This window comes from Rissa tridactyla, chromosome 19 (genome assembly GCF_028500815.1).
Source record: "Rissa tridactyla isolate bRisTri1 chromosome 19, bRisTri1.patW.cur.20221130, whole genome shotgun sequence".
Lineage (NCBI taxonomy): Eukaryota > Metazoa > Chordata > Aves > Charadriiformes > Laridae > Rissa > Rissa tridactyla.
Window position 1 is genome coordinate 5,246,707 of NC_071484.1, and position 140,350 is coordinate 5,387,056.

General features: G+C 44.5%; 6 protein-coding genes across 23 annotated transcripts in view; 3 read left to right on the plus strand and 3 right to left on the minus strand.

Moving 5' to 3' along the window:
* MEOX1 (mesenchyme homeobox 1) overlaps window positions 1-5,092 on the plus strand; it is a 10,298-nt gene extending 5,206 nt beyond the window's left edge. Inside the window, exons 2-3 of the mRNA XM_054224364.1 lie at window positions 1,795-1,967; window positions 2,786-5,092. Of these exons, the coding sequence (XP_054080339.1) occupies window positions 1,795-1,967; window positions 2,786-2,908 (296 nt within the window). The 3' untranslated portion in view covers window positions 2,909-5,092. The remainder of the gene's footprint in view (window positions 1-1,794; window positions 1,968-2,785) is intronic.
* A 21,951-nt stretch (window positions 5,093-27,043) lies between these two features.
* Window positions 27,044-47,495, plus strand: ETV4 (ETS variant transcription factor 4). Of its 6 annotated transcripts, none has more exons than XM_054224338.1 (12): window positions 27,044-27,230; window positions 27,316-27,409; window positions 27,575-27,622; window positions 31,070-31,123; window positions 34,752-34,878; window positions 35,480-35,638; window positions 36,036-36,283; window positions 39,186-39,260; window positions 39,358-39,426; window positions 39,788-39,960; window positions 40,925-41,026; window positions 41,681-47,493. In XM_054224338.1, the coding sequence occupies exons 1-12, from the start codon at window positions 27,186-27,188 to the stop codon at window positions 41,900-41,902; spliced, it is 1,416 nt and encodes a 471-aa protein (XP_054080313.1). In that variant the 5' UTR covers window positions 27,044-27,185; the 3' UTR covers window positions 41,903-47,493. The 6 variants fall into 6 exon arrangements, with proteins under 6 accessions (XP_054080313.1, XP_054080314.1, XP_054080315.1 ...); XM_054224339.1 differs by having other exon boundaries at window positions 39,791-39,960; XM_054224340.1 differs by having other exon boundaries at window positions 27,319-27,409.
* A 2,244-nt stretch (window positions 47,496-49,739) lies between these two features.
* On the minus strand, window positions 49,740-65,733 carry DHX8 (DEAH-box helicase 8). 2 transcript variants are annotated; one of them, XM_054224255.1, is made up of 23 exons: window positions 65,591-65,733; window positions 65,135-65,220; window positions 64,506-64,578; window positions 63,982-64,067; window positions 63,236-63,345; window positions 62,818-63,129; window positions 62,371-62,515; window positions 61,607-61,810; window positions 60,992-61,079; window positions 60,562-60,659; window positions 59,874-60,021; window positions 59,320-59,501; window positions 57,773-57,967; window positions 57,395-57,580; window positions 56,664-56,874; window positions 56,145-56,326; window positions 55,277-55,417; window positions 54,824-54,979; window positions 53,857-53,994; window positions 53,314-53,442; window positions 52,450-52,646; window positions 52,099-52,278; window positions 49,740-51,555 (listed from the first exon to the last, which is right to left on the minus strand). In XM_054224255.1, exons 1-23 carry the CDS (start codon window positions 65,700-65,702, stop codon window positions 51,336-51,338), a joined length of 3,579 nt encoding a protein of 1,192 aa, XP_054080230.1. In that variant the 5' UTR covers window positions 65,703-65,733; the 3' UTR covers window positions 49,740-51,335. The 2 variants fall into 2 exon arrangements, with proteins under 2 accessions (XP_054080230.1, XP_054080231.1); XM_054224256.1 differs by lacking the exons at window positions 61,607-61,810; window positions 62,371-62,515; window positions 62,818-63,129; ... (3 more) ...; window positions 65,135-65,220; window positions 65,591-65,733 and having other exon boundaries at window positions 60,562-60,679; window positions 60,992-61,051.
* Window positions 65,734-65,825: 92 nt separating this feature from the next.
* TMEM106A (transmembrane protein 106A) lies at window positions 65,826-75,247 on the minus strand. Of its 5 annotated transcripts, none has more exons than XR_008469858.1 (9): window positions 73,877-75,247; window positions 73,139-73,363; window positions 72,637-72,700; window positions 72,080-72,239; window positions 71,163-71,303; window positions 70,551-70,594; window positions 69,859-69,912; window positions 68,966-69,414; window positions 65,917-68,286 (listed from the first exon to the last, which is right to left on the minus strand). XR_008469858.1 is itself a non-coding variant. In XM_054224361.1 (9 exons), exons 2-8 carry the CDS (start codon window positions 73,341-73,343, stop codon window positions 69,002-69,004), a joined length of 675 nt encoding a protein of 224 aa, XP_054080336.1. In that variant the 5' UTR covers window positions 73,344-73,363; window positions 73,877-75,246; the 3' UTR covers window positions 65,920-68,286; window positions 68,966-69,001. The 5 variants fall into 5 exon arrangements, 4 of the variants coding, with proteins under 4 accessions (XP_054080335.1, XP_054080337.1, XP_054080336.1 ...); XM_054224361.1 differs by having other exon boundaries at window positions 65,920-68,286; window positions 68,966-69,008; window positions 73,877-75,246; XM_054224360.1 differs by having other exon boundaries at window positions 65,826-69,414.
* Window positions 75,248-75,486: 239 nt separating this feature from the next.
* NBR1 (NBR1 autophagy cargo receptor) lies at window positions 75,487-95,298 on the minus strand. 5 transcript variants are annotated; one of them, XM_054224267.1, is made up of 21 exons: window positions 95,022-95,298; window positions 92,612-92,674; window positions 91,281-91,299; window positions 90,886-90,908; window positions 89,822-90,040; window positions 89,195-89,269; window positions 87,858-88,075; window positions 86,622-86,786; window positions 85,934-86,140; window positions 84,458-84,617; window positions 83,688-83,954; window positions 83,078-83,230; window positions 82,525-82,600; window positions 81,943-82,053; window positions 81,261-81,422; window positions 81,003-81,137; window positions 80,051-80,414; window positions 79,649-79,743; window positions 78,997-79,075; window positions 78,142-78,247; window positions 75,487-77,755 (listed from the first exon to the last, which is right to left on the minus strand). In XM_054224267.1, exons 1-21 carry the CDS (start codon window positions 95,223-95,225, stop codon window positions 77,579-77,581), a joined length of 3,078 nt encoding a protein of 1,025 aa, XP_054080242.1. In that variant the 5' UTR covers window positions 95,226-95,298; the 3' UTR covers window positions 75,487-77,578. The 5 variants fall into 5 exon arrangements, with proteins under 5 accessions (XP_054080242.1, XP_054080240.1, XP_054080244.1 ...); XM_054224265.1 differs by having other exon boundaries at window positions 81,261-81,449; window positions 95,022-95,297; XM_054224269.1 differs by having other exon boundaries at window positions 75,487-77,752; window positions 95,022-95,296.
* A 202-nt stretch (window positions 95,299-95,500) lies between these two features.
* On the plus strand, window positions 95,501-120,487 carry BRCA1 (BRCA1 DNA repair associated). 4 transcript variants are annotated; one of them, XM_054224246.1, is made up of 23 exons: window positions 95,501-95,767; window positions 96,709-96,808; window positions 97,161-97,214; window positions 97,522-97,602; window positions 98,108-98,196; window positions 99,117-99,262; window positions 99,947-100,055; window positions 101,006-101,051; window positions 101,378-101,520; window positions 102,025-105,405; window positions 106,055-106,140; window positions 107,778-107,952; window positions 110,264-110,396; window positions 110,614-110,780; window positions 111,257-111,582; window positions 112,239-112,326; window positions 113,834-113,911; window positions 114,408-114,448; window positions 115,804-115,887; window positions 116,298-116,352; window positions 117,548-117,621; window positions 118,132-118,192; window positions 119,265-120,487. In XM_054224246.1, exons 2-23 carry the CDS (start codon window positions 96,729-96,731, stop codon window positions 119,366-119,368), a joined length of 5,601 nt encoding a protein of 1,866 aa, XP_054080221.1. In that variant the 5' UTR covers window positions 95,501-95,767; window positions 96,709-96,728; the 3' UTR covers window positions 119,369-120,487. The 4 variants fall into 4 exon arrangements, with proteins under 4 accessions (XP_054080221.1, XP_054080222.1, XP_054080223.1 ...); XM_054224247.1 differs by lacking the exon at window positions 95,501-95,767 and adding an exon at window positions 95,924-96,166; XM_054224248.1 differs by lacking the exon at window positions 95,501-95,767 and having other exon boundaries at window positions 96,720-96,808; window positions 111,266-111,582.
* Window positions 120,488-140,350: the final 19,863 nt, after the last annotated feature.

Here is a 140,350-nt window from a genome sequence, read left to right on the forward strand (position 1 = left end):
TGGAAAGCTGCTTCGCCCCTCCGCGCGTTTGCTAGGGGAGCAGAGACCCCGAGGGAAGCCCTTGAGAGCAAGACTCGCAGAAGCTGGTGGCAAAGTTCCCAGCAGGGGACCCACACTTCAAATCCCACTTCCCCACCGCGCTCTCAAAAGTCACGTTTGTTAGCCTTTGGGAAACACGTAATGGCGTGAGCGTGGGGTGAGAGATGAGAATGAAGGGGGTTCTACAACCGCGGCCAAAAGCACGGGGAGAAACTTTTGTTTTGCATACTTTCCCCAACTTTATTTGGGGATTTTTGAAGTATAAGTAGCAAGAACAACGTTGATGCAAACAAGACTAATTTCCTTGGAAAGGAGAGCAGTACCACCGCAGGCTGTGATACCCTGGTCCCTGTGCACAGTATCACTAACAGGAGCTATGTTTGGTTTCTCTATTTCTGATGGACAGAGCTAATATCAGATCAATCATGAAGCCTACAGCCACACCTGATAGATTTTTTTCCAGCTTTATTACTTTGGCAACCAAAGGGGCATCTAGAAGATGCTGCTGCGTGTCGTGCTCGTTGCTACCATTTTGTGTATCATTTCTATGTAGAAATATTATGCTGGGACACATGGAACTTCATTGCACACCGCTTACACACAAAAATAAAGTAATTAATCCTCAACATAACAAAAAAAACCTACTAGCATCTTCGGTTCAGGGAATCTAGCCAACCAGAGGTGCAAAAGGGACAAAAGAACCAAGAACTTGTAAAACTGACTCCCTGAAAGATCAGCAGTTTGGGCTTTGCTCACCGAAACAAGTGCAGTTTTCTGTGCATTGCTTGGGGATTCTTCACAAGCACCAATTTTAAAATCATAGGTGAAAAAAAAAAAAAAAAAAGAAAAAAATTTAAAAAAGAAAATTAAAAAAAGAAAAGGGAAACAGCAAAGGAAAAAAGATTGCCGCAGTCTCAGGCAAAGTCAATTTCTGTTTGCTTTTTAGCACTTTTTAGGGTGCAGCATCCCTTTGGCTACGGCTTGAGATTTAGCTTTGAAATATGACACTCGACCACATTGCAGCCAAGTGCACAAATAACATAGAAGTTTTTCGGGGCAACCCAGTGACGGGTGCCCATCATGCACCCAGATACCAGATCTTCCTCTAGTTTTCATTTAGTGAAGATTAGAAGAAGCTCAAAGTCTGGAGTATTGTGGGCCAATTCAAAGCACGCTGCACTGGTTCGCTGGTGTTGCTTGTTTTACCGTGTGTTCCCCGGCCCCAACACGCACAAGATTTCCAGGCCATACGTTAGCGTAGGGTGCTTACTAAGTGGCTTTACCTTACTTTACCTTACACCCTGCACCAGAGGTTGTCGCCGCGCACTCGTAACACGCCGCACACCATATACCCAAAGCTCTGGCTTTGCTGCCTCTTGCTTGGTAGGTCAGGGGAGAGGAATAATACGGATATAAGGAATGAAAGTAAAGATGTGGGGAAGGAAATTATTTTGATGCAGTGATGGCGAGGAATGAGAGCTTCCTTCCCATAGCTGCTCTTTTCTGACCTTGCAGCCCCAGGCCTGTTTGACAACCCACCCCTTCCCGACTTTGAGCTGTCCCAGCGTTGTCCCCTTGAGCCCAAGACCGGCCACACTGATTAGTCCTGCTGAGCTCGAGGGGGCACAACACAAACTTCTGAATACTTCACTGAGTTTCACTTCAATTAGTAGTTTGTATCAGACCTCTGCACTACGCATGTTCCCGCAGCTGAACATAACCACCAATTACACACCATGTGTGCTTGCCTCTTAGAAAACCAGAACTCAAGCAGCAAGGCAGAAACGAGCAGCAAATCCCGGAAGGAAAGGACAGCTTTCACAAAGGAGCAGCTACGGGAGCTGGAAGCTGAATTTGCCCACCATAACTACTTGACAAGGCTCAGGAGATATGAGATAGCTGTGAACCTGGATCTCACCGAGAGACAAGTACTTCCCGAATCCCTGCCTCCCCAGCTTCTTCTTCTTCCTCCCCTACAACTTCTCCCTAAAGCTAAAAACCAGATATGTTACTTGAGGGTGCACTTTTGCAATGGCACAGAGGTATTTTAATGCAAAGCCTCCACATTGTTTTAGAACACATTTGTTACAAACTTCTGTAAGTAGCTAATAAGTACAATTATAGTTATCTAAAGATACATTTGGGACTAACTGATGTCTACTGAGCTGTTGTTTACCACCACTCATTGGTACGTACTGATATGTCAAGGCTTACAGGCAGAATCTGGATGTCACCTTAGACTGTGATTACCAGGAAGTTATTAGAATGACAGATGTTTGATGCATGCTTTCTTCCTGGGTCAGGCAGTGTTTTGAGGTGATAAGGAAAAATGCAGAGTTCTGTGGAGAGAGATATTTCCATTCCCTCGTGATCTCAGTCGGGGTTTCCTTAGGAAAGCTAAGTGGACAATCGAGGAATTGCTCAATTAAGTGAAGCAAATTACAATTCCTGAAGCAGGTGGACTAGATGTTAAAAGACTTTAGATGCACTGTGCCCATTGGACTGACACGCTTAGTTGTCATAAAGACAGATTTTAGGCAAAGTACTTGTACTACTTTTGTGGGTTTCAGAGAAACATCTGCCTGGAACAGTTTAGAAAGGATTGATCCTTTCTAGGAAGGTTCCTTTCACCTTTTCTTCTAGAACTCCACAAAACATCTGTCTATCGATACACACACTTACGTGTAGCTCTGCTTATACAGCTCAGATTGGGGCAATAAGTAATTATTTCCTTTCTGTCACCCAGGTCAAAGTATGGTTTCAAAACAGAAGGATGAAGTGGAAACGTGTTAAAGGTGGGCAACCGGTGTCACCGCATGAACACGACCCAGAAGACGGGGACTCGGCTGCCTCCCCCAGCTCTGACTAGTTCTTGCAGCAACGGGAGAGGAGTACGGGGAAAGTAACTGATCAGAAAGCGGATGCAACACTGCTCCGGGTCAGCTCCACTGTGAGATGAGCCTGCTCGCAAAACCTGTAGCCCTGAGTCTTTAAAAGGTGTATGATGCTTTAGGTTACAGAGGCGATTAAAGGACACAGGGGAAAAAAGCCAAAGGAGGGCACAATTTTGATTTTTGTCTGAATGAATTTAACTTTCTCTGGAATTGTCTTACTACCACAGCTGTGTCTTCAGAATAAAAGCTAACGAACACTGAAGGTAAAACAGGAGTAATATTGTCTAGGCTCTGAAACACTCAGAAAACACAGGCTGTCGGTCAACACGTGATAACGCAACTGCGTTCTCATCCTGTTTCCCTGGTCACATCTATTCATTGTACATTTGGACTTGACAAGGCACATTTTCCTTATGCCTTACTTTAAGAGAAAGAAATGCTTTGATAGTCACTGTTTTTCTTGCAATATGAATTGAACACCTGGAGGGCTAGGCAGTAAGATTATAAAGTAAAAATTTGAGACCAAAACTACGTACGCGCAATTCTGCTTACTGGTTTCAGAAGAGATGGCTTTCACACTGACGGTCCAAGATGACAGGTGCCTTCTTGATGGTAACAATTTGCAGAGGGAAAATTCATCCGAGCTGACTGTAAATCCTGAAATTTAATTGTTATATCTCAGTTTCAAACACCTTTTCAAAGCAGTAATCACCAAGTGTCACAGCAGGTAGAGCAGAGATTAAGCCCTCAACACAATAGCTATCACTATTCTGTTTTCAACATTTAAATCTATATAACTAAAGGAAAACTACTCTTTAGTGCTGCGTTTCTTTCGGATTCATGGAATCTCTCTGGAAACCCATGGTTTTCTTTGTGAATTCAGGATTGTCAGGAGAAGCAGAAAACAACATTAACTGGAGTGATTTAACTGAGTTTATTGTCTCTTTGTTTTTCATTAGAGGCAAAACTTTTGTCCAAGTAAACATGTACATGTATATTTAAATTATATAAAAAAATCTGTTAGCCTAGATATCGTGTGGATTTACACTCATTACTTACTGCCTTCTAAGTCAATATCTGGATTTATGAAATTTACAGTTAAGTGACCAACTTAGCCCTTTTTGCAACCTTCCTATTAATAGGTTATTTCTTGTGACTTTTTTTTTCTTGGGGGTTGTTGGCAACTGATCAAATACTTCATACAAACTCATAGCAGCTGTGCTTTTCAAAACATAAACATATCTTGTCTTTGGTCACCTCTGCCTCTGACAGAGTTTGAGGACGAACTAGGGCTACCGAGATGCTGAGGGGACTGGAACACCTCTCTGATGGAGAAAGGCTGAGGGATTTGGGTCTCTTCAGCCTGGAAAAAAGGCGACTGAGGGGGATCTTATCAACGCTTATAAATACTCCAAGGGGGGGTGTCAGGAGGATGGGGCCAGGCTCTTCTCAGTGGTGCCCGGGGACAGGACAAGGGGTAACGGGCACAAACTTGCCCCTGGGAAGTTCCATCTCAACAGGAGGAGGAACTTCTTTGCTGTGAGGGTGGCAGAGCCCTGGCACAGGCTGCCCAGAGAGGTGGGGGAGTCTCCGTCTCTGGAGACATTCCAACCCCGCCTGGCCGCGTTCCTGTGCCACCTGCTCTGGGTGACCCTGCTCTGGCCGGGGGTTGGAGGGGATGATCTCCAGAGGGCCCTTCCAGCCCCGGCCAGGCTGGGATTCTGTGACACCAAGAAACTTTACCAGCAATCTTGAAAGCCACTAGAGCCGACACAACCAACTGCCTGTACTTCTGTCATAAATAATATGTAAAAGAAGCTTTCCAATCCAGACTCACAAACTGCCGTGGCACCACCAGAAGTCTTAAGAACACTTCCACTTGAAATTACCCCCCCTTTCAACCAAAACTTGTAGCATATCAAATTATGGCATTTTAGAAAAGCGTAGTGTCCGTTTCCGTTTCTCTTGTCTTTTTATTTAATGTACTGAGATCATGTGTTAAACAGAATTTTACACCAGTATATCACATTATGACTATTGAGAATACTGAAACTTTGGTTTAAATATTTGAAAGGTAAGCGTTATTTGGAGCTACAGCATACTATCTTCCTTTCATCTTACTCTGACGCATTGTTATCGGGGTGTAATGTGGACTGCAGATATGCTGGATATAAAGCTGCATATCTGGATGATATGTTTATAAAGTTATATGGGGTTATTCCACTTGTAAAAGACCTCAAAATAGATAAATATCAACTTTTTTATTTGAAAAAGGGTTGATGTAGTCTTTTCAAAGAGCTGATTACTGTATCTACTACGAAAAAAAGAAAAAACATCCATTCCATTCCTTCTTTAACATTTCAAACTGTATTTGACAGATGAAAAAATTGACAGTTTGGAGTATATCCCTTTGTGCAAAACCAAATAAAAATAGTTCTTTCTTAAAAGAAAATATTTAAAAATAAAGAAACTTGAGAACTGAAAAGCTATACAAGGTATGTGTATACCTTCATATACCACTTCAAACCAAACCCAGTAGGTGGAATGGAGAAAGGAGAATGTCTCATTAAAAAAAAAAAAAAAGTCATTAACTCTATTATGTATTTGAGAGAGGAGAGGAGAGGTTAATAAGGTTAACAACCTCACTATTCGGGTTGCATAAAAGTAGTTAGCTAAAAAAAATTGCCTATGCACAGATGAGAAGAAGCTACGGTTTACTGTAACTTTAACAGCAAAAAATGTCTACGGCTCTGCTCAAGCCTCAGTGCCTTCTGATTAAGTTTCTGACTGAAGTCACTAGTTTAGCTCTTGGCAAACACTGAAGCAGGCTGTTTTTGTGAAGAACGCTGGTGCTAACTCAGGCATCCTACCCTCATCTCCAGGAACGCAAAACGCCATGGGGCAGGAGTTCTTTGTTACTCATTTCCTTGTGAGCTCTTCAACCAATTATGCGCTGGCCGTCTTGGCAGTTAGAAAGTTTGCCAGCTGCAGAAGTGTCTTATTTTGTGATGAAAACTTTTGGGGTCTTGGTTACCAACATAAACCAAAATCAGATCCTCACCCAGAAAGAAGGCTAATAAATCTTCCCTGGCAAGGAAGCTGCCAGCGGGAGTATATTGCAGCCCGCGTTCACTTAACAGCTAGTCAATGGGATCTCAGTCCGTACCTGTAACTACAGGTCCCAAGCAGTTCTTGCTCTGGCTTTTGAGAAACAAGGTACAAGTCACCTGTGAGATCATCTTATGCTTAGGCAGTTTCCTCACAAAACCATCTGCTTATTCTAAGACTTCAGTGTTTTGCGAAGGAACATTTCCCTCCCGACATCAAAGCGTTTGACCCCTGAACCTCTGGTGCCGAGAATCTTTCAGGCAAAGCCTGTCATCTGGGAGCAAAATCTCTGACCTGCAATTATTTTTCGCAGAAATACACATCAGGCTTTATTCTCTCCTCAGAAGGGAAGCGAGCTACCTGGGGATGTTGGGCGATGCTTCCCGTGCCCGATTCTCAATAAATAATCTGAGCACACAATCGCCCACAAAACACGGGAAAGGCCTGGCAGACCTTCCACAGGAAGCACGTGCAAGCGGAGAAGCAGGACTTTCTTCCCCTATAAGGCCAGTGCAAATAGCCCACAGGGACTGGGGATATCTGTATAAACACAAAAAATATGTGCAGCCCTTTCTGCCCGTGCTGCCTCTTCTAAATACAGGAAGAGAAGCATTTTCCTTAGAGTCATACATTTTATGGACGTTTTACCTACCTAGCCAGATGCCGACGTAGCACAGGCCCTAATTTGTTTTACATAGTTTCTGCGTCCCGTGACTCCTCTGTTGTCAGCCCTCAGTTTCTCTGCATCTTTCTACCGCATTAAGCTAGTGATTTTTCCAGTCAATGGAGCTACTTGGACAACTTAAAAACAACCCCAAGATGACTAAGAAAGCACATGCTCATGTGTGCGTACACTTGGCAAAGTCTTAGACAGGTCCGCAACCCCACTACAAAAGCTTCAGATGGTCCATAACTTTAAATAATCACTGATTTTTGATGCCAATTACACCATCACCACCTCCACATACACCCCTCCATCCAAGTCGGCTGAGTAGAGAACTGAAGGGGGCAGGGGGGCTGGACTGGACCGTCTCCAGAGGTCCCTTCCAACCCCGACCGTTCTGTGATACTGTGACAGAAAATGCTCTGGATCGGGCCTGACAAGACAACCTTATTTTACTGAGTAACGAGACGGAGAGGAGACCCACACAGGATACGGCTGTGTTCTGTCAAACTTTATTTCAGTGTACATCTTGGCCAAGACATAATCTAAATCTTTAGTTGTAGAGAGTTCCTGTCTCAGCTGCTCCGTATTTGGTTTCTGCACATCCTTTCTCATCAAGCTGGGTTGTTAGTGTGGGATAAAACGGCGCCAGCTTCAATAAAACACCCAGCTTAGGGTAATGCCACGGGACCATCAACAGACACCGTAAACCATGCTAGAAGAGCTACGTCTGAATTCTCAGCTTAAATGATAAACACAGGCAAACAACAAAATGATAAACATAGGCAAAACAACTACGTATGTGCACTGAAAAGATACAGACAACCTGTGCCTTCGAGAGGAAGACGCCAGTGTTCTTCGATTAGCTGTGCGCTATTAGGAGATCACGTAGATGCCCCAGATAGCATGTCTAGATATCCCATATAGTTTAGAATATCCTATATTTTATTGTCAAATCTCACAGCCCCTATAAAAGCAATTGCGACACTGCCTTTTCCGTATCCAGGAGTAATAGATATCTTTCCTAGACCCAGCCGAGAGAAGACGATATCTTAGACTAATAAATAAAAGATGCGGCAATTCTGACAACAGGTACTTTACAGCTACTGAGCGCTGTATGTGTAGATGATCTGTGCAAATGTGGATGGAAAGGGAAAATTTCCTGGCAGGTGTGTTGAGCCTGCGTATAGACATACATTTGTCCGGTCGCGCCATCCGAGAGCGTTGTCCTGAAACTCCCCTGGTTGGTGTTTCCTTCTTACCCATTAGGAAAGCAGTCCTGCAGTTTCTTTCAGAATTAGCAGCTCTCCCTTTCCACCTCCTAAGGCCAGGCATCATCATGTCTTCCCGGCTCTGGGGGAGTGACACCAAACATTAATCTCTGCTGAGATGCTGCTCTGCTGTAGAAACAACCGCCTCTTGTCAGCGTAATGTGGAAAAAACCTAGCCTGCCATTTTTCTCTCTTCGCTGGATACACCTTATCACATAGCCAGAAAAGCCTAATGTTTTGTTAAGGAGTGCAAAGGTTAACGCACACCAGATGGCAGAGAAACGCACTTCTGTGGAAGCTGGAGGAGCGTTCAGCCGAAAGTACAGCGGGCGGGAAATCTGGGGAGGAACGCTCAGAGGTTCTCTCAGCATTTTACACAGTAAAAAACCTGGTCCAGATACGAACCATTGAAAGTCCTGCTGCCTCTTAAAGGTCTCTAGAGCTGGCCTGTCTCATGGAGCATCACCTAGATCTATGGGCAGCTTGAAAATCTGCATGTGTATGACCCACTGTGGAGACACGGAAAGCCCTCGCTCAGGGCATTGTGCTAGCTGCTGAGCTCACCCCCCGCCGCCGTTTCAGCTTTACCAAAAGAGTAGTGGAAATTATGTGCCCGTGTTTAGCAATAACTAGATTTTTAGGGAGGGTGAGACGTTATTACTGACACGGAAGCAGGGGACTTGGGGGTGGCAAGAGGTCCACTTAATCACCTTTACCTCACGTTTATATTATCATCCCAGACTTCCTCCCCTCCTAGCCAAGAACTCCTATGCTCCCACCTCTAAATAGTCTTTCACATCCCAGCCACTGGGAAATGACTAATTTACAGAATGGTTCAGGTTGGAAGGAACCTTAAAGATCATCCAGTGCCACCCCCTGCCCTGGGCAGGGACACCTCCCACCAGCCCAGGCTGCTCCAAGCCTCATCCAACCTGGCCTTGAACCCCTCCAGGGATGGGGCAGCCACAGCTTCTCTGGGCAATGTGTTCCAGTGCCTCCCCACCCTCACAGTAAAGAATTTCTTCCTGATATCCATCTAAATCTCCCCTCCTTCAGTTTGAAACCGTTACCCCGTGTCCTGTCATTACACTCCCTGATCCAGAGTCTCTCCCCACCATTCCTGGAGCCCCTTTAGGGACTGGGAGGGGCTCCAAGGTCTCCCAGGAGCCTTCTCTTCTCCAGGCTGAACCCCCCCAGCTCTCTCAACTCTCTCATTTCTTCCCATTCACAGATGAAACAGGTCTGGGGGCACAGAGGTGTCATGCTGCTCCCTGCTTGGCGCACACCCTTGCTGGCACACAGGGTGCTGCGGGAAACACAGCTGCACCCAGAGCACGGGGGTGGCACACAGGGTGCCTGATAGCTGCCGAAAGCGCATGTTTCCCCTCCAGCTCTCCTCCAACCTCCCAACCTGTCATGAGCTAATGAGGAGAGTCCTTGAAGTCCCCACACGTCCAGTCCTCCTGATCGGGAATGCGCGACACGACTAAGGAACCAAACATTTCAGTTCACGCTGTCTGGAAAACAAGAGTGCTCTTTTAGAAAACACTTCACAGCCAGAGATTTTGACTGTGTCATATTCTACATAAGCAAATCTTACAAATCCCACTTCCAGTAGAATTTCCTACGCACGGAGCCAAGCACACACAACGGATCAGGGCAGCTCGCAGAACAGACGCACCATTTTTCAATTACCCCACTTTATTCCCCCGCCTCTAGCAGTGCTCGTATTAAGTTTCATCAGCCACTATCTCATATTTTGGGTAATTCTCTTCCCTTGAGGAAAGCGTACAGCCCCTTCAAGAAATATTATATGTCTGCGTTAGTGGCTGGGCTCCGAATACTGGATCCGCGCAGCACTTCTAGGCAGATAGACAGGAAATCCATTTTCTTCCAGTGATTACACTAGAAGGGCTTCTGTCTGACTGGAACTTGCCTATAAAATAATCTCAGCATCAGGCTATCACCTTTCAGGCTATATTTGTGAATTACGATGGGGCAGTTTCCGCTGCAGTACTGGGTACGGGCAGGTGTCTGCAGAGCCCTACAGCTCCTTATCCTCACCCTCCTTCCCCCACAATGCCCACATTGTTTTAATTTCTACACAAAGGAAGGACTTTCATCCAGGATCGGACTTTTCCACCACTAGTCCCTCCTTCTACACCGTAACTTTTTATTTTATTGTTTTAAGTAACTTTTACACAAGGGTAAGCAGCTGGTTGTCTGGAAGCTCCTTTGGGAGCAGATTGGAAAGAGATAACGTGAGTGAGTAACAGAGGATGGTGACTTCATACCATGGAGGTTTGAGTCACATTTCTCTCTTTCCTTTTCAGAGAAGAAACATTTTTTTTAAACCTCCCTCAATTACGCCGTGGGTTCTTGGCTTTGGAGCAGGAAACAGACGTGTGAATTGACTCTTATGCTTTCTTACAGGCTTTAATTTTTAGTTGAGTGAAAGATTCCGATGCCCCGCACTCATCCCCCGTGATCATCTGCAACCCAGAATCCCCCCCGCAGAGTATTTCCTACGCTGGGGAGTTTATCGCCAGGCGAGCATTAGCGCAGCAATGCTACTGTGAAGTCAACGATGGGAGAGAGACGCCAGAGAAAGGATTGTTTCCTCCTTTCAACGCTCACCACAAACATCCTTACAGTTTTATACTTTCGTCTACTTTTCATTTTATATTTCTGTATTTTGACTCGTTTCTGTGTGTCTACGTTTTGACCCTTTCCATTCGGTATTTCTCTCACGAGAGACGATCAAGAGAAGTGATGTAACCGATGAGGACCTGTGCATAGTTTCCAATTCAGAGGAAGAAAAATCTCTCAGATCTAATTTCCTTGCTCCGTCCGCTTTCCTTAACTGCGGGGAGGGAAGAGGACAGACCTCTGTTCCCAGTGTCAGGGTCACTAACAAATGTGACCAGGAAGTTATTTTCCAGGGAAAAGTAGTATCACTCTCCACGATAATTATTCGTGATTATTTCTGCCTGAAGTCAATTGAGAAAGGAGATTCTGGGAAAAAGTGTAGCTCAAGAAGCTGAGCTTCATTCAAGTATTTTGAGATTTCTTGCTCGGGTCAAGTTCTGCTCGCACCCAAGGTCAGCCCTACTCTTCTTTCCTTCAGTGGGGCTATTTCAGGCTAACTTCAGGTTATGCTTCTACATCATTAGCTGATTTTTCTCAGATTATCTAATTTAATACATACCTATCCAATAGCCTAGTCTATAGATTCTACACAGAAAGCGACACAAAGCGTAAAATAAGGCTTCTTATTTAAAAGGACTAACAGCACGAACTTGTGTCAGGCTACTCGCTGCTTTCAGGAGGCCTGAATTCAGCCAGACTGAGTTACAGCAAAGTTATAATAAATTTCTTCAAAGTATCGCCTTAAAAAAAAAAAAACCAAAACTATTAAAAAGAGAATAAAATAACAAGATGAGAAATTGTCTGTCTCAGGGAAACATTTTAGGCACCTCTCTCCCTTGTTTGTTTGCAGAAGAGAACACAGACGCAAGGGGGGTATGTTTTACATTACACAACATAAGGGTTTGTGGCATTTCTGTCTGCACCGAAGACGTGTTTATACTGGTAGGTTCCATTCTGAATCTGTTTAATATCCTGGGAACGCTCGGAGTCCTTTGCGCGCTCCAGGCAGGAAGTCTGTCATGCAACATACTGAGAAGGCATTTCCAACCATTCAAACGTTAGATAAATAAGCATGAAAAAAAAAAAAAAAGTCATTCTGCGGCAATAATTAAAATTCTTCTTGTGATTTTGCAAGATTTCTTAGAGAACAAGCCTCCCAATTCTAGAAGAGTTGTTCGTGAAGTCCAAGAAATGCATAAGGGAAACAAGCTCAGTGGAAAACATCCCAAATCATTTACTGTGTGTTCTGTAGTGCCAGGAGACATTAGCTGAGATCAGAGCCCCACAGTGCCCAGCTCAGAGCAGGCCCCATCTCAAAGACATTTTGCCATTTAAAATAGATAAGTATCAAGAAGAAAGTAAAATTAGTCCTATGGACTCTCCTTCTCTAGGTTGTAAAGCGGGGATTTGCCCAATGCTGGAAGAGCACTGGTAAGGGATCCGAGATGCCTGGAGCCCTTACCTGGTAGATCAATGATAATACTGTTCTTATCCTGAGGTTATTATAAGAATCACAGAATGGTTCGGGTTGGGAGGGACCTTAAAGATCATCCAGTTCCACCCCCCTGCCCTGGGCAGGGACACCTCCCACTAGATCAAGTTGCTCAAAGCCCCGTCCAGGGGCTTGAACACCTCCAGGGACATAGATAAGGAATAACTACCCATCTCTGAGAGATCAAGTCTGGCCCACAGCATCTTATTACTGCTTATACGTAACAATTTCTTTTGTATTTCTTTTCTTTTTGCATTGTGAGAATTTCTCAGCCAGTAAGGAGAGCAGCTAGAGAGCGAGCCGTGCCTGAACCTTTCCTGAGCTGAAGATGAAACCACATTCTGCACCTGGGAGGGAGCGACACCAGACACAAGTAGAAATGGGGAGAGGAACCAGCAATAAGGAAGCGTTTCTTTACCAAGAGGGTGGTCAAACCCTGGAACAAGCTTCCTAGAGAGGCAGGCAGTGCCCCGTGCCTGTCGGTTTTTAGGAGGCATTTGGACAAAACCCTTTAACTTTTTGTCAGCCCCGAAGTGGTCAGGCAGTTGGACTAGATGGTTGTTGCGGGTGCCTGCCAACTGAACTCTTCTATTCTATTCTAGTTGCAATTTCTTCCCCATCTTTTACATACGTGATGAATATAAGTCACCATTTGGTAAACACCACAAGGCTAATAATGTTGGATTTGGAATTTGTGTATAACTTCAAATATGAAACTTGGCTTGAATTTTCACTTTCCTTCACAGTCACTAGGGCCAACTTGACCAGCGTTATTTTTAGGGGAAAAATGAGCTCTCTCTTTACAGTCTTCTCTCTGCTGTAATTTCAGTGCGTCTCTGCCAGAATCAAGATGAGATGATGCCAAGAAAAAGGATGAGCTCATTGCATCGAACGGTATGAGGTTTCACAAATGAAAACCTGCATTACTCTATTGAGAAGTAGGCAATGGTATACAGCAGGGTTAAAGGCAGGTATTTTTTATTGGAAATAAGGGGGAAAGGCTTTATTCTTCAAGGAAGAAACTGGCTGCTAATGCTGAGAGGGCATTTCTTGAAATACTAAACAGCCTACCCCACTGCTTGCCAGGCTGACACACCGCTCACTAATGGCCACGTTTTCCTGTCCTACGGCTGCTTACAGGAGAGCCACGTTCAAACGCACTGGGCCTCGGCAGCCCTGACTTCTTGTCATGACATTTTGTTCCTGTTGTATAGAATTGGAAATCAGGCCATTGCTGAAGTCAGTGAAGATAGAATCATAAGGGCACGTGAGAAGATGATGCATATGTTTTTAAAACGCACCTGTGTACTTTGTACATGGATTAAGCCCTAGAATTTAAGGTCTGGTCAGGTGTTTAAAAGCTGCAGTGCCTGAGATGCCTCCACCTCCGTTGCACGCCACCGGAGCATCGCAAGCTGCTTTTCTCCGGCTCTAGAGGATCCACCGGGCTTTTAGGTGCAGAACCGCAGAACGTAGCCTGCGAGTGGAGTACCTGAGACTTCACAAGAAGCTCTTCAGGCACAGCAGGGAGAAAGTGGACTGGGTGCCTGCCTTGGTTGTTTGCCAGGTACTGGAATTTGTGCTTAAGTGCACGCTGCTGCTCCGTTCAGCCCCTGCTCCCATCTCGGAGGAATTCCTGCCCGTGGTCACTTATGTCTCCTGTTATACACGTTAAACCTTCCCTTTAAGGCCGGTTGTTCCCACCCCAGCGGAGGCGAAGGCAAACGCGACCGCTGTTTGCAAAGTTACGCGTTCCAACTCCCGATGCGGCAGGTGAGGAAACGGTCGGGTACAGCACTGCTGCCGTGTGCCAAGAATTATGTCAGAAAACACAATCACCTGTTCACACCCAGCCTGAAAGCTTTCTAGTTTTAGGACTTGCCTATCAACAAATTACTAATCCAAAATGCAAGCGCTGTACTTCTACCCTGGGTCCAGTTTGCAAAGGCCCATTCTCCAAAAGCTTCCCTTTTTCCATGCTGTGTAATGTCTACGCTATAACCAATAATATATTAATAAAGGATTTTGGTGGCCTGCTCCGGTCTAGGATACGAGCTGTCTGGGAGGTAGAGGCATTAGAAATGTTGAACCTCAGAGAGTCCCAGGCAGTACGGACGTTTCCTTAGCTAGATCTTGGGGGCTTGTACAGCTGTGATTCAATTCTGCATCTCTTTGCGTCTTATCACACGGGCTTTTTAAAGGAGAAGGGACCTAAGAAATTTCTCCTGATGGTGGTCCTTAGGGATGTGATCTGATTGCCTTTCCATAGGGACGGAATTTCTGATTATCCACCATTATTGTGTTGTTACTGCACTTTTATGACTTAATAATAAGTGAACAAGATAAACGTTATTGGTAAAATAACAGTGAAACCAGTGAATTATAAGAAAAAAAAAACCATGGATTTGAACAGGAAAATCCAAATTACAACTCTGAGCCTCTGGAGGGATGGATTCAGCATCCTTTCCACTCCTGGTTGATATCCGGGTCACACTGAGCTCAAAAAGTTCTTATTCCACAGCACAACGAATCCTTCTCGGTGGTGCTGCGCTAGCTCAGGGGAATCTCTTCAAGCCGAGAGATCTATCAACCGCCACCTCTCCAGCAGCGCGTTTTCCAAGCCCATTAAGTGCCAGAGGCACCGTCTCTTACACAAGCCCCGTGCAGCGTTTGCAGCGTGTTGCATAAAAATGAGGGCGGCTTCAAGAGGGAAAGACAATTCAGATGCCCACGGCGTAAGTCTGAGCTCATGACGTGTGTGACCGGTCGGCTGGATTTTTGCCCAAGGGCTTGGACAGGTGCGACTAAATCCTTTTGTGCAAAATAGGTAGCCGTAGGTGTCAGATTGCCTCATTATGTGACCAAAATTTAAACAAAACTTAAAGGTACGTAGTTTTCCTGTATCCTGATGAAAATCCTTTATGCTGCTGGGTATCCTGTGGCTCCTATTTAGAAAGCAATAGGAAGAAATGACCCGTTCGGTCTCCTTCGCTCTTCCCGCAACACAACTGGATCCCAGAGTCCCCTGTGACTTTCCCGGTGGTGTCTGCTCCAATGTCTCACTGGCACAGAATGACCTAATTTGTTATGGCTGCTAAGAACCCAGAGAAACGAAATGCAGGGTCTGTAGTTAATTGGGGTCGGGTTGAGATGATTTAGGATCTGAGGAATGTACTCACACTCTCGACACTATCATACAAACAACGCTATCAACTGGGCTCAGCACCCTTTGGAATCGAATGAAAATTGCCGTTTTCCAGAAAATGAGAAACGGCACGAGCCGGAGCGGAGGGAGAAGGCGGAGCAGTGGGCAGAGGAGGCTGTATTTGATCTACAAAGCCAGGCACCTTCTCTTCCCACACTGTCAATCGGTTAACCTCCAAGTCCTGATTTATCTTGATTCAGAGGAGAGATGTTGCCAGGAATGGGTCTACGCCAAGAAAATTTCATCTGTCTGGAATCTGACAGGGAGGCGGGGGGGCAGGGAGAGGTTTGGAAATTTCAGAGGAAGGTGGGATTAGTCCTAGTTACAGTGTCCCTGCGTTCACTCAGACAGCCCACTGAAAAATAGCATCAAGCGTTTTTCCATCACTCGAGAACCTTGAGCTTGATCCCGAGCCAGCGGGCTGTGCCGCGCACCCTGTGACCCTGAGCAGCGGGAGCCGGCAGCAGAAGGCATGGGGTGCCCTGCTGTATACGGCTGAAATAAACAGCTACCTCTTCTCCAGGGGCTTTAGAAAAAGGATTACAGAAGAGTGACTCCATTCTCAAGCCCGAGTCACTTTATCACAGTTCAGAAGTTAAATGCAACATGAGAATAAATTAACTCAATACCGATTTGCCTTGAAAAAAAATTCACCGGCGTTTTCTTTCCTAGTTATGACTCTGTTTCTCAATTCTTGCTAACTTTGGACGGGAAAGGAAGAAGCTGTCTCCTGATGGCATGTTATTACACCTAAGCACTGTACACATCCTGAAGACTTAGTTTCGTTCCTTTTTTTCATTGTTTTGGTTTAGTTTTTTAATCCCCGTTTTTTTGTTGGCATTCAGACAAAAGCCAACGAAACAACCCGTGGAGCTCAAAAGCACTAAGAAAGATCGAAAAATCTCACAGACGACGCTTCCCTACTCCTTCCAGCACTCACATACCTCCCAGAGCGCAGGGATAAGATGTTGTACTGCAGGTCTTGTACTGTTATCTTGGGCTTTTTTGTTTAAAAGAAAAAAAAAGTAAACCAAACCCCAACCTATAGCATATGGATCTAAGCATTCATATTGCTTTAGCCACCACATCGGCTGAGATGCAGACCAGCGTCTTTCATAGGTTGAATAGCTTTGTGTTAAATGGCGTTAGCCTCAGCTCAGAGGATTTGATATTCTGCGAGGGGGACAAAGTCACAATTATTCTAGAGCTCAAAGAGAAGCACCTTGAACCAGACAAGAATATCGCCAAGAGAAGAGAAGACACGAGTCACAGGAAAACACAGGCCCCTCAGAAGGCTCGTCTACCTGAAAGCAACACGCCTGATCTCATTGTTTTGGAACTCGTGTTATTCAAGAAAAAAAAAATAAAAATAAAATGGAGTAAACTCATTCCAGCATGCCCACCTTCTTCTACGCTACCACTTCCCTGGCCATGAAACAGAAAGATTTCATCAGCACAGAAGTCATTTCATGGGAAAATTTTGCCCAAAGATACTATTTATATTTTTTTTTTAAGAAGAAACATCAACTTTATTCTGCCAACGTCTATCAAAATAGGCAGAGGAAGCGAAGGAGAGAAGGAAAAATTGTTGCAAGCCCAGGCATCGGGGTTATAAGAACTCTCTGTAGGATCCTGGGCTTCTTATTTAACCCAACCTTACTTACACATTCCAATTGCCAGCAGGTGAAGGTGAGTGCATTAACCCTTTACCTGCTTGGGCCGTAAGAGGGTCTTGGCACACTGTTCCACAGGCACATGAGCCCAAAACATATAAAGCTTCTTAGGAAAAAGGAATTATCACTATGGAGCGGTGCAAAAAGCTGTACAAGGGCAGAGATGATCTGGCAAAACCCAGCCTACACTGGATCATCTACGCTACATCTCAGAGACTCCATCTAAAGGCACGGGCCGAAAGAGCGGAAGAGCAGGAGACCGAGTCATCCCCCACCCCCAGTGGAAGCCCAGAGCGCTCCACTTCCAGCACAGGGACAGCTAGGAATGTAACTCTCTCGTTATAAATCTTTCTGACCCACTCTTATCTGCAAGACCGTCAGTGGATGCAGAGTGGGGCAATAACTACGTTTGGCAGCGCTCTCTGCTACCTGCCGCTTAACTCCCAACCGAGCAGCCCGCAACAACACGGGGTGTTTATTCAGCTGTGCCTCTCTTGGGGACGCGAGGAGAGAAGATCTGTTGGGGCCTCATTAATCACTTCGTTCTTTGCTGGAGTAAACAGGAGGAGCCACGGGGGGCTGTCTTTGCTCGGGAGGTTCTGCAGCGCACAGGGGTTGCTGAGAGGGACACCTTCACGAAAAGAGCACAAAGTTCCTTCACTGGCAGGAAAGGAGATGAGCTGGGGGGACTACAGATGATACAGAGCGCAAAACAGGACTGAGCAATGGTCCGAGCAACTCCTTGCTATCCCTCCCAACAAACCAAGCAGCATCTTGACTGGTGTACCCTGTGCTGCGCCCAAGGCGGGAAGCGCTTCTGACCATCCAGACATTGAAAAAAACTCACACAGATGAGCTACTCCCTGCTCCTGCCTGATTTGTGCCAGCAGAGCAAGGGCACACTCCCGTGCTGCAAACGCTTCTGGGATTGAGGGGTTTGGGATCTGGCCAGGCTGGCAGAGGTGCAGGAGGCCAGCAGCTCCAGCAAGATGCAGCCTTTGATCTAGTGGGACAAGGCTGTTCCTCACCTCTCTGATGGAGAAAGGCTGAGGGATTTGGGTCTCTTCAGCCTGGAAAAAAGGCGACTGAGGGGGATCTTATCAATGCTGATAAATACTGGAAGGGGGGGTGTCAGGAGGATGGGGCCAGGCTCTTCTCAGTGGTGCCCGGGGACAGGACAAGGGGTAACGGGCACAAACTTGCCCCTGGGAAGTTCCATCTCAACAGGAGGAGGAACTTCTTTACTGTGATGGTGGCAGAGCCCTGGCACAGGCTGCCCAGAGAGGTGGGGGAGTCTCCGTCTCTGGAGACATTCCAACCCCGCCTGGCCGCGTTCCTGTGCCACCTGCTCTGGGTGACCCTGCTCTGGCCAGGGGTTGGAGGGGATGATCTCCAGAGGGCCCTTCCAGCCCCGGCAGACTGGGATTCTGGGATCTGCTGCTCAGGAACCTCATCATCCCCACACCCCAAAGCGCACAGAGATGGCTCCTTCCCCAGCTCCAGGGAGGGCACACATCTTGAACAGCGGTGTCTCCTCGTGTCTTTTACCATTTACCTTTACTTACGGCGGGGTTAGGAAGGGGACTTTCCTAGCTTCCCCATATAAATATGTCCACAGTCAGAAAGAGACGACACTATTCACTCCTTCAAGACCAAGGGTGGACTATTTCATGAGGTACGTTTATGCTGACTTAAAATGGCTTTTAAATTGTAAATTTTAAATTCATTTCATATAAAATACATATTCTTATTTGTGTATCTTTAGGTTTTCGGTATGCCGCATACCAGTTTGTCTGGCAAAGCAGCATGAACCCCACCCCACCAGGGGCTTCATTCAGAAAGGGCGTTGTGCTGTAAACGATGACTCATTTCTTCCCCTCACTAAGCACCAAGTTCTCTCTGCCAAGCCTACTTGGCCAAACACCAGGACTAAACAGTTTATAAAGAAAACAAGGTAAAAAAAAAAAACAACCCTGATCCTCTTTTCAGACTTTCAGAATCTGGACTTTTAACATAACGGTTACTACAGGAAGAAAAAAAAAAAATCTCAGCTCCTGCAGCTCTATGACCTTCCAGTCCCAGGGCGGCTTCTTTAGAAAATAAGTTTTCTCAAATTGTAATTCTGTGGGTTTTTCTTACTGCTTTTAAAAAGGGTTGCGCAGAGGTTACACATGTTTTTCACCCCGTCTCCCGGTGTTTACAAGCTTTCTTCCCCCGCCCCCAACTCTTTTCTTCTTACATGTAATAAAAAAAAAGTCAGAGGCAGCAAGTGAAGAGAAAAGCAAAAGGGGCTAAGTGTCCCAGGGGGCAAATTTGCTGTATTCCTTCCAATACTTTTAAAACTGAAAATGAGGAAACAGATTTGACCGCTACTTCTGCTTCCACATGGATGTTCTTAGCTTCTTTACAGGGACTCATGAGCAAGGATAAAGTCTGTATTGATTGATCAAGAGCCAGCTCTGGGTAACCGATTTTCCTAGATACCTGACTTAATTTGCATTACTGAATTTCCCTTCATTTTTACGTAATGAATGTGGATGATCCAGCGCTTTGTAAAAACATTTTACAAGTTAACTGAGCCAAATCGGGCTTAGCTGGAATTTAATGCATAGCATAACCTGACTGATTAGATTTTCAGGAGGTCCGTATTAATTAATAACTTCTCTCAAGATGCTTTTCCCAGTTTTGTTGTGATTTTATTCTGTTCCCATGTCTGTTGGATCCCTGTTTAGTTTCTGACATAACAGAACGATTTCCTGATAAGAGGCAGTAGCAAGGCAGAGACTCTGCTTTTTGTCTTCTAGTCTTAACAATCAATCAATACTGTCTGAAGCTAGACAACAGACGGCTGCTTTTGGGACCAAAAGGAGAAGCCTATGATAAATGGAATAATTTTTTTTTTCCCCCACCTTCTTTTGTTGGGTGGGTTATTTTGAATTTGGGTGCCAGAAAACCCTTTCCTTGGTAACGCGCTCTTGGGTTTCCCAGATTCACCTTCCGTACTGTCTTCGGCTCAAGATGCCACGCTGATTACTAGGCTTCTGGCTGACTCCCTTAATGCAAAGAGAAGCCGAGTGATAATTCTAGGCGTACAGCGAATTGATTGTTGGGCAGGGGGAGAAATCAGTTCAAAGTCTTGCCTGTCACTAGCCCAGCGATCACCGTCGTCACCACCCACGCTGCGGGGGCCTCTGCAATTCCCTGTTGTGGAACTTCTCAGCTGAGCCCGAAAGCCTGCCCGATGGCCCGGGTGTTCCTGCTGCATCTCATTCCACCCCATCGGCATCTCCTCGCCAACGAGGGAATGGCCAAGGTGTGCGCGGGGCTGTCTGCAGTGCCCTCTACGGGACTACAGCAGGACAGATGGCCCTCTTCTGGCACGGCAGCACTCGGAGGGTTAACAGTCTGCTCTGGCTTTTGTGGCTTCTTTCCAAAAGGTTTCAGTTAACACCAAAGGTCTCCTTATAGCTCACTCGCTTTAATAGATTTTTCCCATTGACTTCTCACTTTATAGACTATCATTTCCTTTTCTGCAGGGGAGCTATTTTCTGGGTCACTGATCCAACCAACTTAAAAGGGATTTCATTGATTAGGTTTTATTGGTGGTTACTTCAACCATAATGGGATAAGTTGCTAGTACCTGCTAACAGCTACGTGTCCTGCCTTGGTACGCTGCCTCTCTACAGCGAGAAGCGAAGTCTGGGTTGCTCTCTCCCGCCTTGATTGAGTCCTTGGTGATTACCAGCGCCTTCTTTACCTCCTTTTTTGCTTTAGTCCTTTTTCTTTGCAGTACAAGTCAGCTGCACGGCCAAGCGTTGCAGACATAAATCCCTGCTTCTTGCATGTGGCCCCTTATTCCAGTAGTGTCTCTGTGTTTATCCCTGGGCATCCCTGCAGCCACACAAACATCCCCCAGCTGAAGAGCTGCACAACAGCCAGCATCACAGGAGCAGATGCAGCCAGGACATCACCACTTTCATGACAAAACCGAGCCGAGTGCTTTAGGGCAGAATTTATTCTTTTTTTTTTTTTTTTAAACAGTGAAAACTGAGGAGTAGAGCAAAGAAAGGGAAAGAGAGCAGAGCTTGCAGATCTGACTACACTGAGGGGGCCTCTTCTCATACTCTTGGCTTTTAATGCTTCATGGTGTTGCTTTGCCCTATACAAAAAAAGGTTGGGAGCCTTAAGGTCATGCGTGTTAGAAGCACAAAGTGGTAATCAAGGCAGGCATTTCTTCAGATGCCTTACAAAAAAGGTACAGCTGCCTTTTGACCCCTGAACAACGCAGGCTCCATGCTCTAAACTCCTCTAAGCTTTGCTCAGCATCATATTCTTCGTTGTGCTCAAGCTGTGTGACTCCCTTCCAGCCTTCCAGATTTTTCCCCGAATCCATAACACTTTGCAGAGTGATGGCCCACACATATCTTTCACCTGCGTATGCCTTTCAATGCCTTTGTTTTAAGTAGCAATGTGGACATTTAGGGAGAAGTTGCTATGATTTCTGTAATTAGAGCAATAAAGGTGCCAAACTGTCTTATAAGAAAGCGATTATTATGCTTATAATTATCATAACTTTCATTGCAACAGATTTAATGCAATCCTTTCCCCTTTCTGGTCAACTTCAGTACTCTGCATGTGCTAATTAATGATGTGCCTCCCGTGCCCGTGAAGTATCCAGATACCTCACCCCTCTGCAGATGAGAAACCGAGGCACAGAAGCTGAGCGCGCTCACCCAGATGCAGACAGCGGTGGGGCTGCAAACAGGACCCCTCCCAGCCCCAGGGACAGGCTGGTGGGCGTGCACGCATGCTCCTGATCCGCCCTGGGGAATGCCGTCTGTGACCCGAAACTAGTTCAGGTTTTTTGGGTTTGTTTCTGAGCTTCATGGAGCTGCAGGGCAGGACCCAAGCGGTCACAGCAAAGGTACGAGCCATACTCAAAGCGAAGCAGAAGACTGCCTGCGCATAGCGTGAAATCTGTGAGTACCAGCAAGCACAGAGTTGTCTTCAAAGATTTTAAGAAAATAATTCTTCAGAGCAACGACACGAGTGATTTGCAACTTGCTACTCCCAGCTTCATTTCCTTTCCTCTAGTACAGCTGCTTTCCTGGCCAGAGGCTGCACGCTTCTCCGTGCTAAACAAAGTGCAATGGCCTCATGGGAAAGGATATCATCTTCTTCCAGCTCCTTTCAGAAAACCTCTGACTAACAGCCCAGGAGCCTTTGCAGATTCGTGAGTGCTCTCAGAAAGAAAGAGGCTGCCGGCGGCAGGGCTTGTCCAAAGCCGCAGGGCTCCGTTGCCGGTGCTGCCAGAGCAACCTCTGAGCTGCTCCCATTTTCTTCTGCATCTCCCATCCCTGTCGTGAGGAGAGCTACGTGTAACTACACACAGCCTTAACTACGTGTGACCTTGCAGCGTTAGGTTTTGGAAGCTGAAGAACATGATAGGGAATTTCTCTGTACTTCCCTTCTCTTCACAGGATCCAGGGAAAAGGGATTGAGGGTGGGAGGCGGCTGCTCGCTTCCATTTCCCTAGAAGACACGTCCCTCTGCCTGCGCCCCGTCTCCATACAACTTGGTCAGACGTTTCTCTATTTGCTCTCACAACCGCCCTGATACATTATAGCAATGTGACAATCAATTAACTGCTCACTCTATCACAATAAAGAAGCCACCCAACCTTATATAATTCTTTTTAATTGTTTTCTTACATTACAACATTTTGCTAAACTTTTTCTGCCATAACTTACATCATCTAATTTCTCAAAGTGCTAATAATTTAATTGCTTCCTTCCTGCAGACAAAGTGCCTGAACTGTCTTCTCTCATTCAGAGCATTATAAAAAGCAGCTGGCAGGAATACCTAAAAGGGAGGTTTTATTCACAAGACCTTACAGAAAACTGCTTTCTCCAGAGTCTCTGCGCTGCCTCTCAGACAGCCACAAAGGTTACAGAAACCCACCCAGACAACTCCTTGCGCACTGGGACCGCTTTCATTATGGAAAGTCACCTAGAGACGAAAAGCACGGCGAGTCTCGTAAGCAAACTTCTAGGGGCTCTGGGGCTGCAGGGACAGCCCAATGCCACACCTCGCGCAGTGGGGATTACACCCTTGGAATAAATCTATTGCTAATGCTTTGTAAGCAAGAACCAGTTCTCCTCTGGTTTGTGTATCGCTTCTGAACCCTTCACACGCTCTACGCTTTAAGAAAAAAAGTAGTAGAAGGTAATCAATCACCCCGAATGCTAATTGCTAAGCCTACAAAGAGAAACCCCACAATCATTTTCCCACATTTGATTAGTCAGCTTTTGAAAACAAACGTGACATATTTGTACGACAAGCACATGAGGAACGGAGGAGAAAGCATCAAGCAAGCAAGCTATGTAATCTGTTCTTTATAATTTCTACTAACCTTTTGCCTATCCCGAATATTTCCTCACGTGAAGTCAGCAGCTTTCGCAGGAATCCAAGCCACCTCTCCTCTCTCGCGCCCTGTTTATAAACTCTACATCCTCCAAATCATTTCCCAACAGTATTTTTACTGTTTCCATTTTACAAGAACAGAAGGAAGGATGCACACAGATCACGAAGGAGAGCACAGGCAGCAGGAGGAGGCAGGTGGCCAGGCAAAGTGATTTAAAGCGTGGTTCAGCCCCCCCCAAGGCCATTGTTGTCATCAAGGGGTAATCAGAGACAGCCTTGCTCATGATCAGCAGCATCAGTTTCACCTTGTGACACTTAACTCCCCATCGAGAGCGGCCGTGCCATCAGAAGGACTGCCCCATTCCGTTCCTGCATCTCTTGGACTGTTCCTGAAAGGTTTCTTTGCTTTTGAGGCCATGCACTATGTGCTTTTTGTTTCCAGCCCAAGAGATCACCATAGAAGTGAAATGGGTCAAATAACTGGACTAAGTTGCCCAGACCAGTGGATGAAAAATATTTTTCTGGTTTTGTGAATTTTATGCTTCTTCTCTTTTTATCACTAATTCCTGCCTGGATACTGGGACCTATTGAATCCTACTCAGTGGAGTCAGAATATTTCCTAGAGACAAAAGGAACAGCGCATTGCTTTATATTAATGTCAAACCCAGCTAATTGAAACTAAAAAACCAAATCCCCAAATATCTTGAAATTGACTCAAAGTCATGAGGTACTTTAAATGATAAATTTAGCAATTTAGTTCCATGTGTCCATTTGCTTTTTAACTTTAGCACTGGGATTCGTGCTTTCTAGCTTTTTACTGATAGTAAATTGCTTTGACAAAAAAAAAAGTGGCCAGTATGTCTAGCCCTAATTAATACCGTGCTTCTAATTAGGCTGTGTGGCGTTTTTTACAGGCTCAAGAGCAATAAAACACCTGCAAAGTTTGTCCCAGATCCTGCCTCTGTGCAGCCCTCAAAAAAAGCCTTTTACGTAGTTTGTCTTCTGTGGAGTACTTTTATGGGTGTTAGGAAAATTTCAGGTATCCTACACAGGTATGTGTAGGTGTAAACACACACACATATGTCAACAAGTACAGACATTCACATTACAGAAAGGTTCCAATACAAACGGGAATGAGTTGATTTTAATTTAATTCAAATCAATAGAAAAAGTAATGGATAGTCCTGGCAACATGTCTCAGTCACAGCAAAAAAAAAAACCCACCAGCATTACTGCCTGGTTCGTGCAAACGGTGACTTGGCTGTGTCAAACGCACACCCTCGGTCGCGGGAGCTCACACCCACGCTGCGCCCTTCTGCTTTTTCATCCACACGCACGCACTCATCAGCTGTAGTGACCGCTCTGACTAGGAATCACAGAAGCATTTCGGTTGGCAAACACCTTTAAGATCACCGAGTCCAACCGTAAGTCTAACACTGCCAAGTCCACCGCTAACCCATGTCCCTCAGCACCACGACCACGCGCCTTTTAAATCCCTCCAGGCATGGTGACTCCATCCCTTCCCTGGGCAGCCTGTTCCAAGGCTTGATAACCCTTTCGGTGAAGAAATTTTTCCTAATATCCATCCTAAACCTCCCCTGGTGCAACTTGAGGCCGTTTCCTCTTGTCCCATCACCTGTTCCTTGGGAGAAGAGACCGACCCTCCGTTCAGGGAGCTGTAGAGAGCGAGAAGGTCTCCCCTCGGCCTCCTTTTCTCCAGGCTGAACGCCCCCAGCTCCCTCAGCCGCTCCTCGCAAGGCTTGTTCTCGAGAGAATCTCTAGTCTCCCTTAGTGACAGGGAAGTGGAAAGACAACTGTGCTGAGACCCAAGGCTCCTCCTCCATCAGCAGTTCTGTAACTGCCAGTTGGATGGGAAATCAGAGCACCACAAAGTAAACCAATATTACAGTAGAAAATCCCATCCGGTTTAGAGTTCAGAGCACAGCCGTATATTGAAATCACATCTAAAGTAACAAAGGTTGCGTTATCTCTTAACCAGGAAAAGTAGCGCTAATAAATGAGAGTCAAACCGCCGGTTTGCTACGACGTGCGTAGGTAAAAGTGCAAAGCGTGAATATCTGTTGACACTTAGACTTTGTAAGACATTTGAAGTATAAATTGCCTAACAACAATCTAACTGGGAGAAATATTCTCTTCCGATAAAACTAGATTAAAATTAAGAGCCTGAATAGATTGTTACAAAATATACGGAGCAGAAACAAATTCAGTAAAACTGAAAATTCAAAAGATTAACTCATATGCTTCAGTGATCTTCTCAGAGTCAGTTTAAATTCCAGCGCTGTATCTAACCGCGTGTACAATGTTTGGGGACGTGGGAGCAGTTGCTGGATGTAAACTTCCTGACAATTAGCATGTGTTCGTTCTGCTCTCATAGACAGGTTAGAACTGTGTTTCAGTCAGGCGTCCTGGCAGAGTGGGGTTCTGGGAGCACTGGAGCTGTAGCCTGCTAGTGTGAAGATCAAAATATATATTGTCCAGATACTTAAACATGTCATTCTGCATAACAGATACCCCTTTCATAGCAAGCATGTAAGCAGATCGCACTGGTGGTGTTAGCTATAGAGAAAACACGTCCAAGATGTACAATTTCCAGTCAGCCTTAGGGATCTTTCCCCTTTCCTTCTTTTTCTCTTCCAGAATTTCCAATCATTCCACGAATGATTATCTTCTTATCACCAGGTCCCAACTGTAACTGGTATTTTTTTTGTAGGATAAATAGGATCAATAAATGTTAAATATGATCATGGAACTTTAAAGGAGAAATTTGAAAAAATAACACGATGCATGTGCGTTGCACAGAAGACAGCACCTGCTATGCACAAAAGCACGCAATCCCACTTTTTTGGTGTGCAAATCCCAGGACTAGGTTTTTCCTATGTGTTCTTGTCCCTAAACATTTGTGAGAGTAAAACCGATCTTGGTAGCCAGGGCTTTAATTATTTTCACTCCAGATGCATGACTGAGGTTTTTATTTTTTTTTTTCCAAATCTTGTTGAAACTTAAAAAACTTCCCCAGAACTGAACTGAACGTGCCTGAAGACTGTTTTAAAACGACTGCAGCGCGCGTGAGAACGGGCAGGCCCGGTCGTGTGCCACGCTGGGTGGGAGCCGGAAAGCGCAGGCTAAGCACGGCTGGAGCGCCTTTGCAGGCTTTCATGAATGAACTTCGGGAGGTTTTCTTATGAATGGGAGCTCCGTCCTTGAATGAATTCCAGAGTGCTGCGGTCTGATTGGCCCCGAAGGCTAAAGCTCCTCCCACTTTTGACTGGGTGAGGGCCAGGAAGAGCTGGGATTGGCGGGCGTGTCCTAACCCCCGGCTTCATTCACAAAAAAAGTCAATGAAACAAAGGAGCAGCGAGACGGGCCCCTGAGCGCGGCGATGCGCCAATGGGCGGCCGCTCCCGGGCGCGCGGCGGCCTGAGGGCGCGGCGGGGCGGGGCGGCCCCGGGCTCCGCGGGCGAGCGGCGGCCACCGGGGACCCGCCGGCCCGGGGCGGCGGGGGCTCGGCCCGGCTGGGCGCTGGCGGGCTCGGTCCCGCCTCGTATCACAAGTTTCGGCAGCTGCGGCGCGATCGTCGCCTCTCAGGGGCGGCGGGGAGCCCCGCTGCCCGCCCGTCGCCCGTCCCGCCGCCGCTGACCTCGGCGCGGGGCGGCCGCACGGCGGGGCCGGCCCGGCCGCTGCCTTCCGCAGGTGCCCGCCGAGAGGCGGCGGCTCCGCGCCCGCGGAGGCAGCGCCCGGGCGGCAGGATGAAGGGGTACCTGGACCAGCAGGTGCCGTTCACTTTCCCGCAGGTGAGCGGCGGCTCCGCCGGGCGGGGGGGCTCCGGGCCGGGCCCGCTCCGGTCAGGGACCCCGCGCTGATCTGCTCCTTCCGCAGCAGCCTCCGGGCCAGGCTCCGGGCGGCGGAGCTCTGATGGGCGCTAGGAAGAGAGCCGGGGAGCCGGGCCCGCCGCCGGCGCGGGATTCGGAAGGTGAGGGGGGGGCCGGGATTGGAGGGAGGGATGGGGACGGGAAGACTCCGGGGCAGGGACCGGGTCCTCCCCCCGCGCCTCCGCCCCCACCTCCTCGTTCCTCCCGGATCTCCGTCGCTGGAGCATCCCGCTGTCCGCTGAGGAAACCTCTCCCTTTCCACGCAGAGCTCTTCCAGGACTTGAGCCAGTTCCAGGAGACTTGGCTGACAGAAGGTAGGCTCCTTCCCCCGGCCCTGTTGCGTTTCGCTCCTCTTTCAGTTGTTTGTCTTTTGATGTTTGTCCTGCTCCTTTGCTTTGTTTGCCTAGCTCCAAACACGAAGTAGTTTTTTTTTTTCGGACTCGCCAACCTCTGGCTTGTGTAAATGAAGACGCATGAATCACACCATTGTGCTGGGTATTTGCTTATGAATGGAACTTGGCAGTTGGCCCATTTTCCTGGTTACAATTTTCCTTTCAGGCTCCTGGTAACTGGTTGGATTTTATGCTAATTTGTCACTCAATCTTTGTTGGTTGCCAGAACGTCGATATTTTCTTAAGCAAACAATAAACTATTCTTTAATTTGGAGAACAAAATGCTTCTCAACTTTTTTTTTTTTTTTTCTTTTTTAAGATAATTCTTTGAGGGGACCTTCCTGTAATTTACACACCGTTCAGTTTGGTGTCTAAATTGTTTTGCCTTGTGACCTCAAGGAAGAGAAAACCTCAAATCCCAGGGAATCCCGTTAATTCCAAGTGAAACTAGTTTTAAACAGTATTGTGAATTTGCGCTAATTCCAGTACTACAAGTGATCCATTTTCTCGAAAATTCAAAACACATCCTCAAGTACAGACTCTTGATAAATCTAAAAGTACTTACTGTGATATAGCGACTATTTAACAATAATAATATAAAAATACGCATGGCATTTTGAGCAGGGTTATTTCCCCTAATTTTACGACAAGCGAAGGACAATCCTGTCAAACAGTTCTTTTTTTAAACCTCCAAAAAGGTATTTGCCAACTAAGTAAGATTATTAAGGGGGGAAAGAAAAAATAATCAAATGGTTTCTGTTCGTTTCAAGCTGAAATGCGGTTACGTTGATGAGGCAGTGTTCAGGAGTGTAAGGGCTGCAAGGATGAAAGAGGAATTACCTGGAGGCTCTTCCGGGATGGAAACACCTAACTTACATCAGAGCAGAAAAATGGGTATTAATCGCTGGTCATCTAATAGATCTGCTGAATGTGCACGCAAGCTCCAGACTGGTTTCTCTTAAATCTTCAAAAACCTTGAGCTGCCAATAAGATAAATTTCTCTTGGGATTGATTTCTGGTAGACTTTCAGTTTTAGGCTTTCTAAGGCTTTATAATATTTCTAGCTCACTGTTCTAAAGAACTGGCATAGAATCTCTTACAATCTGCAGCAAAATCTTCGTAGAATAAATTCATAAGTATCCTGGGGTGAAGGGAAGGTCACACGTGGTCTCACAGCGCTGTATCGAAAGAGGTAATCTGCTCTTATACGTGATTAGTAAATTATAAGGCAGATTTATTTATTTTTTTTTAATAGCTCATAGCATCTAGTCAGAGTCCAAGTGAAATCTCTGGGAAATTCAATGCCTGTTTTAATATCCTAGTGTATTATTTTAGACCGCGTATATAGGGAGCTACTTTCTCCCATGGTGACTCCCATTTCCAGACTTTTAAGAAGAAAAGTTGCCCTCTGAAGCAAACCGTCATTTGTTTTTCTGTATTCACCAGTATGTCAAATTATTTTCCTGAATGGTGAAAATAATATTTTTTTTCATTAATGTCTTATACGTGTCTGTATGGTAGCATTTGTTCACGAGAAGGCAACTGAAAACTTAAGAGTGCCTTCCTAAACAATGCAGAAGAAAAAGAAAGTGAAAACATGAAATGTGTTATTTATTCTCTGCCTCTGCCACATTTACTTAAGAAATTTAGCTATTTTATTTACAGTTCTTGGTGTTACTTTTGAAATAAGAGGAACAAACCTAGGAAGGAAGCAAACTGGAAATATAATTTCACAACAAACTATCAGTCATAAGAAAAATGTTAACAAATTTAAAGCACATACACGTGTGTATATGTGTCAATATATGTATTTGTGCGATTTCATGCATAGGGGTATCCCTGTGTTAGCATTTTAGAATATTTTTAGTAGTGTAAATTAACACCCGATTTCTCCTTTGCAGAATAACGTCTGCATGTAGATGACTCTTAAAAGAAAGAGGTGCTGAAAAATCCTAGGCCTTGGTACTAAAAATCTAGTTTTCCTCTACGCCGTTTTTACCTCTGGGCAGGTAGTTAGTTATCCGTGCTGACTGCAAGGAGGAGAGATGCGCTGCTCTGCGTGTCCTTAGTCAGCCAGCTCTAGTGACGGTGCTCCGCATCTCGAGAACGGCGCGGGAGATGGCGAGGCACGGGTGGATACGTGCAGTCTGAGGGACTGAAATAAACCTGGGCTTAGGCTTTAAACATCTGATTAGGTATCCCAGTTATTTTAAGTATAATTATAGTTCGGGCGGAGAACAAGAAAATGTCTATCTGTATTGGAAGTATATAACAAATATAAAATTTTAAATTTTCTTCTGGCAACTGGCACGGTAGCCAGAATAAATGTGAACCCCCGAGCCACGAAGAGGCATCTCCTCATAAAGTGACTTTTCGGGTCAGCAGACAGACACGCAGGAGCCTCACCAGTTTCTCTAAAGGAGGCATTAAACCTGAAGCCTCTTAACACTGCGAAGCTGATGTTGTTAACTATTTCACTGTTGTTAACTATTTCACTGCTTACCACGTTCAGCAGCAACTTGTTCGAGTGAGGTGGGCTGTTCCGAGGCACATGAGGCCTCTGCAGGCTTTCAGATGCCTTTATTAGGCAATCTTTGGAATACTTAAATATCGTAGACCTTGCTGTTGTCCTGGAGCTGTACTAACAGTGCTGTCCCCAGGGCAGATGCCTACAAATAAGCTTTAGTGCACTGATTTGTGGGGAAAGAGCAGCTGTTTGCTGTCAGGTTCCCTGTGACTGCACCAGCACTTCCTCCTACGTTTCCCATTTGCGAAATCATGCATACATGCAAGGCGCTATTAACAACTTCCCTCTCCTGCTACTGGATAACTTCTTATTTTTTTTTTTCTTCTGAAATGGTCTCCTCCGGCTGATGTACAAGTGGTAGCCTGTTCCACTAGTGCCAAGCCATCCGCTGCTTCTGCAGCTCCTGAAAAGATTGTATACGAAGGCGCAGATGCTTCCTGTTCTGCTCATCATTGCGGCATAGCCTTTCCAAATTGATCGGTTGTTTTTCCTACGCAAAATGCTTAAAAATCCCTACCTGTTCTGTTTCTAATGAAGACTGTGAACCCTGAGCTAATAAGCTTGCTGTTGTCTTTATTTCCAAGGTAAGGGAGGAAGAAGCTGGCAGGCTGTTAAGGGGTAAATCTGCGGGCAGAAGGACTGCAATCATTAATCCCAAAGGGAAACTATCCCTAGTCACTAAAGTGCATCCCAGCACAAAGCTCAGATCTTTCCTGCATAGGCTTATTTCTGCCTTACTGTTAATTATACCGTACGAAGTGCCGAATCTAAATCTCGCCCCTCTCTCTCTTTCCCCCTCCCTCTTCCCTCCCACCCCCTGCCTTCCCTTCCTCTCCTGGCAGCTCAGGTTCCAGACAGAGATGAGCAATTTGTGCCTGACTTTCATTCAGAAAACTGTAAGTAGCGTGGGGGCGATCGCATATCTCAGGGGAGAAGGGCAGGATACACTTTAACCAAACAAATATATAAACGCAACACCCAGACATTGAGGATAAAGTACTCATTTCTACATTGTGATGGTGACCGAAAAAAAGAAAAAAAAAAAGGCTGTCTACATCTGGACAATGCAAAAGTTATCTTTGTGAGGTGGTAACTACCGCAGTCCTTTATGCAGAGTGGTTTCAAGGGATGTGTATTTCGGTTGGTGTGTGTGTGAATAAGTAAGTACCCCTGAACAGCTGAGAAAATGCATTCCTGTGACAATCAAAGGTAAAATTTGTGCTGTTACTCCTCCCAGAGCCAAAGAAATTGGACTGGACGTGGAATTATTGGTGCTGTGTCTCCTGCAGGTGCTTTTTTGGGGGCTCTGCTCACCTCTGTGGCCTCTGGCTGAGCAGCTGCTGCCAGCGTGGCCTCTGTGAGGTATGGGTCTGTGCTGCCTGGCACAGTATCCCCGAGGCGATGCGCTCGCTAGCCTGCTTGCTCTCTGCTCCTGGGGACTGCCCACTAGACTGACTGCGTGCGTGTGTCCAGACTCTACAACTGGTAAAAGCACACTTCGCCCTACAAAGGAGCTGAACGTTGCACAGGTACAAGCGTACGGACAGGAACCTTCCACACAGTGGCCACGCAACTCTTTTCTGCTTCAGCTGGACCTCACAGCGTGCCACCGTTTCATTTGGAAGCCAGTGCTGGGCTAAGGCTACACGCCTGAAGTGAATACGGACTGTTGTGAACAGCTCTGAGTCGCAAGCAGCTGCAGGAACGCGGAGCCTGACGTTTGCCAGGCGTGTCGAGGCTACGAGAAGATGCCTCACCATTCCCTGGGCACGTACACGTCTGGCAGCTAACTGAGAGTAGAGATGTCCGCTTAAAGTCAACTTTGGTGCCCTTCCTATGCTGAAACCCCTCTCTGCCCAGGGTGGTTTTCCCCATGAAAACTAAAATGAAGCATTTTTACTGGTTCTTCTTGTCTACCTCCTTCCCCTGGCCTTGCCCCTGCAGCACAGCTGGGCTTGTTCTCTGAGTCATACATCTTGTTTCTTCCTCTTTTTGACCTAGAACTGAGGAGAGGGCTGGTCCCGTGTTTCACTCCGAATGAATGAATGAGCCAGTTGTAATGCGATAGCCTGTTCCAGCTATTAGGGGCTGGAAAGAATTGGCTGCTCCTAGCACATCTAGCTTCTTGAAACTTCAGTGGAGTTCAGTGTGCTGACCAGAGCAATTTATTATTTTTTTTCCCCCTGAGACTCAGCTAACACATGGGTATTTTCAGATGTTTACTCTACACATTGAAAAGAGCTGCTGCAGACAGAAGGGAAATGGATGCCCCAGGCATAGAAAGACCCTTTTCTCTTTCAACCCGTCCCTGGGCCTGGGGTGTTTGCGCAGATGATGAGTGTCGCGCTTGGGATACTGAACCCACCCCTGGCGTGGGGCAGGGCCACGGCGTCAGCGCTCTCACACCTGCCATCAGTTTGGACGGTGCCAAGAGCTGGTGGTGAACAGGCCCCTCGGCTACGACTGACGGCAGCCCCAGGATGGGCTACGGGAGCCAGTTGTCCCTGAGAAGGAACAGGAGCCAGAAACAATATGACATTCTGGTATCTCACGGATTTCTTTCTTTATATTGATTCTTTATATTGGGTGCTGGCGTGATGTAAAGATGGGCTTTTCTGGTGTACGCAGAAACTGGAGGCAGGCAAAAGAGGTCAGGTTTGGGCTTGGTTTTTTTTTTTCCCCTTCTGGCTGAGAAAATTAATTTTGGGGAGGGATGGTCACAATAGAAAGTGGCCTTAATATCCCGTGCTAAGAGAGACAGCAGCAGCCCCTTCTCCAGCCCTTTTGATGGCTGCTTGCTGCAGCACTTCTGAAGGGACAATTAGAGCTTCCTGGGAAGGAGAATGGCTTGAGGACAGCTGGTGCATGTGCGGTTCATGTCAGTCCCGAAATAAACTCAGCAAAAATATGAGGTATTGACAGATCGGGATGTTACTCTTCATCCTTAAAACTGTAATCACAGCTCTGAACGTCCCAGGCTTTGCAAGCGGCATTGTGGCAGCCTGAACAGGTGGGAGTAGGCTGGCGAAGGAGGGCTGGAGCTAGCCATCTTAAAAGCTTACAGTTTTGATTTTTTTTTTTAAAAACAAGCCTAGACTTTTCTAGAGTTACCTTTATTTCCTTCCTAAGTGTCAGTGACCTCCTAACAGCAGCAGCAGAGCCCAGAGGCAAAGGTGGAAGATGCTTACCACGTCCTTCGGCCAGGACGAGCTTTCCTCAGGAACTAGTGAAGAAAGTTTTGCTCCCTGCTGGATTTAATTAGGCATAAGAAGTAACAATAGCCACATCCTACTTCCTGTTGCTGTAAACTGCAACCCATAGTTGTTATTCATGAAATTCTAACCAGCCCAGAAATATCCCTCCTCGTCGGCATCAGGCTACGACCACAGAGCAGCGCACCAAAAACGCCAAGGAACCTTTTAACTTTTTTTTTTCTGTCACTGGTATTTCGGATGAGCAGAGCAGTTACGATATTCTCCCAATGCCACGTTCAGGGATGTTTGACCGTTAGCACAGAAGAGATCCAACAAAGGGAAAACCGCATTTGGAAATGATCCAGGCAGCTGCTGAGTGCCAGTGTGGCAGCCTCCTGCCCGGGGATCACAGCGTCCTGTAGAAGGGCCTGGCCTTTTTCCTGAGCGCTGAAGTACAAACCGGTTCTAATTAATGAAAGGAGATAATTCAAAGAGAAGCTGCTGAGAGGCCGGCAAGCTGCTCTTCAGACTTTGAGGTATATTATAGCGAAAGCAAGGTCTTGTAAGTCAGGCTTCTGTTTCGTGCTGTGCTCTAACGCTGCCGCAGTTCCTTTGGAAAAGCGACTTTAGCTTTCTGAATTGGTTGGGTGCTCCTGAAAACACTGCTCGTGTCAGGTGTCTGTGAGCAAGTTAACCTGGTGTCAGCCCGTAAGAGTATGCAATACATATAATAATATTTTCCCACAGAAAACGTTCAGCTTTGGTACCTGTGTCTACAAGAACCTTACGTTTATTGTCCTACAGGACAAACGACACTATCAGGAAATCCACGACGTGTCATCATATTAATGTGCTATAATTTAATGCAGTGCTACACGGTAATGCTACTCACAAGACACGCTTACCGGGTATGTCAATGAAAGAGCATTTTGCATGATGCAAATCAAAACTTTGCTTCTATGTGTTGAAAAATAGAGTATATGCCTGCTTCCCCTTATGAAATAACAGAAAACGTCTGTCCCAGCCCTGAACGGGTTAGGAAATACCCTCTCTAAATCCTTTTCAAAGCACTCTGGATTATCATGGAGCATGTTAACACTACCTTAGATTTGCTCTTTGAAGGTTGGTGTATCACACAGACCTTACTAAATCAAGGGCAGAGCTCAGGACAGACCAGTGAAGGGTTGTGCGTGTTGGCATTTCGTTTCTCTCGGAGCCGTCTGAACAAGGACAAGGTGGTGGCATCTCAACTGGCTTTTTACTGGCTGATAAAAACGTCTCTCCGCAGACGAGGAAAGTGTCAACTTGATCTTTCATTTCTCTCCCACAGTAGCTTTTCACAGTCCTCCTGCTAAGATTAAAAAGGAGCCGCAGAGTCCCTCCTCGGACCCCACGCTGTCCTGCAACCATAAGCAGCCATTCCAGTACCACAATAGCGAGCAGTGCCTTTATGCCAGGTAACGCGGCTTACGCAGGGGAGGGACAGGAGCTGTTATGAAATCAAGTGCTACTGCTTTCTCTAATAATGAAGCGTTCCGACAACAATCTGGTCTGCCTGCTGGGTAAGGGCAGTGCACGCGTGCTGCCACGCAAATTAGCCAGAGGGTCAGCTCACGCCTGCTCCGACCTGCGCAGAGTAGATCCGGGCTTGCCTCTTTTTTTCTTCTCCCTAGTGCTGTTCCTCAGCTTTCCTGACACTAAGAGCAGTTTTGAAGCAGTTTTGACGTCTATCATGTGCCTCTCCCTCTCTCTACTTTGCTTTCCAAAAATCTGTCCCGCAAGGAAATTCCCGACGCTGTTGCCCACAGTCCCAGCTACTTGCCTGAATTTTAGTATGGCTTCTTCTGTACAGACACCTTCCTCAGTTTTCTGCTTGAAGGGCTATTGCGTGTGGGGGCAACTAATAATCAGAAAGGAAGGAGTTTATGCTGGGAGTTTTCTGGCCGAGGTGGCCGCACAGCGGGACAGCGTGTCTGCCTGTGACGCGTTCTCCCCCCGTGCTGCCACAAGTCCTTCTTGGAGAACTGTAATGCTCCGATATTTGTTTGACTGTCCCAGTGCCTATGATCAACCCAGACAAGTTGGAATCAAGTCCCCCAACCCAGGAACCCCGATACAGTCACCGCTCCAACAGTTCCCTAGACAGGACAGGAGCTTCCTGACCCCTGCGGGGCCACCCCGCCTCATATCCAGCTGTGGATACCTCAACGAAAACAGGTGAGTTACTGCCAGGAGCAGGCAGCCACTGTCAAGACGGATTGCCCTCCTTGGAGATTCAGGGAGGAGGGGCCGCAGCATCCAGATAAAAGTGCTCGGTTTCCAGCAATCACAGGATCCCCCCCATCCAAAGTACCTGGGACCCACCACTGCTCTCTAGGGTTCCAAGAAGTCTATGACCTTAAGTCCGCCAGATTCTGTGAATGATGGGCTGTGTAGCTGCCCTCAAAAACATCTTTCTTTGAGGTCTCTTCCTTGCCCCAGCTTTGCGCGCAGCTCCGCAGCCCCAGTAACAGGCTGAGGCCGAGGAAGTTTCTGTCCCTCAACCAGCCCTGCGCCAGGGCTGAGATCAGAGGGCCAGGGAAGCAGCCGTCTCATGTCCTCTCCCCTCTTCTAGCTCAGCGTACCAGCCACCTGTGGAGATGTGCCATTCCTTCCCCTCCTCCCAGGGCATGGCCCAGGAAGATCCCGCTGCCCACCGGCGCCAGATGTCTGAGCCCTGCCTCCAGTACCCTCCCCAGGGCTTCAAACAGGAGTACCACGACTCGCGGTATGAGCAAGCAAACCGGGCGGGCAGCAGCAGCCATCCGTACCCAGCAGCTGTGGTCATCAAGCAGGAGCAGGTGGACTACGTCTATGACTCAGGTAGGCAGAACGAGCTCTTTCTGATCGCGTAAGCCAGGCATCAGTGGGGGTGAGCAACCTCCTGGGTGAACACTGGTGGTCTTTGGTTTTGAAACACTACTACTTCATCTTCAGGAGGGGCAGAGCCCTGGCACAGGCTGCCCAGAGAGGTGGGGGAGTCTCCGTCTCTGGAGACATTCCAACCCCGCCTGGCCGCGTTCCTGTGCCACCTGCTCTGGGTGACCCTGCTCTGGCTGGGGGTTGGAGGGGATGATCTCCAGAGGGCCCTTCCAGCCCCGGCCAGGCTGGGATTCTGCGTGGTCCGGGAAAGTGGCTGTGTAGCAGGAAACGTGAACAGTTCTGTCTGTGTCGTGGTTTGGGCCGGACTGCCCACTGATACGGCATCCAAGAGAAGGCTGGGACATTCGCGTTCCGTACCGTGTTCTGAGAAGGACTTCCTGGTAGATATTTAACAAGATACAGGAGCTAGAAGGTGATGATAAACCCATTAGATTAAAGGCAGGCATTTTTTTCCAAGGGAATAAGTAGCCATTGGGGGACTCTCAGAATTCATAATGACCCCACTGACACCACCAGAAATAGAGAAAAGGGCATTCCCAGTTTCACGGTGAGCTTTTGTTTTCAGTTGGATGCGTGAGCTGGTAGGTTGTAAAAAGGGTAAGAAGTGAGGTCAGCTTTGCAGAAATGATGCTGAAAATGTTCTGTAAATGGCAGCAGAAAGGAAGGAATCAAATATCTTGGTGCTTGTACAGAAAAACTGTCTCAGATCCCTACAGCGGGAGGGGACCTTGAGGCAGTGGCAGAGGAAAGCTGCTCTGGGTGTAGGGATGGCAGCGCACAACCCTGAGCTGCGGCTCCCGACACCGCCTGGCCCTGTGCCTTTTCCCTGACTGGAGGCAGAAGATTTGAATTCACAAAACGGAGACAAAGACGCAGCTCTCCCAGCCCCGCCGGTGGGGGTCAGCTCGCCCTGCTGAGGTCTCTCACCGGCACCCAACACCAACCGCAAACTGGCAGCAGGTCACAGGGAGAGCTGATGCTCTCTTTTGGAGCTTACCACATGAGATAAACCAGCTTTGTTCGGACAAACAGGTCTAAAAGTCTAAAACTAAAACAGTTTAAAGAGACTTGAATAAACTGGCCGATTCCAAGGACAGGCATTAGCGCGGAGCACTCGGACAAGTGCAAAAGTGCTGCTCTGTGTCTCTTGTACTGTCAGTCTCCACCTGCTACGTCCCATAGAAACAGGGCACACAGAGCAGACAGCAGCGATTCCAGAGGATCACAAGATAAAAAAGTTTATAATTCCATAAATAGCTCTCTAGATGCCAGATCAATCAGGTAATCCTCTTATTTTTCCACAAGGGATAAATCTTATTTTTTCAGCCGACCTGCCCGAAGACTTGCTACCCTGCCATCACAATACCCTCTTCTAGAGGGAATGTTACTTCTGGTTTGCTGGTATTTTAATGGACATTTTGAATAGTTTCCTTTAGCATAAATAAACATATAAATAAAAAGCTCCTATGAGGGTATAGAATCCACCTGATATTACGCTTTCACCGGGTCCTTCTGTCCAGACAGGGGAAGAAAATGTGCAAGCCCAGAAGAATGCTTTTTGTGAGAGTAGTTTACGATCGTAATAATACACAGTCCGTCAGCTCAGAGTACCCTTCTGCCCTTAGCATCAGCAAAACGCCTACCGAAAGCAATGGCTATACACAGGGGTAGGAGGGAAACAAGGTAAATCTTTCCGAAGCTCCCCGTTACAGCTTCCATTTCAGCTGTGGATGGAAAATAAGTTTGGTTCAGAAAATGCAGGATTCAGAAAAATGCAAGATACAGAAGACATAAATCGCAGTGCCCAAGCAACAACATATGCTGCACAAAGATAATGAAAAGACTTTCTGCTTGTTTTCAAACTCAGGCTATTTTTTCCTTTACGTTTTTGCAACGGTTTGTGAGAACGCCCTACTGTGATGTGAAAAAGCCAGAGAGACTTAAGGCATCTGAAATGACACTTGTGAGACGCTGGCTGTAGTAAACATTCAAATGCTGCTGCTCTCCATTAACATCATCATATTACCCCTGGAAAAACGTAACGCCTCCTCACCTGTGAAAGCAGTAGCAGAGTGCACGCTTATCTTAAACTGAGATGAAGGAGAGGTGTCATACAAATTGAGCCTATTGTCCAAGATTTTGTATTAAGAGTGGTGTACGGGTGATCGACTGGCTATCCTGGCTACTCTGAAGGGTGCCATGTAGTAGTACCACAAAAATTTACTAGTGTAATTCACGATTGGAAGTGTAGAATCATAGAATTGTCTAGGTTGGAAGGGACCTTTAAGATCATCGACTCCAACCATTAATGTAACACTGCCAAAACCACCACTAACCCACGTCCCTCAGCACCACGCCTTTTAAATACCTCCTGGGACGATGACTCAACCACCTCCCTGGGCAGCCTGTTCCAAGGCTTGATAACCCTTTCGGTGAAGAAATTTTTCCTACTATCCAGTCTAAACCCCCTCGGTGCAACTTGAGGCTGTTTCCTCTTGTCCCATCGCCTGTTCCTTGGGAGAAGAGGCCGACCCCCACCTCGCTACCCCCTCCTTTCAGGGAGCTGTAGAGAGGGAGAAGGTCTCCCCTCAGCCTCCTTTTCTCCAGACTAAATAACCCCAGCTCCCTCAGCCGTTTCACGTAAGACTTGTGCTCCATCTACACGATGAAGTTGTGGTGGGCTGGCTGAGGCATAAAAAGCCATCAGTCTGCCACAAACCCTTTAGGATGGCTCTAAGAGGACATTGATTAGACGGCTGCACTTAACTATCCACCTATGGAGAGCAAGATCATTCTGCCTCCTGTGCTTTTTAATTAAACGCAGTTGTTAATTGTTCTGTAGATGTTCCCGGCTGTCCTTCCATGTACATAAATGTTGAGAGTTATCCAAGCCATTCAACTACAGAAGACACGTTAGGTAAGAAACTCAGTGACTCTTCTTTTCCCTGCATTTCATTGCCCTCCAGTACTACCCTGGTTTTGTCTCTGACTGCCTACGTGGCTTTCTCTTTCAGGCTGCGGCTATGACAAGCAGATGAGGTCCTTTACTGATGATGTCTGTGTTGTTCCAGAAAAATTTGAAGGTTGGAGAAAGAATGATCTGCAGTTTGGGTGTAAGATAGGGTTATCCAGCCTCCTTGCTAGCCACTTGGCCACTGTCTACATAGTCTGTTACACTGTGTTCTTGCAGGTGTGTTAGCCGTGGGTCATACCTGGCTTTTTGGTATCCCATTTCTTGAGCTTTTTTAACAGCAAACAGGCCTTCTAGCATAAGTAGCTTAATTGCGATGTTCATCAGAGCTCCTCTTGGAAGAGCTGCTGGTGAGCCAGCGACTCTGTTTTATGTGAACTGAAACGCTCCAGGTAAACATTTGTGAAATGTGCTTTTTTCTGCAACTGTTTTTGCACTGTTACCCTTAGAAACGCCTTGTCTGCTCTTCTCAGCAGGAGACATCAAGCAGGAAGCCGGAGGGTACCGGGAGGGACCTCCATACCAGAGACGGGGATCTCTCCAGCTCTGGCAATTCCTTGTGGCTTTATTGGACGATCCGACCAATTCCCACTTCATTGCCTGGACTGGTAGAGGGATGGAGTTCAAGCTCATTGAGCCAGAAGAGGTGAAACCATTTATCTTCTCTGCAGGCTCGGGGGGAGCAGCCACCGTTTTTGAGGCTGCAAATTCCCAAGTGGCTTTTCCTCTGCCCCACGAGGGCTCCTGCCTACCAGTGGCACTCAGGAGACCCTGCAGCAAGTCAAGGGTTTTAGAAGAGGCCGGAACACTTGGGTGACAAAAATATGAGGTTTAAGAAAGGCTGTTTGTAAGTTTAGAGTCTCAGCAATGCAGCGAGTCAAACTACCCACTGCTTCCATTTCCCTAGACTCTTCACTCTCAAGCTTGCGGTGACTTGTGCTGTCTTATCACACTCCATACTTGAGGCTGACGTTGGGGTTTGGAGTTTTCAGCCCTGCTGATCACGTATCAAAATGATAGCTGACAGTATCTGGCAGACGCGTCTGTAATACCTGTTCATACCTTGCTCCAATTAGAACTGCATTTATCACTGTTCTTGCTACATATCAACCTTCACACGCACTCTCAGTGCAGGCGCGTTGTTTTGGTGGGCTGACACATGATTACAAGGGATTTCTGAGTCTCACGGACAAAGCTGAAAATCATGTAGTAGGAGGAAGAAAGGCACAGGGGCCTTCCAATGGAGATGTTCCCTCCTACTCGGGCTCCTGGTAAAAATGTCATCCTTGAAGACAAAGTGCTGCATAGGATGAAAGAGCTTTAGCAAGCTCAAGCTTTCAGAGTCCTGGGGAGAAAGGAGAAGTGGTGACAGCAGATGAGGTCTGTAGCGGCAAGGAGAATGTCTCTCTGGGACACAGGGTGCTTCACTTTGAGTTCTACTCTTGTTGAAAAGTTGCTAAATAATTATTGTTTGAGTCCATTATTTAAATGTTGTAAATATTTGTACGTGCTGTGGTACCCTTCCTCAACAGAGAATCAGCTGGATAATGTTCTTTTGCCCCTGGGTTGGGTTCGCAGACATTCATGCACTTTGATGCTTTATTCTACAGGTAGCCAGGCTGTGGGGGATCCAAAAGAACCGTCCGGCCATGAACTATGACAAGCTGAGCCGATCCCTTCGCTACTATTATGAGAAAGGCATCATGCAGAAGGTCAGTTTGCAAAGCAGACGGAGTTTATGCCTTTAGTGATGTTTCTCCTTTGAGACGGCAAGTCTTAGAGGTACAGAATGTACTCGAGCTAGCCAGGCATCCCGAGCTTTCTTTCCCCATAACTTCTCTTTGCAGCAGTTAAATGAGGAAAGTGTAAAGGCGCTGAATCTAGACAACGCATAGGAAATAAAACAAAGGGGAATCACGATGTCTGTCTTTTGCTCTGTATGTCTGCAGGTAGGAGAGTTGGAATTTATGCAGCTGCAAGGACACATAACCAGCCTAGACTTGCTGCTGGTGAGAGAAAGGCTGCTTGGGGGTCAGTCCTGTGTGGTAGGGATGGTCTCTTCCAGATGCAGGGCACTGGAGAAGGTAACTGTGAGTGCAATTATGTCACAGCACAGACTGGTCAGGGACCGTCTGCTGTTGCTACGGGGACAAAGAGTCTGCTGGCAGCACCCCATTTCCTCGGAGCTGCTCCAGGGGAGACCAGAGCAGCAGGAGGACAGCACAAGGAAATGTTCACAACTCTGACACGTCTCAGAGCAATGGGCTAGAGCAGCCAGATGTTTTTGCCAGCCTTCTCCGCTGCTGAGGAGCATTGCCTAGTGCTGCTTCTGTGCCTGCAGCATTCGTCTCATATCTTCCCTGCAGGTGGCTGGAGAGCGCTACGTGTACAAGTTTGTGTGTGAGCCTGAAGCCTTGTTCTCTCTGGCCTTCCCTGATAATCAGCGGCCAACACTGAAGGCGGAGTTTGACCGGCAGATCAGTGAGGAGGACACGGTGCCCCTTTCTCACCTGGATGAGAACGCTGCTTATCTGCCAGACCTCGGGAGCCTCCCTCCACAGCTTTACGGCAAAGGCTACCCGTACTAGCACTGCTGGGACCACACAGTGCCACCCTTGCTTGTGTATATAAGGAGATGGCTGGTGCGTATTCAATCAGTACAAGCATTTTTCCAGGCCAGCCTAGGGCGGCACTAAACTATGGATACCTGCTTTGGTCAGGAAGAGTGTTCAGGTATACATGTGGATAATCACCTGACAGTTGACAGGGCCCTTGTGCGCTTGTGATAATATCCTCGTATTTGTCAGGATGGGACTCGTTCTCAGCAATGTAGACATCTTCTGAGCAGCGGAGCTGCAGCTTCGGCAGTGTATCAGGTAGTTGCTCCCTCCAGCTGGAACAAACGAGCCTGTCACAGTCCCTCTCATGGGCGAGGGAGGAGATACCGTCCTATCAGGATTTTTTTCAGATATGAGGATGCTACAATGCTGCTGCCGACTCCATTCCTCCAGCACTGAATCTCTGTATAACCTGCCCTCAGCAGGGGATGGCTCTGACCCACGTGGACACACCTCTGCAAGACCAGTCTTGCCTTCTTCCCAGGATGGCTGCAACACCGTGGTCACAGATCATATGCCTTCCCTGTGAACTGCTTGGTGGGAACGGGGAATACCTGTTGTCTTGTATGTGCATGCTCCTGCCTTATCACCTACCGCTCGTAACTCTTTGTGCCAGGGCTCTCTGGTATTTAGGCACTCTGTCTGAGCTGGGGAGCTGGAGGCACTGGCCGGTATTAGAGCAGTCCCGGAGTACATGGCACAACACACAATTTAGGGGAACCACAGAGCTGCCTGACTGCCTTGGTCTGGGGCACAGGTCACCTTCAGGTAGATGGAGCGCAGGAGGCAGCAAGGCCTGAGCCACCAGTTCATTGTAGCGTTATGGCTTTTCCAAACCGAACAACTTCTTCTACAACCATCCTCGGGATCTTTGAAGACCTGTCAGGCTCTTGAGGGTGCCCATCCTGGGCTTGGCTGCAAAATCATTCGAGGCAAGAAAAGAACCTGGTGGAGGTGTGTTAAGTAAATGCTTTGCAAAGTAACCTAAACCATACTTAGTTCTTAATATCTGAATTTAGACTTTACCTCCACAGATGTCTGCATGTTTTAGGGAAATCCTGATGTGTTGGAGTGGCAGCTATCTCTGCAGCCCAATGCAGTACACGCAACTTAACTAGATTTTGACTGGTTTTCCACAATAGTGAACCTTTATAACGGGCATCACATCCTCATTCAGAGGTGCCTCTATTTTTAATTAGCATCTGCAACCATGTGCCCAGTTAGACATGGCGCAGCACAGCGTATCCATACAGAAAAAGCCTGTTTCCTACTGCTTCAGGTTCTGTTCCAGCTGCTGAACAGAGAACATTGCCAACGCTGCCAATGTGGTAGCCTGTAGAGGAAATTCTGTATATTGATTGAAAAGCCTGATTTCCCCCCAAGCCTCTCCCCTGCATGGCTAATGCCAGCTCTCCCAGCCTTGTCCCTGGGCACGAGGGCGAGGAAAGGCAGCTCTTCCTGCCCGAGAAGAGGCCAGATATTCAGAGCAGCCTGCTCTGCGTGCCCTGTGCGGTTCAGAGACTTGGTGTTCCGGCAGCTCCTGGCCCTCCTGCCTGGCCCTGCTCCCACCTGGCAAGCACACATCCTCCGGTGTCCCAGAAGTGAGGGTGAAGGGGAACCCTTCCATTGGTATAAGCTGCCTTTACTATTTATGAGTGTAAAAATACTATAATTAATAAATTGGTCTATGTCTTTGGCCAGTGCACCTTCATTCAGCCCCTGGCTAGTCCTCCCTTATCTTCTGAGCTTGCTTTGCCCATCTCCTTGGCACCAGCTTGCAGCTTTGGGTAGCTGACACAGAGAGTTCAGGGATGCATGTTTATTTCTGAATCTTGGTGGAGTTCACGAAATGAACATTTCACTCCCTTGACATCTTCACAACCAGTCATACAACCAGGACTGAAAGATCACAACGAAATACGCAACCTCCGGCTGCACCTGGTGTCAGGGGAACAGTTCTCTGCAGCTGCAGAGAACATCGCCCACGCTCCCGCACTGCAGTACGCTGGCCACTGAGCCAAGCTCCACGGTTTTAATTAGCTTTTCCCTGAACTTCATCTCTGTCTTAAGCAGCGGCACGTCAGGTTGCTCGCTAGGAAAGTGAGCGTGTTACCGCCTGCTGAGCTGGTACCGCGAGCAGGGCAGCGCAGGGCATGCCAGCCATGAGAGTGGCGCCCTGTGCCAGCGGCGGAGCCGGGAGAGCCCTGCCAGGACAAGCCGCCCAGCGGGGACAGGAGTTACCCTGAGTGGAGGAGCCCTTTCACACTGCACCTTCCATGAGAGTCAGGTACCTCCTAAGGGAAGTATTTATGCCTTCTGGAGGCAAATCGTGGGCTGTACCCTGCTGCAACGCTGTGTTTCTAATAAATGAGACTAGTAGCTTGCTTTTATTTGATATCGCAATCTGCAAGATTCCCAAGGATTTTATGTTTATCCAATATTCTTTGGGCTACCCTCTGCCCAGCCAATCTTCCGTCCAGAAAGGGAATTCAGGGAGCCAACTGGCATTTGGATGAAATTTTAGCTCCGTGTTTCACTGAGGTTTGTCAAGTCAGTGCAACGGATCGATACCTGCAGAGCAGTTCTGGGAATGGGCAAGATCAGGTTCTCATAATCGAGGGGCAGTGACCTCCAAAGGGCAGAGAGTCAGCAAAGAGCTGGAGTCAATGCATACATTCTGTGTTTCCAGTTCAGCAAGACAGAGAGGCAGCCGATTAGAGAAAGATTTTGGAGGTGAACAGACAAGTGTCATAAATTTCTCATGCTTGTCCTGAAAGTGCCAGCTCCATTCCCGCCACACGGAAGATGTTGCAGCCTTGCTATCTGGTCGCTCACATTCCTGGTCGTACAGCAAAGTTGCAACAACTCTCGATACAGACAGCAGAGCTGTATTTTCCCCAGCTGAATGCTTTTGGCACTTGAGTGGGGAGAAGCGCATGTTGCTGTGTGACAGAACAGACCACCAGTGTAACACCTTTCAGCCAGTATCCCTTCACCACACAAACTCACAGCTGCGCTTTGCTCTACGTCAGGCAGGTAAGAAAGGTAAGGATGACATAATTCTTAACGGAAAACCCTCTAAAGACAGAGTTCTGCTCGTGGCAAGCGCTGACACCTGGCTACAAATATATCTAACGTTCTCACACTTTTTTTACTATTGTTTACTTGTTATATTCAAGATTTATTTTAGCAGCTTATTCCTCAGGATGTGATGATGCTTTGGAACCAGCCAGAAATAAATTCTAAGCAGTCATTTCTTCCTAATGTAATTTTTTCTAGAATGATTTTTTTTTTCCATGTGGTTGCTATTGTTGCAACGGCTTTGCTGTTACTCCTGCTGTATCAACAGTACAAAGCCCAGCAGGAAACACCATAAATCTGTTACCCAGAACATGATGCAAAGCTCCTTTCTGGTCATAGTAAATAATTAACATGCAACGTTACAGCACGTCCCAGATGTACCCTTAGAGCGTACTGTCTAGGGCAAAGGAATTACCCCTAGTATTAGCGGGTTGCCAAGCAGAGCTGAGCTATCTGATGCAATATGCTGAAGCTAACCCAGGAAATATTTCTATTACCAGACTCCATACCCTGAAATAAGTATGAATAGTGATAACGAAGAACGAGGACCGCAGCAAATCTCACTTTATGGATTGAGCACTAAATGGGAAGGCAAGAGAGTTGCTAGAAAGCGCGTTCATCTTTTTTCAGGCTGCAAACGGCACAAAGAGCTGACGCCATCTGGCTAGGCCCAGCCTCCGCAACGCGTCTCGGGGCTGCGGGCAGGTCGGAAGGGGCGATGCATCGTTCCTAGCGGCACTGGTAAGAGCGCCAGGACGAGATCTGCCAGGAATGAACTCTGGCCTGGCCAGGTCAAGACTCCAAAAGCCACAGGAGCTGAGCGGTGTCACCTCGAAGAGGAGGAGAGCAGCAGAGACCCTTTTGCCCCTTTGGTGCCATTCCTGTCCCACCACACGGAGCCCGGTGGGAGCACCGAGCGCCCTGCGCCAGGCAGACGCTGCTGTGTACAGCACACTCTCACTCACACCTTTTTAAGCGGCTCAGCAGAGCAAAGAAAACCAGAGCCGGCCAAGACCCCTCCTGGTCAGTACCTTTAACCTGAGCCCAGGAGGGACTTGTCTCCTTTGCAGCACTAAGCTCTTGCAAGAACACATAACAGAGAAATTATGAAGCCTGCTTGCTTTCGTTAAGAGAAACGTAGCAAGAAATCAGCACAGCAAACTGCACTAACGTCTCAGCAGAGGCTGAGGAGCGCCCATTCTGACCATTTACATCTGCAGGGCCACAAGGCTTCGCCGGCCTGCAGAGTCCCCGGGAGGCCTCCCAGGCTCCGGCGAGGTTTCCCCAGGGGCTGTTCCTAGAGAAAGGGGTCAGTCCACCCCCCTCGCCAGGTCGGGGTCCTGGAGACCCCTTTGCCCCAGCTCGCCCTGACGCCACCTCGGCCTGGCCCCGCCACACGGAGAACGGAGGCAGCCGGGGGCCTTTGGCTGCCCCAGCGCAGCACCGGCGCTTTCAGCTGAACGTCACCCCTTTTTCTCAACGCACGACAAACGCGGTCCCGAGCGCCTCGTGCTCTACCAGTTGCCATCGGTCCTTCCAGAGGCCACCCGCTCGTGTTCGCCCACAGCAAGGGCTCAGGAGCGGCGGGGGCCAGGCCGGAGGCTCATGCTGCGGGACGGCGGGCCCAGCACCACGCGCGAACCCAACGCGTCCGAGGTGGGGCACGTCCTGCCCTGACCGCCCCCAAATCCTAAGGCTAATTAAATGCAGAAAAGACCCTAGAGACCCAACAGACCCTGAGACGAGAGGCACAGAGAACAGCCTCCAGCCGTTCCCCTCTCAAACAGGGCAAGGAGCTCTGCTTTCCGCACCGGCAGCGGCCACCTGCGAGCCCTCGGGGCACGGATCAACACCTGCGTCACCCGGCAGGTCCTCACCCTTCTCTCTGGCTGTGCCCAACTCAACGGCGCAGACGAGTGCTCCTTACCTCTGCTACCCGAGAGCTCGTTCCCAACACCGCACGCATCCGCAGCCATGGCTTCCTCAGAGGACAGGCTCCCCGCAGCCCCGGGGTTGGTGGCAGCCGGTGTTTAGCTGAACACTCTAAATCCCGGATGCAAAAGCGGCCAGGGAATTCCTGCTGATCCTGCTTCTCAGCAAGGCCGAGAGCTTCCCGGCTGCAGAGAGGAGCTCGAACAGGAGCACAGCACAGAGGGCAGGGGAGAGAAACACAGCATTCTAATTACTGAAGTAATAAACAAACCCACCTGAGGGCCATGAGTCCCTCTCACCTTTTCAGGGAGGCAGGCCTATGCGTAGGGGTAGATAGGGCGGCGCAGGCATGTTTGAGTCCTAAACGGACGTGGTGGAGAATTAATCAAAGTCAAGAGAGGCGTAAAAATTTATAAGGCTTGTCCCCACACCTCTGATAGACTTTATGTTTCCTAAACTTGAAGAAAATCTAACACTAGATTTCATCAACAGCCTTTTCAGACACTGTCACTGTGGCAGACCTAAACGGTAGAAACTAACATTCACATTCCAAAATAGCCAGGATCTGCCACTTAGTATGATCCAGTTCACTTCCACCTCCTTGCCTTTTTTCCTAGAAGTGAGCTAATGCTGAATTCAAATAGGAGACTTTTCTACACTCAACAAAAAGCACCCCATTCAGCGTAGCTGGCAGAGCAGAGCTGTGTTTGGGCAGAGGGACAGGTCTACCAGCTACAAGAACTACAAGATCATCTTTGATCCAAATAAACCAGCATATTCAGATCAGTGCAGCCCCGCTTCTCCACCTCGTGTACGGCCAGACCAGCCAGAAGATTTATGCAGGTTACAGAACATACACATACAAAGCACATTTGCTAAAATCAGATCCTCACTCACTGTATTCCCAGCTGGCTGGAAAGAACAATACATTCATAAATGAAAAATTCCATGAAACTGCTAATGGGTCAGTATCACAGCCTTCTGCAATTGTCACAGGAATCTCATGAAAACTGAATTACTAAAAAACAAAACCCCCATTGTGTAAGTAGCACGTTGCTGTCACACCCGCTCTGGTAACAAGCCCGTTAACGAGGTTAAGGTCGTTACTATAACAGATGGAGCATGTGTGCGGCTGGCTGTGAAAATCATATTTGTCTTTCTTGCATTAGGGCAAAGGTTGGTTTGGGATGTGTGCAAGCGTGTGTGTACACGTGAAGGTGTGTGTTATTCTTGGGCTGCGAAGCCTTGGCTTGCGACGACCAGCCAACACAGGCCAACTGGCCCATGGCACACGCTGCTGGAGTTTGAGACAAAGGATTGTTTGCTCCATCCATCCATCCAGATTCACATCTCCACAAGCAGAATGAGGTCCCCAGCAGGCGAGGGACACCACGCCAAGCTCCGGGGGACCAGAGTGGGGACAGGAACCAGCAATGTTTAGTCCATGCCACTTGCATTAAATGTTCTACAACGTTTGAAGAGTGAAGAGGTTCACAGATGCCTTGGAATTCCTCAGGGAACCATTCAGCATTTGACATCGCTCCTTGGTCTTCCAGGAGGCGGGGGGGAGGGAAAAAAAAAGGCAACAATAGCTTGAGCCTTCATCTACATCCCCTCCCCGCTCCCAAAGGCTGGTGCCATATTGCCAGCCTCCATGGGTTGGCACTGCATGTGATCCTTCGGTTACTCTTAGAATAATAGAATGATACTCTTGCTTCGTTATTCTCACCCTGTCTGTATCCCTGTTTTCCCCCTCTGTTCACTTGTGGCTAACTACCGTTAGTTTGTACCAGCGGGTATAAGAATAACCCCAGCGCTTTGGCAGCCTAAACTTCGCCCCTTAATTACAGCTGAAGCCTCTTTTCAACACCTTAACCAAGTATTGCTGGAAGCCCGGAGTCACCCGAGCCGGAGGGCGACCTTTCAGTGCCTGTATCAGCTCCTCTTGCTGGCAGTAGCGAGACAGCAGACAGGGCAAGTGCATCTCTCCTCCTGGCACGTGAGACGGCAGACAGGGCCACCAGCACTCCTTGTGTGCGTCTGCAGCACAACAGTTGCTCAAGGCAAGGAGACAATTTATTGCTGACAAAGGGACACGCGCAAAGATTGCGCACACCCACGTACCTGTATTACCCAGGAAATTTTTCGCCGTTATGCTAAACCTAACACCTCCAAAAAAACATTCCAGAGTAGGCCAGTGGCCTCTGCTGGCAGAATTTTTTCCTTTAGGTAAGAAACTTGTGTTACCGGTTCTAGTGCATTAACTTAATACTGTCAAAATGACCCAGAAGTTCTGCAATTTATACTATTTAAAATAAGGCAGCTCAGTTAGGGGCAGGTTGGCAAGTGCTTACACAAGCACCTCAAGGAACACGCTCCCACCAAGGGGCTAAAACATCTATCCAGTGACGCACGTACTGCCAGAACAAAGCCTGTGGTTTTATCCTAGGATCAGATTTCTTATATACACAATTTATATTCAGATTTTTTTTTTTTTTTTTAAATCCACAATAAACCAACTAAGAATCACATAAACAGTAGAAGACCTTAGGATGTTACGGTCGGAAACCTCAGAGCGGTAAGAGGTTGATAAAACTCGCTTTGAAAAAAACGTGGAAGTGGTTCAAGCATTCTGGTTTCACAGGCTAGTTTTGGATACGGGGTATTCCCAAAGCAAGCAGCTGAGGTTGACAGGGAAAAGTTGTTTGTAAATGAATTAAAGGCTATTACTGAAGAAAATACACCAAGGAAAGAAATAAGACACACACACACAGAACAGATGACAATTATTCACTTAAAAAAAGAAAATCCTCGCTGTTGATGTTTTCCCCTACCGTAAGTTAGAAAGAGGTTACACCGGAGAAGCAAATACAAAATTAATTTGGAACAGAAATACCTCAAAGTATGCTGCACAACCAGGACTTCCACCCTGTACCTTTTCTCTTTTACAGCTTGCATTTGACTTTTGAAAGTCAAGTGCAAATTTTCATGGAAAACAGTACCGGAGGCAGCTGCAGAGCTGGTGGAAGGAGGATATGCCTGGAAGAGTGTTCAGTAGGATAACCTTCTCTGCCCAATGCCATAATGAAAAAAGGCTCCAAACGTACAAACTTTTTAATTCTATTTAACTTTAAGAAGATGTAACACCACGGGAAAGCTCAGGGCATTTATACAACAGAGTAAAACAGTATATACACCCCCCCTGCCCACTTCTGTACACACATCCAGATTTCTAATATAGCTACTTTTGCACGAAACATTCTTCAAATTCATTGAGTGTAAAACAACCAGCTAACTTAACTCTCCTCATTTCAACAATAATCTTAGCAAATGTCCCAGCTTTTCGGGAAGAAAAAAAAAAAAAAAAAAGGGTATCTGCAGCTGTAAGTGAAATAAGTTTCATCTATTTGCAAGAAAAAAAAATAATTTAGAGATAGCTTCAGCATGACATAGCACACACTGAAGAGGCAATTCCCTTTTTAACAAGGAACCGTGACACAATGTTTTACAGACATTTTAAGCTGTAAAAGCATATTCTATTAAAAAGCCCAACAGTGGTGATGTCACCAAACACTGTAAGGGGAAATAAGACACATGACATATTGTATAGAAAGCCCACACATCTGTAACCACTTATGTTCACAGACGGAGCCGTGCTGCAGAGTGGATGTGGCTAATTACCGTTTGATATACTAGCCTTCAGCACACAGGAGATGGTGATGAAGGATAAGCCTTGCAGTCTGACCCGCGCCATTGTCCAAGTATCACTGACATTCTAGCTGGGTTTCAAGGGATCCTTCCTGCCTTACCCCAACGCCACAGATACTAAATATCTCACCACAGATGGCTCGCATAAAAGACAAATAGTTACACTGAGCAGGAAAACGCATAAAATAGGTAAAATGGAGAACAAGCAGCTCCCAAAAAGCAGCCACCGTTCAAGAGTGTAAGCAGAAATAAATCCCTTTTAGCAGGGTAAAGAAACAAACTTCCAGCCTCTATTTGTCTGGTCATTCAGAACAGTCAGGCCGGTGGACAACTACTTTTGAATCACTATCTTTTTGCTGCTGCTCAACTCAGTGCCCAGATTTCCGAGTCTTAAGTTTTGTCTCTTAAAAGGGGAATGACTCAAGAAGTGCTTCAAGAAGCATTTCTGAAGTGATACAAAACACTGAGCAGACTCAGGACGTTTGTCACGCAGCTGTGGCATCTCAGGGATAGCTGACATGAGCACACATCGCCCCCTTGTGCTTTTGCTCACATAATACTTATTTTCTGTTCATTTTGTAGGTAAGCTTCAACGGAATGACCTTTCTTTGCACTTGAAACAGTGCAAAAAATCACAGTCCCACAGATATAAAACCAGTAAGAGTCCACGAGGGAGCTAGGCTCATCGCCGTCTGAATGCACGCGATATCCGCCAAGCATTGGGCTCCTCATAGCGATTGTACAGGGGTTCCAGCCGCTGCTGCTTTTTCTGTTTGCTCAGCTTGGTTGGATCAGAAACCTTGAAGAAAGCCGGGGCAAATTCCACCAGCCAGCGAGGATCGATAGTTGTCACTTCACGCATATATTCCTTGGTGGTCAGCACCAGTTCATGATACACCACCCTGTGAAAAGGGACAGCAACTCTGGAAATCAGTTTTTCCAAATGAGAAGAGACAAGGCAAGGCCTGGAGTATCTGAGCTTGACCCTTTATCTCTGTTTCATCCTCCTTCAGATAAAGCTCCCTATAAGCTCCACCGCAGGGTCCAAAAGAACCATCCAGAAGAGCTATCTTCTTCCCCCCACCCCTAATTCACAACTACTCTTCAGCACAGAACTACTTCATTCAATTTAGAACAATTCTCTCTCTCCCCACTCCCTCCCTCAACACTCAGCGATTTAAACTCACTTCCACAATACAGAAACACAGAACTGCAGGCTCCAGGCCTGGCCTTGGCTCAGAAAGTAAGTCTCATCTCTGCACAGGCGCTAATTTCAGCAGCAGAAAAGAGCCAAAAGCAGACTTGAATCTTTTCTCACTCTGCTCATCGCTAGGAAATCTGCAGCCTGTACTTTGGCCTGTACCCCACGAATAGCGCACACCACAACCTTTTCGGTTATGAAATCCAAACTGAAAAAGAAAATTACACGCTATTGCCTTGCTTACCATTCTGGCTGCCTGTTGAAGAGAGCACTGGAGGGGTGGATATAGACTACTTGTTGATCAATGAGTGTCCGATAACCTTCCTGGGGATCCTTCTTTGCTGCATTTCGGAAGAAGCCACTGCAGATGGCCTTCTGGACTCGAACTGTTGCCTTCCCACAGGATACCACATCCAGCTTGTGCCTGCCAGAGAAGAGTTAGGAAGAAGAAAAAAAAGAAAAAAAAAAAAAAAAAGAGAGAGTTCTCCAGATTTGGATGCAGCTACCAACATCAGATTAAAAATTTAGTTTAGCTACTACACTGTAAGAACACTAAAAAAACAAAGTCACTACTTGTCCTCCTTGACATGCTCACCTGTCCATAATGCCCAACATCTGCTTGCGGATGTCCTGTGCCCTGCGTAAGGATCGGGCCTGGATAAAATTTTCATAGCACCAGGGATTTGAAAACTTATTATTCTTCCAGGAATTGTACACAGCCAGTAGAGTGAGGTGGTCACCTTCTGTCTGATGGAACTTGGCTTTCTTTTGATCAGCAAGTGCTTGTTTATCCTAACATACAAAACACGTATCAATCAGGTATCCACATCACAGAGACAATCCTTGTGCAACGTGAAGGAGGACACGGACTCCTTGTCATACCATGGCTTTTTAAGTCTACCAAAAAAACATAAGACTGAGAAGATAACACAAAATTTTGAGTTGTGAGTGACTAAAGACCAAGCGATCGGAAACTAAAGGTCACTGGGACTGCTCTCATTAAGCCAAAACAGGTCATCATAATGAAGAAATAACGGATTCAAGAGGAGCCTGCTGTTGAGGAATCCCACCACGCCGTAGTCTGCTGCTTGCTGACTTAGAAGAAATCAGCACGGGATAGGATCGCCACGAACAAATACATTCTGTGTATCTGAAAGTGACAAAGGCATTCTGAACTCCAGAGCTGGGACTGACTTGGCTCAGGGTTGTATGTGTTTACTGGGAAATACAAAAGAGAATGTGAGACTTCTAACTGCCATCTTCCCATCTACAAAGACGCCACCAACATCCCCAGCTACGGGGTGTTTAACCAAAAGGTACGTACAAACGTAACACATGAGCACAGTCTAACCAAGCCACAGGTTTACTCTGGCACGTATGCTCACTCTCTAACGCCTGAGGCACGCACACAAAACCCACCCAAACCGTAACGCTGCTGCTCCTTGGCTGCAGTCCTTACCTTCGGCCTGTAGAACACGTTCTGCACAGACAGCATGGAGACTATTGTCAACATTTCCTCACTGCATCCCAGATGTACGGACATGATCAACATCTTACACAACATCGGCTCCAAGGGGAATTCTGCCATCTGCAAGAAACCTGTTTCAGGGTACCCTGCAGCATCTTGAGCTCTCAGTGCAAAAGAGATCAACACCCCCTCTTCCATGCTTCCTTTCCAAAGCAGTATGTTTTACCCAGGATAACTTTACTGGACATGGCATAAATTATTTGTCTATATTCACTATCAGGAGAATACCCTAATACTTATAGGAAATGTTTAGACATGAATAAAAGTAACCTTATGAATAAGGAGAAATAAATAGATGCTCCTTAAAAAGCAGAAGATACGTAACCAGTAAGTGAAAAACAACCAATAAAACACAAGAGAATAATAGGAAAAGGAAACCAACAGCGCTAGGCAAGTCCTTATACAACTACTCGCATGTCACCCCCTAAATATTTGCAACCCAGACAGCAGTAAGAAGTATTCTATTTTGCCTACCCTGCGCCCAAGTCGAGTCAGCAGTCCTTCATCATCCAGAGCTCCCAGGGTATAGAGCTGCTCCATGGCAGTTATGAGAGTTTCCATCGGGGGAGCATCCATAAAGTCAAAGGAGAGCAAATCGTTGATGCCCATGGCCTGAACAGAGGGAGCGGAGAAAACACTGAGAAGGGAGACACCAGACTCCAGCCAGAGACATATAACCATCAAACAACGAGGCACTACAGAACTATAACCAACCCTAGCCTCATGCTCTTATCTCGACTGTAACCGCAGTCACGTATACATGGCTGTATTTCTACACTTGAGATAATCCGCATTGGCCCATGGGTTTCACCCACTGTCCAGTTTTCCTGTCTTGTTCCTTTGGTACTGTTCCATCCACCTCAAGCAAGATGATTTCACCATAAGGAGACATATGTGCTGGTTTTGAGGACTTCCTGCCTTATCAAAGAGCGTGGCTTGACAGCTCCAATGGATACTAAACAAGTCTCCACCCTTCCCCTTGTTCTCAGAAAGGGGGAAAGGCAGCAGCTTCCCCAGCTGCTACGCACTGAGTTAGATCCAGTTTGCAGACTCCCAGAGGAATGGTACACAGATGTTTGGAGATCAAAAACCACCCTAAACCAGTATGTCTCATCTGTTAAGAATATAAATGTACCTTACATAGCAAATGTGTACTGCCCATAAGATTCCTGTTTTTCAAACCTCCTGCGACTAACTGTTCTATGCAGCTGAGACTTGTAATTTCGGTGGATGTTCAACATTATAACCCCCAGCAGAAAAACGCAGGAGAAAGCTCAGTGCCTGAGAATTGCATTTGATGCAGCCTCCCTCTCAAAATACCTCTGTGCACTAGAAGGATCTGAAATTACAGAAGTACTTCCTGAAGCTCATAAAGGCAGAGAATCATTTATTGAGACACTTACGATCCTGTTGACTTGCTACACGTCGGTGAAATACCCACCTTCAGGGAAAGTACAGTACTGGCCAGATTTGTTCTCTGGATTTCAGGCACGTTGGTGGTCAGCATTTCATCTCGATAAGCGCGCTCTGTGTATAACCTATAGCATTTTCCTGGTCCTGTTCTCCCAGCCCTTCCTGCTCGCTGCTTTGCTTGAGCCTAAAGGTAACAAGGCATCTCAATGAACAGGCGCAAACAGGCACAGGTGAAAACAAGTAAAATAAAATAATTATTCACAATTTTACTTGTATTAATAGAAAGATATTTCCAATACAACCCAGGAGAGCATACATTCCTTAGGCACAGCCTCAAGGAGTCTCAGGGAGTTACCAAAAATGAGGTTTTATCATTGCCTCACTTTGCTTCCACATGCTTGGACACCCACATTATCGAGATACACATTACCAGCAGGAAAAAAAAAGTAAAAAAAAAAGTTGTGAAACACAGAATGCCTACCTGTGAGATTGGTGTAACAACCAGCTGGTCAATTCCAGTCTTGGAGTTATAAACTTTCTGCTTCACAAAGCCAGGATCGACGACGTAATATATTCCATCAATAGTCAAAGATGTCTCAGCAATGTTAGTGGCGATGACAACCTGCCAACAACAGTCTGACTCAGTACCAGTTCTGTCTCTGGTTGCCAAGCCAACCACGCTGCTCAACTTAAACAACCCATTCTACGTGATACGAGCAGTTTGTTATAAGTGCAACTACTATCATTTAACACGGAAAGGCAGAGACGGATAGATTTTAAGTATCTACATTTGGTTTAGATTTGGGCAATATGGGAAAAGAGCATGATAAAATCTGTAGTTAAAAGCAAGTGAAAGATCATTGTAAGTTTGTAAGCAGACTGCACTGACTTCAGGAAGAATTTCTGCCTATCACCCAAACACAATCCATATGTAGAGAACAATCTTCTAGAGAATATATCTCTAGACGTTCATTAGCTGTTTGGTAGGAAATTTACATCCACCCAATGGCAACTGCATTTAGATTTCACTAAAGTTAATATCCTTTAAAGGCAGCATTAAAAAACACCCCAAGAACATCCCACACGGAGGTTTGCCACACCAGATGTTTCTATGTACATTTTCAAAGGCTTAGATAACACGTATAGGCGTGTATGCAACCAAAAACATGCTCTAAGCTACATAAGCCACCTTTTCTCCAAGACTACTTCATTTTGTCTGAAGTTGTAACTAACAGAATCAGAAGTGCTAAAAAAGAAAGAAAAAACCACCCACATCTGATTAGCAGTGTAATACACCCCACTATTAAAATGTAACAGCAGAAGATGAAGCCACACTTGGCTGAAATTACCTTTCTGCTTCCTGGGGGGGCTGGGTCAAAGATCCTGGTTTGCATTTCACTGGGTAAAGCCGAATACACCGGTAGGATAATTAACTCTGGAACATCAGGTCCTAGAGATTTCATCCTCTCATAGAGGATTTCACAGGCTGTGTCAATCTCTTCCTGACCAGTTAGAAACACCAAAATGTCACCTACACAGGAAGTAAATGAAAACATCCACGGAATCAATTCTGTTCAGTACAACTCCTGCATTACCACATTGCCATCCCTCACTTTCTCCATTTAAAGCAGAGGATCCCCAACTTTTGCTAGCCCCTGGGCAACAACTCCTAGCCAGAAGCAACATACTTCAGTCTTTCACCCAACTTTTTCAGCATATTATTTACTGTATTTGCAAAGAATAGAGGATAGTGCTGAGAGTATTTTCATCATGTTACTAATACATGATCCATGACTTACAGAAAGACCTTGTTCATAGGTGTTAAGAGTCCTTGAATCACCAACCAGCCTAGACCATTCCCCACTCACCTGGTGGCTCTGTTAAGTGGATCTGCATTACTGTAATCAGACTGGCATCCAAATAATCTGTCTCTGGCTCTTTGGTGTACAGGATTTCTACTGGGTATGTTCTGCCAGGAATTGTGAAGATTGGTGCTTCGTAGAAATACTGTGAGAATTTCACAGCATCCAGCGTTGCTGACGTCACTATCAGCTTCATATCCTGCCGCTTCTGCACCGTCTATAGCGGGATAGAAAATTCCAGTCATTTATTGCCTTTGGAACTATTAACATATGGCACTTGATTTAAGTCAGAGGAATCTGACCAGTAATATCAGGCATTCTGATGTCCGAGTAGAGGGGCATCTCATTCCGGTAGTCAGAATTTCAAACACTTGATCGCTAAGGTCACATTTCAAACTTTTCTCAGCAGCACCTATCACAGAAAGCCTTTGTCAGAGAAGGAGGAGCAAACCAAGAACATTCCTCTGTCTCATCCATCGTTATGAGCATCCTGGGCTGCCAATTCCCAGTGTTTCTGCTGAATTTTGCTTGCTTTGTCTTCACACAGAGGCTCATCTCATGAAAATTTGGACTACAAGCCCCTAGGAGCATTTGTTTTGTTTCAGGAGAGACTCTTAGAGCACATGAATGAACTTGACTTGTGTGACCTTGCCTTTCCCTGCGCGCTCCTATCCATACACAGCATACAGAGGACACTGAAGCAATAAATAAAAAAAAATAATCAGATGCTACATCACCTTTTTCAGTAGTCCAAAGAGCACGTCTGTATGTATGGTTCTCTCATGGGCTTCATCCAGCATGATAATGGCATACTGAGTCAGATCCGGATCTATCAAGCACTCCCTCAATAACATACCATCTGTCATGTATTTGATAACGGTTTCAGGGCTAGTGCAATCTTCAAATCGAATGGTGTAGCCGACCTAGAAAAAAAGAGTTGCACAGAAATGGAAGCTGCAGAATTAAGTTATTAGCATCACTAGTTCCCAGTTTGATTATTCTGCAAGCTCACGAGGGAACAGACACACGGACACGCAAGCAAACTAGCTCCAATACTGATTTTTCCTACTTTTCCTCATGCTTATTTTGACATGTTCTTTGGCATGGAAATTCACCTCTTGTCCCAAGCAGCAACCAAATTCCTCTGACACCCTCTTCGCAACAGACATTGCAGCCACTCTGCGAGGCTGAGTACATCCAATCTTTCCTCTTGATGTATAACCTGCCTCAGCCAGGTATTGGGTAATCTGTGTCGTTTTCCCAGATCCCGTCTCTCCAATAACAATCAGAATCTGGTTGTCATGCACAGCCTAAAAAAGATCATAAGAGATACACTTGTCAAAATTTTAAAACAAACAAACAAAAAAGAATCAACACAGTACATCTAGGACTAGACTGAGTATCTACTGCTCTCGCTCCAGCTGACCCAGACCAAAAATCATACAAGTGTTCCTACTGATCAAGTCAGCAAACTGCTTAACAGTTTACCCGACTCATCCCTTGCCAACACGGTCCTGGTTTCTACCTGGACTTGTGCAAAGCATTTGACACTGTCCCGCACGACATGTCACTAAATTGGGGAGACATAGATTTGACGGATGGACCACTTGGTGGCTAAGGAATTGGCTGGACGGTTGCACTCAAAGAGCTGCAGACAATGGCTTGATGTCCAAGTGGCAACTAGTGACAAGTGGGGTTCCTCAGGGGTCGGTACTGGGACCAGTGCTGTTTAACAACTTTGTCGCCAACATGGACAGTGGGACTGAGGGCACCCTCAGCAAGTTTGCAATGACACCAAGCTGTGGGGTGCAGCTGACAGGCTGGAGGGAAGGGATGCCATCCAAAGTGACCTGGACAGGCTTGAGAGGTGGGCCCATGCAAACCTCATGGAGTTTAACAAGGCCAAGTACGCAGCCCTGCACATGGATCAGGGCAATCCCAAGCACAAACACAGGCTGAGAGCAGCCCTGAGGAGAGGGGCTTGGGGATATCAGTGGATGAACAACTGAATACGAGCCAGCGATGCGCACTCACAGCCCAGAACGCCAACCACATCCTGGGCTGCATCAAAAGAAGTGTGGCCAGCAGGTTGAGGGAGGTGATTCTGCCCCTCTACTCTGCTCTCGTGAGACCCCCAATATAAGAGGACATGGATGTGTTGGAGTGGGTCCAGAGGAGGCAATGAAGATGATCCGAGGGCTGGAGCATCTCTCCTATGGGGACAGGCTGAGAGGTCTGGGGCTGTTCAGCCTGGAGAAGAGAAGGCTCCGAGGAGACCTTAGAGCCCCTTCCAGTCCCTAAAAAGGGGCTACAGGAAAGCTGGGGAGGGACTCTGGATCAGTGAATGTAGTGATAGAACGAGGGGTAATGATTTTACACTGAAAGAGGGGAAATTCAGATTAGATATTAGAAAGAAATTCTTTACTGCGAGGGTGGTGAGCCCCTGGCCCAGGCTGCCCAGAGAAGCTGTGGCTGCCCCATCCTGGAGGTGTTCTAGGCCAGGCTGGACAGGGCTTTAAGCAACCTGATCTCGTGGAAGATGTCCCTGCCCACGGCAGGGGAGTTGGAACTAGATGATCTTTACGGTCCCTTCCAACATGAACCATTCTGTGATTTTAAACTGTCACTTGCTCGAGCGAGAATGCCATTTCAAGAGTCTTACTTGTATCAGCTGCTCTTTCAGTCTGAAGATAGGGAGACTCTCTCTCTGCTCAATGATGGAAAGCTGGGTCTTCTTACCATAAGAAGCTTTGTTGCCACCAAATGCATGTTTCTTCCACTCTGGGATATCATTTGGCATCATCCCAATACCTCGCATGTTTGCAGCAATTTGTCTTCCGTCCACTAGAAGAGAAATAATTTCACCATTATATTCAGGTTCACACAGCACAGACTCCGATGATCTTGCTCCTACTGTTCCATCATCCATGTCTTCTACACTCGTGTGTTTAAGTTCCCACATGCATACCCCCACGATTACATTAATTTCCATGTAAAAAATTGATTCACCGTCTATTGCATCTTTTAGTAATGCATCCTTGAAGGACAGCAGGATATACCTGTTATCCTATCCTATTTCCACTTCAGTGGAAAAGCGTTTCCTCTCTGCCTTGCTTTTGAAGTGAGGCAGACAAACACAACATCAAGACATTTCTCCTGCCTTACTCAGCTATCACAAAAAAGGCACAGTTTAGACTTAGATGTGTTCAGACATACCATCAGGGAGAGGATCTACCCAGTGTGTGTTCAGTCCCATGGGGATAGAATCCATCTCTGCTTCTCTCTGGGCTTGTTTAAGTTCTCGTCTTTCTTTAGCTAAAGCACTCTGCATCATTGCAGCCTGGGACAAGGAACCATCCGGATTCTGCAAAGCAACAAAAAGGTTAAGATTTCAAGCACTCCCAATCCTTCAGTTATCTCTTTGTCGCCACTGTCCTTCGGAAGCCTCTTCTGAAGATGTTTTAAAAGATGTTAGTTTTTTTAAGTCTTTGAGTTCCAGGATATTTCCATTAGCCCAGACTCATGAACTTCCACAGTCATGACTAACATGGAGCGTTCCTACACTGTCCAGTCAGTAGGATTATCGGTACAACCAATGAAAATGAAGTATTTCTCTACCACCTTCTACTTTCAAAATTAAGAAAAGGCAGAAAAGAGAAAGCATGTTCTAACACACCTGTATGAAACGGTTGCTGCTGAATGTGCATTTTGGTTCTATTATTCCACTTCACTGTCACCAATTAAAGTAAGAAATCAGCTTTAAAAGTAAAGAAAGGATCCTCAGTTCAGTGGTAACGTTTTTCAGGGCTCTTAGTAATGTCCAGGTAGAAAACTGGTTGTTAAATTACCAAATATTTATTTAATTAAATCAAGTATATTGGTTTTAGTCCTGGAAATCTCTTACCTTTACTATTTTGATGGGACTCATATCCATGCTCTGTTTAGTATGACCTCGAAGGAACGGTGGCTCTTCTTCAACTAACTCAATCTCAAGGTCCTCATCTAAAATTCACAAGTGACAACTTTTATAGGACAGTTAAACATCATCTTTCAGGTACATCAAATTACCTCTTCAAATGGTGCTTGCTGTGTACTCTTGATTATAATGTAATTCAATAGTTTTAAAAGTGAAAACACCACAAATAAAATGAATACGCAGACAGGGCACATCCAAATACCACTAACAGTAAGGCCAGAGGAACACTAGTTCCTAATGTTTCAGATGACAGCAAGTTGTGAGACCCTTCACATCCACTTATCATCCCTTTTTGAACCAAAACACATCCAGAAACACAAGGAATTTACAATAAAATAAGACTACTTGGGAATACTACCTTCTTCATCATCAACTTTAGGAAGAATCCCAGTCTCCTCATCAAAGTCAGGAAACTCTTCCTTGGAAAGCACATTAGCTGCAATCATCTGGGAACAAAACGAATACAACATTAATTTTTGCCCATTAACCAACACAACACAACTCATGCCTACGAGGTCTCAGTTCTAATGCTATTGCCAGACTTGTAAAACAGGAAGAAAGGAACGTTGCGATTTCAGAACAAAGGAATGGTCCTGCATTCTGGCACACGTCTCCCCAAGTCATCCAGCCTCTGAGCAAACAGTCCTTTTGTTATTCTAAATACCATCAGTGTGAGATGCATGGCAGGACCGCATCGACAGCCAAATACCACCTAAGTATCTCTGGATAAAGATCGTCATCCCCCAGGTCAGAATGATCTCTGGTTACCTGGTCCAATCTCCCGCAAAAAGCAGGGCTAACTTCATAGCTAGAATTAAGCTAGGAGTCCCAAATGGCAAGAAGGCAGCAATTTAGAGGTGAGAAATAAGTTACACAAACAAACAAGCAATCAAGGAGCTATATTCTAGTTCACGAAACTCCCTAGCAATTTTACTGCCTGACACCCTATTTCCCTGACTAATAGAAAACACACCTGTTTTATTTCCCATTTTTCTGGGTCTGAAATTCGGGTAAGGCGTTTTCGTTCAAGGCTATCATCCTCCACCTCCGGTGCGTTCACCAGGGACAGGTGACTGGGTCTGTCTGGGTTTCTCATAGAGGTTTCTTCATTAGTTTCTCCAATCAGGTTTCTCCTCCGGTTTGGGTTCAAATCTTCCCCAGTGTTTTGATCAACGTCCTACATTAGATTGATTAATCAATCAGCTGTAACTGTATTGCACTTCTTATCTAGTAACACTGGCGCTTCCTCTAACACGAGGGAAAACGCAGAATACATTACTCAGACTATTGCCAACTGCAGCCCATACACGGAAAATGCTATTTTGCATGCCTTTTTTTTTTTTCCAGCTGGCATTGTGAGGTAAGTACACCCCAAGGCCTGGAACACTCTACTCCGCCTTGGCAATGGCAGCGATTTCATTTAAAATGAAATGCTTCGCTCATACTGAAAAAGGAAGACAAACATACCAACGGCTTGAGGTTTGCCTCGTCACTTCACTAACACAAGTCAAAATATTGTTAGGAACATTACATCAAAAACAAGAACCTACAGAAAATGAGTAAAAAGTATTAGGTCACAAACACAGAATGGTAACTCAATTTTTTTTAACTCCCACTTGGACAGCTCTGTATCAATTTTCATCAAAAAGAGAAAAAAAAAAAAAACAGCAAGAGAAGTAATCTTTAAAAATTTTGGCACCACAAGCTATCAGAAGCACTACATTATGTTTTCCATACCTTCATGCTCAGGCTGGTTTTGGATCCAGTAAAGGATAACACTTTGACTTTTACTCTTTGTCCTTTGCTCACGACATCGGCAACATTGGCAACCCGTCCTTCTCTTCGAAGCTCTGAGATGTGGACCAAGCCCTCCCAACGCTTCCTGCGGGCGAAACGAACAGAAGGGCATGAGATGCCGCGCTTTATTACTCTGACAGTGCTTCAGATCATTCAGAGTCTAGATTAAAATATTTTGTTGTCAACTGATCATTTGTGTACATTCATAAACTGGTTTTTATAAGGAGAACGTTCTCTGCTGTTGAATTCCTTTTTCTGAAACACATCTTCATTTTGGCATCAAAACCCAGCATACCTTATTGTAGCCTTATCGCCTCTTTAAGATACTAGCAGACAAGAAAACTCAGACAGAATAGTACCAGATTGATCGTGAACATCAGAAGGTACCTTAGTCCTTCCAGCTGCACAAAGCATCCAAATTGCATTATACTCGTGACTTTGCCATTGTAAATGTCTCCGATGGAAGGCTCCTCAGGGGGTGGACGGTCTACGTGTTTGTCTCTCCATCTCTCGTTGCTCTTCTCCACGTACTTCTCTCGATCCCTACGGTCCCTACTGGGACTCCGACTTCTGCTCCTTGACCGGTATCTGGATTTTCCCCTGTTCCTATCCCGAGTCCTAGAACGAGACCTAGAGCGAGATCTGTGCCTTCGTCTCCCGTCCCTGCTACGACTTCGGCTCCTCCTCTTTTTCTTTGCCCTGCCAAACAAAGTACACATTTGCAGTGAAATTCCACATAAGATCAGAGTGAGCAGGCGATACCAACTGCCAATACCCATCCCTCAAAGGCATATTGGAAACCTACCGGTGGTCGCTGTTCCTTTGCTTGCCGTGCCGGTTTGCACTAGGCATTAGAGCTTCAAGTTCTTTAAGTGCATCAGCCGCCACTTTCACATCATCTTCATCCAACATATTCTGCAAGAACAGAGAACCATTCCGTAAGAAGGCTGATAAAAAGTCTGTTACAGAGAATTAATCTACAGAAAGGACAAGCACATACATATCTATTTAGAAAGAACGTAAGATAAAAAAAGATCAGACAGAATATGTGATATGAGGAAAAAAAAAAATAAAGCTACCACTGTATTTTGCTACAGTACTGAGACAATTCTGCTTTTATACAAAAGACAGCTTAATCTCAACACCTCAAATTATTACAGAAACATAAAATGCAAGTCCCTCATAGCACCTGAACATCCAAGATTTTTATCTAGTTTGTAATCCATCGTTACTGGAAACATTATGTAAGAAAGGCCAGGTGACAAATTTCATGTCACAAAAGCCTCATTTTCCAGATATTCTGCAAAAGAGTATCAATGTGGCAATTGCTGTAACAGCTGTTCCTGATAACGACATGCAATAATACCAGCCTTCTGCCTCTTTTGTATTGATTTCTCATAGTCCACTTTTATCCACGTACTAGTAGGAGACACTCACGTTAACGTGAAAAAAAAACTTGAAACTAAGGAAAACAGAAAAAAAAAAAAAAAGAAATTTAAAAATATTATGTTTTCACGTACTCACAAGAGAAACATGAAATTATGTCCTTACCCTGATGTTGGGATTGTCTGGCCTGCAAAGGGCTGGAAACAATTCCTTCAACTTTTCCTTCTCCGATTTGGGTTTGACAACTGTCTCTGATTTTGAGATTTAAAACAAAAAAACAAACAAAAACACCCAAACTTAGAAGAGGTAGAACGATTCACTCTTGTTTTTTCTGTAATTGAAGTTTAACTTTCATCTGAATGCAAAGGTTGATATAGATGTTACAGAGATTCAATTCAAAGATTACAACGTTACTTTCCTATAAATATTCTGATTATTAATAAATCTTTGAAATACATAACTACTTAATACAGGGTACTCAGTATGTTTTTAGTGCTTAAACAGCTTCGCTAATCTCCCAGTAACAACAGAGAGACTCCTACTGCAACAGTAAGATACAAAGTCTTGCCTTAAAACACTAGAACAATAACTACATCAATCTCACCAAACGTGGCCAAAACCTACAAAAGACTAAGAGTTTTGTTTTTCTTTTTACACTGAACTGATAAGAGGAATAAGATTACGCGTACCTTTGCTCGTAGATGGTTTTGGTGGAGGCCGCATCGTCTGTATGAGACGTAGCAAATTACTAATAAGGGAATCCTAAAAAATTTAATAAAATACTTTATTAGAAGACAAAAGTGAGGGTTTATTAGCAGGATCAAAAAACCACCCAATTCTGAAGATGCAGGTTAAGAAAGCATCACTACATCCTAAAAATATACAAGTTGAATCTGAAAATTATTACGATGATTCCATTTAAGCGACTTTTCTACTTGTTATTTTCAACCACCTATTTAATTCAACTACAGTTATTTCTGAGAAACTCATGAATCCAGCATCAAAGTATCGTAAAAGGACTTATGACAACACTTGCTTTTGTGAAAAGTTGTTTCTTCTGTATTTTATATGCTCAATGAGACAACAAGCAGTACAGATCCTCAGAAGAATGCCTCACAAAAACCACAAAAATTGAAAAAAAGGAAAAAAAGAGGGAGGGAGGCATGGCTTGATGAGACAGAAATACTCAAAAGCTAATTAGTGCAGTTTTGGAATTGAAGAAAACCAATAATTACTCCTCGCACCTCTCTCTCTTTAAAATAAGCAGCTCTATAAAATACACCAAGACAAGAAAACCACGTAAATAACGTCCACTTACAGTGAACTCGGCACCATTCTTTAGAAGAACTGCTTTAAACGTATCAAATGTGGTATTTTTCTCAGCAAGACTTATCACAAACTCGGCTGCGAAGAAAAAGCAGAAAGTTAATTAGAACAAATAATCAAAAGGGAGCACAAACACTTCACGTTTGGATAAAGGCTGTTCTCCCGGCGAGGCGGAGACCAGCTGGGTCCATCTCCCCACGGAAAAGCTGCGTCGCCACCCGCCGAGGCAGCGGCTCCTTCCCATCTCCCTCCCCGGGAGCCCACAACGGAGCATTTTATTTTTCGAAGGAAAATCCCGTTGCCGTGTTTCTTGAATTCGCAAAGCCCCTTGGCAAAACGCCTTCTGTCCGACAGAAACGGCAACAACAGCCCTCGGGCCGGTCCGGGAGCGCCCGGCCCGTGCTGGCCACGGCGACTCCCAGCCACAGGCCGGGCCCGCCGCACTCACCTAGGTCCTTGTCGTTGATGCCCAGGTGGTTATCGAGCTCGGTGCACACCTTGGAGACCAGCGACAAGTACTCGAGCTTGGCGAGCTCCTCCAGGGTCGCCAGGTCCGCCATGACTCCACCGCGCGCACCCGGCACTTCCGCATCCGGGGCGCGGCGGAAGTGGCGAGCGACGGCGGCGGGCCGGCGACCATAGAGAAGGCGGAGAGGGACTAGAGCGGCTCGTGCCCGCGGACGGTCTATGACGCGGGCTCCGTGGTTCGCGGCGGCGGAGGAAGCGGGGCGGCGATGCCGGCCCGGAGCCCAGCGCCATGGCGGCCGGCGGCGGGCTGCAGCCGCGGAGCGCTCCTCGCTCGAACGCGGAGTGAGCTGCTGCTGCCCCGGGAGCGCGGGTCCCTGCCCGGGACGGGCCGCCGCAGGGAGCGGTCACCCCTCGGGCTGCACAGGGGCCTTTGTTGTGATGGAACCGGAACAAACGGGGGCCAGAAGTGTTACCAAGGAGAGACTCCTCTGTTTATAACCATATGCTAACTAAAGCGTTGTTTGTTTCATACTAACCTTCTTACTGTGTGAGAAAATAGCTAATTACTGACCTTCTTACTGTGTGAGAAAATCGTTAGTCACGGAGCTGCCGTTACAGGTAGTGATGAGGAGACAGCCAGAAGTAGCTCGTCACCAAGGATGGGATAATGAGTAGTTAATCACTTCAAGGTTCTATTACATCAAGTGTGCGCTCCTGTACCAATGAGGACAGAGCTGTGGCTACTTCAAGGAACATCCTTATCATCCTCAAGAAGTTGGCAAACGTACAGTAAACTTTTACTGTCCTGAGATGACTCCAAAGGATAACGTGAGGAAGGGTCTCCTTACCTAAACCACCACTGAGACACTCAACGCTTGCACAGAAGTGTTTTGCCAACAGAGCAACACTTAATACGCATGTGCAAAAAGGCTATTTGGTCATCCTAATGAATGTGTGAGTCTAGGTGGAGTTATATATTAGGTAGGCAGAATTATGAGAATCTTTTTGTCTATAAATAATAAGTGAAGATGCCCGGGGCGGTGTGCTAGATTTGTGGGTTTTCTCCCTAACACCTGATGTCGAATAAAGCAGTATCTCCTCACTAAACTACTTTTGGTTTCAAGAGCTTTTATTTCAGATAACAGAAGCGCAGCCGGGAGCCAGCAACGCGGCACTGGGGAGAAGTGATGGGGAACGTGGAGCTGCTTCATCCCCACCTCAGGGACGACGCTGCCCAGATCCCATGGCGGTGGGATGGCGGTGGACGAGGAGCACCGCTCTGCTGCAGCTCTGCCAGAGGTGCTGGTATAGGAAGCGTGTTTTGAGGACAGGATCAGAGACTTTCTTCAATAGTCTTCAACTATTCTGATGCCTTGGTTCTACCCTTCAGTGGGACCGATACAGGAAAACGCTAAACTGCTGAGTAAAAATTTTAATCCAGCAGCTCCCAGGCTCCTGTTTTACCGTCTAAAAATGCATCAGGCAGCATCTAAACTAGAACCTAAGGAATAACGTTTAACCCCTCCATCGTTTGGGGGGTACAGCTGCCAGCCCTGGGAGAAGAGAAGGCTGCCAGGGCTGCTCCTTTGGTAAAGTCTGTTGGGCAGTTCTGAAGCTTTAGGAAAAAAAAAAACGAGAAAAAAAAGAGAACCTAAACCACCACACCCCAAAGCTGTTTCCTGATATTTGTGCAGACTAAGCTTTTCCAGTCAGCGATGAACTCTCTCGTGCTTGTTCAAGTTGAAAGCATTAAATGCCAAAGTACACACGAGAACAATATCACAAACGGCACATGCTGTCCACCAAACACCACTGGCTGGAAAGCAGCAATCTTCTTGGTCCGCAATACAGAATGCATTTTCTTCTCACTGAAATGGATGCCTGAAAGGAACAGCTAGCGGATGAGCTTGTTTTAAAAATACCTGTATACAAAAATGCATATTCTCACCCGCTATAGCGGACAGCTTAACACAGCAGTCACCCAAGCGTCCTGCTCACAGGCTGTTTTGGCATGACATGCGGTTTTTCTTAAGACTCAGAGAGATTGAGACATCGGTCCTGATTCTTGCTCCTGTTGTGCAGGTTGTGCAAGTGTCAGTAGGTTCTGGTGATGTAGATGCGATCCAGCCAAAAAGTCTCAGCACAATCCTTCTTTTTCAAGTTATGAAATACTTAAATTTAGGACAGAAGTGCAAAACTATGCAAGGAGGAAACAACAAGAGTTAGTCCAACTAATCAGGCGCTGCCTCCAAAGCAGCACTGGAACAGTGCATCCCGCTCCGATCAGCCAGGCAGAGACACCCCTGGTCACTGCTGAAGCATCAGCCACGATAAGGCACTGAAAAAAGAAAGCTGCAATCCGAGGGCAGTGGAGACCACATTCATAAGGCCAAGGATGTTGCCATCTTCGCATGAGCAATGGAATTCTTATCCAGGAAACACCGAGCCTCCTGTCTAAGGCATAGATTGAGAAGCCGCCCCATAGGTTTGTCTCCCTGTGACTTGCCTTTGTGGTGGAATACGCTGCACCCAAAAGCTCGGCCAGCCCGGCCCTGTCACGGCAGGCGGTGGTACAGTGGGTGAGGTAGCGTAGCATTCCCCCGGCAGTCCACGTACTGGTAGTCCTCAAAGGCCAGCTGCTCTGAATGGCACAGGTATGTGCAGGTCAGGGTACCCCTGGAAGGCAAAAGCAGACCAGAACCGACCTTGTGATTGTCCCGGCTGAGACTTCACAAAGTGTAAAGCTCCCACTGCCATCCTGTTTTGTCCCTGTTACACAGCCCCAGAACACAACACAGCCAAGATACCCTCAGCCCAATGTCACACGTTGGAGAGGGAAAGCATCTTTCCGACCACATTAAAGAAAGCCTTTACAAAATCACTACCACCACAACAGATGTTTTAGCCATTCCAGAAGCCTGTTAAGACTTCCTACCCCAGCACAACACTCCTGTACCATTTCACCATTCACTCGTTCCCAAAGTGCTAGTGCAAGTCACAGTGGGTGGCTGTTTATGGAGTTGGCTAGACGAAAGCATTTATCTTTCTGTCGCTATCTTTCTGTGCCACCTCAAGAGCTGTTTGCATCAAGTAGTTTCTCCTAACGCTATGCAATCCATCAGTGGGTGATGCTGGCAGGAGATGTGGTGCAGAAAAACACAGAGATAGCTGGAATCTTCTTCAGCTTCTGGCTGATAGACAGCTTGCAGGTAGAGAGTGCAAAGGCCCCGTCAGCCCGTAGCATCAGCTAAGGAGGACTAAGTTGCCTTAACAGCCAGAGCCATCCTCCACGCTGTCCAAAACACACCATTTTTACCATGCTTCGAGTAGCGTGGGGCTTCTCTGCATACTTTACCTGTTGAAACTTCACATCGCTCAGCGTTGATTATGGTTAAAACCTGCATTAAGACCCATAAAACAAAAAACTTGACAACACGGCCCTTCAAATTGCAACAGAAGACCAAGATTTAAACACCTGTGTTTCAGGAGATCACCAGTGACATTTCTTTAATGACTTGAGAGAATTCCAGCCTGGCGTGCCTCCGAGAGATTCAAATACTTTCTCCCATCAAACGCTTTTCCTAATATTCACAGGCCATTTCCAGATGCAGCAGGTGAAGCCCTGGCTTTAGATTTGCACAAGAGACAACGATGCAAAAGCAGTTTCTCCTTCCTGAAGGAATCATGGACTCAGTGACAACAGTCCGCAGCAAGTGAACCTAGAGGTCCGTCTTCCAAAAGTGGGCTCTCAACCAGGAGTCTGTCACCTCAGACATGCAGGGAGATCCCTCTAGTGGGCACAGGCTACACAAGGAGACAATTTCTGCTGCAGTTTTCCAAATTGGCTTAAACTCAGCTAATAAAGACCACTCTTCTTTCATGGCTGCATGGAGGTATTTAGCACTGCTATATCTCGTAAGAGCTTCCCTGTCTCACGCACCGGTTTTAGCTCTAACTCAGACCAGAACAGTAGCAACCTGCCCCAGCAGGAGCTGTATTCAGCTTGCTCCGAGTAACAATGACAGCGTGAGCTGTCAGTAAGCCTGAATCCAGGGGACTTCTCAGGACAGCGATGGCTTTGGAGAAGAATTATCTCCTCCTCACACCCCAGCACACCTATCTGGGTAACAGCACATTCACCCCGCACTGGCCTCGAAGAACAGTGACTGCAGATCTCCTTGAAGGGAGCTGAGAAACAACGTAGGTGACGTGGATGTTAGTCATAGCTCTGAACCAGGCATCACTTACTGTATATGCAGCAGAATATTGTGAACGTTGACTTTTGTCCAGGTGCAAATGTTACTGCAAGAGAAAAGAGAGAGTTAATTTCACAGGAGCTGCCTGCACCGTGCGTCTCCTGTCCTCAATTACTCCATTGCTTCTCCAAAAAGGTCTGTCTTTGCAATATTCTGACAACAGCTCTGCAGGCAAAGCTCTTCAAGCACAGCAGTATCGACATCAGTAAAACATGTTTTTGCTGGTGTAACTCTAACTGTGGATCTAGTAATCACGGGCCTCGTAGATGAGCAATGCACCACCCTGTGTGAACAGCAGCCTTGGGCGCTCTGAACTTCACACAGTTTGCTGGTCATCTGCAGAGAAATGCAGTTTGTACAAGGTACCTTTAGCTGCTTGCAAATGGAGCATTTAAAGTTGACGTCCTAGACATCAAACTGATATCATCACTTACTCACCAGAATGTACGGAAAACAACATTGTTGAGCCAACTCCATGCAAAGAATACCAATAAATGGGAAATGAGTTTAAAATGGCTGTGCCAGACTTGTATCCGGATCAGCTCCACACATTAAACTGAAAATGACACAATTGCTCGGCTTTGCTCTACGGTCAGGACCAGCACAAGAAATCTCGTCACGAGCAGCCTATAAGCATTAGTGCTGCTTACTAACCCAGGGAAGAAATCTTCAAGAATTACTCACTAGGTGTTGTCGTCTGATATCGTACTGGCCACCATATAATGGATCTGCAAATGTGAACAGAAGAGAAAGCAGGAAGCATACAAGAACCGCAGTTACGTTTGTAAAAGATTCAGAGCTCTGAAGTGGGGAGAACTGGACTCTCATTAAGTGTCTGAACCTGAATTTCCAGATCTAGCCTAACAATTGTTTTTAACAGAAGGTAAGAAAATAGAATCAGAAATTAGATCTAAAAAGGCCTTAAAAAGGTCACCTAGGCCATACACCTGACCTTCACACCAGTAATGGATCAGCTGTGCTCAAACGGTTCCCACCAGGGTTTTGTTTAACCTGTTTTTAAGCTTGCCATCATTTTAAGGCAAGCACACAATCCAGCCCACTGTTGGAAGAGCAGACAGACAGATTCCCTCGCCCCGGAATGCGTAAGCTTCAAACTCAGCAACACATAAAGCCTTACGACACCCCTTCCTGCCGCGGGATGTGGGAAGCTGCACGTGGAAGAGCTTTGAGTATTTGGCAAGTAACAAAGGAGCAGATCAAGTATAAGATAAGCACCTCCCTGTCCAGGACACCCAGATTCGTTTAGGAGAAAGTGCAAGAAAGAGCAGAGCTCACCTGGCCACTCTGCAAAGGGTTCATATTCAGCAGGGTTTTCACGGTGGTCTTCCCTACTACCAGCGACTGGTGCAAAACCTCCATGTCCAGCTGCACTACAGTGACCACGTAGAAGTTGTTATTAGTTATGTTCAGCACGTTCTAGGGAGAGAAACAGAAAGAAAACAACCCCCAAATACGTATCACCTTGCAGCGTGGCCATATGTTACTGTTGCAAAGCTACTTTAAGCATCCTCCTGCTATGACCTTACAGCAACACTACACCACATCGTCCCCTTCAAATCCTCAGGCGTACATCCAGCCTGGCCACAAAGGCATGTACGCTGCAGCGTCCCATGACGGTCAAAAGGGGACAACCAAGCACCTCAAGGATGCAAAAGAAAAAGGATTCCCAGAATTAATTACAGTGCTGCTTCTACACAGCCTCTTTAGACACTGCACGGCTTGCTCGCTCGCAGTCAGGGCAGCCACATCTCTGATGCCGTAACACACTCTGAACATTGATTCCAAGCAGCCAGAGAGTGGTCTGAGACGGTGGGAATCACAGAATGGTAGGGGTTGGAAGGGCCCTCTGGAGATCATCCCCTCCAACCCCCGGCCAGAGCAGGGTCACCCAGAGCAGGTGGCACAGGAACGCGGCCAGGCGGGGTTGGAATGTCTCCAGAGACGGAGACTCCCCCACCTCTCTGGGCAGCCTGTGCCAGGGCTCTGCTACCCTCAAAGGAATGAAGTTCCTCCTCCTGTTGAGATGGAACTTCCCATGAGCAAGTTTGTGCCCGTTGCCCCTTGTCCTGTCTCTGGGGATGGTAAGACTAACTTCAGACTGTGATCGGTTAGTTAGTCTACACATGGAGTGGCACAGGAGATAATCAGGGAGCGCTTCAGATCCACCCTTTGACAGTGAACCGAGCACTTACCGTCATGTTGAGGTACATACTGGTGGTGTTGGCATCAAAGCCAATGGAGGAGCCAGTCAGCCCTGCAGGCAGCACAGCAATGGAGCGAGGAAACAGGAAGAAAATACTGAGGGATGTTGTCAGCAGGCAGATTGTCACAGCAAGACACACATAGAGTTTCCTGCAAAACAGCACCAGGGCCACAATCATTCTCTTGGTTTGTCAGCTGCAAGCACCTGGAGTTCTGCTCCAGCTCAAACGCTGGGAGACAATAAAAACTTGAGTGCCAGAAAACTGGGATGGGTTCGTGCAGAATTATCTGCCAGCTACCAAATCCCAGCAGAAGCAGGGCAGAGTCCCACACACTGACACGGTGCATTACAGTACAAATTGCTGGAGATCCCCAACAACTGCTCCCAGAAGACTCTCCAACATCTGCTATTGCTGAAAAGACACAGTAAACACCAAACTCACTGCAAGACAGAGCACCAAGAGCAAAACACACAAAGGACTGAGGCTTTCCTTCATACGCAGAGCATTCAAAAGCTGAGAAAAGGGCAAAATTTAACAGGACTTACGTTCGTCTAGGCTTCAGCCTCTGGTCACCATATGGAATGAGAGCCACCAGCTCCTTCTCTTGCTCTGAAAGAGGTGGCAGCAGATCAGAGACCACACTAAACACACAAGTAAATAAAGCAAATTGCTTCACAGACATCGCACAGCAGCCTAGTGTCCATCTGCCCTCACTTCACGGGTGAGTGCAAATGTCCAATTAGAAGGCAGGTGTGATGCAACTGAAAGCATTCCCATCGCTGGGCAGAAACGACGACTCCCCAGGGGCTCCAGGGTGGGCTTCGAGCAATTACCTAGAAACAGCACTACCCGCCTTCCCACCCCATCCTCCTCCAATAGAGGCAGCCCATGGAAGTCACAAGTGAGCTGGAGGTACCAAGGCAGGACATTCCTAGACTGAATAAAATAAAGACCAACCGGTTCAACCAAGGCCTTTAGGCAAAGAGACGCGTACCAACCTCAGAAGGCTCAACACGCACTCACGCAGCACACACAGGTATCGCCTACCCCCGGGGATCCTTCCCGTTCCCCGACACGTTGGACAGTTGATACAGCTTTGACGTGCGATGCCCACACAGGACGTAGCAGAGTCATTGATACTGGCATAATTGGCGATTTCATCTCCAGCATCCAGTTGCCTGGGCAAGATCAGTTTGTCTTCACTCTCCTTTTGGTCAGGTGTTTTCCACAACCGTGAAAGTTCTCCACCCATGGTTGAAGGAAGAATTCTCACTAGGCATCCAACACAAAAATGCATTAATAAAATTGTTTCTGTGAATCGACCTCCAGGAGCAGCACCATTAGTAGTTACAGTAGATCACAAGTATCCTAAGCTTTAGGAAGTTTCTTAAAGGACAGCCCTGAAGTTGCTTTAAAAGCTGAGTTACTGCAAGTAACTCCCTCTTTTAAACATTCCATCTTCTAGCATCCAACAGGGAACTCACCTGAACATCGAGGCCTTGGCATTGCCAATCAAGCACAGTATGACTGACAGTTAACAGCAGCCTGACTGAAATCAAATAGTGTGCTAACAGAAGCTAAAACCAGACAAAATAAAATAACAGAACCTAAAGATAGTCTATTTTTAAAAGTTAAAAATAGAGTTGAACTTATTTTCCCAGGCTTTTCAAAGTCAAAATCTCTTACGTCAGCTCCCAGTAATCCTCCCAAAAACATTAACAATACCAAACTGAGTAAAAGCAACTGTATTTTCATCAAAGACATCAGTTGAATGCAGTTTCCTACCTGCGCCAGTCTCTCCTCTAGGCAGTCTTGTTTCAGCCACTCAATATACACATGCAGCTTCTACAGTTGCCCAGATGATCCAGAGGCTTTGCGTGAAGAACTCCTCAGGGCTCTATTATAAAACACGCTGGGGATGGAAGTCCCTGCCTGGCAGCGGGAGAAATCCACAGCAATTTATTGTCGTTTAGACAATTACTCCATCACTCGATGACACCTCCCCACCCGGGAAGGGGAATCGGGGGAAAAAACCCAAGGAAACCTGAGGGCTGAAATATAACTATCTCGTCTCATTCTATTAGACTTGTTTAACATTAACACTAAAGAACCAACATTGATCCTGATACCGATATAAAATATACAAGGATTATACTCAGCCCATTGTACGTCAGGAAGCCATGCACTCCCCGCAGGGACAGCAAACGTGCGACCCTGCGAGCGCTGCAGTTTCAGGAGGAAGGGAAGGGCTGAGGGCTCCGGCACCAGGGCAAGGAGTTCTCAGAATTGCAGCCATCAAGGAAGAGAGCGCACTTTACAGCAGACTTTCTAACTTATATTGAGCGTGCCATTCATGGTATGACATAATCCTGTTGGCAGCTCGGGTCAAGTGCCCAGATCTTGTTCCTCCTCATCCCTGTACCTGGCTAACTCAAAAACACTGAGCCCTTTAACCCACACACCGTAGCTGGCTATAAAGTAAGTATTTTCGCAAATTCAGACACTTGAGTCTTCTAAAAGCACAGTTTTCCCAAGCACTAGATGAGAAATTAGCCCCGTGTCGCTCAAGCCAGGACAGAGGATCTGATTTGACTGGCGGAGGCGGCCGCAGCACAGCCGATTTGGCCCCGGACCGTGAAACTCCCCAAGACGCTGCCCAGGGGGTTCCAGAGCCCCCCATGCTCCTGCAGCGCGCAGAGGGGCAGGGAAGGACAAAGCCCTGAAGGATCTGGGCTTTTCTAACGTCGTGCCACACGTCCCCATCCCCGCAGTCTCTTGAGGGCCGCAGGCAGCGGGGCTGCAGCTTCAGCTACGCCCTCAGTTGATGTTTTCTAGCTTTTCAGGAACGAGCGGCGAGGAGGAGCCGCGGCCTTTCCACAGAGCAGCCACAAACCCCCCGGAAAGCCCTCAGAGCGGCGAGTGGGCATCAGAGAGCCCCGGCGAGAGGCGCAGCGTGTGGCGAAGTCCGACCCCTCCATGCGCTGCCCTTCGGCGGTCCCTCAGGGTGGCCACGACCCCGACGCCCCGCCGGGAGGCCCCGCTCGGCGAGGGGAAGCGGAACGCGGCGGCCTCGGCCCAGGCAGCCCCGGGGGAAGGCGCCCGCCACGACCGGGAAGCGCCGCAGGGGCCGGGGGCGGCCCCGGCTCGACCCCACCGCGCTGCTCCGGGACCAGCCCCGCCGCCCTTCCCCGGGACCCCCTTCCCCAGCCCCGCTTACCCGGCGCCCGCGGCCGAGCGGAACCGGGGGCGGCCCCGGCGGCGGAAGGGAGCGGGGCCGGGCGCGGGGCGGGCCCGGAGGAACAGGGTGAGGGAGCCAGAGCTTTACGGCACCGTACCCCACCTCTTCGCAGCCCAGGGCAAGGCCCCCACCCTAAATAAAACACAGAGGTCGTATGTGCACTATAGAATATATTATAAATTATACCATGCATCCATTAACAAAATATACAAAGCCAACAGAAATATATCTATCTGAAGCCTGAGCATACATTATCTAAACCCTAGTAAAAAGTAACCTAAGGAAAACAGCATTTCACACTGCAATGAAGTGTTCCTTCTCAAACGCCTTAGTGTTTTGTTAATTTACAGAACACACTGACACTCCAAGGATGAAGGGACACGTGTCCTGGCCCAGACCACAGCAGATGACAAGCCCCAGCGCTTGGAAACTTCACCAGCTGCGGCACTTCATCCATCTCCTTCCCTCCTCCTCCTTCTAGAGTAGGCATAAGCCCAAAGGTACTCAAAACAGTATGTGTAAGTTCAGGTAGGGGAAAAAAAACCCAGTAGTTTCATGTGACAGAAAGATCTTTATCTGGTCCACAGCAGACGGTTGTACTGGTCTACAGAGAGATGGGAAACACTGCAAAATAGTTCTACTGTATTTCAAAATAAACATTTAAGAGTATATCTTCCACAATCTATAAAAATAGGTTTAAAACAAAAATGGTATGATACATTTATTTTTTTTTCCTTCAATTATTTTAATGGTATCTTATCTCTAAGGGTATTATGTCTTTTAAAAAAAAAATTACTACTACTGATCACCTAGTCAGTCACAATACTGATACCGCCTCAGCTATCTTGTGACAAAACCTTAGTTTGAAGCAGCAGTAATAAAATATTTTAGGATCAATGGTCTCTTACTGCAGCAAGGAACAAAGTTTGCTTGAAAGTAAGAGCGTAGCCAACACTGTTGTCCCCTTCAGAGGGACCGGACTCTGAAAAGTTACGTACGGATACACCACTGCACAGCAGGGTAACGTGGCTCGTTTCTCGTGATTCTTCGGAATCAAATCTCTCTCAGCACATTTTGAAGGGAATTCTTGGGATTTCCAAATTAAAATATGGGCATCTAAAAGCAAAATCTTGTGAGAAAAATGAATGCTACAGGTGTGTCAATGGAAACACAGGAGCAGCTAGAACCATCACAGGAGACTGTACACTTAAAACTACTTCAGTTAATGCGTTTTTCAAACTATAATGTAAGTCACGCAATCCCTACCTCAAGCATTCTTCCCATTCCTAAATACTACTAGAACTTGTACTCCAATTCAGGGTCTAGGTTTCTACACATTCTTCAAATCTTCTATGTGGTCTTAACAGAATAAGAGGTTTGTGCTATACTGGAAAAAAAAGATAGCAGTCAATTTTTTTAACACTTTTACAAAGAGCCTGTAGACATTCTTAGAAAGGTATTTCCTGCACTTACACTCCATTTTTAACAAAATATTTGATGTAGGCTATATTTTCCTGTTGGAGATACATTTTGCACTGTCATTACTTGAGATGGTTCAATCGCTGCTGGTAAATTCACTCCCCTGCATCATTCTGCTACAAGAAACAACTTTCCTGGTGGTTACACTTTCAGACTTTACAAAGGCTGACGGTTCAAGATGGCTTTTGTTTATGAGCAACCTTCTAAGAATCATTTGTAAGGTTTAAGTCTGTTACATTACTACCATGCATTGGACAAATCAATTACTAAATTGTATCAGAAGAAATACCTTGCTAGTTGTGGGGATCTCTCGTAAATTAGGCAAGACTACATTTTACAGCAGCATTTTACATTGGTTCCTACTCCAAAGCTTGTTAAAAGTCAACAAAACAAGTTTCCAGCTGCCTAAAAACAAATTTACACACAATAAAAGGATAAGTTCTCATCTGGGTGGAAGTTTAAATTAATTCTACAGGATTCCCTGACAAAAGGATTCAGTATGAAATCAGAGACTTAAAGACTGTGAGTTCCAAACAACAGTTGAAATTCTGGTCTCCAATTCATAAGATGCTGTGACAAATACTGTTTGACATTTCCATGAGGAAAGGAGGAAAAAAAAAAAAAAAAAAAGAAGAGTCAAAAGCTCAAAGAAAAGCCAAAGTTTTAGTCACACCTCCAAACAGAAAGCAGCTGAGGAGCAGCCTGCTACTGTTGCAGTGTTTAATGCGAGTTTACTCAAGGAAGATGATTCCTCCCTCCACTAGGAAGGTTCAGCATCTACTGCTGTACCAGTCACTGTTACTGATCTGAAGCAATTCAGTTACCACTTGAACCATATTATTGTTGTGTTTCTTCAGCAGTTGCAGGTTTAACTGCCTGTCACAGAATCCCATCTCACACAGACTGGATAGAAGGGTAGCAGTGTGCTCTTCCGTAGCTGCAGGCTGATGAAAACAAAAGATATTAAGGTAAGCTATAAAAAGATAATTTATTTTTGCCATTTGGAGCAGTAGTCCTGCATTATAGCGGAATATATTTAAGGCACAGAGGCCCTTTTGTCCACAATTAATCTGTTTATATTCACTTTCACTTAAAGGTGAATTACTACTCTTTACACGATGCTGGAAGAGCTATGCTACTGTCCCCACGCTCTGAACTTCCCTACCTGCTGGTGGAACAGCATACTTCAAACTTCAAAGCTGTGCCATCAAACTTAGCATTTTACTGTTGCAAGAAGTCCTATACAGAATATTGATTTTATAAAACACAGACCTATAAAATTTTAAGGCTGGCATTCTGTGAAACTCACATAGCATGCAGGAAAGACATTTACCTGTTCTATAATGGGTGGTCCAGCAAATAATGCTTTGTAGGCAGAAGCAGCAACCGACAAAGCTCCTTTAACTAGTTCTCCTGCAATGCTGCTTCCTTGAGGGTATCTGCAGAGAAGTCAGGTATTACTTTAGCGTCAGTAAAGCCAAGCCAGTGTTTCACATGAAACGCAAGTTTTTCCCTTTGATGTGCCAACTGAGACGTAGCTCTTGTTGGAGAGAACAGCCTATGATCCAAAGGAATCACCGCTGTTTGGGAACTGAGCTATCCAGGAAGCTCATTCCTTCTTTCTTGATACCTTCCATTAAATTGTGGTTTTATGCTAAGTACATTAGTTTGCCTTCCATAACATAGCCATTTGTAAAGAATTAAATATTCTCACACAGAAGAGTACACCTATACCTGAGAGGTGTGCACTGTGACACATCCATTCAGGCCAGAGTAACTCCCATTTGTTTTCCGTCAATTCTTAAGTCACTTAATATTCTGCTCGATGTTTTGTCTTATTCCTCCAGTCTCAATATCTTAAGATGCTTAGCTCTGTAGCTAACTTCGGAAATCCCTATTCTAAGAATCCTGAGATTTTCCAGAAGAAAACCCACAGAACTTTAGAAGGATTCATCTTGAGCTTCTCGTACACTTTTCCTTGCCAATTCTGCATCTTTCAAATTCCTGTCTAAGTAGAAACCAAGATCTTATGAAACCATAGCATTATGTAATTCAGCATGTTTCCTTTAAGAAGGGAGGCCTTTCTACCAAAATAGTGACTCCATCTGTAAGCCAATGCGTTTTGCTAGGCGACTGATTTAGCAGTTCTTAGTTTAAAGCAGTATTTGTGCAGTCACAGCTTCATTACCTTGGATATTCTGAGCACCTCTGTTTACTAGTGAGAAGTCCAGAAGATCCTGGTTCATGACTGTCTTCACCACTGGGTTCTGGAACAGGAAGAAAAAAAAAATATCATATCAACATGTCGTTAATGAGACGCTGAAAAGATGCAACATGTACGTAATTGGAAAGCAGTGGGATTTAGACCAAAATTAATACTTTCAAGTTTAGTCATCCAGACACAAACTAGGATATAGGATTCTCACTGCAGTCAAAACAATCAAAAGAATTTCCAAAGTAATTTAGCTGATTAGTCAGTGGGTGTTTACTTTAACATGACATGAACTGCTGTCTGAGCTCCCAGTGACTTTAACAACAGCTTAAATACATAGCTCATTAATTCCAGAGCAAAGTAATTTTCCAGATGTCTACAAATACTTCTGAGTACCCTCCTACACTTTCTAATTAATGTTCTTAGCCGATTCACAAAGCCAATTATTTCTTTATTCAAATCTTCTATACAGCAAAATTTCAAAGCCCAGAAAAAAAAAAAAACACCAATCATGACTTGGTAGTTTTTTTGCTTTCTTCAAGCACAGGACAACATCAAATCCAATACTAAGCATAAGGAATAGGTGATGACAACTGTGAATGCATCCTTCATTAAGTACTGTCAATACCTTCTCTTATTTGATTACGAGGAGTAGAAGAGATATTCTCTGAAGCTGGTATGTTTGGTTCTTGGAAGATATGATTCTGAAGAGATGCAAGATTCCTGAGAATATAGAGCAAAAAAAATTACTTTTACTACTTTAATTCTACATGTACACATGTAGGTAAGTCAAGGTCATCAGACAAGAGGAAAAGCTTCACATGCTCCCTTCTCTCCCTCTCTCGCACTCACCTCATCAGTGAGTACAGGCTTTACAAAGAGTTGCAGGATTTAGGACATTCACTCCAGGACGTGACAAAGCTTTTGTTGCAACAAAAGCTTCTGTTTGGACACTGAACTTAAGCACAACACACTGCAGACTCTACAGCAACCCTAACACAACCCTTTTGTTCTTGTCCAAGCAGCATACCTCTGTGTCTGGGGTAAGGTGTCCGCAGCCTCTGGGGTTAGTGGTACTACAGGCAGTGTTTGTGACGTTGACAAAATATCACTGACGCTGTGGATCTGTGGCTGGCTGCCCCCTTCTGCATTCGCTGCTCCTGTTTCAGGTTCTCCTGTCTTTTCCAGACTGGGCTGAGAAAGAGCCGAACTATACATAGACTCCCCCAAAGGGCGACTGGTGTCAAAGCACTCAGGGAGAATAATGATATAATCCTCTGATGAAGCAGAGGAGCCTTGACTTTGAACATCATCTTTATCATCATCTTCCTCTCCATCAGAATTGCCAGTATCACTACAGGGGATTGCTCTCTCATCAGACAGCGGAAGGTCCCCTAACAGGAAAAGTGAGGCATTAACAATTGTCCATTTTGTATGGATAACAGCAAGGACCGTATTGTCTCAGATATGAAAGGCAAGTATTCAGAAACAACTGTAAACCTTTGCTGCTGATATTAATGCTATAGTTTTCTTTGTCTATTGGGAGGAGGGGGGGGGTGCAGTGTGAAAGAGTAACAGGTCTTACTGTTAAGCCTATGCAGATATGCTGCTGATACTAATGCTTATAATAAAAACAGGAATAGGAGCTACACTGAGAACTTAAACAGTAGTTTTCAGCTCCTGAATTACACGCATCACAAAGTTCAAGGCACCGACTTGGAAAAAGCACCAGCCATGCGCAACATATGAGCACTTATCTGAATACCCACTGGAACCTTTATGTATCAATTTCACTTTTTCAAAGCAACTGTTAAACTAGCTGCTTGTTCAGTCCTGACACCAATTTTCTGATGTAATAATGATTCTCTTGATCTAATGAGGATCAGCTTCCTAGAACAGTGTCAGATCTTTTTTACACACGCAGATTTTTTTTTGTAGCCCTTATTACAGTTTTATCTTAAATTCAAACCTATTTTACTTACCACAGGCAATTTCTGTCATTGCTTCTGACTGATGAATCTGTGCTTCCTTTTTGGAAGTGGAATTGGTTTTTATCCTAGGACATTCTTCATTTATCATATTGCAACCGAAGGTGTCTTGCAATGTTTGTAAAGAGTCTAATAAAACAAGCAGGAAAAACAATTAAAATGATATCGCCACCTGCACTGCAGGGCAATTGGTGGCCAGTGTCTGACTGCTAAAAAGCAAAGCCACAGAAGCCACCTAAGGACAGTACTTACTCTGCAGGATTTTCTTTTTTTGTGGAGGCTTATGGTCAGGTGCAGCATCTAGGGTTAGAGAGCGAATTACAGTTTCACAGACAAACTGAGTCCCACTCATATCTTCTTCCCCTTCCTCCTGGTTCAACGGATGTTCAGCTTTCACTTTCACCATGCAAGTATCTGCAGGAAAGCAAGCTTCTGTCATTCCTTTGAAAGGGAAACATAACAGGTTATTTTAACACCACCAGAAGGAAATGTAAGCATAAAAAGATTTTTTTTTTTTAGGCTAGCCAAGGTTAATATTGAGTCCATGTGTTAATTCTTTTTAAAAATTCAAAGATTTTGGAATTCAGTTCAAGTTGAACGTGAAAGTGATTGAGAAGTATGGGGGCCACACCTGGAGTGTTTTGAGTGTGATCTAGTCTACAAGAGGCAAACTGTCAATTCTCCCAACAATTCCAGTAGTTGGACAAATCAAGAGAAGCATTTGTATTTCTGAATTCTACATATATTACGCTCCAACCTCTACAATCAGAGAGTGGGATCAGACGAGAGGTTTATGAGCCAAACAACTGCTTGTTTTTCCACAGAAGGGAAAGATAGAAGTTAACATTCTTTTTAGACAACAAGACTGCTGACTGAACAAAAGTGACAATATCCTCCTCCCCTCACACCCAAGCTCCCCATAGCTACTGCTTACCAGGCACCGGTTTAAATCCGCTCCCCTCATTCTCCTCCTCTATCTGCCCCAAGCCAGGTTTCTCCAGCAAGGGGCTATCGTGTGGCAAAGGGGACATGCATGGAGTCATGTCTGAAAAACAAAGGTAGCAAAGATAATTGGCCCTAAAGGAGTAGGAACTTTCCTTCCTCCAGGAGGCAACCTTTTAAGAAGTTATCCTTTTTTAAGGGATATTCTTCCAAGACTGAAGAAGCCCAGTTATCTTCCCGGATAATTTGGAGAAATAAACAACTAGCTTTGCATTACACTGGCATTGGCTGAGCAAAGAAAGTGGCAGCCTTCTTCAATGTCTGGAATCTTAGAGTCTTGCGGATGTGAAGCTGAAAAGAAGCCAAGACTGAAAAATACAAAGGATACAAAGCACTATCAAATATATCCTCTACGACTGCGGCGAGAATTTAAATGAAAAGACAGGAGAGCTGTGAAGACACTCCAGCCTGAAGAGCAAATATGTCTTTTGCACAAATAAGTTCAGCTTTTCATTGGGTAAGCAGTTAACTCAGAATACTAGAGACAGCACACAGAATATGAGAAGAACCTTACCAACAGGAGTATTGTGTGGCACTCGCTCCAATTCCTGCACAATATTAATGTCCAGCAGCTCAAAGGACAGCAAATCCTACATAAAGAAACACCACACGTTTTTCATCAGCAAACCCTGAAATGGAAATCTTATGCTGTACTTCCCAGCATCAGATCCCATCAACTTACAAATAAGTCTACTCCACCTTGGTAGCTACCTGGCACGATCTCAGAGGTCAGTTTTCCCATAATATATATCTACATTGTAGAATATGGTACACAAATTAGGTTAGCAAGAGGCAAAGGTAAGTACCCCCTTGCTAGGGGCCAGAGAAAGACCCAACTCTGTGACTCTTTATTGAGAAACTTAGTCTGTCCTGCACGTACCTTCCGTACAGTGACAGTCCCCAATACTAATTTAAAAAAATAGTTCTGCTATATAAAATACAATATACTCTTCCTGAAAACACAGTGGCTATTTTAGAGCTCAGAAGCTTTTTGTTCTTATAGATGTCTATGTATCTAGATATCAAACTCAAGGTGGTTTATCTCTACCTGAATTTTAGCACTTTACCTGTGCGGTGAGAAGATCAACAGATGGGATATAAAATTCCCTCTCACTTGGCAGATTTTTGATCTTTAAAGGAATAGTTGGCAGAGGTATTTCAGCCTGCTCCATGATTTCACCCATCAGTGGAGCACCTGCTTCTGTCTTTAAGGTAGCATCCTGCAAAAGCAAAAAAAAAAAAAAATTTGCCACAGAAGCGCCTTAAGGCAGGCAGCAAATAAAACAATTGCATGAAACGTAATGCCTGAATAGTGTGTACAAGAACACAAATAACTTAAAAAGAGATTTAATCTAACTCATTTTACAGCCAAAAAGACAAGATCTAACATAAAGATAAATCCTGCAGTGTTTCAGTTCAATCAAAGAACTAGACAAATAGCTGCAACAGACTGATAACTAATCCCATGCCTGTCAAAAAGAATGACCATCTTAGAGCTCACAAATGCAATAAACGTTGTTTATCTTCTATTAAAAATAGAAATTAGAAGCAAACAACTAAAAGAATCCCCTGGAAATCAATATAGCTAGGGACACTACGCCATTGCAACAAACGATATTCATTGCTCCTTCTACTAAGCAACTTATAACTGCCCCAAATACCGTGTGAGTTACTTGCCTGTTTGGTGCTGGAAGCTTTCTCCTTCCAATTGCTTTCTACAGAGTCAGTAGCTGGGGAGGGATCCACAACAATACTGCACCAGATCCTGGGCCCAAACTGTTCCCCTCGGTGTGACAGTCTCCAGTGAGAAGTGTAAGTTCCTTCTATATTAGGAGCTACAAACTCAACTGAAACAGTTCCTACTTGTCCCGATGGAAGGGATGGCACTAACACATCTTTTTTTTCAGAAGATGCCAAGGTCAGATTTCCCCACATAAGTTTCAGCTGAAATATACAACAGAAAAAAGCAAAAGTTAACTTCACAAACTTCTCTGCAAACTGCGGGCAGTAAGGAGCACTTCAAAGCTCCTTTGCTGAAAGGCCACGCAGACGCCAGGCATGGAGAAGAGCGGCTGCTAGGAAACATTCTCACATTAGTCACTATCGCCACAACTTCCAGCTTTCAACAGGAACTCAGTCACTCACACAGGAAAGGCTTTTTGAAGTCAGAAAAGCAACACACCTATTGTAAACAAGGTGGAACTGTGACATTATAACAGCACTGGAAGACATGTTCAGTGATGTTAATGTTGATCACCTTCCTCCTGCACTCCGCAGTTGTAAAGAGTACCTAGACAGCTTATTGCCCCAAAAGGCCCAGCTTGTGAATTAACAGGCCAAACAAAACGCTAAGCGGGTTCTGACACAGAATTCAAATTCCTAATGCATATAAGTATTATCTTCCAGAACTATTTTAATGTGTAAAAGGAATAGCAAAAGAAAGATACCTTTGTGTCTGAGCTCCATTCCACATTGCCAGTATTTTTCATTCGCCAGTGTTTGACAAACTTTGTTCCTGGTTGCAAGTGAGTCCCATCTGGCAAATTCTCATCCACAAATACTGCACTTAGTGTTGGGACGATTGCCTGGATGGGCTGACTAGGACTCCTGGGATTGGAGGGGAGGAAACAAACAAACAAAAAAAAATCAGCAAAAAACCAGCAAGACTGAGGAAGTCCTTCAGCTGCTATTTCACTGGCTAAAAAAAAAATGGAAGAGGCCATTTAGTTTGTTTTCTTCTTTTATCTCTAGAGGCATTTCAAAATATTTAACATTTTAGCTACTGTTTTCATCTTAAGTCTAAACACCACGTAGCAGTTTGCTTTCCTTTGCTTAAGGAAAAAAAATGCATCAAAACAAGATTTGCTTATTTGGAAGAATATTATCATAATTACAGAACTCAGGATTAACAGAGAAAAGTTTACTGTTCTTCACTCGATTTGATTTAGTCCGACAGAACTTCGGGCTATGCTATTCTGCTAGAGAAAAGCTGTCATCTTTATGATGCTGAATCAAAAAGATTGTACCATAGTCTTAACACTAGTGTCTTATTTGGCCTTACAAACAACATTTTTCAGCAAGATACTGCAGTTTTTTCCTGAAAGGGGCTCAAAGAGTTTTAATCCAAAGCTTTACTGTTAATTTGGGCACACTGAGGGGAGACTGGTGAAACGGTTCATACACATGACAACTTTAGAAGACCTAAAAAAAGACTTTGGACTTAAATTAGCATGGGTTTTGTTCCTGTAATATGCCTGTTCAGCAAAAAGGAAGCAAAGACAGCTATTTCAAGCTCTCCACAAACATAAGTAACTGATTAATGTTAATTTGACATTTAAATGCCCTAAATGGAAGGGATAAATTAAAGAAACTAGAACTATACAAGTTTTACACCTGTACATTCATAAAACCGAAGGGAACAGAAAATGCAAAATGGTTGCCTGCAAAGGCTGCTATCTAGTGAGCCTCAGCCTAAGATCACAGAAAAAAGGAAAAAGAAAATGAAAAGGGCGCTGAACATAAGCACCACGGAATATACTTGACTTTAGGCAGAGACACGTAATATACCAGGAAGATCCAGGCTTTTTTAAAACTGGCAATAACGTGAGTTTACACCATATGCGCATGCATGCATACACATGTGATCCCAGGCATTCCCCTTCCTCCTAATCTATGTAACTCTGTAAGTTTCTGTTAATAACTATCAGTTGCTTTTTTTCTTCTGCTACTCTCCTCCCAAGTAAAAAAACAGTAAAACCACTCCACCTTCCAAGTTCCATTTAGACAAAATTCTCACAGAATCCAATGACAACTGATACTTTAAATGAGCAATTTCATAACCTTCCTCCTGCTACGCTAACTTGGTCTCATCGCAAAGGACAGACAGCACAACTAAGGAATGCTCAGCTGTCAACATCTCTTACATGAAGGTATTAGGTTGGAGACTCTCAGATTTCAGAGTAGGTGAGCCACTAGTTTCCAATACATGGACGGAGTTCCACAGATGAATTTTCCTGTGCAGTTTTAGCTGCTTTTTGAGCTCTCGGACCTCTGCCTTTCGCTGTTTCTTCTCTGCTCGTAATCTTTGCTTTTCTGCCTTCAGAAATCTTTTGTCCATCTGTTTCTGGAGCCTGCAGAGAGAGTAAGCCACCTTGTTACAATACACTAAATTCATCAGAATTCAGCTTTAGCCAACACAGCCTTAGTCTCAAAGGGAACACTCCAGGCAACGTCTCATGCTTTTAGACTGGAGAACAGATGATTCTAAAAGAATAACTTTATAGTTGCTTGTGAAGATATTTTGAATGGTCTCAGTGAAAGAGCAAACTCAAAGGCAAATTACAGTATTCTCAAAGAAAAAGCAAGCTCTCAAAGTTTGCTACCCACCTACGACACAAAATTCTGCCTTTTCTACTTTGTTATTAAAAATGCTGTAAGATTTATGACTTAGGCCATTTATAAGCATACAGCTATTTTTAGCTACTTGCAATTAAGTTTGAGTACCATTTCCACTTCTTGTTATCTCTAAAACAAAACATCAACCCCAATACAGGTGTTTCCACTTTGCTGTCAGGATAATCTTGTCTGGTACTGACAGATGTCACTATTTACCTAACTTGCTCCAGAGTAGCAGGCAGGCGAGGCGAAAACTCCGCAGGGCTGTAATTCTCAGCAACACATAGTACAGGTCTTCGCAGCTTTAACAAGACATGATTAGGATCGTGTGCATACGTTCCTGCTTCACACTGTTCACAGATATTGTAGGCTGGACAAAGGCTGCAAAGCAGAAAAACCAGAAGGTTACGAAGAGGCAGACACTAGAAAAAGACAATGAAGGTTAATTAATCCTTGCATTTCTGCAGAGAAACAATTCTGTATCCCACTACCATTGTAAGTAGTGCCTGAGTGAAACAGAAGCTGGTCCTCTCACTTAAACATCAATATTTGGAGCCATATGGAATATCTAGATCAGTATCTCTATTCTTGGCAAAACTGCAACACAGTTCTCACTTCGTTCTTGAACACACGCTGAAAAAAACCTGACACTTCCTTTAGCACAAGTGACTAACAATTGTCGCTATAAAGGATAAAACATTATACTGAAATGCAATGCCAGAAACACCATCTTATAAAAATACAGAGGATAAAGTCAACTGAAATACTCAGGGATGCAAAGCAAATTGCTTCTGCAGGAACAGGACTGGTAAAAAACACTGTCAATTCCTGCCAGCAAGAAAAATAAACATCCAAAGAAAAACCCCTGTTGGCATTACATTCACTGCTGCTGCCTAGTCCTAAGATACTTACCTTTGCATCAGTTGCCTCACTCAAATAAAAACCTCACTTCTGACACACCACTTGAGACACTTATCAAAACCTATTTCATAATATTAGACTGACAACAGTAAGATCATTAAAAAAACCCATGACCTGCCTTAGTCTCATTGGCTGTCAGAACTAAAGGACTATTACAGACTGGTGGTTAAGTTTTGCTTTTTTGTTTAGTTAACTGAAAGGAAACATCTTCCTTTACAATTATTGCATGTTATATGCAAAAAAAGGTAAAAAGTGCTTGAGAATACAGGAGGTGCTATACAGTTCTCTCACTCTGTTTTAACAGCCACATTTTCTCAAAATAGTATTAATCCTGCTCTTACGCAGATAAAGTCTAGTCACCATGGCAAAGAACATAAGCTGTTTGTGAGACACATATGGAGGTTCTGAAACGTACAGCATGCTGCAGATCAGAAATCTAGAAGTCTATGACATCAAGATAGTTTCTCAGACTCATTCCCATGCCCTACGTGTTAGAGGTGCCCCACACTCCCATCTCCCAGCATATGCTACCTGCACTGGTAGCGAACTCCAACAATTCGGGCCTGGCAGTTGCAACAGGAGATCAGCCAGTCACACTGGTTTCCATTCACTGATTCACTCTCTGAAGTTGGAGGTGCTGCTGTAATAGAGCTCTCGGAAAAATCTGGAGGCTGACTGTGATGAACAAGCTTCTCATACAGCTTCTGTTCCAGTTTCTCAACAGTTTCCTTAACTACTTGTTCCCTGAACTGGAAAAAAATTAAAGTTGTCACGGATGAGACCCACCCATGTGGCTTCAAAAGTTCAACTACTTGCCCCAAGTCTCCCTATCTACAAATCATAAAGCAGCTCAGAATCCACTTCCCACCTCCCCGCAGCACATTCCAGATGAAAATAAACAAGTATCACATTCCTCAAAGAGGATTTGTATTTTAGAAAATATCAGCCCATTGGTTTCATCAAGGCAAATTAAAAATCATACATCATGTTCGCAATATTAAGGTTCTTCCATAACCTTGCATGAAGGGAAGGAAACTAATCTCTGAGATAATTAACACAAACCCCTAACAAACCCTTCTGGCGCCTCTATCAGTAAGTCCTGATTTTGTCCACCAGGGATGTTTTAAATACAACCATTAAGTTCCCGACCCTTCAGTTTGTATAAAGAGGTGGCAAAGGAAGGGAGATTCTAGGAAAAGAAAAGCTTCAACATAAATGCATATATATTGCACCACCGTACCTATTAGTTTCAAGAACTCACTAGCTAATTAGTTCTTAGCAATCATATCCAACTGTTTCTCAGTGATGTTTATTAGCTGTTCAAAACAAGGTAACACCCACATCTTATTAACCTATAGGTTATACTCATTGGCTTCCTGAAAGTATTTTCTTAAACTGAACAATCAAGAAAAGCAAGGTCATCAAATGCTTCAAATCCCAAGAAACCCTAAGTATTACCCTACTGAAACTGGTCAAACAAGACTCTCCAACAGCAACACTGTATTTCATGCTCACCCTCATCACGAGTACCCTGAACTTCCTATGACTATCTGGACTGCAACAAGGATTCTAGCGTGGGAGCTGCTTAAAACTACACTCAAACCAATCAAATCCATAAACCAAACAATCCATTTTTGACAAGCAGCATGTATCAACATTTTTTTTTTTTTATTTTTTTTTTTTTTTAAGGTAACACCTACACTGTACTGTCTAGTGATTAGCTGCCTAAATGCCCTTTAAGATCCTGGTCACAAGCACTGAGAGCAAGCGTGATCGTATGTACGAGAGGCATCACAGGTATCTTTTCCACCCACAGCCTCCTATGTATTCCTTTAAGAATACTAAAATTCAGAAGAAAATGCACTTACTGTTTCCAAGTAGCTAGTAAACCATTCTGGAGGATTATCATTTGTTCTTCCTGTTCTAGTGTGATTTAACTTTTGCTGGAGTAAAAACAAACAAACAAAACAAAAAAAACACACCACAAAAATAAATTACAAACCTTATGTATGCAAAGCTGTAAAAGCCCTCAATACAGCAAGGTAACCCCTTTCAAATAGCTCTCCCCTCAAATGCCTTTACAAAAAAAAAAAATATTCAAGGTCTTTGGAAAATGGTGGAAAAGCAACACAAGCAAGTCACTGACATTTTCCTAAAAGATTTCTGCTTTATTAGCATTTGAGTGTAATTACACATCAAAGCCAAAGAAATCAGGTCAACTGGAAGTTATTTGATGGCAATCAGGGCTTCAGGAGACCGATACTTAAGAATGGTCAACATGAAAGAACCTGCATTTCTAAACGCAGCACCAAAATATCCTCTTGAAGACATTCAAACAATTTTGCAAGCTTCAATGACTGCAGGCAGCTGAAAATGAAGATCAACTTCTGAACTCAGAGGTTTTATACGGGTAAAGATGATGATCAGCCTATAAAGTGAATTACAGTTATGAATTCTTTGTTTTAATGAATATCCAATCCAGCTCTGCATCCTACCTGAATTGTCAGCTCCTTTTCATTTTTTAAGTTTTCCTCTAACTCCTGAGCTAGCACGGAATAGGGCGAAAGAGGTTTCTTCTCATCTTTAAGAAGTGCTAACTTTTCTGTCACAGTTTTTTCACATAGTTGCGAAGAACAAGAATATGAAGTTTCTTTCGGAGAAGAGTTTTCATCATACACATTCATCTGAAGTTGATTTCCTTGTTTACCTGCAATCTAAATAAACAGTACATACATACATATTTACTCCACTTACAAACAACATACAAAATCCTGTAAAAATACAGCACTAAACTGGAGAGGTTGGGAAAGACTAAGACACACAAAAAGAAAAATTGATAGAAATGCCAAGGTACAGTCAGCTGATAGTCTATTCTGCCTTTCTTAAAGGTTACCAATACGCTTATTAGAAAGTTTACTAAAAGCAAACGGTTAATTATCCAGATATTTTGCAGGAATTTTTCAATCCGCAATAAAGCTGTTCCTGAGAGCCAGCAAACAACATAGATTCTGTCCAGGAACTTACAGTAAATTTCCATCTATTATTATTTTAAAATTATTATCAGATTTGAAATTCAGACCATGAGCAAAAAGTTTGGAAAGCATTAGTACTGTACAACTAAAATTTAAAGGAATGCAATTCTTATTTTGTCTAAGTAAAATTCGCTGCTTATAAAGTAACTAAGCATTGATACCAACTGAAGTTTTATTGCCAGAGAGCACAACATTAGAGTCTATGTGGCAAGATTTTTAAAGCGATCCCATTAGAGCCCAGTACCTCCAAACATGAGATTACTGTTTGAGTGTTTGAGAAAGCCATTTAACCAAAGAATTGGCTGCTCAGGGCCCCGAACTACAACTGCCTATTCAACTAATTTATACAGATCAAGATTAGCCTGGATGGAAAAAAATCATAGCAAAACATTTAAGCTCATGTCCAAAGCTAGAAACTGAGCTATTCTGATTTCCATGGGCCAGGTAATGCTGTTTTTTTCCTCAGCTACACCAAATTTAATTGGAGAAGGATGAATATATTGAAGAAAGTCAAAGAGAGCATTTACCTTCAGAGCTTCTTCATATTCCTCTAAAGAACAAGAGAAAGAAATGTGAATTTTCCCTGTCTCAAACAGCAGATCTAAATTTAGCACATAGTATTTAGGGACCCTTACATCAAGGAGTGTCTCCCATAACTTCAGTAAATTCTTTTAAAATAGTGCTAATGAAGGAAGAAGTTGTATATACAGCAACAAGCAAATGTTCTCATGGCCTAGAGACTTAGCATTCCATTAATTTAGTAATTTCCAATTTGTTCCTATAGATCAAAACCTCCTTCCTTTGGGAAGAATTTGATACCCAACCATACACAAAATGCAAACATTCTCAACTGCTTCTCCAAAACCATGAACAACAGTTGGGGTCTCTTTACTGATTTCACTTCAGTAAAATAGCAGCTCACCTTTGCTATTCACAGAGACCTGCAAAGAGAAATAATAGTGAATAATAGCCATCGATATATTTTTGTGATTCTCTTAAAATTAACATGCTTTCAGAATAAATGCACTTTTATTCAGAGTTTCTAAAATACCACTCCTTCAGGTATTTGTTATTGCTGCCGTGTTTAATCATTAATCAATGTTGTGTTGGTTTTTATTAGGTTTGCACAATAAGCAAGGCCTCTGGCACCTACTAGCATCCAGAACACGTGCTGTTTCATCTACTGGAAGTACACTGGCACCAGTTCCACTGGGTTCGCTACACAAGCACACAGAGGTTGGACCCAGATGCTTTTAATGCCCAGCGTGAAACTATTCTTTGATTTAGATACAACCCAAGCCTATCTTCTACAGGTGCTCATTTATCAATTTTGCATGTAGAAATTACTCATACAAGAAGATATTTAATCACTACAGCACTGCATGATTCTGAACGATGTTACTCTATTAGTATTTGAAAAAGATCTTTAGCAGATGCAGTTATAAATTTGTATACATACAGGCTGAAAAATACGGGGAGAGTCTCTCATAAATGTTAGAAACATCTTGACATTTCCCCTTAGGGGGAAAAAAAAACCCCACACAAAGATCCCCATCTCTGCAATTTAGTAGAGCTACAAATCAAGTAGTGGAACACAGAGTTTGCAAAAGTTACACTTTGTTTGAGAGCTACATTCTACTCTAAATCTCTAGATAAACAGAAAGAGTATGAGAGGGTGAGGTTATGCCAAGCAGGAAGTTACTCAACAAGGACAACTAGAAGTAACCAATTTGTTTCCTGAATCAGTAATCTGCTTGGAGATTATAGCATTTGCATAAAACAAGCAGAGGATTTGAGTACACCAGACCACTGAAGCAAACATGTGCTAATGACAGGGGATCTACGTTTTTCAGAGGAAGAAGTATAGATTGAAGAGACAGGGTTTTACCATGGCTGCAAACACAAATAGTTACAACTACCTAATCCTGATTAAAAAAAAAAAAAAAAAAAAAAAAAAAAAGAGAGTCCCTCAACAGAAGCATCCTTCCCTCAGAGCACATAGAGCCACTGGCTGCTTCTATGGGGTGGGGAAAAAAAGGCAGTAGCTCCTAAAGTAATATTTTAAAATAAGTATGCCACATTAAGAGTGAAACCACAAGACTTATAGCTATTTTCTTACCAAAGGGGCAAAACCATAACCCCGACCCATATAACAGACACTCCCGAAAGATCCACTATAAATTATCAAGAGGCAAAAAGGTTCACACCAGTCATATTTTGGTAGACCGGCTGCGAGAGTGGGGGGCATTTTACCTCATCATTATCCTCATCAACGTATTTGATCTGAATGTTGTCCAGGTCAAATGAAACTTTAACCTGTAAGGCAAAAGGAACACAAAACCACAATGAGACAGGACTGTAGATGTTTTCAGTTAACCATAATTATTGGCAAGGAAAAATGTTTTAACCCTTCCGTCCCTCCCTCCAGTTTCTCAGTTGAAATAAACACTGTTTTACAAAATTCATTCTTCTGAAGTTGAACAACTCTACCCAGTGCCCTACCTCCAACCTTTACTAACTTTCTATAATGAAAAGAAAAAAAATCATTTCTTTCTTGTGTCACCTTCCCTAGTTAATGTTTACCCCAAAATAAATAATAACAACCTTTCCATTATAAGAGGACTAGCTCAGGGTTAACGAACTCAGGCATGGTAAACAGTGCAATATACAAAGGCTAAAGCCAACAACCACCAAATGCTAACTTTTACATTATAAAGCACAAGGAAGACAGCTCACACTGGTGATCAGACTTTTTTTTCCACAAAACTATTTGTACTTCGAGAAACTAGGATTAATTCAAGTACTAAAAAGAGCGAAGTATCTCATTCTGCTACTCACTGGCTGATGCACTGTTCATGGGAACATATAAATCCATTACACAGATCAGAATTAGGAGAATAAAGCTGAGTAGCTATTTGTATTTTGCCTTAATAGGGCAGAATGAACAGCATCAAATTAAACATGAATTAAGGTGGTTGTTTTCCTGTGTTGAGTAACAACAGTCTTTAAGGCTCATGTGCATTTTTGTACCATTTACCTACTCAAGATGTATTTTTCTTGACAGACACTCTCTCTGAAAAGCTGCTATGTCCGAGACGCATTCTGCTAGCCTAGACTTAACATAAGAACACTAGCAGCCTTAGAAGACAGCAGATGGCTGGGACTTCATAGCCCCACAAGAGCACAATGACATAGCTACATACATTCTGCAATGAATGTGCAACAGGCAGGTTCTTCCAGTGATATATCCCAAATCAATTTCGGGAGTGCAGCAAGAGAACCAACTCAGCTTGTCAAGAAGAAGCTGTGATCTGTATCTACATCATCTAGTACCACAGATTGTTCATGTAAAGCTCAAGCTAGAACCAGAGATGGGGTTATGCCTTATAAACACCGGATGTTTAATATTACATTAAAACATAGGAAAGACACAGTTTAATTAATACTATCTTGAAACAGTAATTCACACAACATAGTGCAGAGACACCCAGCGGTACTACCTTGGTTAGAGAAACATTATTGTCATAGAACACCACACCTTGAACAAACACACCCTCGCTCTCGGACTACTTAAGATTAAGGGCAACACCATGCTGACGTAGCAATCTGCTTCCAGCTTTGAGACAAGCAGGATTCTGACTAGTTCAGACATTCCTGCAGGGTCCACTCATCAACAAGTATTTTAAGCCTAAACTACCCCCTCTTCTAGAAGACTGAAATACAGTGAGCGAAGATGATGCAGGTCAAACTTTGAGTAATTCACAATGCAAGAACCTCCTACAAGGTACACTGGAATATGTTGGCTAAAAAAAGAACTGAAAGTGAGAAAATAAAACACTGGCAAAATCTCTGAAGATGCAACTTTGAGAGCAAACTAAAAAAAAAACAAACCACCAACAAAACAGCTGCCACAACACTGAAAAAAATAAATCACTGCAGCTTCATCATAGCCAAGGGAATCCTCACTATGCAATTTCAACCTCAGCCAATACAGGAATTTTCACTAGATAACACTAGAAACAAATGTCCAAAGAAAAACTCTTTGATATACCAAGTGCATGATATACACACCCTCATAAAGCAACTGTCTATACGCTTACGGCCCACTACCAAAAACACTTATATCCCACCCTGCACGCACAAGGCACCAGGAAGGCAAAAACCAAAAAAGTACGTTAGTGACTCGGTATCCCCGAGAGCAAAGATAAGCCTTCAGGAAAACGTTCTGTAAGCAACACAAGCGTGTGACTCCACCATACTCACTTCAATGAGTACAAGAACGGTAGGCAAGAGGCACACACTGTACTTTATAGGGGTGCAGTGCCAAAACCAAGTATCCACAACTGCAGGAAAGAGCAAAGCACACAACTATGGCCACCTGCTCACACAGAAAAACAAGCGACCCATAAGAAGCTTTACCAAAAGAGGCTTTCCGCACCATTCTAAGTATATAACAGGAGAAAAAGTTACCATTAACGCTAAATGCAAAACTGAGACTGCAGCAGAACAGAATCCCAGTTCTAACAGCCTATGAAACGGGGGACACGGATTAGGAAGCCGAGAGAGAAGATGCCAGGCCCTCAGAGAGGCGCTTACGCCCCCAGCGCCTCACCGCGACGGCTGCCCGCGGCTGTGGCCCCGCAGCGGACCGGGCCGTGCTCACCATAGCCTCCACGTCTGCCCACGTCGTGTGCGCTGAGTCTGACACCAGGAAGCTCTGGGTCTCCCCACGGCAGGTGACGCGGAGGTTCACCTGTGGCTCCATGCCGCGCTCCCGAGGAAGCGAGGGAAGACCTGTCAGCCGGCCCGAGGAGCCTAACATGGCGGACCGGCCCCGGCCCGCCCCGCGCCCCCCGCGCGGCACCATTGGCGGCCCTGCCTGCCACTCATCCTCCCCCCCGCACTGATTGGCCGGCGGGGGCGGGGCCAGGCGCTGTGGAACCACAACAACAAACAGACCGGGGAGCGCGCACGCGGGGGCACGCGGCGCGCCGCCAGCAGACACGCACTTCCGCAGCTGCGCCACGGCTCCCACAATCCACCGCGCCGGCCACTGCGCACTCCGACGCAATACGTGCGGCTGGGTCACGCGGCAAGCGGCAGACCCAATCAGCTGCGGCCTTCCGACCCAGCGACGGGGGCGGAGCGTGACGCGACAGAAAGGAGCTAATAAGAGGCCGCTTCTCGGCCCCCGTGCTGTGGTTGGGGCGTGTGATTGGCTGCTGGGCGCGCGGCGTCCCGTGGCACGGGAAAGGGCGCGAAATGTGACGGAGGCGCACCGTCCCTGAGGGAGGGTGGGCGGCCCCTGAGGGCGGCGAGCTGGGCCTTGGGCCGCGCCGCTCCGTCCCGCCCGCAGGACCCGCGCGGGACCCGTCCCTGCGCCCGAGCTGCTGCTACTGCCGTGTAAAGGTCAGGGGCGTTCTCTACGTTTGCGGTACTTGCTGCGGGCCCTCCCCGCGCCGGTCGGTGCGAGCGGTCCCCAGGGCCCTTGGCGCGAGCGCGTCGGCTGTCTCGTCACATCTCTTCTCATCGAGAAATCTGTTTCTGCTGCTGTGCTTGTGCGTACCCTTGCTGGGTTTCTGCTGAATGCTGCTCCTGTGAACCCTTTGTAAGAAAAACCTAAGTTGTGTTTTTGCAAAGGAACAGCTTGGCCGGTCTGCAATGATGTAGCTAGGGAATGATTAACAACACAAAGGCTTATTAGGAGGTATGCAAGAATGCTCATCCCTTAGACAAAGGAGAAACCAGCCTATGCGGGTCGGTGGCTTAACGCGAGGATGAACGTTTAACTAAGACCGGCAATCATGGGTAATATTACCAAAAAAGGGAAGAAGTAAACAGGTGAAGTAAGAGGTTTAGAAGAGGTGCTGGGGGGAAGTAAACAGAGGTGGAGCAAACGGAAGCAGTTTTAGGCGAATCGGATAGGCTGTAAACCCTGAAGTACCTAGCCAATGGGGAAATAGGGGAGGGAAACTTCGGCCCGGAATAGGGAATAAAAAGAAGTTATTTCAGAAACTCAGGGGTGCCTGCTTGCTGGGAGACCCATTCTTGCAAGAGTGTTTAAATAAAACGTGCTTTGTGTCGATTATTGCCTGAGCTGTTGTTATTGGTAAGGAGCGTTTCTCTCACGTTCCAGTCTGCTCCTTGGACTACAGAGACTTGACTGGTTTTGGCTGTAAACGTTCAGAGTGAGAACACTGATGCTGTCAAGCCTCACTTAAGAAATAGCAGCCAAGTGTTCGATACTGTTCAGCATGGTCTAGAAGAGCCATACAGGAGGAAGCATGGTCATGGGATGCAACAGATCAGAAGCAAAAGTGATTGCTTTTTTTTTTCTTTTTTTCCTGTAGAGTATTTTTGGATGTGAAGGATGGACTTCTCAGTGATTGCTATTGGAGATGTACAAAATGTGCTTTCAGCTATGCAGAAGAACTTGGAGTGCCCAATATGGTATGCTGGGAGAATAATGTGAACTTTCTATTAATCTAGTTAACGAGTCTTTTTCTCTTTTCCTTTCTTTTCAAATGCTTTGTCGGTTCTATGGGTTATCAGAAAGCAAAAATAATTTTATTTTAAGGCTAAGTATATTGATGTTTTGTAAGGCTTAAGTGAGAAAGTGCAAGACAGAACTATATTTTGCTCTTATGTTCTTGTAAATTTTGCTTTTCTATTACAACCTAAATGTATCAGTCCTCCTTTTTTTAAGTTCAGAAAAGTGACTGTATTTCTGAATCTTACTTTGTTGCTCCTCTTTTATATGTAACTTCTGTGTTCTTGTTTTCCTTCGTTTTTCTTTTCGTAGCTTGGATGTGGTAAAAGAGCCTGTTTCGACAAAATGTGATCACATATTCTGCAGGTAGGTTTGAAAACTCGTAATTGCAATGCTTAGTCAGTCTGTTCTTATTCTCCATGCGTACTTCCTCTTTAGTGCTAGTGTTTTGATAACTTAATATGTAGCTATATTAGGGGAAAAATCAATTCTGAATAAGAAATAACTGTAGTTTCACAGATGTGTCAAAGGGGATTGATTAATTCATTGTAATACCAGAACAAGAATACAGGCATTCAACTTCATTATTAAGTTTTTCTACTAAATGCCTAGGGGCAGTTTTAAAGAAAATAAAATCCCTTTCGTTACCATCATGATTGTTCTTTTGTCCTAGGTTCTGCATGTTCAAACTCCTCAGCAAAAAGAAAAAAGGTGTGACACAGTGTCCTCTGTGTAAGACTGAAGTTACCAAGAGGTAATGCATTTTTGCAAGTGAGCTTGAGGATGAGAAGATTGAAATCTAAGAAAAAGTTAATCACTATCTGAAAAATGTCTTGGCAGAAGACTAAAATAAAGAACAGGTGGTTATTAAGTAGATTGTCAGTTTCTAAAGGAGTAATGCTTTAGTGCCTTAAATCAATATAAACTTTTTTGAGTGGTCGCAGGTGAAGACACTATTCTTAGCAACCATTTGTGCTATCAAGTATAGTCTGTAATATTGTTCAGTCATTACAACTAGTTTCTCTGTGCTAAACCTACATGAGGAAAAGTATGAATTTTTTACTTTGTGATAGTTTTAGTTCCCATAGTAACGGTTGTTTTGGGGAACTGTGGTGTTATTTCTTGGCAACAGTTTCTCATTGTCTCATCTTCCACTTTGGAGTTCTACTCTGTTTTTTGTTCAGCCTAAATTCTAGGATAACTGTTAATAGTTAACACACACATTTGTCTTAAAACAACGCGTGGTTATGTTATTTCAGAAGTCTGAAAGAAAATTCCAGATTTAAGCAACTAATTGAAGGATTGTTGGAAACTATCCATGCGTTTGAGCTTGACACTGGAGTAAAATGTAAGTGTTGTGAATGTATACCCCCCACTTTTATAAAATTAGATTTTGACATTTGTATTATAATTATTTGCAGGGTATCTCATTTACTGTGTAGTACTCAATATGGGAAGAATTATCAAGCTTTTTCTTGAATGTAGAAGCATAAGTTCCATTAAGTTCCCAAGTTTTTCCTACAGTAACGTTTTGAACACTCTTAAGGGGTTTTACTGTGCCTTTGATGACTCCAACCAACCTTATTTTCAGTTCCTGAAATATGGCTGAATATGTACCAAATAATCTTTAATCTATAATTGCGTGGCAAAGTCTTGCTCTTGATTATGCCCAACCTTGCAGCTTTAACTTCTTAAGCAGTCCTAGAGCCTGAATTAGGAAGTGCTATAACAGTGTACATTAACTTGTCCCGTTCAGTTATATCTTCTGGAATCCAAATTTATCCTTTCTACTACTTAGTGCCTTGTAAAGGGTATTGGCGAGTCAGATACATACTTGTTTATGTTTTGGGAAACAAGATATTGTTGTTGGGGGCAGGTGGTGGTTGTGGGTTTTAGTTTGTGGTTTTCTCTTAGTATATTGTGCTATAAAAAATAGACTTTCTTTTCAATTTTTTTTTTTCAGCCTGTTCAGTCATTCTAAAATCACTGGTATTAGATCCTGTTCTTGTTAGATTACCCATGTAAGCAAAATTGGTGGGGAAAATAGTTGGTAAGATCATATTTTACTTAATACTTGAAAAGTACCCATAAAAAGCAACTAGACTAATAATTCAAGCAGATTTTTTTCTTTGATAATTGTATTTTAGCTGTATATGTGCTAGTTGCATAGGGTCTATGCAAGGCTGTTTTATTCAGATGTAATACCTGTTGTCATGCTCTGTGTAAGAAAATATTTTTGCTTTTTTTTCTCCTATTGACATTTTTCAGTTTTAAACAGTCATCACTTTCCTAAAACATCCACAGAAGCCACTGTTGCTGAGTTCCTCTGTAAAGAAAGTTCAGTCATCCAAAGCAAGGGTTTCAGAAACAGGAAAAAAAATGCTAAGGAAAATGGACAAGAAAACTGCACCTTGGTATTTTCTTTCCCCAATTTATTTCTGTGCATTGTTTAGTGTTTTATTTAGAATGTGTATACATGTATACATATAGATGAATGGAATAGGAGATTTTTGGGTTGCTTTCAGATCACTGTTTGACTTGAATATTATTCCAGACAAGGACATAAAAATATTTTTGTCTTCCTAACCTACTTTAAAAGTTGTTTGCTTAAAAGGATCTGAACTTAAAGATGATATTTCCATAATATATTCTGCTACTGAAACTACGGTTGAAACTGCGTGTTTAATGAGGCTGTATAACTGTTGGTAGGCTTCTTACTTTTTTTGTGGTAAGGCCATGAATATGTCATAAGAATTCTTAAGACATTACCTGACTTAGGGTGATTGCTGTGTGTATGAGTTTGTTCATGGTATGTTTCTTGTCTCATCTGCTCGTTACTGAATACAATGTTAAGTAAGATAAGACTGTTAATGATTTCAGCTGTTAAATGCATGATAATTGTTTCTATTAACATATTCTATTACTGATATCAGTGTGATAAATTACATGTATTGGATTTTTGTATAGAGGCTGCAAATTTAAATATTTAGTTCGTATGTATCAGCCCCACCCGCTGCTGTAGTTTAAGTAATTACTACTTATTTTTTTGGCAATAACCTACTGTTAGAAATAACTATTCCTCTCTATTTTCCTCTCAGCGGGAAGCTAATGTGGATACACGGCTTACAGATACCAGGGTCAAAAGGTGTTCCCTGAGAAACAAAACCCAGAAATGCGCCTCTGAAAAAGGGGTTTATATAGAGTTTGGTAAGATCTGTTGTAGAGCCACACTAGTTGAGCTTATGTCTAATGCTTGCAAAGTAATGAAAGGTGACGAAGTTCAAAGTCTTTGTAAACACTGATTTCTTCTTAACACCCAAAATGACAACAAAGGGACAAATAATGGACAACTTGGAGTTGGTAAATCAAAGGGGTTTTCACATAACTTGTTATATTGTAGGCGATAATGCTGCTGTAGTAAATCTTTAAGCCTCAGTGCAAAAGATCCAAAGAAGAGAAGATGCTTATAGATGTGAAAAAAGTTATAGCTGTTATAACTAATGATAACTATGGTTTCCTAAAGAATACTAAACCTTGTAATCAGTACTTGAGGCTCTAGTTAATAACCAGAGATAAGATGAAATCTAATTGAGAAAAGAATATTTAATTTCTCTCTATCCTGGATTTTCAGAACTCCCTTTTTATCTGGTGCTGACTGCTGTGAGAAAAAAGACAGACACTGCGAATAGTTTCTTTTCTCCCTGTTTCCTTAAGGAAGAAATGGCTCCTTTTAACAGAGGGTGTTCAGTGCCTCTCATTTTTTCTTATTGCTTCTGCCAAGATCAAAGAATCTGAGACAGATATTCGAATATATTGCTGACTTCCAGTTCAAAATTCTAAATGCTACCAGCTGTTTCATGTATAATTTTAGAAACTAGAAACTAACTCTTAAATAATGAACTCTTAGTAGCTCTCTATAACCAGTCACTATATTTAAACAGAATTTTATGCCAGAGCCATGTAGATATTTTTACATAGGAATCATTATAATTAGGTAAAATACTGCACAATTGGACTTGATTTAATCTAATAAAAGTTGAAAACATCTACTCTAGAAAGAACTAAGCACACATGCTTCTGTGATAATAAACACTGAATCTGGCAAGTCATCTTTCTCTGAATCATTTCAACCAGAGTAACAGCTGATTTGTTTTTAGGTTCTGATTCATCTGAAGAGCTTTTTAAACAGGCAAGCAATACTGGGTAAGTAAAGGTGTTTAAGGAATTCATATTTTCTAAAGACAATAGTTCAGTATTTTAATTCCTGTGTTTTAGTTTCTTAGCATAGGACTGATAGAATTTTTCAAGCTGACAAGTGATTTTCAACTTCAAGGGCATCAGGGTAGAATGAGTAGCTGACTCCGATCAGTTTGTCATATAAGAGGCTTTAAATATGTTTTCTAAATGTTCTGTTGCTTACACAGACATTAGATCTTCAAGAGAAAAGCATGTACTATGCTTTAGAAAATAAATGTTAAATTCAGGAATGTGGGAGGAGATCAGTGAAAGCAGATTTCCTGTCCCAACAGGTTAGAAGACAAAGAAGCACTTCAGATTTCATCTCAAGAAAAGCTAGAAGAACTTAAGAGTGCTGAGAAGGGGAATGAACATTCTTGCAATACACAGCCTGACAAGCTGGGTGCTGAAGAAGTAATTCTACCAAATGTCAGAGGTGTGTTTGTTATTTTGGTGAGCAAACGATTAAGCTTGAAAAAAGACCACCAGTTAATGTTTTGATTTCACGTGATTAAATATATATATACTTGCAGTCTTGTATATTGTAGTTTTGTTTATGCCTAAAGCTAGTGTCAGTATAATACAAGACTTTATCTGTAGACTAGATACTTAAAATGTGGATGTTCTGTTGCACTGGAACAGAAGGAAAAAAAGTAACTTCATCAAAGTGCAAAACTTACTATAGTCTACGTAAGCCATATTATCCCTTCTAATACAAGTTGAGAGCGCTGTCTGGTAATTCATGTAAGAAGCTGGATGAACATGTTATATGTAATTTGATCTTTCTCCTTTTCTCTAGAGGGAGATTTGTGCAGTGTAATATTCTGTTTTGGGGGGAAATCAGAACAGTTCTTTTTAAACTTAGCAGCCATGAAGCTTGTCATTGTTCTTGTACGTGTAAAATAGGGCTTAATAATTTATAATACCTATAAATCTCCAGGTGAAAGTGATTCCTCAAAGGAAGGCTTGAGCAAGAAAAGCACTCGGAGCATCACTGAATATGCCAAACCTGGCCAAGTGAATATGACTGAATACCGGAGTTCTCCTTTAAATGTTCTTGCTGTAGACCTACTCACAGAGCAGTGTGACAGAATAGGTAATGCCAGTCCCTTAAGCAACGGGGACACATCTTTCTTTAAGCACACAGAAGAAATGGCTGCAGAGCAAACTCAGTGCAATACTGAAAGCAAAGAGTTTGACTTAAAAGATAGCTCAAAGAGCAGGTTGGATAAAAGCAAGGAAATAGATACTGTTGTACAAAGTGTGGAAGCTGTGGAAATGCACGAACCTGAGAATGATTCTGCCCATGAAAAAGAACCTCCTCTGGAGAAACTACTTCAGCCGGAGACACTTCACTGTGCTACCGTGAATCAAGTCTCTAGGAAGAGACTGAAGCGAAGCATTCAGAAAGTCAATGAATGGTTTTCAAAAAGCAACGAGACTCTGTCTTCCAGTTCTTCCCAGGATGATTCTGCTGGAGCAACTGATGTTTCAGGTGAAGGAGATACATGTTTATCAGATAAAGATTCCTGTATTTCAGAAAAGACTGACCCTATGGTAGACTCTGTGGAAATTGCAGTGGTTGAAGGAAACAAGAGAAGGTCAAAACAAACAGCAGATAGCATCAAAGACAAAATATTTGGGAAAACATACAAGAGAGAGAGGAGGTCAAATGCCCCTATTATCTTGAGAGACATTTTACCTACTACAAAAAAGGAAGAAGTGATGGTTGATAAGAAATGCTTGAATAATTCTAGTAAAGGCGGACTAAAACGAAAAAGGAAGACTGCCCGTGTCCTGCAACCTGAAGATTTCATTCAGAAAAAAGATACAGAAGAGGCAGGTGGGTGCCCTCAAAGTGTTAACCGGTGCCTTGAAGATGCTGAAAAGAAAAGATGTGATGAAAGTTCTGCTGTTAGTGAGAGTCACTTCTCTGAGAATGGAGAGGATAATGCACCAGCAGAAACGGAGGAAGGAGGAGGAGGATCCATATGGAAAAAAGCTACTGAAAAGGTGACTGGCAAGCACTGTGACAGGGAACTAGAACTGAATAGCTCTGATCAGAAAAGCACTAAAAAAAGTTCTGCAGCAAAAAAATGCAGGCGTTCTACTAGAACCATGTGTGCTCTGCAGTTAGTAGTGGATAGAAATTCTGTTTCCCCTGATCCAGGTGAGCCACAGATTGATAGCTATCCAAGCAGCGAAGAACCAAGGAAAGCTGATTCTGAGCAAAGACAAGTCAGGCGCAGCAGGAGGCTTCAGTTACTTTCTGAAGAAATTACAAAAGAAACAGGAAAAGGAGTAGTAATTAAAGGAGCAAGAAAGTATGACAGTGATCAGGAAGAGTTCTTTAAAGTCCAAAGAAATGTGTTAGTTCCCACTTCTGAATGCAAAGACCCGTGTGAGCCCCAGGGTACGTTAAGTTACAAGCCACTCACTGATCTGAAGGGTGGTGATCTGGAAGCAAATGAAGTACAGGTTAGTCTAAAGAATTCATCTGACACCACAGAAACTGGAAAAAGTTTCTTCAATCCTACATCTTCATGTCAGCGTTCAAACTATAGTTCCTTTGCACCTGATGCAGGTTCTCAAGGAGGCGAAATACTTGATAGCTGTTCCCTCCTACAGCCTCCTTCAGTGACTGTCGTGCAAACTGCTTCCCACCCGACTGAAGAGATGCCCGAATCAGGTACTACTTTCCCCCAGGATAGCGGACATGATAAACAAAATGTTCCAGGGGAATTCGGAACTGAAAAGTTGCCAATGGCTAAAAATGTTTTGGAATTGACGAAGGAAGCTGAAGATAGTGAGTTAGACACACAGTATCTGCGAAATATATTTAGGCATTCAAAACGCCAATCATTTAGCCTTTATCCTACACCCACAAAAGTGTGTGCAGTAGAAGATGCCACTTCTGAATCTTTAAAGATACCATGTACTGATCAGGTAGAAAATAAGCACGACAAATATTTAAAAGCAGAAAACTTGCAAGAAAAGAAAACAACTGCTGAAAGCTTGAGTAGGGTTTGTGAGAAAGAGGAGCTTAAGACCTATGAATCTGCTTGTGTTAGTCCTGTGACTTGCTTTGTCGACAGTACTGAATGTGCGCACACAGGGGAACATCAAGAAGATGTTTCACAGGTTGCGAATCAAGGGAATCTGACGCCAGTAAGAATTGGTACTGCTAGGACTGAAAACAAAAGCAGATCACAAAAAGGAGAACAGGGAAATGAAAAGACAGTGTCAACTGACGCAGGAATAGAAAGCGAGCTGAGAGAGAATCCAATCAAAAGTAACAGAAGCCGAAGTGATCAGAGTGATACAGAAGAGCACATTTTCAAAAGAACTGATTTAAACACAGTCGATAAAATGTGCTTCAGTTCAGAAAGCTATCAAGCAGGAAAAGCCAAAGTTGTTGACAGCAGAGTACCAACACCACATTTTCAGCCCAGATCAATGATTTGTCCTGCAGCTTGTCAGCAAAAGCCTGCTGAATTCACCTGTGAAGTCACTGGGGAAAAAAGTAGCAAAAGAGAAAGAAAACAAGTAAAGGGGAATGAGGAACAAGCAACCCAAACTGCTAGCACAGGGATGCCTGAGTGTTCAGTCATGGAGGCTCTAGAGGAACCCCTTCAAGGGAACAGTGATTTTACAGGTTTGTCTGAAACCCCCGATGGCTTACTGTGCTCTGATGACGGTATTGAAGAGAACAGCTTTTCTGAAACCGATAGGAGAGAGAGATCTGCTGTGTTTGTAAAAAGAAGTGACAATGCCCTGGTAAAAGAACTGCACGATAGAAATGTTAATTCTAAGCCAAGTTCTCAAGGTATTCAAAGATCTCGAAGAAGAGCGCGAAAATTGCAATCTTCAGATGAAGAATCTAGTGAGGATGAAGATTTACCATGTTTTCAAACTTTAATATTTGGCAAATCGATGAGCACACCTTTGCAGATCAATAAACAAGGGACATTTGTGGTAGCGTCCTCAGTAAGTCCTGTCACATTGCCTCACAGTGGAAGTCATGATGACAATAATATGCAGAAAATGCCTGAAGCTGCCCTAAGTAGTGGGTGTGTTTCACCAAGCCAGGAGTCAGAATGCTCTGTCAACTTGTTTTCTTCCCAGTCCAATGTGTCTGAAGAATCAGTTGATGGAGCACAAGAACTCAAGAAACCTTTAATGCAAGGTCATACATCCAAACAAGTGAGCAATGAGAATGAGAGTAAAGAAACTTTTCAAAGTTGTGATGGAGAGTGGAAGAGAAGCAAAACTAACTTCAAAGATGAATGCCAGGAAGACCCAAACATGGGAGCCAACCTAGGTACAAACCAAGATTTTTATCTCTGCAGTTGTGTTTGTAATGTCATTAAACCTAGGGTTTTGGTGTTTGCATGGGAACTTTGTTCTCTATTTATGTGGTGCTTGCTCTTTTAAAGGAATCATCCCTAAACAATCAAACGAAAACCCCTCAGTGGTTTATTTCCTGAAAATTAAGTTCTCCCAGTGTCCCGTGTTCAGAGCAAAAGTGAGTAGACTGGGCACTAGAGGCTGGACTGAGTCTGCCTGATGGGAATTAATTCTTGAGTGAAATGCTAGCTTTCTTACTGCAATGTGATACTTGCATCTGTCAGCAAAATTTCATAAAGCTTACCTAAGCTGTTTCCCCAGATGAAATGTTTGTTGAAATTGGCTGTAGAATTCTGTAGTGCTTATTTTGACCTTTTTATGGCTTTCATAAATATTTAGGACTCTCTCATCACTATTGGAACACTTTGAGTCCTATTTACTTTGCCGTATGTGTGACATGGTATTCAAAATATTCTGTGCTTCTAACTTCAGTGTTTTCAAAATGTGTAATTTTATTATAGTTAACAGTTGGCTAAAAGGTCTGTGTGGTAAGAGATTATGGGTAATGTTTCTTGGTTTGGTTTTTTTTCTTTAATTAACTCAGATTTTCTTCCACCTTCAAGGTGAAGCATCTGGATATGACAGTGAAACAAGTAATGTAGAAGATTCATGTGGACCGTTCTCTCAGGGTGAAATCCTTACGACTCAGGTAAGTAAGTTTGTGCACTAAATTCTAAAAGTAGTTTGCATTCTAGGATATAAGCTAGTACATGAAAGCTGTGAAGTCAGGGTAGTGGGAAACTGCTTTCATCATAATTCTTTGTGTCGCTAGATTACTTCGAAGAGCATAATTAATGAAGAATTATAGAACTCCTTCTATGCCATTATTTGTCCAACTTTGCCTTCCATGGTGACATTACATTCTAATGGCCGTAATTTGTTTTGTGGTATTGATTACAGTGCTTAATTGTGGGAGATGCTAGTTAATGAATCTCCACGCTTGACCAATGCTGGAAGCCTCAGCTTCTTGTTTTTAAAAGCTTCCTTGGTAGTAATTTATAATGATTGGTGATAAGGATTGTATTTGCTACATTATGATATTAAAAGCATGGTGACTTGCCTTCTAAGGGTAAAGACTAAATCAAATCATTCCATATTAGAATATCAAAGATCTAACAGGAAGTGTCCACTCAAAGCTGTGCCTAGCACAGTATGTTTTCTCTAGTATTAATTTCCTGGCTACTGCTTAATGGCCTGACTTTATGTATCGAGTCATTGGTGTGGGGGTTTTTGGCTGTTTTGGGGGATTTTGTTGTGTGTTTTGGGTTTTGTTTTGTTTGGTGGGTGGGGTTGTTTTTTGTTGTCGTTTGTAACTTCAAGGTAAGTCTTATGCCAGATCTCTCTCTTCAGCATTAACAGCCCTATGGGTTTTAATATTTGTCAAAGAAGACTGAATTTAATTTTTGTGCTTCGTGAGTGGTTCTTTACACTGCATCAGTGTAAAATATGGTTAACTGGCAGGACATTGCTCCCTGACGTAGCTTCATTCGTAGAGATTCTGGGATATGCCTGGATTGAGTGGAATAGAGCGGCATGGCTTGGTTTTGGTTTGTTGTGTGATGGGGGTTTTCTGTGTGGTTGGGTTTTTTTTATTGATTCAGTAACAAGGAAGTTCCACATGGTGCCAGTGCTAGAGCTACAAATGCAGTATTCAGCGCTGTGGAAACTGCTTTATCTTGTATGGCGAAGGTTTTGGTTTTTCAAAGGATCATTTGAAGCCTTGAGCTCCTCTTACGGAGTTGTAGATTGCATGTTTTTAATAGAGGATACTTTTCAGAGAGAAAGTAAGGAAGAGTAGGATGAAATATTTTATTCCTTTTAAATGGTCTTTGGGGTTTTTCAGTAATGGTGGAAAGTGCAGAGGCTCCATACTTGATGATCATTATTAAATTTTAAGTGGCTGCAAACTAATACAGTTGGAGCAAAATAATTTGTAAAGAAATCTGTGCAGACGTTCGTGGTTTTTGTTTTTTTTTTTTTTTTTTTTTCTCCTGACTGATTAAGGTCTGGTGAGCCGTCTAAACTGAAATAATTTGAACAGCAAAATGACTGTGGTGGTGGTGGTTGGGTTTTTTTGGTTTGTTTTTTTTTTTTTTTTTTCTTTTGACGTAGCACGTGTGCATTATTTATTACAGTAAAAGCCCCACAGTCCCCTCTGGAACACATGGTAAAAACCAATTCATAATAACTTTGCTGTTTCTAATTTTCAAGCTGTTGTTAAAGAAATTAATCTTACTGTTTAAAACTGACTTTGCTGATGTTGGCATAATTGTGTATCCTTTGCAGCAGAAGAATGCTATGCAAAATAATCTAAAAAAACTTCAGCAAGAAATGGCTATGCTTGAAGCAGTGCTGAAGCAGCATGGAAGTCAGGACTATGAATTTCTACCTATGCATAGGAAACTGCCACATTCCAGTACTGAAGGAACACTTGGAATGGAACAAATGGGACAAGAAAGAGGTAAAGAGCAATGAAAACCTTTCCCAGCTTTCTTACAAACACTTGTGTGACTATTACTAGTTCTTTTTTCACCTTTACCACAAGTTACAGTGTTAATTTAAAATTGATACGTTAGCAGTATTTTACCTAAATTCAGCTGTTCAGTGAGGCATACATGTTTTATTTATAGCTTAGGTACTACGCTTAGTCTAAAAAAACTCGTGTTACAGATCTATGTGAGATTACGTGGTGTAATTGTATAAACGGTGTGAGTAGGCCTTGTGGCTTGGCAGTGCTAATCCAGGTTGCTGTTCTGCCAGCTCTACTTGCATTCTTGTTTTCTTTTGCTGGAATGGGTAAGGGACTGGGAGCGTGGCTGGAACACCCTTAGGTACTTGGCCTCTATTGCTGTGGCAGAAACTGTACTTTAGTGTATCAAGGAACAAGACAGAAATTAGGTTAGGTACATATTGGCTGCCAAAAGTAATACCCTACAGGTCAGGCTGCTGATGGGCAAAGGAGAGGAGAATACCTGTAGTGGTGTGTAAAACCCCTGCACAGGACATTAACAAAAAGTTCCTAGCTGGGAAGTGCACAAGGCAGTAAATAAATGGTGAAAAATACTTTAGTAATCACCAAAGGCTTATTGTATATTGAGGATAAAGTGAGTTGCTGCCAGCTATGTAAGGAATAGTGAGAGGGCTTTGTTTAAGGTTTTCCTGTGTTATGGCAAGACATACTGAGATTACTGTTCTGACAACCTGTCTGCAACAGAGCATAGAGCATTCTTTGAACAAAGCCTACAGGAAGTCCAGATGTTCATCGTTGAACTTCTCAGTGTTCTAGAACGGCACCCAGTGCCGATTTAAAGATTTCCAAATATGTAATGCTTATTGAACTCTTAGATAAATGGCAGCAGTGCTTTATTATCCTACTTGCAGCTAAAAATTTATATCTAATTCTGTGGTCTTATTTCAGTCAGTTATCTTTCTTTTTCGAGGGCAGCTGGAATAACTAACATCCTGGATTTCAAAGTTATTTAGTGTCTTATGTGTGTCTTTAGTGCCTTTACTGTGTATGGTTTTCACTGTGGAGTCTCTTCTATCTAAATTCATCGTTATTGTGAATGTTAGTCAAATATCACAAAATGATCTGTAGATTGCTTTTGATCTCCTGAATGATGGTGGTGTACTGTGTGAGACCTTTAGATTAACTTCCACCCTTTAAAAAAAAAAAAAGTCAGCCAATAATGGTGCAGCCATACCAATAGATCTGCTGCTTGTATGTTAGTAAGTTGGTTTTTGTTGTCAGTGTAGTCTGCATCAGGAAGCTCCCTCATGGAGAAAAGGGAGCTAAGACATAAAAAAAAAAAATTAAGAGGCTGAGCCTTTGAAGGGTGCACAGTGGTTTGGTCAAGTCATTCAAAAATCAGAGGTAACAGCATCCTTCCTTACTGTGGCTGCTGCTTTGGTACCTGGATTCCTGATAGGAAAGTAGGGCCATTTGTTGTGGAAGAAACTCACTGTAATCCTCTTCTGATTTTGTGTTCCTGATTTAACACCTGCACTGTGTTTTCAGCCTTCTCACTCTGTCATCTTTTGGACATCTTGTGCTGTTAAAACGTTAACAGTATACTTAACGCTAAAAGACTGGTTACAGTCCACGCTTAATTAACAGAGCTCGTTGAATTGCATGGCATTCAACCTTGCTACAGTTTGAGAATGTTATTTCATAGAGAAGACTTCGAAATGTGACATTTCTAAGCCCAGTAGGCCAAATTCGTAAGATAACTATAAATAGAGTGCTTGGAAATTAAGTCAGCAAATCAATGGTTAGTTTCATTCAGATGGGAAAACTATTTAAAGTAATTTCATTAATACAATGCATGTTTACATTGTTATGCTAGGATATGGATTTCTGACTCATAACACTTACTGATTAGAGGTATTGATGGTTTGATAAAAATTACAGGCATCTTTAGCTGTCAAATAAATGCCTCTACTGCTTTTGAACAGAGATAGGGTAGTGCATTGAAGTAATTCGTAAACAAACGGCATTAAATAGTGTAAATTTGCTTTCGGCCTACTTTATATCCTATTTTTTTTCCACCTAATACATAGCTGAGATCTTTGTTTTGTAGATGATTTAATATGTGAAATAAAATGTAGTTGTTAGCCATGCTTCAAATGGCTTAGTATTTTGTGTAGATTTCTGCTTTGCAGAAATTGCACTTGCATATCTGGATTCAGATGCTTGACTTCTTACCTGAAGAAACATTTAAGAACAGTTGCTTTTATTTTGCTTTTTTAAGAATTATTTTTCTTTTTTAAAGGGGCAGAATCAGCCTCAGAAGGAAATTCTGAAAATCTTAATCGCAGAAGTTCAAAGGGATTTTCAGCCAATGATTTCCATGTTATGCCAAGTGATTGTCTCAACAGTAAAATCAAAGAGTTAGCAAAAGAAAGGTAAATGTGTTTGGTTTGGGGTTTGTTTGGTTTTTTTACTTTTATTTCTAATCTTGTATTTAAAAAGGAAAAAAAAAAAAAAACAAAACCCCAAAAGTGTTGAAATAAATAAGTCTCAGGTTTTGAGCGATGACAATAGCTTAGCTGTTGCTATATGATTCTGATACTTAGAAGAGTAAAAAAAAAAAAGTATTAAAAGCAATTTCCCTCTCTCAAGGTCTCCAGAATTGTTGCTTCCATCTTCTAAATCCCGTTTGTTAAAGAGACCAGATTCGGAGAAAGGCCTTCAGTGTGACAATGTTCTGAAGAACAAAGCTCCTTCTGGAAAGACAAAACCTGTGCAGGAAGCAGTGCCAGAATATAATCAGTGTCAGCTTGAAGCAGGTAACATTTAATAGGGGTCCAACATGTTTTGATTTCTGCTCTTTTCCTGCTTTTTTCATGTTTTCACATATCAACAAAATACAACTTTTTCTTGTAAATCGAGGATTTTAATTTGTATATTGCTAGTCAATTTAAAAAGATGTTACTTCTCATTTGGTTGGTTTTGTTTGGTAGCCAAACTGTAGAGCTGCCCATCACAATTGGGCTGGATAGCATTTTTGACAGTAATGGGGGTTGTTATATGGCTCATGTATAAATTGTTACTTCTTGACAGATGTGCTACTGAAAGTTTCACTGGTATTCTAGTGTCTCAGCTATAGATCAGGAAAAAGTAATGATAGAGGCAAAGGTGAAGTAATAAACAAATAAGGAGAGAAAGTGACTGCAGCATTTAAACTTAAAAGGTAGAGCAACAGCCTTCCACCATGACTACAAGGATGAAATTGTTTCAAGGAGTAATTTCTCTTTTCCTTCAGAAAATGCAGATGAGCAAGAATCTGGGACCAGGCTAAACAGTGCATCTGTCTTATCAAATCTCTCTGGAAATGTGACCAGGAGTCCAAATAAGTCTTCCTCTTCTGTAAGGCTTCTTAATCCTCGGACTGCGGAAGCAACGAGTCGTTCTGTTGTAGCTCAGAGTGCTAAGAAAAGCTCTGCTGAGGAATGTAAATCAAAGAGAAGTGTGTGTTTTCCTGTACCTGTTCTGCAAAATGCAGCTGGGACAGACAATGCTACAAGTCTAGCTGTGACTAACAGGAAAGAAATGTCAATTGTGGCATCAGGGCTGAATAAAAGTGAACATGTAAGTATATTTCAGAAGTTTTAGCGATCATTTGTTAATTGTTCCTGATTTACCACTGTAGTCCTCAACATAGGTCTAAGTATAATGGAAACTAATCTTACAGGAATTGCAGACGAGTAATACAGCAGCTCAAGTCAAATTTTTTCACTCCTAAAAATACAAAGAACGTTGTCTGTGAACAGCACTGTTAAGCTTAGTGAAGTTTGAACTTTTTAAATGACCGCCTACTGTGTAGGGGGAAAAACCACATTATTCTGAAGCAAGAGGACTTTACTTCTAGAAAACCTTGGGGCTTGGAATGAAGGGGGACTGGTTGGTTAGTTCCCTTAATGTTCTCAGATAATGCTGTTTTTCCTGTATTCTGATCCATAGTGAGGATTTCTGTAATTAATTAATTCTGTATTGCTAATAAACCTGTTTCCACAATCCATTTTTAGGAGGATATGGCTTTTGATTTATAAACTACTGACCAAGAGCCCTTTAGCCTATTGAATAGTGCCAAAATTATTGACTTTCAATGAGATGTACATTCTGTGTGCCAACACAAATATAACCCTTACTTTAAAACGGTTATTATTATGTTATACTGCCATAAACTGGAGTTGTTGTCTTTTAATCTGTTTTGCTAACTATTACTTTTCTTAACTGTTTTTCAGTTGGTGGTCCAGAAGTTTGCCAGAAAAACTCACAGCACTTTATGTAACCACATTACTGAAGAAACAACCCATGTCATAATGAAAACAGGTTTGTTGGGAGCTTTGTGAACAAATCCTATGTTTGCACACCATATAGAATTTTAGCTCTAGGCTAACCAGTAAGCAGACAGTTCAACGATAAATTTAATTAAGTTTGAGGAGGAGGTATGAATTATGTTCTTCTCTGTCCTAAATTTTTGTTTAAACTTGGGAATACTTCTTATTCTATTTCACAGTATTAGAGTGAGGGTGTGCGTGTTTCCTTGGGTGATTTGAAGTTAATGGCACTTAACTTTCTTCTCCAGCTGTTTGGTCACCATTTTGAGGTGTTTACAGCACGTTAACATGAAATAGTTCAGAACCAAACAAAAAGAAAGCAAGATAGTTCCTAAAGAAATAGGATACAGACATTCTGGAAATAAGATGCTATTTTGGTTTCCTAATTCCTTGCAGAGATTATAAATGCTGTTTCACTGTAAATTTTTGAAAGAAACTTATCTTTAATAGAAAACTGGAAGTGGGATTTAACTTTATGTATAACTGATGGTAGTTGATAATGAAGGCGTGCTTCCACAGGAACAAAGCAGAACTACCGTTTCATCGTAACTATTATTTGTGTGCTTAATTACGGTACTTAAATTAGTTTTTGCTCTTTGGTAGAGCTCAAGAATCCCGTTATTAAAAGCTTGAAGGAACTTTATAGAAACTTCAGTACAATACTACAGTTTCAAATTTGAAAAATGTATTCTGGAAGAGGTAGCGTTATATTGACTTCAGAAAAGAATAACATTCATCAGTAAAATTAAGTTACTGTATTGCTTTGTCTAGGCATGGGTTGTATTTAAGCTTTCTACTGAACCTAGCACTTAGCTTTTAACCAACACTTTCTTAAAGAGCAAAATATTTTGAGCCAAATCTGGGTGTTGGTATGATATATATCGTGCTTGCATTTTGCTTCGTAGAAACACTTTTAGCTGGCTTGTATTTGGGGGCGATGTATCCCACAAGCCTTCCTTGCTTTTGAAAACCAACATAGAAAAGAAGCCAGAAAATCCTGTTACTCCAAATCTATGGACTCAATTTTTGCTGCTTGCTTCAGGGAGTGTAGACATATAACCATATGTTTTTGGAGATGTGGAGTGTTTACTCTTCATACAAACGCAGATAGGATAAACTGCCTTCTGAAGTTGTGCTTGTTCTGGTAGAGTAGAAGATGACCTTAAATGGCCAGTCATCTGAAAGTTTATGCTAACGTTAGGCACAGAATCCTACTGTTGGCGTCCTCTGTCTTGACCAGTATTCACGCTTTTGCTTGCCTCTTGTCTTCACTGAATAACTAGAAGGGTTCAGAAGTTGTACCATCTGACTAGTTTCTCCTCATTTCCTTCAGTTTAGTAGAATCAGGACATGAGAATTTCGTAACTTTTCTATAGATGGTGTTGATATTTGCTGCTGCACTTAGCGAAAAAACTTTTGCTTTTGGATATAAATAACCTGAGCTGGTTTACTTACTAATGGCAAAACTGAAAGAGATACTATTCTTGTTTGATCTGCAGATAAGGAGCTCGTGTGTGAACGGACACTGAAGTACTTTCTGGGTATTGCAGGAAGAAAATGGGTAGTTAGTTATCAGTGTAAGTATAACTTGTTTTGGAGCTAAATGGTCTCTGCCCTTCTACCACAAATGTATTCCTCGCTTGTTCCAGTAAAAAAAAAAAAAAAAAAATCTCTTCACGTCTTGGCATCTGGCGTCTTGCAGAGTTTCTTCCAAATACTTTTAAATAAATAGTAATATTTAAAAAACCCCCAACAAACAGCAGTATCAAGCTTCTTTCTCTTCTGAGTACTTTTCCTGCTTTCAAATAAGCACATTGGATTGCTTCCCACCCTGACAAAATTCTTTTCTCCCTCTTAATTTAAGTCTTTGAGACACATCGCATCAGTGCAAAATTAATATTACTTATAAAAAGTAGATAAAATTCTTTAAGATCTTTCAGGCATCATGCTGTATTCAGTTTCCCTTAGTACTAATACGTTCAATTTAATATAGCAAGGGAGTCAGGCTATTGGCAGTGGAAGAACAATTTTGCTGGATAAAATGACTTGTCCTGTTCTGCTCTTTTTATTTAGGGGTAATTCAGTCTTTTAAAGAAGGAAGGATACTGGATGAGGTAGGTCTTTTATCTTCAGAGTGAAACATCAAATGTGTAAGCAATGCTGTTACATTGATAGACCTATTAGTAGCCTCGGATATTGTCTAAGCATTTAACATATGAAAATTTGGTTCTGAAGACTGGGATTCTGATTTTACCAAATGTGAGCACGAAAAGCCACACTTAGGCTGTATCTATTCATTGCTATTGAAGACATAATGGGTCCCTGTTATTTTTTGGAACAGGTTATAGGTGTATTTTTTTAAGTGTTCCTACTAATATTGATGGATTACAGCATAGAGGAAGCTATCTATTGTTTGCTTAAGGAAATAACATTGGAACATATCTATATATATAGCTTTGGGGATTTTTTAAACTTTAGAATATCTAGCCAACTACTGAAAACTCGTTCCAGCATTTTCTACCTTTCCTAGTAGAAATCGCTTATTTGATGTGACACTGATTTAGGTGGATTTTTGTATTCCTGGGTAGTATTTGGATTCTCATGCTCTAGTAGAGATTTTTGGAGAGTGTCATATTTGTGACACAGTATGGATATCATACATCTAATGAGCAGAAATGCCGACTTTTTGGTATGAAGTCCATATGCCCCTTTGTCAAGCCAAGGGTGAAGAAAAATCTTAGCCTCAACAAAGCCCTAGGAAGGGGTAGTAAAGGCCCTCCTGTGCTTGGGGTGAAAGGAGGAAGTTGCTACCGAATTGACAGGGAACGCTAGAGTATGGGACAGCTGTTAATGTTGTCGTACATTCTCACATTGATTTAAGCAAGGAGAAGAGCCTCCAATTATAAGGAAAACCATCTTTTTTTTTTCTTTTTTTCTTCAAGTAAACTGAAAATATGCAGCTGTTCTTGTAGCAGGTTAGGCTGCATGGAAGTTTTGGAGAAGTTTCAAGACAGTATTGGAGATATGGGAGTTTGTCAGACGTAGGCCTGAAATGATCAACTGCAGTGCTGAATTTTTTATTGATCTATACACTAAGTGAATGCGTTGAAATCAAATAGGTGTTGAAGATCTAGAGCTTATGTACTGATAATTAATTTCTATCAAGTGAGACTTTACTGGTAAGTTAATTGTAGTCCTGCAGTGTGCCCCTTCTTTTATACAGTTTGCTAGGCTACTATACAGTGTGACTATAATTTTGTTTCTTTAAAAATTGTTCTAGCTGCAGGGGTTTCGTACTGCTTTTCATCATTTTTCTTGAAAAGCCTTTTAGTTCCTTTTCTGCACACACTTAATTGTAAGATTTCCAGTTCTGAAATCTGACAACTTCTTCCTGTTCTGATGCAGAACTCTGTCCAGGAAAGTGTTCTCAGTCTCTAACTTCTGATTGCTTGTTTGTGCTATGTTCCAGGAGAACTTTGAAGTTAGAGGAGACGTAATCAATGGGAGAAACCACCAAGGTCCCAAGAGGGCTAGACAGTCTCTAACTGAAAAGGTATGAGTACATGCGGGATGAAAATCCTGTCCTGCCGTGACTGTTTCAGATACGTGGCTATGCTAGCTGAACGCCTGGAACTTCTTCCAGTTTCTCTGTGCAACTCTGTGTATACAGAACAGCAAATGAAGTGGTTTTATACATGAAAGGTGAGCTCTGTCAGCAGCAGAGCGGATATGCTCAAGTGACTCGCTATGCTTAGAGTGAATGCTATATTTTAAAAACATCAATATAGGATAGCACGGGGTTGGGTTTTTTTGCTAATATTCTTTTGTTTTGCAGGTTATGAAGAGCTTCAGATATACTTTGTGAAACAGTGGTAGCTTGATAACCAGTCCTAGAAGGGCAGTGAAACCAGCATCCCTTAAAGATACCATATGTACTCTGCTAACATGTTCCTTGTTTTTCAGATCTTTAAAGGCTTTGAGATCTGCTGCTATGGACCTTTCACTGATATGACTACAGGTGTGTCATTTTAGTGGAATTAAATGATCTCTTAGCATAAAAAATATTTGGAGGGAGATTGTGTGCATTCACCAAAGTTTTACATTTGGCCTCTTCTGGGATAATTCTGTACCTCTTTTACTCTGGAACTTTCAAAATACCTACATGAGGTATAGTGTAGGTAACGAACTTTATCTGGTTCTATCTTCAGAATGGAAACAGTGTTCTCTTCTATGTGGATGTCCTCAGAGAGCTGCTCTGGCAATTTTGCTCTGTTTCAAAACAGGTCTTTTTATCTAATTTATCTCTGATTCTCTAGCGATGAAGGAAAAGCATTAATATCATGCTGTCTGGTAATTGCTTTAGATTCTATTGAACGCTTGTATTTGAGCATTTTTCTCTGTCTTCCTAAGTATCATTTTTCTGGCAGTTGACACATCCTCAGTGTAATCGTTCTAGCAGAAGATGTTAAAAATGAAACACACAACAAAGACAGAAGTTCATACACAAAGAAAAAACTGGGCAGGATGGCTTCTTTTTGTTAATTTAAAACTGAATAAAGTATAGTAGATGTTTTGAAAATTTAAGCTAGAATTTTTCTTCTTAAAATATTTGTACCTCTCTTCCCATTTTCATGGCGCATTCAGCAGGTACTTTCTGATTTGTCCAATATAACTTTATTTTTGACTGGGTGAAATATCCTCACATCTCTTGACATTTACAGTAATTACGACAGAGGATGCAGTGCTTTCAGCTGCTGCAGCGATCATCAATTACGGCTCTTATACTTGAGAGACTTATTTATCCTCACTATCAATTCAACAAATTGGTGGGAATTAAATACTCTGGCTACTTTTTTTTAATGAGAGATAATCACAGTTCTAACTTCTGATTTTTAATTTTAATTTCATGTCTTACCTCCTTATGATAAGAGGAAGTAAATTGTTAGTAACTTTCTCTTTAAGTTTTGGGCGTGTGATGTTTTGCTTTTTCAGGGCTTTGTGTTTTGTTTTGTTTAGTCCTGAGGGAAGCGAGGGAGTTGATGTTCCTCAGCAGGCTAGAAAGTGAAAGGACTTATTCTCTACTAAGGCTTACATTTCGTTCAAACAATGATAGTTTATATCTTGGAACAAACACGTGAGGGCTTAGGGAATAGCATCAGATTCAATGGGATATAAAACATTGAAGTAATATACTGTTTATCTGATTTCTTCAGAACATCTAGAATGGATGGTGGAGCTTTGTGGTGCCTCTGTAGTGAAGCAGCTTCATCTGTTCACGCACACAGCCGTAAGTGCTAATGAGTGTTACGCTTCCCATAGTGAATGGTCTATAGTTACGTAGCGTTGAAAGATTACCTGGCCTTCACGGGCTTGTCGGAGCCTGATGCACACAGGAGCTGTCTGCACGGGAATGACACCAAACTGCATGGCAACAGTTCTTGTGTTCTAGGCTCTGGCCACTCTGGATTAGAAGACAGGCTAGTTTGTAATGGAAAACCGTTCAGAGTACTCCATGTAGGCCAGATAGCTAATCTCTCTTGAAATCCACGCTGAGCCTCACTTTCCAGTGCAAAAAGCCTTTAGTGCCTTAACTTAGTCACAACGTTCCTGGAGTGAAATCAGAGAAAAATCTTAGGAACTAATGTCTTTGTCCCTTTACTACTGCTTACAGTCCTCTCTGAAGTGATGCTCTGAAGCAGAATTAGCACAGTTATCGCGCTCTGCAGGTAGGTGTGAGAGTGATTTAATGACAGACAGATAACAACAGCATTTTTATTTTCTTACCTTGAAATCCTAGAATTCTACTGCTGTCGTGGTTGTGCAGCCAGATGCTTGGATGGAAAACACGAATTACAGAGGTAATATGACACACAGTCATGAACTCTTCTATAGTACACACTGAGTGTCTTTATCATCTCAGTCCTTTTAATAGTTAAATATCAGAGAGGTTTGTGGAGGAATTGAAATAAAATCGTACTGCATCTGGAGATGGAGATAGGTCTTGGAATAAAAATCTGGAAAGACAAGGTATATTATCTCAAGAATCAGTGGTAGAGTCTTAAAAGGTAGTCTGGCAGGCAAATCCTATTCTTGACTCAGTTGTCCTGCATATCATAAGCTTTACAGAAACTTTTCTGATTGCAGATAGTTTCTAAAAGGTGAGGAAGCGTGCCCTTGGAGGACTAGTAAGATCTAGGAGAAAGCCTTAGGTGGGGCAAGATTCTCTTGGTCTGGAAAGAGTATCTAGCTACAGGGTGTTGAGTGCTAGAGCTTTGCCTTTGATTTAAAAAAAACAAACAAACAGGAGAAAAAAAAAAGTGCTCCGGAGAAACCACGAGACTTTGAAAGTGCGAGTGTTCCAGATTAACTTACTTTTAAATGAGGTAGTAGGTATTCTGGGATGAATGGGAGCTGGTTAGGCTGTAGTGGAGTTCAACAAAAAAATGGAGCAGGAAGATGATGTAAAAACAACAGCTGTTTCCATGGCACTGAGAAAACGAGAAAATAAAGAAAAAGACCCTGAGATGGTGAAGAACAGTCTGGGAGCACTTCAGTAATTTTCTGTTGCTTCTCTCTTAACGAGACTCATTGCTTGTCACATACTAGTACGCCTGAGCAGACAGGAACTGAGGCTCTGTCACCGAGGTCCTAAATTAAAAGATAACAAGGACTGCACTCTTTGCTTTTAGTGTTTATTCTGTGGTGTTCATAACTTCCTGCCTGACCATTTGCCAAACAGCTATTCTTTTTGGAGCAGCAAAATTATCTGCATTGTTAAAAGGAACAGCAGTGCCACGTTCCTGGTTTTTATCGAGGCCTTCAAAATGCCAGAGATAAAGCAAACAGCTTTAGAAAGACATCGGTAAGCTCACCTTAAGCTTGCTTTGCCTCATTGATAACAGTTTTATCGTTTGTGTCTTTGTCTTGCAGCAATCCAGCAAGAGAACAATGTTGCCATGGTGACTCGGGAGTGGGTATTAGACAGCGTTGCCTGCTATGAGTGCCAGGAGTTGGATGCTTACCTTGTGTCCTAAGGGTGATCTGCAGTTCTCTCTCACCGCTCAGAAAGTCTCATCAGTGCTGGTAGTCTGGTGATTGTTTTAAGGACTGAGAATTTTTAAGTCACTTATGCAGAGATTATGTGCATGTAGTGTTCTTGTTCAGAGTAAAATAACTACATTTTTTTAACAATAAAGTTACTTAATAGTATTACCATATGAAGACAGAATTACCCACTGTTCTTTAAAGATGAACATTTCTCATTTTGAAATAGTCCTTTAAATTAACGTAAAACAAATTTAAAAAGTTAGAAAATGTCAAACACGGCCGCCTCAAAGAAATGGTGATGTAGTTATTTACCATTGCAGCCAGTTCCTGTTTATGTACCTGAGGACACTTTGGGGACTGTCATTTAAAAAAGTAATATTGGGCTCAGGGCTTGAATTAAAATGTACTTGCACTCCCGAGTAACCTCCGCATTTTCATTTTGCGTAAATACATGCCCTGAGTAAGGGTGTATACCAATACAATGGAATATTATTTTGTAATTGCTAATGCATCGGCCTGGTTAATCTTAGGCCATGGATTATAGTTGTGTTGAAAACCATACGAACAGCTCTCCTATTGTATACAAAAGTGGCGACTTGCCCTAACCGGGAAAATCAGCCACAGGTACAGCCCCTGAAAAGCCAGTACTTGATTCTCAACATAAAGCAATCCTTAAAACCACAAGCCTATACCAGTCGGTCTTATTTCTGAGAAGCGTATGTGGCACCTGTGAAGAGGTAATAAACAGATGCACTTTAGTATCCCAGTGACTTTTAATAAGCCCTATAAGAATCTGCTTCCTAATAGTTCCTGCCTGCAAAATGAGAGTGCAAAGAAAATAAATTGCTTTTTATGGAAGAAAATATGTTGCTTGTTTCTGTTGCCAAGCAATTCAGCTTCATAAATAATTTTGTACTTTCAGAGCAGAAAGAGAACCTGTTTTCATAAAGCTGTTGTTTTAAAAGAAAAAAAAATAAAAAAAATATGTAGCTAAGTTCAGAGAATTGTTTGGTGCCCAGATGCTGCTAGGTTGTCTTGGAAAGTTATAGAAAGTGTGTTTATAAGTATTGGAACGCTCAAAAGAAATAAAATTATTTTGGCAAGTATTTTGCTTAATTGTGTAGCTCTTCTTACATGAATCAGTCGCTCAGTCTCTGCATTGAGGCATACGTGAAAAAAAATACTTGAAGTCCAGCCTCCTGGAATGGGGGAAAGGAGTGGAGACTTAACTGGAGGAGGTCAAAAATGGAAACTAGAATTTCAGAGCTGGAATCAGAATTGTAATTTCCATCAACCTGAAAAGCAAATGTGTTATCGAGTGTCTTGGCAGTTGCCAAGTGGTGGCAAATGTAGTCTAACTAGGCATTGCTCCTGGTAGCATATGTGCTGAGAGTGTTTGCTTGGTTGACGTACATTATTTTTTTCTTTTATGTGATAGTATTTCATAACTGTTGAGGCTGTTCAACAGAGCCTTGCCTTTGGACTGATGCTCCTCTTATCTCTAGAGCCCAGGTTGGTTGGGGGTGGTGGTGGTGACGTTTGTTTTTTTTTTTTTAAATCTACATTTCAAAAGATAGCTGGGGGGGACGGCTAAGTGCGGCCTGTTAGATGTGAGTAAAAGGCCCAGCATCTGTTTTGCATCTGCCATTGAGAAATTGTCCCTCAGATCTTGACACAAAGGTTGTACTTTCTAGCAGGTGAGGTACTAGCTCCAGCTAGAGAGTTGTCTGTAGGAATGGCACCTGTGACATCACCCTCCTTCCTTGGAGGTGACTAGACTAGATTTGTGGAAACTTTGTTTTTAATTAAGTATCATCTGTGGACTCTTGTAGTAACCTGTGTCTCATTTAAGATTTGAACGAAGTGAAACAGTTTGAATAAACAGACAGCTAAAGGAGGGATACGCTTCCAGAGAAGTAGACTGTCTAAGGGGAGCGGATGTGGCCTCCGTTGTGGAATCCAAACTGACTTCTCTCGTCTGAGTTCCAGCTTCATTAATAAAACTCCAGCTCTTGGAGCTTCACAGCCACTACCTGGGTTGGAAAAGCCATTTTAAACATGAGGATCAAGCTGCATTTCCTCCCTGTTCACTGATACGCAGGAGCAGCTTGCTTTATAACGCTTCCCAGGGTAGGAAGCCTCTGAGGTGAATGTATTTTTGAGACATGACTAGGCCATGCTGTGCCTTTTACGGTAATTACCTGAGGGTAATGAGTAGCAGAATCAAACATCACTGAAGAACTAGACACCCAGTTAAGGGGGCTGCATACAACCTGTCTGTAGTAAGCAGTACGTGCCTTTTATACTATTCACTAGAGTGAGGGAAGAAACAAAGGCAAGGCTGGTGTTGGCTGTAAGTTTGCCCGAGGCATTGCCATCAGGTAAGTACTGTATTTGTAATTAAAACTGCTCTGCTTTTGTAACTTAACAGGAGCTTTTCTCAATGCAGCTGCTTCCAAGAATGCCAAGCTCTGCTGCTGTTCAGGGTACGTACCCCTCCCCTGTCCCAGCTGCAGGAGGAATCCCTTGGACGAAGCTTTCACCTGCTCTTTCTGGTCAGTCCTTTCTCGACATCGTGTTCAGGCCGTGCTTTCTCTGAATCGGTGGGCGCTGGCGTGAGAGAATGATGCTTTACTGTACACAAGTTTTCAAAACTACACGAGGGGGTGGGGCAATTGAATTCTTTCCTTCCCCTTTTCTTGAGGGTATTAGAAGCTAACTAATTCCTAATGCAAAGGAGAGGAATTTACTACTTTTGGGGAACAAAGTACATCCTGTGCCCATGAGAGCTGACCTTGCACTGGGGCAGTAGCAGCGTGGCTTTGTCTTGCAGCCACTGCACCGCCGTTGTTGCAGCTCATCCCTTTTTCCCTGTAAGGTGTTGCTGAGAATCCTTAGCATCTGGTTTTGGGTAGTACATTTTGCCTGATTTTTGGCTATGCCATACACGGTTTCTATTGTTCTTTACTTCACCAAGCCTTCAGCTATGTAGAGCAGGAATCGCAGCCGTAGCACCAGCCTGGCTCATAAAATCGTGTGGCCTGGATCTTGTCCACTGCAGCATCTGCGACCGGGCACAGCCCAGAGCCTCAGGCCCTGCGGAGGTGTTCTGGGGCTCCATTCCTGCCTTTTCACCAGCGTACGTGAGTCGAAGTGTTTCTGTGAGGCTGCCTTATCTCACCAGAGAAACTGTTAGCAAGCCAGGGAGGGGCAGAAGCTGTCCAGGGCTCGTTTTCTAATATATGGGAATGGATTCCTGGTTAAAATTCATGAATGTTAATTAGGTTTAGCTTTGTCTTGCATCCTTCTCGGCCGTCGGCCGTGCTGATGTGGAGGCCAGCAGAGAGTAAGCAGCCTCTTACCAATTCGGACTGTCCTTTACATTTTGCTGCTAGGCAGCATGGAGTTATGCATTGACAGAGCTCACTCAGGTTACGTTAATGTTGCCGGAATAAATGTGTAATTGCTGTTTGCTTCATAGCTACTGCAGCGGCTGCAGACTGAAGCAACAGGGAGAGGTTTGTGGACTGTAGGGGGTAATTAATCATCAAAGTAAAAATATTACTCAGTAGTTAAAAGCCCTTTGCATTTGGTAATATTGAATTTTGACGTAGGGTTCTGCGGCTCCTCAAAGGGAGTTTCTGGTCCTTAAGAGAACAAAACAGCTGACTCTCCTGGAAGATAGTGCAGGACGTGTGTATCTAAAATCCATTTAACATACGTAGGAGGCAAAGGAAGGAGAAGAGGGCAGCTGGGATTCCTGCGGCAGGTCCTGTTGTGATTGGGCTGTGCAGAGATCCCCCTCGTTCTTTCCTGCTTGGGGGCTTAGGGGGGGCAGCTCTTCAGCCTGCGCTCCCTGCCTTGCCACTTCACTTTGTCATTATTGTTTGGAAATGGACTTTATTGCAAAAGTGAGTTTTTAATTTACTGGAACTCCAACTTGCCTGCCTTCTTCCCTCAAAGGAGCAGTAGCTCCCTGCTTATGGGACTGGCAGAATTTGGGGGGTGCGTTGGGGTGGCACAGGGCTTCCAGAAGGGAAGGCTGGGTTCCAGTGGGGCTGGGTCTTTCTCTGCACAGCCCCACAGTGGAGCAAAGATTCAGGAGGCTTCACTGATTTATGGAGTGTGCCTGAGCCTTTTCTACACTGGAACTGGTGCACGCTGACTAACGGACCGTGGGCTCTGGCAAACACGTTGTGCTGGTGCTGCCTGGATTTACAAGGGTCAGTCCTACAGCAATCACATTGAGTGGTGTATCTTGAAACACTTTACAGGTGTGATTGATCCTTCTCTTCTGTTCCTATTCTGCTCGGGGCTGCGTATTACTGCCTCTACTTTGAGTTGTTTCTGGTCCTAGGTAGGTCAGGAGCATTTTTGTGTAGAGGCTGGAGGTGTCCCAGCCTTAGAGAGTGCCTGTTTGCCAGACCGACTGCTCCTGCCCTGTGAAAGGAGGCTGACAAAGGGCTTGATTGTGGCTTGTGATGGCAGGGCTTTGTTCAACAAAGGTATCTTTTGCAACAACTTTATTCTGCCGGTTTTTCTGTGGGTGCCTTAAATTTGAAGTGGTGTTCCTTTTGAATTCTGTAAAGTTGTATTTATTTCGGTACCTGACCCACTAATACAGCTGAAGAGCAGCAATGACTACGTGTGTAGCTTTTTGCTGAAGTAGTTTACTCTTTAAAATCCTCCCTCTGCATTTGGATCCGTACCCTAAGAGTTATTTCCTTGCAGATCTGAAGCCATTTATAAGAGAGCAGCTTATTCATGGATGCAATTAGAACACTTGTCTGACTCATTACTAGAGTTAATGGTAAATCAAAGAAATATTCAGTATGTTCCTATAATTATTCTTGGTGATTTGCTGGATTGTTTTCATCTTGGATCTGGTGTCAGTTTTATTCTGCTGATCTTATGAATAAAAACCTAGTGCATAATCTATAAAATCTGTCTTGGTAGAAAATGCCCATGAATTGACCTGGTGCGCAGGACAGATGACGCGAGCTGAGGCTAAGCAGTGACAGTAAGGGCTTTGTCCTCCTCTCCCTAAATTGTTCTGGAAGCTTGCTGTCTCTCCTTTAGAATCTTAACTGTGATCCCGAGACTGCAAAAGGACTGCTCAGACTCTCCAGCTTGGGTGCAGGGATTCTTTACTGCCAGTTGCAGCCTTTCTCTGCTGAAGATGTGCGTTAAGCATTTGTCTTGGCTCAAAGTGGAGTCTGCTGAAGGAGATGAATTTGATATGATGTTAATTGTTTGAAGTTATAGGTTAATAGATTTTCTTGAACAGGCAGTAAGACCAGACACCTTCCCAGAAAGGGGTGAGAAGGGCCTTTCTGAAGGGATTCCAAGACTCGATCTTATGGAATCAATGCAGCACTTTCAGACAGGTGGGGAATGTGTGCGGGGGCCGCCTGCAGGGTAAGGGCAGAAGGTGTGGAGGCCGGGGTAGAGTATGGGCTCTGTTCTTCTGGGGTAGCAGAGGCAGTCGGAGACTGTTCTGCAGTTCAGAGGTGGGTTCGTAAGGTGCCATGTTGGACTCGCATAAGAATGCCTGCTGATCGTGTCTTTGCTTTAACAAGTCATTCACCCGTGAAGCACAGCAGCGTGTTTTCCAGAGGTCAAGAAATTTGATTTCTGTGGTGGCGGTGTGACTGTGTCCTGTAAAAGCTGCTGGAGCAAAGCGAAACTGTGGATTGTCACTTGTGCTGCCCAGCTGATTTTAGGGCCGCTGCAATCGATCCTCAACCACCTCTCCCACAAGCAATGGTCTGAGTTGAGGAGTCGCTTAAGGAAAGCAGAGAAGCAGTTGGTGCTGACAGTCCTTCCAAGCATTTGCGTGTGAGCTCATCTCTTCATCCTCTCCTGGGTAGGAATGACAGAGTGCCTCTTGCTTTGCCTTTTGCCCAAAGCCTGGAGACACTCCGCCTTCAGTTGCAGCTACCTGCTGGGTAGCAGCAAGATGAGGGCTGAAGGTGACGTTTTATTCCTTGCAGTCTATGAAAGGGCCGGGATCGGAGGCAGGCAGTTGTAGCCTTGGACCAGCGTATTACCAGGAGGTTACAGAAGAGAGGAGGGTGGTACAGTCTCTCTCACGTCATACAAACATTAGACTCTGAACTCATCTCCACAGGTTCATCTCTATTTGAAAGGATGTGCTGTTTATTTTGTGCCTACCAGCAGCTTATAAGCCTTAGCTCAGACTTGAAAAACATCAATTCTTGTTTCCTTGTTTCTTTGATGTAAAGAGCACTTCTCCCGAGCAGTTCCTTGTTCTGCCATGGAGCAAAGACATTCACAGCTCATCAGGCTCTGAGCCTTTAATGTTGGGAATACTGGAAGGATAGCATTCGGCAGGCAACAGGTACTTATCTTCACAGGCCCATGAGGGAGGGCAGATTCTGCAGGCTGTGACTTATTCATGTGTTGAGTGCTGCTGCTGCAGCATCTAATTTAAAAAAAAAAAAAAAGCTTTCAGGAGATGACTTACTGTACAGTTCAAATTTCTAGCAGAATACGAAATCTCTCCCTAAAGCAGGATGCAAAGCAATCGTATCTTCATGTACCTGCTCAAATCAGTAACCAGGCTCTCCCTTCTATATTGTTCGCTGCCATGCCTGCTAAATAACTATAGCAGTTAGCCCTTAGCGGTAGATCTGAATGCAGCTCGATAGGCGCCTGGCTTGACATGGACTTTTGATGTGAAGGTGATGTGCTGCCCGCCTGCATTAAACAATTCCAGTACTGAAGTTGCTATCGGAAGACAAAAGGTCGCAGGAGAAACTGTTGCTAGGATTGTTGTTGTTGGTTTATTTTTTTTTTTTCATGAGCTACAAGTCTGGTTATTGAAGGCTTTGAAATGAAGTACTCTAGTTGTACGAAGATCGGACAAGTTCTTTCTGTGAAAAGCAAACTTTTGTCTGACGGGTTGGTGGTTTTGTTTTGTCCTCCTTCCCTGATCAGTGCCCTACTCCTGGATGAAAAGCACAAAAGTCAGACTGTGCTCAGTTAGACCAAGTTGTACGGTGAAACGGTTCTTTCCTTCCAGCTCCCCGTGGGGATGGGACCCAGCAATATGAGAGCTGGCTTCCCTATACCCGCCGAACGGTGCTGCTGTTCAGCAAAAGAAATTGTTTGGGTGCACAGCTAATTCCTCTGACTCTGCAGTACTGGCTGTCCCAGCTCGTTGTGCCCACCGTGCAGGGGTTCATGTTTCTGTCAGGCAGGATGGGCGCGTAGCCAGTACACTCGTGCTCCTTACAGTCCGTTCTGTTTCTGTCCAGTCACAATCCACGCAGCAAACAGACTCCTGGATGCCATGGCTTTGTCAGCTGATGAAATCTGAGACTGTGTCTGTTTGAGCATCTCCAAAGCAACCTCTAAATTCTTTTCCCTGTGAGCCAAATGTCTGGAAATACTAATGCTGCATCATTACCAAAGAGTTTCCACGCGTGCGTCTTGCAGATGGGTACAGCACAATCACCCGTGTTCACACGGACGTGCCGGGTGTTTCCAAGCTAGCTGATGAAGACGCATCTGCAAATGGAGACTCATAACACCAGTGCCCTGTCCTGAGGCTGGGGAGAATTGCCCTAGCTGGATTTGGGTGGAGACCGTCGCTGGTTTATCTGTGGGCTCTGTTCTGGTAGCCTGTTGCCGATTTGAAGGGGTGGTACCGAACTAATAGCGGATGAAGTGCTTCAGTCAGGGTACGCTGTAGTGGGTCTGTGTTAAGCTGGAAAGTTGGACGTGTCACGTTGGGCCAGGTTTTACTGAGCAGAAAACCCTCACAGGTTGAGTGGCGAGCCAAAGGCGGAAAAGCTATCAGCGTGTGGCTGTGTCCTGCTAATGAATCTTGCTGAAATGCAGTTTGCAGGCTAGATAAAAGCCCCATTTCAGCTCAAGCTGGTGTTCGTGCACAACACTGCTGTACTCGTGCTGCTTGGAGCCAGCTCCTCTGCGTAGTGCGGAGTTGCCAACGCCGTTAGCTGTATTAGGGTCTGGCTTGGCTCTTCCAGCCAAGCCCGGCTCTGGGAGCCCATTTGGTGGAGAGGTGCAGAACAGGAAGAAACCTTGAAGTAAGACGGGGCTTTTTCCTGAAGCTGGCAGGGCTGCTGCCGAGATATTTTCCAAGCATTTACCAGGCAAGGTTTAACAAAGGGCAGACTGATCCAGTGTGAATGCAGTGGATCAGGGCAGCTATTTATACTACTCCTGCAGGGATGCTGGGTCAACCATTTCCCACGAGCTCTTAATTCCTTTGTTCATTTTCTCCTATTCATAAGAACCTCTCCAGAAACTTTCTTAGGAGGTGTGTTGAGGCTTCTCCCTCTGCTTGCACTATTCTCATTCCTGGCTTGGGGGACCTTTTGATTTACCGAGGCCCTATTTCTTAAGTAATCTCTTGAGGAAAATCATCAGTACTGGTGAGAAACACCTAAAACCTATTCAGGATTAGACAAACATGTATAAGCTTTTGATCTTGTAGCGGAAGGGGAGCTGGTGCCCAAAGCCTCACCATCGGCCAAGTACTGATGGACTGTCCCTGTGGCTAGAACTGAGTGTGTGAGAGGGAAATCTTTAAAGAATTTTCTGGAACCTGTTTCTCACCTGACGATTGTGATTATTTGTCACGTCAGGGAACTGGAGCCTTTACTCGGATTGGAGGGCTTTGACGTACGGGGAACTCTGGAGCTGATGCTGTTCTTGTCCCTCTTCTCAAGGCATGAGGTCTGGCCTGCCTTCTTGATGGTAATCTGGGGAACTAAGTTCTTGTGCCTGGTGTACCTGTAGCCTGTTAGGCCCTTTTACCTCACCGGGCTTTTGCTCTAGATTAACAGATGAAGGAAACCTATTTTCCCTTGTCCCAGGAAGAAAACTCAGTGCTGAGTCCCTAAAAGGATGCAGACTTTAGACTGTTCAGTGTATCCTTATGGAGGTCTGTATCCATTCCTCGAGAACTGCTGAGCGCAGAAATATTGATTTTAATTTTTAAATTATTAGTTAATTTTATTTTTTCGTATGGCCAGTGAATTGTAGAGAGGTTTGTGTGCCGTGTCCTGCTGTTAATACTCCTCTTGAGAGTTGCAGAGGAGGGGGGAAAAGAAGGCTGAATTGTCTCTACCCTTAGCCAAGCAACCAGACGTGCATCTGCGCAAGTGTGTGCTGGCAATACTAATCAAAGCGCTGCTGGCAGGGCGCTGCCCAGCAAACTCTCTGTTTGATGGTAGCGGCTCATTATTTTGCTGATCATCGTGCATTTTTCTAAAGGCCACTCACCCCTTCTTAATCTGAATCTGACTCTGGCAACCAGACTACAGGGGTTGCGATTTCCCGTGCCGCAGTCCCAGAGCGAGTACAATGCTTTCTGCTGTTGCCAATGAAAACCAAGCAGCTGAGAATGCGGCTAGAAGTGGGGAGAGCATACACGGGTAAACAAGCAAAGACATGGACTTATACCTGACCTACAGAGCGTTTCTTTAAATCTCCCCAATTATGGGGGATTATAACAAAAACAGCTGTAAAAAACCAAAGCTAAGTCTGGGAGTAACCGCACAGTGTAATTTTCTCATACCTCCATTGGATAAAATCTGTGGAAACCAACGTATCTACATGAACTGTCCCTGGTTGATCCTGTAAATGGGGGTAGAAGGCTGGAAGAGGATAGTCACCAAGTGGATCAGTTTCAGCGCTATGACTGGGACATATGCGAACTCTCTTGCAACATGTCCTGGACATGCTTCTTGGCCTTGACTCCAGGTAGAAACGCTCCAATGGGCTTGTGACAGGCAGGAGCTAAGCTCCTGAGTGAAAGGAGAGGTGTTTTTCCTAAGGGTCAGCGTCTTGCCTACTGTTTAGAAAGGTTTTCCTTTCCTTGAAACATTCGAAACTCATGATAAGTCTCCTAACTCTAAAAAAACAATATAGAGAGTAGTTGGACCTGGGAGCAGCCGTGATGGAGGTGGACGTGCCTGATGAGGTGCTGGGGACGTCTCCTGCAGACCACAGCACGGTGTGGAGGTGCCTGAGGGGGCCTGAAGGAAAAGGTGACTGCAGCGACCCAGCCTGCTTCAACAGACTGCGGCGCAGACGGAGCCTCGCCAAAGGAAAGCGAACGATTTCCCTGGGGCCGGAGGCTGCGTCTGGCTGCTCCCATGGGGGAGCTCGGCTGCGGGGCGCCACGGTGGCATCACGGCAGAGGTCGGGGGCTCTTTTGGGGCAGGGTGCTTTGAGGACATCCTGCTGCTTTCACTGGGGCAAGAGACTCCCGGAGGTGTATTGCAGAGAGGGCTAGAAACTACTCTACCCTGCTGCCGACAGTCATCACGTACCCGTGCGAGACAGTAACTGCCCGGCAGCAGGAGCATCTCTTCAGTCTCGGTTACCATTTCAAAGCAACGTGCCAGGCTTGTTCCACTACCTGGATGTTAAGCAGCTGACTCAAAATGGAGGAGGAAATTTCATCTGTGTCTTGCACGTCCTTATCTTTCCGATCTGACTGCCTTTGTGCCTCCCCAACTTTCTGTGGAGATAAATCAAGAGCCAAGGATCTACTCATGCAGCACAGGCACAAGAGACTCGAGGAGGAGGTTCTCTTCATGGAGCCTCCCCAGGCCGGGGCCTGGCGTGCTCTTACCTGCCAGAATAAGCACGTTTAGTTACCCGCATTAATATTCAGGCCATGAAGTCATCAGCATTTGTGTTTATTCACTTATATAAACGGAACAGGCTTTCCAGAGCGCGGCTGCTGGCAGCGCGTTCCCTCAAGGCCCTTCCTGAGAGAAACATTTGCCATTTTGCATACATGCATTTCAATTAATCACAATGGCCTGATTGATTAAATGAAATAAGATGATTAATTAAGTGACAGTTGGAGAAATCAGCTGGGGTCGGAGTCAACACATGGGAAAGACAAGCGGTTCACTTGCGGTTCGATTTTCACCTCAGATCAATGGTTCTCTGCCACGTCTTAGAGATGGGGATTTTGAGGGCTTTATGGGAACGGTGCGTTGATAAAACATCCCCTTCCTTCCCTAGACTCACCCAACCAGGATGGCATGTACGTTTCCACAAGTTGGTTTGACCTGTTGACTGGCTTAGAGTCTTCTCTCCAGCTCCCTCTGTTGCTCTGGGATAATAAACTCTTTTGTGGTTCCAGCTCCAAAGTGGAAATACCTCTTCGGTGGAGGGAAGACAAACAAACACCTCAGCAGAGAAGGGCACAAGCCCATTCACCACGATCTACCTTTCCAGTCTTAAGAGGACTGACTGATCGTTATCTGGATAATTTTGGAGAAGTAATCAGTAGGAAGTCTGTTACTGATAAGCTTTGCTTATTTATTACCGAAGTGACAGGGGTTTCCAGGGGAAGGGGTCTCATTCTGACACCTTCTACAGGAGAGACGGATAACTGAGGGCCAAAAAGGTGGCACAACAGGAGCGCTGAAATCACAACAGCTCTGGGAACCGTCACTTCTGGCAAAGTCTGGAGAATCATCTTCTGCAGCAAAGCAAGGCACCATCCCCCCTGCTCTTGTGGGTGGCAGCTGGGTCCCTATCTCTGAAATTGCTTTTCCACAAGTGCGAGCACTGGCTGCAGGGATAAAGGCAGTGAAAACCGCCCCAGCACTCAAAGAGCCCATGAAAGAGGGCACAGCTGGAGCACTGTGTCCAGTTCTGAGCTCCCTGGTTCCAGAAGGACAGGGAACCGCTGGAGAGGGGACAGCAAAGGGACACTGAGATGCTGAGGGGACTGGAACACCTCTCTGATGGAGAAAGGCTGAGGGATTTGGGTCTCCTCAGGCTGGAAAAAAGGCGACTGAGGGGGGATCTTATCAACGCTTATAGATACTGAAAGGGGGGGTGTCAGGAGGATGGGGCCAGGCTCTTCTCAGTGGTGCCCGGGGACAGGACAAGGGGTAACGGGCACAAACTTGCCCCTGGGAAGTTCCATCTCAACAGGAGGAGGAACTTCTTTGCTGTGAGGGTGGCAGAGCCCTGGCACAGGCTGCCCAGAGAGGTGGGGGAGTCTCCGTCTCTGGAGACATTCCAACCCCGCCTGGCCGCGTTCCTGTGCCACCTGCTCTGGGTGACCCTGCTCTGGCCGGGGGTTGGAGGGGATGATCTCCAGAGGGCCCTTCAGCCCTGGCCAGTCCGGGATTCTGTGAAATGAATTGTGAGAGTGGGAACCTCAGCAATGCCCATCTTTGCTGGCAGAGCTTTCGTACCCCTAGAATGGAATAGAAACGTTGTCTTTCTGATAGAGTATTAGGCATTTTTAATGTAAATAGCAAATTACTGCTGGCTAATTAGGGACCTTAGCCCCAGAATTAAGTCCTAGGGTAGGCCGGGTGGAAAGGTAAAAGCCCGGCTTGAGAAGCTGCATAATGAGCAGACATTAACTATCAGGCACAAACCTAGGAGAAGCAGAGGGCAGCGCGAGAGTGTTTGATAATCTCACAGATAAATATATGGGTAGACACATTAATATGTAGGTAAACAGTACTCTGTTCGGTATACTCAGTAATTATCTCAGGGATCACCGAATCCTCTTTGATTTAGCCCACTTCCGAGCTACTGTATGAAAGCAATCACCGCGTTATTCCTGATTGTCGGATCCAATACCGCATCTCTTGGTTTAATGAATTGCAGGCAAGTCGTTGAGATTGCGCGCTGGGAGCAGACGTGCCGGAGTGTCTACGCAGCGGGGAAACATCCGCGCTGCTGGTGAGCACGGCAGGTACAAGGAAAGGCCCTGGTCCCACCTGTTCCCTGGGATTTCGAAGAGGCGGCTCTGCGCGGAGTGGAGACTCGCTTGGCACGGCCGAGCGTACCGGCTGCACCCAGGTGGGTCATACGAGCTGTGAGTAAAATGAGATTAGTCTTGCGAAGAACACGATTCCCTGGGACGCCGTTCAGGTTGTTATACCGCTCTTCCTGGGCGCTTTCCAAAGGTCTCAGGCAAGTTCCTGAAATTTTATCTCATGCTGAAACTGGCTTTATCCCTGCGGGGGTGGGGGGAGGACTTTTCAACTGTGTGGAAAAAAAAAAAAACAGAATTAGTTTTGTTTCTAATTCTTATGCTAATTCCTCTTTTCACCCTGCACGCGTCCTTAGGTGCATCCATTCCCACCTGTATTTCCTGACCTTTAGGGTGGTTTGTAAGGATAAATTCATGGGTTTGCAACGGCCAGCAGCAGGGGCCACTGACCCCTGGGAATAAATGCAGTGATTTGGATACATTGAGGAGGAATCTGCCTGTTTATCAGCAGAAAGTGCTAGGTGTTCTCCAGTCGGTGGGACGTCTGCAGCCCTTCGCTCTCTCCTTGTTCCAGCAGCTCCTCCCTCAAATGCTCCGGTGCTATTCGTTATGCCACCCGTGCAGTTAATGCCGACTGGCGATGCAGAGGCACACATACCGGCTTAATGACGTCAGCTATGTTCATTAATCGCCACCCAACTGGCCGATTACAAAAACCTAGGATTTTAATTTCCTTAAAGCCCACTTGGCAACCTCAGGAACCGAAGAAGGTTCCTCATGCAGACATTTAATAAGTGAAATGACTTCTGACACCAATTACACAGTATCTCATGCTTATATTCCTTCTTCAGACAAAGACCAAATCTGTAATTAAAGCTTATCAGGGAGCCCATATGAGTGGGTTGCAGAACGAGGCCTGACTTCAGTTATGTTTTCTTGCATTTTGACCAAGGCACGCTATCGATGCTTATTATACTCGGAAACCGCTAAAAAGGCTGTTCTGTTGTGAACTAAAGAGATAAAGCAAACAACTCACGGGCAAATACTTCTGAGTCCTCGGTCTGTGACCGTTGCTGTTTGACCACTGCGTACGCTTTGCTGTGTTAATCAACAACAGTAATTATTGACCCCTGAAGCGCTAAGGTGTTTTCAGCAGCGCGCCTGGCCATGCGGAGAGAGCGCTTTGCGCTCCGCGGATCCGCTCACGCTGGCTCTGCGTTACCCCATCCTCTCGCCGCCGCAGGGAGGGTCTCCGCGCCGCTGTCTCCAAATGCAGTTACCTGCCTTCAATCCACGAGCACTAAGGCGTGCGGCACACCTCTGCGGCAGCGGCAGACGAGCGGTATTCAAACACGGGCTGAATTACAGTTGTATTACGGCTCTCCTGTGGAATCACAAAGGCTCGGATGGGCTACAGATGTGGTTTTATGGCAGAGCAGCGTAAGCAGGAATTAGCATACGTAAGAATGAAGTCTTCAGGTTTTCCATTTCTCGCTCCTGTGATCTCCTCGTTCAACAGAAACGGCGGCAGCTAATACGTGAATGCGTTAACCTCAGGCCAGGGGCAGGAGCTTACAAGGATTTCAAATCCAAATATCTGGAGGAAATGACGTAGTAAGTTTTTTTTTCCCTGACCCTTTGGGCTCTCGAAAGAGGATTTAGTAGGATGAGAAAAATATGCTTCAGCACAGTGCATTACACGGGTGGTTCTCCCTGAGATTAATTTTGCTGAAGTGTCATTACAAAATTGTGTCATGAGGATTTTCTTCAGAGGTTCAAAGTAGTTTTTAGGTGCATATTGCTCAAATTATTAAGAAACACTGTGATTTTAGTGCCGAGTGACACTAGGCATGACACAACGCTTTTTTTTTTTTTTTTTTTTTTCCTCATTCCCAAGGGAAAACAAAATAAAATCAGAACTCAGGGCAGGTATTCTGAGGTTTGCTTAGAATTTCTGGCACGTTTGACAAATTTCTTTTCATGAGAACATTTCGTTGTTCTGGGAAAAATTTTTAATCTGTTAATTTCTGGCCTTTCTGGGACACGATAGCATTCCAGTAACCCAAATCAAAGCTGAAGCAGCGGAGGTCAGATTTGCGAGGTCACATTGTTAAGAAGTCTGGCACGGGCTTGTCTCTGAGAAGGCTGAAACTCTGGCGTGTGGTAATGGACTTGGGGGCTGCTGGAAAGTCTTTTCATGGCTAATAACTCATAGCAGCGCCTGTGGTGAGAGACGGACGAGGAGCGTTTGGTTTCCCAAGGCTCGGTGCTGACACCCAACTGTTGCATTCTGGCATTAGACCCTTTCCCAGGTAGCAAAAGGGCTGTGCCCACCTCTGTACCCACCTATGCTGTCCTGCTCCCGCTGAAATTACCGCCAGGAATTTCACTGCTCCTGAGCTTTCAATACTGGAGCTGCACTGAGTTTATAGGATCATATGGCATCCTGGGATGCATCAAGAAGAGTGTGGCCAAGTAGGTCGAGGGAGGTCATCCTCCCCCTCTACTCTGCCCTGGCGAGGCCACATCTGGAGCGGTGGGTCCAGTTCTGGGCTCCCCGGTTCAAGAAGGACAGGGAACTGCTGGAGAGGGGACAGCAAAGGGCCACCGAGATGCTGAGGGGACTGGAACATCTCTCTGATGGAGAAAGGCTGAGGGATTTGGGTCTCTTCAGCCTGGAAAAAAGGCAACTGAGGGGGGATCGTATCAACGCTGATAAATACTGAAAGGGGGGGTGTCAGGAGGATGGGGCCAGGCTCTTCTCAGTGGTGCTGGGGGACAGGACAAGGGGTAACGGGCACAAACTTGCCCCTGGGAAGTTCCATCTCAACAGGAGGAGGAACTTCTTTGCTGTGAGGGTGGCAGAGCCCTGGCACAGGCTGCCCAGAGAGGTGGGGGAGTCTCCGTCTCTGGAGACATTCCAACCCCGCCTGGCCGCGTTCCTGTGCCACCTGCTCTGGGTGACCCTGCTCTGGCCGGGGGTTGGAGGGGGTGATCTCCAGAGGGCCCTTCAGCCCAATGCATTCCGTGATTCTATAGAATCCCAGAATGGGTTGGGTTGGAAGGGACCTCTAAAGGCCATCTAGTCCAACCCCCTGCAGTGAGCAGGGACATCTGTAACTGGATCAGGTCGCTCAGAGCCTCATCCAGCCTGGCCTTGGATGTCTCCAGGGATGGGGCCTCCACCCCCTCTCTGGGCAACCTGGGCCAGTGTCTCACCACCCTCAGTGGAAAGAACTTCTTCCTAATGGCTCATCTAAACCTGCCCTGCTCTAGTTTAAACCATTGCCCCTTGTCCTATCGCTACGTGCCCTTGCAAACAGTCCCTAGGAAATTGTGGGAAGGGGCAGGAACAGGCTCCTTGGGATGCTCAGTGCAGGCTGTGTCACGGTGGGGCTGTCAGGGGACTCCCTCCTGCTACTGTTGTAAAGAAGATGCTGAACTCAGTGAGGATGAATTAGCTATTTGTTAAAGAATAAACAATCTATGGACTGAGAAGGTGTAGGCTTAAATTTAGCAGAGCCCAGGCCTTGCCATCCAATGCTGTCTTTGCATTCCTGTGCCGTGGTGAGTGAGTTGAGCGAGGAGACAGCCCTTCAGCGATGCTCTGTGTCACACATGGCTCGAGAAAACAATTTCCATGGCTTTGCTTCCCCTTCCCTTCCTCATCACAGGCTGACTGACACTAATGGACAATATTCATCGATCCATGTGGGATGTTATCGATGGTCTACTGGCTGGGGAGGTGTTCCACGCACCCTCTCTCCACGGGTATCTAGCTTGTTGAATAATTTGCCCAGAGCGCGTTGAGAAATGCCAATGAAATAAAAACCGGGAGACTGACAGGGAGGAGATGTCACATGTTGGCAGTTTCCCACCTGCTGGGTGCAAAGGTTTGCATGGGTGCCACTCCGTGGAACGTGACAGGTCTGTTTGGAGAGGGAGGGAAACGCTGTGAGAGAGGCTGTGGCGATTTGTGCACCGCGGGTACGCGTCATTAATGTGTTGCTTGGATCCGATCCAAAAAGTCTGGACAAAAGCAAGAAGTCTTTCTAGCTCGTGAACGACATTTCGTTCTTGCCTGTAAATATGGGACAATGGAGAAGTATATCCTTGGAGGGAAAAGAGAAAGGCTTGGGAGTTGTTTGGTGCCCTGACTGCTTGGATTAAGCCAGAAGAAGGTCAGGAGCTCAGGCTGAGTTAAATCTCGCCCGTGTTCCCGCGGGGAGCTGCTCTGCCCCCAGAGCCGGGGGGTCTTCGCCGCTGCCCTCGTCGGCTGGGACAGAGTTAATCCTCCCGAGCAGCTGGGAGGGGGCACAGCCGGGAGAGCTGACCCAGCTGCACAAAGTGGGTCCTGCACCATGTGGCGTCAGCTCGGTACATAACCGGGCAGTTTCGGGGGGAAATCATTGCTCGGAACGGGCTGGGCATCGGCTTCTGGGCGGTGAGCAATTCCGCCGTGTATCACTGGCTTTGTATATTCTTTTAGCAGTATTATTGTTATTATTTTTCTCTTCCTTTGCTGTTTTATTAAACTGTTTTACTCCCAACCCAGGAGCTTTACCTCTTTCTTCCCATTCTCCTCCACATCCCACCGCGTGGTGCTCAGTTGCCGGCAGGAGGTAAACCACGACATCTGCCCGGTTTGGCGACCTGGGGCGTGCTTGGCTCCTGTCTCCTTGGGGTCTCTTCTGCGGGGGGCTCTGGGGTTCCTCTTGTGCTTGTGATGCGGGCTGGGAGCACTTTCAAGTTTGCCTCCATCAGCGAGTCTAAACACAGATTGATCATCTTGGAAAAGACTCTTGTTAAATGTGTTTTAAGGCAAATATTTACTAAACAGAAGAGATCATGCAAAGTCGCCTCAAAATACGATTACTTTTTTTCCAATAGATATTAAATAAACATTGCTAGGAGCCATCCAATCTAAGAGCTAATGGAAACTCCCCGGTGTTATTTGCTTGGTTCAGTTCCAAAGGAAGCTTACGAAAAGGTACATACATTTTCCCATATATGTATCATATCTAACTTTTTCTTTTTTCCTTTTTGAAATACAACAGATTGCATGTTCTTGTGCTAATTTCTGGTGCAGGCACAGCACTAAATAATCAGATTGACGCTCAGTTGGAGTGCTTCCAAAGACTACAAGCACGAGTATCCGATTTCTTCATAAAGCTCTTATGACAACAAAAGCATAAAAGGGGTAAAAAAAACCCTGAAAGAATAAATAAAAAATAATAGCTGCAATTGCAAACCCTGATTATTTTTTTTGTCTGCTGTTAATGTTTGCATTTGCGATTCATCTAGTATGTCTTAAAATGTAAGGGAAAAAAGGAGATATACAGGTTTTGAAGTCAGGCAATGTGGGCACGGGAGAAGTTGGCTCCTAAAGGAGCAGACGCGCTAACAGGGGAACGGATTGTCAGGGGTTATTTTCTCCTGTTACTTGTAGAAATATTATATAGAAACAAAGATTGTTGGTAATTATCTGTTTCTCGCTGGTGAGCCCAGGGGCAGCTGAGCACGAAGCATCTCTGTTCTGTGCTGGATGGTTTGTTTTGCTGTCTCTGCGTTGATTCTTTCAAATGCTTACGGGAATTCACCATTTCCAGTCTGGTTACCCTTTGGAAAAGCGCTGGATGTCTGTCTGTTGAACAGCACTCTGGTGTCAACTCGTACACACCGAGATAAGGCCCCATCCGAGGGAAAATGGGATCATTTTGTGAGCAAAGGGCAGAGCTGAAACGCGACGTTTCCTGACCCAACTCCTTGCAACGTGGCAAAGCGGAGCCCAATTCTGAACCAAACTGTTCCTTTGCAAAGCAGGGGCCCGGCGGCCGCTGAAAACGCGATGGTTTTTCAGATGTCTTAGCTTAAGGGAACCTGGAGACTTTGCATATTTAAAAATCGATAATGTTTAACTCAAAAGTGCACTAGTGCTCAAAAAAAAAAAAAAAAAGGCAGAATGGCTCATAGAGGTAGAACAGCCGTGAGAAGTGTTAAACACACTGAAGGGGAAAGGTCAACGCACACGACTGCGCTCGGGAGACCACACGGTTCCAAAGAGATAACAATAATGTGCTTTTACGAAATATACACACTTTGCCCTGCAAAAATTGAAAAACTGGCACTCCGCTTAACAAAACTGATTTGTCCAGGTATTGTAATAATTGGACTAATAAAACCAAACTTCCAGCAATGCCTGTATCCAGAAGTGTGTGGGCATCTGCTCATACTGCCGCTGCTGAAAAACACGTTATTAAATAACAGAGTTCAGAGATTGCAAGGTCGAATCGGAGCAAAAGATGGGAGGCTGACGGTTTTGGAGCAAATGATCTCATTTCATTCCTGGAAGGGTGGAGGTCTAAACAGTCTGGAAGTGGATATAAACATTACAAAATATACCGAAGGCAAACGCCTTCTTGTACGGAAAGAACGGCACGCCTGAAACAAAGCCTGCGAGAAAGAGCTGCGCGTGCGATGTCGGAGGGACCATTCCCTTTGGCTGCGTGTGAGCTGTGACAGGTTTCCGTTCGAAGAGGCTTTGATGTGAGTTGCGCTTCGCTGTCAGAAAGCACAAAGATGTTTCACGTTCAAAGAGGCGTTCGGCGCGCTGCGTCTCGGCCATCCCACCGTAGCCTCTCCTTCCAATGCAACGGGAGCCTAACGCAGTGGTCAAGTCTGGAAAGACTTCTTTATACCCCTTCATAAAGGGGCGTAAAGTTCATGAGCCTGAAAGTAAATTGAAGCAGAAGACGTGAACTCTTCAAATGCTTTTGATTTCTTTCTATTTGATCATCCATTCTTCCTTTTCCCTTGGCTCCTCTGATCGTTAATCTTACAGGTCATGGAACTCCATTAAAAAAATACACCAGGAAGACGCTATTAATGATTAATAAAGGCTTTATATGTTTCTTTTCAATACTTTAAGTTCGTTATGGTCAATACTATTACACTAAATACCAGATTAATTAGTAAAGATGGGATTGCTGACAGGAAATTTTCACTGTAACGTTACCCTACCTTGGAAGGCGCCCATTAATTACCACTTCAAACTCAACTTGGAATCAGACCGGAGTTTTATTATGGTTCTTGCCATTCTCACTTATACTGATTAATTATCTCTCATCAACAACGTGACTGGAAGGACCGTTGCAGAGCAGGTGACCCAGTGCTGCCAGCATGGACGTTTCACCAGCCCTTGCCGAGGGGTGGGAAGCTCCTCTGACCCCGTCCTGTCCCCCATCCCGTCCACGGCGCCGGCTCCAGCAGCGCCCACGTGCCCCAGCTGCCTCTGGCAGGGCTGGTGGCCGCATCCGGGGCAGCCCAGCCCAAGGAGGACCTCAGTGTCCCAGGCGGCGAGAGCACCAAGGCAGGGTTTAGACAGCTTGAGGAACCCTTACCTCATGCTCTTTTCTTTGACTTGTCATTTTCTTTCTTCTTTCTTTTCAGAAGTAAAGATCACCTGAGCTCATTACAGAGACCGTAAACTTGTCCTTGAGGAACACTTGGAGTCCTGATGAAGCTCAGGACAGGTTCGCTCTGAGTCTCTTGGTGACGGATTTCGCAGGTAGATGAGGTCTCAGCAGGCTTCCAGACAGAGTAACGTGGAATTATCAAAGCAAACCTTAACGTCACGTTCGCTCCCCTCCAGGCTAACCACGGAGAATTGATTTATTTTTTTTCCTCCGCTTTTCCCGGTGCAGAAATCACTTGCAGGGCTTTTGTGGCCAAACTGAAATCCTGTAGAATTAATTGCACGGGATAAGTTGCGCTGGGTGCACAGACAGGGAATGAATCCGAGCGCGTGTGGCAGCTCAAGAGCTGCTCTGGCATTTAAATTCACATTCTAGATGCGAGCCAGAAAAATGTTGCCATACAAGAAATTATCAAGTAACTGGGGCCCTGCAGATAAAACCTATTACTACCACGGAACGCAATTATTCATTAACTGCACTTAACTTCGACGTCAAAGAACCTGGTCTATTTATAATCTCTTTCAGCAAGTGTCCAGAACTCTTAAAAACAAAGTAACCTGTTGAAAATGGGAGAGACATCTTTTAACGAGCCCCGATTGTTGAATCAGTGTCTTTACAATATCACCTTTTCCCAAGTCTGTGGAAATAGTGAAATCTCACATGAGAAAAATATTTCCAGTACGTTACAGTCCTAAATGATTTTTGGAGCTGTATTTTGCATATTCGTGTCAGATAAT

Coding starts and splice junctions, on each gene's coding strand:
- ETV4 (XM_054224338.1), top strand. CDS start 27,186: ATGAAGGGGTACCTGGACCAGCAGGTGCCGTTCACTTTCCCGCAG. Junction 27,231..27,315: donor TGCCGTTCACTTTCCCGCAG/GTGAGCGGCGGC, acceptor CTCCTTCCGCAG/CAGCCTCCGGGCCAGGCTCC. Junction 41,027..41,680: donor AGAAAGGCATCATGCAGAAG/GTCAGTTTGCAA, acceptor TCTTCCCTGCAG/GTGGCTGGAGAGCGCTACGT.
- DHX8 (XM_054224255.1), bottom strand. CDS start 65,702: ATGGCGGACCTGGCGACCCTGGAGGAGCTCGCCAAGCTCGAGTACTTG. Junction 60,022..60,561: donor GTCCCATCAAAATAGTAAAG/GTAAGAGATTTC, acceptor GTTGCTTTGCAG/AATCCGGATGGTTCCTTGTC. Junction 53,443..53,856: donor TGACTCGACTTGGGCGCAGG/GTAGGCAAAATA, acceptor GGTTTCTTGCAG/ATGGCAGAATTCCCCTTGGA.
- TMEM106A (XM_054224358.1), bottom strand. CDS start 73,343: ATGGGTGGAGAACTTTCACGGTTGTGGAAAACACCTGACCAAAAGGAG. Junction 72,701..73,138: donor AACGGGAAGGATCCCCGGGG/GTAGGCGATACC, acceptor CACCTCTTTCAG/AGCAAGAGAAGGAGCTGGTG. Junction 72,240..72,636: donor AGGCTGAAGCCTAGACGAAC/GTAAGTCCTGTT, acceptor GCTGTTTTGCAG/GAAACTCTATGTGTGTCTTG.
- NBR1 (XM_054224265.1), bottom strand. CDS start 95,225: ATGGTGCCGCGCGGGGGGCGCGGGGCGGGCCGGGGCCGGTCCGCCATG. Junction 82,054..82,524: donor GCCACACAATACTCCTGTTG/GTAAGGTTCTTC, acceptor TTTGTTTTTCAG/ACATGACTCCATGCATGTCC. Junction 78,248..78,996: donor AGGTGCTCAGAATATCCAAG/GTAATGAAGCTG, acceptor ACTTCTCTGCAG/ATACCCTCAAGGAAGCAGCA.
- BRCA1 (XM_054224246.1), top strand. CDS start 96,729: ATGGACTTCTCAGTGATTGCTATTGGAGATGTACAAAATGTGCTTTCA. Junction 99,263..99,946: donor GACAAGAAAACTGCACCTTG/GTATTTTCTTTC, acceptor TTTTCCTCTCAG/CGGGAAGCTAATGTGGATAC. Junction 114,449..115,803: donor AAGGAAGGATACTGGATGAG/GTAGGTCTTTTA, acceptor GCTATGTTCCAG/GAGAACTTTGAAGTTAGAGG.